This window comes from Rhipicephalus microplus, chromosome 5, assembly GCF_043290135.1.
Source record: "Rhipicephalus microplus isolate Deutch F79 chromosome 5, USDA_Rmic, whole genome shotgun sequence".
NCBI lineage: Eukaryota > Metazoa > Arthropoda > Arachnida > Ixodida > Ixodidae > Rhipicephalus > Rhipicephalus microplus.
Genome location: NC_134704.1, coordinates 185,110,464 through 185,254,642, shown reverse-complemented (window position 1 = coordinate 185,254,642; position 144,179 = coordinate 185,110,464). Strand labels below are relative to the sequence as shown.

General features: G+C 46.0%; 1 protein-coding gene across 1 annotated transcript; it reads right to left on the bottom strand.

The window, feature by feature from the left end:
• Positions 1-64,721: 64,721 nt before the first annotated feature.
• Positions 64,722-139,718, bottom strand: LOC119173300 (uncharacterized). Its single transcript, XM_075894467.1, has 5 exons — positions 139,700-139,718; positions 122,766-122,853; positions 65,508-65,600; positions 64,961-65,149; positions 64,722-64,888 (listed from the first exon to the last, which is right to left on the bottom strand). The coding sequence occupies exons 2-4, from the start codon at positions 122,847-122,849 to the stop codon at positions 64,982-64,984; spliced, it is 345 nt and encodes a 114-aa protein (XP_075750582.1). The 5' UTR covers positions 122,850-122,853; positions 139,700-139,718; the 3' UTR covers positions 64,722-64,888; positions 64,961-64,981.
• Between the last annotated feature and the right edge of the window lie 4,461 nt (positions 139,719-144,179).

The following is a 144,179-nucleotide window of genomic DNA, read 5'->3' as shown; positions in this document are numbered from 1 at the left end:
TCGCACAACGTTGCGTTTCCTCACACCGTCATCACTATTACGGCCAATGCATCCTGCCTACCCTTAGTGAATTTTTCACTATGTACACAAGTCCTCCCTCGTGGTATATCTCTAGCCGAGATCGTGCCGGCGGCAGAGTGCCATATTTGCACTCTAAGTTATGACAGCATCCCGAGTGCCGAAAAAACTTCGTCTACTCCTCCATCAGACCAAAGTGTGTTAACCAAGATGATTGCCCCCGACTTGCCGAAAGAACAAGCTAACGACCTGCGTTCCCTGCTTGCATCTTTTTGGGACATCTTCGACCTTGGCGACCGCCCACTCGGCCAGACGTCCGTTGTTAAGCACCGGATTGATACAGGCGATACGAGTCCAATCCATCGGAGACCCTACCGTGTTTCCCATGCAGAGCGGCGCATCATCCAACAGGAGGTCGACAAAATGCTTTCTCGGAATATCATCGAGCCTTCATGCAGTCCCTGGGCGTCCCCTGTTGTACTTGTAAAGAAGAAGGACAACAGCTGGAGATTTTGCGTCGATTATCGCCATTTAAACAAAATAACGAAGAAGGACGTCTACCCTTTACCACGCATAGACGATGCCCTGGATTGCCTTCACGGCGCAAAATATTTTTCCTCCATTGACCTCCGCTCTGGGTACTGGCAGATTGCCGTTGATGACATGGACCGTGAGAAAACGGCGTTTATCACTCCCGACGGCCTTTACGAGTTTAAAGTGATGCCATTCGGTTTATGTAATGCGCCCGCCACATTCGAACGTATGATGGACGCTCTGTTGCACGGCTTCAAGTGGTCCATCTGCCTATGCTACCTGGACGACGTTATCGTTTTTTCGCCTTCTTTTGCGACGCACCTTGAAAGGCTATCGAAAATCTTATCTGTCTTTCGTAAGGCGGGCCTGCAACTCAATTCGGCAAAGTGCCACTTCGGCCGTCGTGAAATTTCTGTCCTCGGACACCTCGTTGATTCCGTGGGGGTTCGCCCTGATCAAGATAAAATACGCGCAGTAAGAGATTTCCCTGTACCAACCTGTACCAAAGACGTTCGCAGTTTCGTTGGCCTCTGTTCTTACTTCCGCCGCTTTGTTAAAAACTTCGCCGACGTAGCACGCCCTCTCACTCAACTTCTCAAAAAAGACGCTGGCTTCATTTGGGGCCCTGAGCAAGCAGATGCGTTTCAAAATCTAGTGTGTCTGCTTACGTCTCCGCCTATCCTCGCCCACTTTGATATTTCATCTCCAACAGAAGTTCGTACAGACGCAAGTGGCTATGGCATCGGTGCAGTCCTCGCCCAGAAACAACAAGGACGAGACCGTGTTGTTGCTTATGCCAGCCGCCTTCTTTCGCCTGCTGAAAGAAAATATTCAATAACCGAACGGGAATGTTTGGCACTTGTTTGGGCAGTCGGTAAATTTCGTCCCTATTTGTACGGCCGGCCATTCACAGTAATCACAGATCACCACGCCTTGTGCTGGCTTTCGTCCCTTAAAGACCCTTCAGGCCGTCTTGGCCGTTGGGCGCTGCGCCTTCAAGAATTTGATTACTCAGTCCTGTATAAAACCGGCCGCCTGCATCAAGATGCGGACTGCTTGTCCCGGTATCCTGTCGACCCTCCAGACGGCGACTCCTCTAAAACCACCCTTCCTATCGACGTTTTCTCTCTATCCGCGTTTCATGACATTGGAATCGAGCAGCGACGAGATACTTTCTTGGACGGTATTATCCGAAGGCTCACATCGGAGAGGCCCGACCCTTCCCTTCGAATGTTTGAAATACATGATGGTGTATTGTACCGTTGCAATATGCGTCCTGACGGCCCCGAAAGACTACTCGTCGTTCCCATTCAATTGCGTCACACTGTTCTCGCCCAGCTTCATGATGCACCTACAGCGGGTCACCTCGGCGTGTCACGGACCTACGACAGAGTTCGCCGGCGCTTCTTCTGGCCTGGCATGTACCGCGACGTCTGCCGTTATATTGCAGCCTGCGACCCTTGTCAACGACGGAAAAAACCAAATGCCCCTCCGGCCGGACGTCTTCAGCCACTGCACATCCCACAAGACCCATTCTACCGTGTTGGCGTGGACCTGCTTGGCCCTTTTCCTACGTCAGCTGCGGGTAATCGGTGGATTGCAGTAGCAACCGATTATGCTACCCGATACGCGATCACACGGGCCCTTCCAACCAGCTGTGCAACTGACGTGGCCGATTTCCTTTTGGAGGACGTCATCTTACATCATGGCGCCCCTCGACAACTCCTTACCGACCGAGGCAGCTACTTCCTTTCCAAAGTGGTTGATGACCTCCTCCGCTCCTGCGCCACTAAACACAAGCTCTCGACTGCTTACCATCCACAAACAAATGGTCTAACGGAGCGCCTCAATCGCACTCTCACCGACATGCTCTCCATGTATGTCTCCGCCGATCACCGCGACTGGGACACTACGTTACCGTTTGTAACATTCGCGTACAATTCTTCCAGACACGACACCGCTGGGTTCTCTCCTTTTTTTCTGTTGTTCGGCCGTGACCCTGCGCTACCTTTCGACACCCTCCTGCCGGCCGGACTAAATGACAAGTCTCAGTACGCTCGTGATGCAATAATGAAGGCCCAAGCGGCACGCCAAGTTGCTCGACGACGCTTACTGGACTCCCAGGACAATCAGAAGAGCGTATACGACGCCCGCCATCGTGACGTCCACTTCACACCCGGAGATCTCGTTCTGTTATGGTTCCCCTCGCGCCGCGTTGGACTTTCGGAGAAGTTACTCCCACGCTATTCAGGTCCCTACCGTATCTTACGCCAAGTAACTGACGTCACATACGAAATCACCCCTACGGACCCCGCCATCCTTCACCCTCACACTGACGTAGTGCATGTTACGCGACTCAAACCGTATTACTCCAGTGCCTCCTGATTAGCACCGGGTCGGTGCTCCAGCCGCCGGGGAAATCATGTAACGGTAGGATGAAAACGACGAAGAAGACAAAGAGGAGGACGATGTTGTCAGATCTGTGAGCCAACTGGGCGCCATCTTGTCCACCACCGAGTTTATTCCTCGTTTTATAAAGTAAAGTTATTCTCCCGTAACAATATGACAGAAGCTGTACAGGGACTGCTTGACTCCTGAATAACGCCTTTTTGCAGCATGTAGTCGACCTGGTCGGCGATCACTTTCCTTTCTGGCGAGGATATGCGATAAAAGTTTTGGCATACTGGTGCAGCATCTACCATGTTGATATGGTGATGCATACGGGATTCGGGCCACATGAAACAACGCTTGTCTTGAGCGAAATCAAAGGTTACCCCGTAGCGTGTAAGCACATCTTCGAGAAGATCCTGCTCAGACGATAACAGTGACTTGTCGATCATGCGTTTCATCTCGGCTGAGCAGTTGGGTGCAGTGTGACTGATGGCTGGCAACTCTGAGTCCATTCTGCCGTAAACTGTGCCCTGCTCCTGAAAAGCTTCCAGTTTAAATCTGGCTGGTAAAACAACAGGCTCTGAGGCTGCGTTGAGCACCCACAAACAAGCATGTCCGTCGATGGCTTTAGTTACAGACCGCAAGACCAGCACATTCTTCTTGATGGCGCTTGTATGATCAGGCTCGTCAAGTCCAGTGCAGGGTCCTGAGTGAGCGTGAGAAGTTCATACGAGAACGAACACTGCTGTCCGAGCAGGCATTGTCATATCTTCAGACAACAAAAGCACGTCCACGGGGAGAGTCGGAAAATTGTCAACTGAGACATTGGACAAAGTACTTTGTAGAAGAATTTCTCCAGTTCCACAGTCAAGCGTAGCACCGCATTCGCGAAGGAAGTCTATTCCTAAAATGACGTCATGAGTGACGGGATCTAGTACAGTGTATTCATCTCGGAAATTTTGTCCAGCAATCATGAGTACCACTGAGCAAATAACAACTGCTCGTAACGCTTCGCCTCAAACTCAACGAAAAGTTTTTTCACGATCCCACGCGAACAAGAATTTGTGACCCAAGAAACGATGTTTTAAACGCAGACTCAGAAGCAAAATAGCAACATTAGTGTCTACGAGAGCACGAGTTCTTACACCATCTATACACACACCCACTTTATTTATCAACATAGCAGAAAGAAGAATTGGCGAAACTCACTGTCCCGTGACGCACTTCCATCGATAGCACCAGATGATATATGTTGTTTAATGGCGCAAGGGCCATTGATGGCCAAAGAGTGCCAGGAAATGATATCGTATGAGAGCAATGGTTATGTTAAATGGCTGTAAACGGGCCTAAGATTCTGCGCTCTAAAGGTGCGTAAGGCATATCTTTAATAAAATCATGAAAGTGAAGTGAAGCATGCCTGGTGAAAATGAGTCTTAAGTTATGATGACACCATAGAATAGGAGTGTTATATTAGCACCTATACCTCGCTGGCGCCCTTGGTCGCAAGGGCTGAGAGACAGGTGCTCTCTTTCGATGTAGCATCCGCAGCAGCAGCCTCCTTTCAAAAGCCGTGCTACTGATCACTTGAGAATATAACATGGTGGTGGTGGTGGTGGTGGTGGTGTTGCAGCAGGCGGGGTTAGCCTGGCCTGCATGGCCGGCAATTGTTCCGCCTGAGCATCTCCTGAATTTGGAAAATGTCACCACGTGTCAGACAGCCCAGTGTGTCGCAGGAAGACCAACAAAGTTCGTTGCACGTTCCTCCTAGTTGCCGCGGGTCCTTCAGGAAAGATAATGTCATCAACTGTCCGGTGCCTATGACAGCCTTTTCGCAACGCGCGGATCATCACTGCTCTTTGCGCATCAAACTGTGGGCAAAGCCAAATGAAATGTTCAATATCCCCGATGTCACCACAGAAGGCACAAAACGGGGAAGCGTATCTCCCAGTCTTGAATGACCAGGCCGGGGTGTATGCGGAGCCGGTTATTTACTTCCTTTAAGAATGCATTTAATGCATTATATTTAAAAAGAGGTTCGCGACCAATAAACATAGCTGGGTGAAGGGGTATGTGTTCCTTGTATGCTAGTGGAAAGTGTTTTTTCCTGTAAGCCTCTAGCTCAGAGCATTCAAGGAGTATGTGAAGTACGGTAAGTTGACGGCCACATCTGTGACAGCTGGGTGGGTCACCACCGGACAAAAGGTGTGTGTGCGTGGTGTGTGTGTGTCCTATTCTAAGCCGACAGAGACTGACCTCTGTACGGCGTGTTTTCGACGTGGGTGGCCAGTTACCGAGGAATGGTTTAATCAAGTGTAACTTGTTACGAGTTTGTTGATCCCATAACTTCTGCCAGTAAGCCCTCAGCTTTTTTCGTATGTTTAGTTTTAGGTCCATTATAGGGACAGCAACTGAAGAGTTGGCAGAGCTTCCAGTAATTGACGTGGCGAGCTGGTCGGCCAATACATTTTCTTCGATCTCGCGATGTCCTGGCACCCCGCACACGATGATATGTTGCTTGGAAGTATAGGCCGCGCAGAGTATTGAGTAGAGGGATATAATTATAGAGTTTCTGTGTTTTTTAAGATTTTTCAACGCTTTTACGACACTCAGGGAGTCTGTGTATATAACTACCCTTGGCGTATTCAATTCTTTGATGTGTTTAACGGCTACGAATAATGCGTAAGCCTCGGCTGTAAAAATGCTTGTGCTGGTGGACAGAACGCCGGCATGCGAGAAGGATGGGCCGACCGCCGCATAGGACGCGCCAGTATTGGACTTGGATGCATCAGTATAATATTCTGGACAGTCATATTTATGTTGCAGCTATAAGAAAAATATCCGAATGTGTATGGGGGAGGCATGCTTTGTGACAGCTACGAAAGATGTGTCACAGTCTATAACCTGCCACTGCAATGGCGGGAGCCGCAGAGCGGGGGGCTAAGGTGGTATTCAAGCAGTGGGACATCTGTTTCTTCAGCTAGGTCTCTAACACGCAGCGAGAAAAGACGTGCCATTGCGCGTCGATTGTAAAGAAGTTGAGAGCTAGACAGGTCGTTGATGCTGGAATATGCAGGTTGCTCACTGTTCGCATTTCCTTTAAGGAAATATATGAAGGAAGAATATGTTCTCTGCAGATGGAGTGACCACTCGTCCGATTCTACTAAAGGCTTTCCATTGGGTTTGTTCTAAAGGCGCCTGTAGACAGGCGGATGCCTTGATGATGAAGAGGGTCCAGCATTTTCAGAGCGCTTGGCGTGGCAGAGTGATAGACTATTGCTCCATACTTAAGACGTGAGCGTATAAGGCTTCTATACAGATTCATGAGGCACTTTCTGTCGCTGCCCAACGTTGTTCGTGACAGCACCTTCAGGATATTCATTGTTTTTAAGCATTTATTTTTAAGAGGTTTTATGTGCGGTACGGAGGTTAACTTCGCATCTAAAATTATACCTGGGAACTTATGTTCTGTGTTTACGGGTAGACGGTCACCCTTGACGACCTGTTCATGATCAGGGTTCAAGCCTCTTTTTTGTGAAAAAAGGACACAGGTGCTTTTCTGTGGGTTCAGTTTGAACCCGTTTTCATCAGCCCATTTGGATACCTTGTTAAGGGCGAGCTGAACCTGTCACTCACAGATCCCAAGAGAACACGATTGAAAACCTATCTGCACATCGTCGACATATGTTAAATAAAAGATATTACGTGAGATGTACAGACGGAGAAAATTCATTTCTATAATAAAGCGCGTACAGCTGAGCACCCCGCCCTGTGGCACTCCGGTTTCCTGTACAAATGTTCGGGACAGAACATTGCTCACTCTAACGCGGAAGGTACGATCAGACAGATAGCTTTCAATGACACTGAACATATTACCGTGTAAACCTATGTGTAAGAGGTCTCTCAATATTCCAAACCTCCATGTAGTATTGTAGGCCTTCTCCATGTCGAGGAACACAGATAAGAAAAACTGATTATGAACAAAAGCCTCACGTATGTGTGCCTCGATACGTATAAGATGGTCGGTGGTAGATCGGCTCTCTCTAAACCCACACTGCTATGGGTCGAGCAATTTGTTTGTTTCTAAGTAATGGAGTAAGCGGCAATTATTCATTTTTTCAAATAGTTTGCAGAGACAGCTTGTTAACGCTATAGGTCTGTAACTTGATACAGTAGAGGTATCCTTTCCCTGCTTGAAAATTGAAATTATAACAGCCTACTTCTAAGAGGAGGGGATCACACCTGAAAACCATACGCGATTATAAAGAGAGAGGAAGGTTTCTTTAGTTTCGGAGGGTAGTTCCTTCAGCATCGCGTACATTAGGTTGTCAGAACCTGGGGTAGATGTATTACAGCAGCTGAGTGCTGTTCGCAGTTCTGCTAAGCAAAATGGTGCATTATATGCCTCATTTCGAGCGGATTTTCTTTCTAACTTTTGTTTTTCTATTCGTGCCTTGTAATTCTGTAAGGATTAGGAGTAGTGTGAGGAGCTCGATATGTGTTCGAATCGTGTGCCAAGAAAGTTTGCTTGTTCCTCCAAGCTTTCCCCGAGGCTATTTACTAGTGGAAGGGAATACGTTTGTTGGCCTTTAATTTTCTTTACCTTATTCCACACTTTTCCCTCACCTGTGTACAAGTTGATACTCGATATATACTTTGTCCAGCTCTCTCGTCTAGCTTGTCGACGCGCTCTCTTTGCCTGCGATTTGGCACGCCTGAAATTTTTCAGGTTTTCTACTGTTGGGGAATCGCAAAGCAACGCCCATGCTTTGTTCTGGGTGGTCCATGCTTTCCTGCATGCGTCGTTCCACCATGGGACTCGCCGTTTAGAAGACATGCCGCTCGTTTTGGCAATACATTTAGATGTGGCATCAAGTTTAGAAGCTGTAAAATACGTGACAGCGTCATCTATGGTCAGGGCAGACAGCTCAGTCCATGTCATGTGTGTAAGAGTTCTATACCCTTCCCAATCAGCTGAGTCAATCTTCCATCGAGAAACCTGCGGGGGTAGTTGATCTTTGTTCGGCGCACTCAGGATGATTGGGAAGTGGCCACTACATAATGGTTTTTAAGAACATTCCACTTAAAAACATGTAAAAGGGACAGTGATGAAATGGTAAGATTTATGGAGGAGTACGTGTTGTTTGCAAGGCTAAAATACATAGGCTCCTTCATATATAAAAGACACAAACTAGAAGAGAAAAGGAGCTGCTCAGTGAGACGTCCTCGCGCATCACAGTGAGCATCGCCCCACAAAACATTGTGTGCATGAAAATCACCTAGAACCAGAAACGGATCTGGGAGTTGATTTATTAATGATTCTAGATCATTTCTGTGTAGCTGTTGATGCGATGGTATGTACACAGAACATATGGTAATGAGTTTGTTAAAAAGTACAGCTCGAATGGCCACTGACTCAAGGGCCGTTTGGAGCTTGAATTGCTGGCATGCTATACTACGATCAGCTATATTGGCTACACCGCCAGATGGTACGACAGCATCCTCCCGGTCTTTTCGGAAAATAATGTATTGTCGTAGGAAGTCCTTGTGCTTAGGAGTTAAGTGCGTTTCTTGCACACATAGCACTTTCGCGTTAAACTTACTGAGAAGTTCTTGGACGTTATCTAAATTTCTAAGTATTCCCCTTACGTTCTACTGTATGATTTTGTCCATAGTGGAAAAAAAAGAAAAAAGTGCTGTGTGCAGAAAAGACGGAGATTAGCTCATTTTACAGGGTCTTTGTCAGGCCCTGTAATTGGCTTTCTATCCTTTTTGGGGCGGTCGAGAGAAGCTCACCACTCCCTCGGTGCTTCCTGCGCCGTTTGGCTTGAACGGGTGTCCATAGCCTCTTGCGAGGCACTGGACGCCCGCTCTAAATAGCGATCTGTGCGTCGCTTAGACTTCGCCTCGATCGACGAAGTCTTTGTCCCCACCAGGCTGGGGGTTGATGAAGACCCCTTGGCCTCGTGATTGCCCTGGCTGCTGCCAGAGCTTGTAGAGGTCACTGGTGTGGACAGGCTGAATGTGGGCAGGGCAGCGCTGGCTGCTCCCGCCGTAGGGGCTTGTGGCATCAACCTCCGCGCGCTAGGCGCGGTCCGGGCAACCGCCAAGGGCCTTTGTGGTGCCGCCCCTCGTTGCACCACTTCGGCAAAAGGTGTTTTTAGTGCTAATGATAACGAGACCCGTTGTCTTGCTTCCCTGAATGTTATATTTTCCTTAACTTTTATCGTTATTATTTCTTTTTCTCTTTTCCAGGCTGGGCACGCGCTGGAGTATGCGGGGTGACTACCTTCGCAGTTAGCACAGAGGACCTCATCAGGACTACATTCATCAGCACTGTGGCCGGTTGTGCCACACTTAGCACACATCAGCTGTCCTCGGCAGCTCTGGGATGCATGACCAAATCGCTGGCATTTGAAACAACGCCTCGGGTTTGGAATGAAGGGTCAGACATGGAGTTTTACATAGCCAGTTTCGAGAGTCTCAGGTAAAGTGGTTGAGTTGAAGGTGAGTATCAAGTGCTTTGTTGCTATTTCATTGTTGTTATGTCTGATTTTGATGCGCTGGACACGTATTACACCTTGGTCCTTCCATCCATCAAAGAGCTCTTCTTCACTCAGTGTCATCAAATCTTCATCCGATACCACGCGCTTCACTGTATTCATGGTACAGTGTGCACTCACACAGACGGGGATGTTACGAGAGGCTACGAGGTGCGAGAGTTTATTGTACTGTTCCTTGTCTTTTAACTCGAGAAGCAGATCTCCACTTGCCATCTTCGTAGCCTTATAACCTGTTCCAATGGTCTCTCTCAAGCACTTGGCCACAAGGAAGGGCGAGATTGCTCTAGCTTTTGTAGATGAGTGTTCGCAGTGTAGTACATGGTATTTTGGGAAAGTTTCTCTGTTTTTGGGCCAAAAGAGTAAAGTTGCGTCGGTGCGTACCCTTTTCGAAGCACGATCAGTTAAAGAGGGGGTCGAGGATCCCATGATAAAATGTTAATTTTTCGGTAACTGCGCCTACCACCCACCACGGAGTCCAACGAGGGGACGTGGCAGAGCATGTGGGCATGTCTGCGCAACGCCAGCAGTACGCAGTTACTATAACTCAGTATGGATCGATAGCACCAGATAGTTTCAGAGCTGATACGGGGAAGGCGACCGACGACGCGGAGACGGTGACTGGCGGGAGCGCGTCAAAGCGGTGTCAGGCTTTGCTCGGAGGCGGAAGAGTCACTGCACGATTGTTTAGGCCATCGATGTTGGGAACGGTGGTCGGCCAGGTTAGACGTCCAGGTTTCGTGCATATGGGCCGGGTACGTCAAAACACGTGGTGGTGTGGGTGGCCGGCTGGGACAGAAGTACGAAATATGCCCTGGGAGACCACACGTGTAGCAAACGGAGACTTGTCGGCTTGCATTAGCCGGAGCAGAGGTGGCAAAAGTGCGTGAAAATGGCCGGTGGTCGTGCTCTGCTGGAAAACTTCGTGATGGCGGGTAATAGTGTTCTGGTAGAGACCTGGTTGACGACAGTCGAAGGTCCGCAGTGGGACGTCGAGATGATGGCGTCCGGTGATGACTGTGACCCGCCAGGGAATACAGAAGCCAAGGGGTGAAATTTGCAGTTTGTGTGCAAGGTGGGTTTCTGTCGTAACGCTCTCACATCCAGTAGGGAGGTAATTCGGGGCACGCGGCAAACGAAGATATGTAGGGAGCGTCGCCTGCTTGACGCTATGTGAGCTCTGATCGAGCTACCCAACGTACAAGGAAGGGGATGTCTTCGCAGGTGGCGACGTCCATACTTGCAACAGAGCGAATGTTCTCTAAGTGCTCGAACTTGGGTAGACATCTCCGGGTCATTGAGGCCTCGAACGCATGACACTGCTGTCTGGAAGCATAAGGAGTGTTGAAGTTTTCTTTCGTTATGAGAAAATCGTACACGCCCTCGGCGATGTACTTTAACAGATGTCCGACTTTATCTTCAACAGACATATCTGCCTTGAAAATTCCTTTCAATCTTCAAATGCCTTGGAATGCTTCAATACCACTTCAATGTAGGTCATGCACGTTTCACCGAGCAACTTAGCTCTACATGAGAGCGTTTATTCAGCTTTGTTTTTTATGGAACTTGCATTCGCAAAGGATGCCTCCCGTTCCTCAACAGTTATATCGCAAGTGGTGAGCACATGTTCATGGTTGTCAAACCAAAGCATAGCAACCCCAGCAAAAAAGAATACTACGTTCTCAAGCTTTGCTGGTGCGCCAAATTCGTAGTAGCGGCTTCATCAGTTTACACACCTTTATCAGTTTTACCTGAGAGTATGCGAGATTAAGGTGCCCAGTAGTTAGGCTGCCGAGGTTGATGGCCACAATGTGCTATGTCGGTGGCGTGGCTGGATGGATCGGCGTAGCCCGTCAACGGACTTGCTGCGTCTTCAGTCATGCTGTTGTTGTCAGGGGTTAGCCCAACTAAGCGTCTGCTTCTTCGAAGGTCTTCTGCTACAGGGTCTATGATGGTGAATCACTCAGCACCACTCCACCTAAGCTGTTACTGATGTGATGGGCTAACTCACACTGAAAAGCCAACGTTCAACGGACACTGCCATATACCCATCGCTCCAGACCGTCCTTCTTCTTTTGCGACCTTTCAGTCCGCGTTACAATATCAAGCTCTGCATGAAGGAACACCGAAACATGTTTTCGCGAGGTGTCAAGCTCAGAGATTACAACCCTCAAGAGCACATCTATTTTACAAGTTTTTGCCGTAAAAAACACAGCTGGAGAATCACAATCTCTTTTTTGTATGCGTCAGACCAATGTTGACCTAATCTGCTGCTTGAGGCGCCGTTAAAAATCACCACTTTCACTGATGTACACATCGTCACAATCGGTGCATGGAACAGCGTGCACCGCACAGGGAAACTTCACTTTAGACGCGGTGTAAGAATTAGTTAAGTGAAAATATTCGCCACTCCACGCAAGGAGAGGGTGCGGGCAGATTGCGTTCGCCGATGACCTTGAGCTTCGAGTAGTTGTCGTCACGCGAGGTGAAACGACGCGACTGTATGGTGTGCGAGGTATTCGCCCGCCGCAAATTCTGAAACTAACGCGCCAAGGAACATCTTCCTGAAAGCTTTTAGCGGATGGAATTTTGTGATGTAGAAACACAATGTCCTGTGTCTGTGAGCCCTGCTGGTTAATTCGTTGTTGAGCTGATTCGTGCTTTGTGATTCAGTGCTTGTATAATTCGGCGCTGCATATTTCTCCGCGTACATGTCAGAAACCTTGTCACTGGCTAGCAGCTGTGCCTCGAAATGGGCAAGTGGTGTTTTGTCCCAAATGGCAAGTTGGTAATCTGATTTATATGGAGTGTGTGTCGCTTTTTAAGGCTCTGCGCAAACCAGAGCACTTGTATAAAAGTGGCGATTGACAATTCGAAAAGTTGACGGAGTCTTGCAGCCTACTCACCATAAAGGCGCGAAGAATTTCTCCGCAAAAGCGATCTCTGCCACGTATAATGCAGAATACAAGGAAAACGTCCTCTTGATTCATCAAATAAATCTACGCTAATTTCACGTGCTGAGTCTGCAATCTTACTGGGCTGTCTATAATACCTGACCAAGCAACAAAAAAAATAAAGCAGAAAGACTCAGCTAAAAGGCTGCCTCTACAACCGACTTATTAGAAGCGAGGGGGACTAAACGATTCAACTGCATCCGAAGTTCCTCACACGACAGCTGGAAGAACGCTTAATGTAATGCTTACGCGTAGAGGCAGTTTTTATACAGCGTAGTGATGATGAATAAGTAGGCACGGATACATAAAATAGCACTTTGACTTCAGCAGCGACGGGCCTGTTCCACAAAATGAGAAGGATGCTTCTCAACTAGACACTGACAGTGTGGGCTTATGCGTTACTTACTCTCTTCATCAGAACGCCAGAAAATTAATTTCTTGTTTTACCCATTTGCACAAAGAAAGTAAATGTAGAGTACCCAGTGAGCAGAAATCATTTCGCATACTGATTCTGTGATGAAGCCATCGTTATTACAATTAGTTTGCCATTCTGACCTAGTCCAGTCAGGTTTTCTTGTTCTTTGGGAAGTCTAGCACTTCATGTCAGCGTCTTCCAATATTAAAAGCGCGCTTCCGACAACGGTACTTACGACACAGCACCTTCTAAATGTTAAGGAGTAGGCTTTAGATATTCCTAAATGCCTCATCAAACGCGGAATATGATTGTTGGCATCCCGCGTCGGTGGCGTAAAGGTCGAGCTGCACTGAAAATACTGACTTAGGTAGTGCGCTCGCATTCATAGTTTCATAGGCACTTACAAGTTGAAGTCAACATGCTGTAAAAAAATAGCGTAAAGTATAACTGATGGCACTGGCCCGACATTCCCGACATGGGTATGGTACGGGTTAACGCAGGGCTGACTTTCGGGACCTAACAAAGCTTTCCCGCCATGTCATGCTGCTTACACAGCCAAAGGCCAAAGTCTGCGTGATGCTAAAAGAAAGACTGCCAAGGGTAGTGTGTCGATTTAGGTTCCTAATATAATGCGTGCAAGTTTTTCGTTCAATTTGCTGTACAACAGATCATGATAGGTCACATGCGCGCATGCACACACACACACACACGCACACACACACACACACACACACACACACACACACACACACACACACACACACACACACACACACACACACACACACACACACACACACACACACACACACACACACACACACACACACACACACACACACACGCACGCGCGCGCCGGCTATCGCCTTTCTAATAGCTGGCCTGTGGTGGGCTTGGAAACACACCCCGAACCTTCACCAGGTGTTACCAACAAATCGAACACCTCTTGGTAAAGAGTATTATTCAGGACAAACTTGCGCCCGAGAACATAAGAAGACAACCTTACCCACAAAATGTTCCTCGCTAGTGACACGAACCTCTTCGGCCTCTTCTTTTTTCAGGCAGCAGTGCACTTGTCACACGACGAGCCGTTAGTCTTTCTCTTTTTGCGTGAAGTGTGGTGGCACGCGCAGACCGCCGGTGCATTGCGCGCTTTGCTCATTTGTTTGACGGCATTTACAAACGCAGCAAGCAGGGTGTGTCATCGGAGAAAGATCAGCAACTTAGGGCATTTATCCTCCCCCCCCCCCCCCCCTAAACCGCATCGTTCTGACGCGCTGAGATGGCTAAAAGTATTCAAATACAGAGCTTGGAGCACGTGTATCAGTGATGTTCATTGCATTTCATAGTAGGTTTTCATGTGTACCCCATGTGCGACTTCTGGGTGATTTCTTCGTCGAGTCGAGCCCATTTGGCCTTCAGAGATGAACTCGTACTTCAAGGTGTTCAGCCGGGGAAGTACCGTGAAAGGACCGAAGTAGTGCCACATTAGCTCTTCTGAATGATCACGTGCATGTAGGTGCCCATACGCATACTTTGTCTCCGGGGTGGGACTACACATCTCTTCGCTTCAGGCTATAGCAATCTGAATCAACGCCCTGCTGTTAAATTATGCAATGCCTTGCCAACTGTCGGGCCTCTTCTGCTCTGTATATGTTTTCGCTGATATCAGCGTTATCTCCGTTTGTAATATTGACAGGTAACATAGCGTCAAGGGTCGTCGTTACCGTCCTATCCTAAACAAGCTGGAATGGCACGAAGTGTGTCGTCTCTTGTACCATGTCGTCTCCTGTACTGCATTTTTTTTTCTCAATGCAAAAACACCTTCACCCCTTCATGCGCTGTGCTGTAACACTTCACTTGCTGTGAAACAGCACGGGAACAGTTAGAGCCTTTTTCGTTAAAAAATAAGATCACTGTGTAAGCGCCCCATCAGTATCGTTGTTGTTACCAAGCGAATTTCAATTTATCAGTTCCATGCTCTGAGATGATAAACTGTATGTCTTGATAAACTATGTATGCTTTGGGCCTTCTGTGGCGTTGATTTGCGCATGTGACCGTGTATACATTCGTCTTCGAGCTATGAAAAAATCAGTTGGAAGTGAGCGTTGTGTATGTGCGTGTGTGTGTGTGTGCTGTCAATTCATTTTTGAAGTTTTGTACCAACTAGCCCAACAACAAGTTCTTTTACATGGTGTGATGATTGAAGAAAACGACAACGACGGAAGTGCGGGGCAAGGCGCGTGTAATGTGCGCGTGAGTGTCAACGAATCAGCTGAAGACCTGTGGTGGCCCAAAGAGGTGGCGTGCCACGATTGGGCCATGGGCGACCATCACGTGACAGTAGGCTGTGTGGCTGGGGACGAGCCGGAGCAGCGGCAGACGGGAGACAGCGGGACGAAGCGTCGGACGCAGGTGAGCCAGGTTCCAGCCAGGGAACGCGGCCGTCCACGCTGCTGCCGTCCAACCACCAGCTGGGGCGGCATTGCCGGCACGAGTACTGCATCTCGGGACGCGGCCTGGCCTGCTGTTCTCTTCCTTGCCGAGGGCATCGCGGATCTCGGCGAGGCGTCTCCAGGGTCAGCCATTCGACACAGCGATGAACGTGGCCTGGCTAATGGTCACGGTTGCGTCGAGCATCGCGTCTCGGCGCACGCTCTTCGCTGGACGGGTGGGCCATGCCTTGCATGGAGCATCGCGTCTCCGATGCGGGTTGACTGCTCCGTGGCCGCACCCATGCCATTAAGCACCGGTGTCACCAGGGCATCGCACATCGGCAAGAGACGAGCGAGACGTTCTGCCGGGCGAGACGCTGGAGTGCGCACAGAGGAGCACGGAGCTGGGCGGGCGTGTGTACGGAGGACCACAAAGCGACAGGACTAAGCTCTCGCGTTACATCTGAGAGACTCACGTTGTTTGTGTGTGGCCGACAAGAATGGACGACAAGAGAAAGCTAGTTGAGCTAGGGAAGGAGATGGGGCTGAGTGGAGAGGCTTTGCTGGCATGGGTGAGCACTGAGGAAAAACAAATGAGGGACCAGCGAGCTCGGAAACGTGGCCCAAGGCTGCGCTGGTCCAGGCATCTCCGCCACCACTGCTCGAGAGTCGTGAGTCCACGGGACTGTTCTTCCTCATCACTGTGTATTGTGAGAAAAGTTGTTTGACTGAAACAACTTTCTTGTGCGGGGGGTTATTGTGATGAGTGAAGAAAACGACAACGACGGAAGTGCGGGGCAAGGCGTGTGTAATGTGCGAGTGAGTGTCAGCGAATCAGCTGATGACCTGTGGTGGCCCATAGAGGTGGCGTGCCACGATTGGGCCACGGGCGACCATCACGTGGCAGTAGGCTGTGTGGCTGGGGACGAGCCGGAGCAGCGGCAGATGGGAGACAGCAGGCCGAAACGTCGGACGCAGGCTATCCAGGTTCCGGCCAGGGAACGCGGCCGTCCACGCTGCTGCCGTCCAACCACCAGCTGGGGCGGCATTGCCGGCACGAGTACTGCATCTCGGGGCGCGGCCTGGCCTGCTTTTCTCTTTCTTGCCGAGGGGATCGCGGATCTCGGCGAGGCGTCTCCACGGTCAGCCGTTCGACACAGCGATGAACGTGGCCTGGCTCATGGTCACGGTTGCGTCGAGCATCGCGTCTCGGCGCACGCTCTTCGCTGGACGGGCTGGCCATTCCCCGCATGGAGCATTGCGTCTCCTATGCGGGTTGATTGCTCCGAAGTCAAACCCATGCCATCAAGCGCCGGTGTCACCAGAGCGTCGCACATCGGCAAGGGACGAGCGAGATGTTCTGCCGGGCGAGACGCGGGCGTGTGTACGCAGGACCATGGAGCCAGGCGAGGATTCAGGGTGGCCGAGGATTCAGATGCCAGGGGAGTTGCTGGCTGAATCGAGGATCGCCGAGCTGTGCCGAGCCGTACCGAGCGACGCGCCAGACTCGGACGCGGACCACGACCTCATGAGCTGCAGTGTACACCCGAGGGTACCTGGCGGTGCCCTTTCCAAGAAAAAGGAACGTGCGGAAAAGAGAGCTCGAGGGTTGAGGCCACGAAGGCAGAGGAAGTGGTGCGCCGCTCGAGAGGACGAGTTTCTGGCAGCGTTCCTGAGCCGGACGTGAGACCCGTACGTGTCGGCCAGGGCGAGCTCCGGTGTGTCTGTTCAAGGCCCAAGGCCGAGACCTGCCGAACGGCTCCTGCCTGGGTGCAGTGGCCGGGAGCAGGTTCGTGGACGAGGCCTACCGGGTGTGGTCCTCGTGAGCCGTGGCCTGATCCTGGACCTCCGGAGTTGCGATCCTGACTGCTGGGTTGGCCGCGACGTCCGACTCAACGGCGCTGCACACGGTAGCGTATCCGTGCGCTGTCAGCCGTTCCACCCATGCCATGAAATAAAAAGTTCATGTTATTCCTTCTTCGTCCGCTATCAACAAACATAGTGACGAACGTCTTTAACCATCACACATGGCGAGCCTGTCAGCTAGCGTTTTATTGAGCCTTTGAGTTTCAGAATAAACTGCATAAAACAGGTGGTAAATGGTTATGACAAACTTAAAAGCGCTGTGCCGTAGCACTATCTGGTTGTCGAAGAACAGAGCCACTTCATTCGCACTTCTTTTTGCGAGAGACGACTTCTCAGCATAGCGGGTCACGTAGTCTGTTGCTACAATAATCCAACGTTTTCCGGATGATGAGACAGCAAATGGTCGAAGTAAACCCATTCCTACTTGCTGAAATGGTACTTTTGGTGGCTCTATTTGATTCAACAGACCTGCTGGTTTTAAAGGTGATACTACGCGCTTTTGACATTCCCGACACGACTTCACATGGTGCTATACAGAATTCATTACCTTCAGCCAATAATACCTGCGGTGGATTATGGCGAAAGTCCGGCTAAGACCCAAACACCCACCTGAAGGGTTATCTTGACACGCTTCTAATATTTACACTCGCAGTGATGAAGGTACGAGAAGCAGAAACGTCTCAACACTGTGTTTCAAGTTTCGCTTGTAGAGGACGCCATTCCGCAGAACATAAAAACGTAGTTCCCGGATGACAAACCGTCTTACCTTTTCTTCCTGACCATCCGAGCACTTGATAAGCAGGGCAGCTCCGGATCCATTCACTTATGACGGGCCATATTGAGGCGTTGAGAGCTCCAAGAAATGGGAACTCTTCATGTCCATAGGATGGATACTCAACTAGCCCACGTGACAGGCAATCTGCTTGAGGCCGGATCTTTACACAGCGGTAATGTAATATTTCTGCAGACGTACACTCCATTTAGCAAATCTTCCTGAAGTGTCCTTTGCATTTGCCAGCCAACCCATTGAGTGATAGCCACTCATCACCCTAAAAGGTCTGCCGTATATACATGGACGAAACTTACTTATGTCTGATATACCTGCCAGGCATTCTATCCCTGTTGCAGAGTGATTGGACTTAGCATTCCATAGAGTGCGGCTTGCGTATGCATTAACTTTTTCTTGTCCATCCTGTCATTGAATGTGGATGGTGCCAAGTCCAACGTTACTGGCGTCCCTATTAATGTCCGTTTTGGCCTCTTCATGAAAGTGAGCGAGAATAGGAAGAGAGTACAAACGGCGTCGCAACTCATAGAAAACATCTTATTCTTCCTGCCAGGTGAATAGCACATCTTCTTTTGTAAGTGGTGTCAGTAATTGAGCGAGCGTGGCGAAGTTTTCAATGAAGCTTCTATAGTAGGCACAGAGTCCAAGGGATTGTCTCAAGACCTTCTTCTCCGGTGGCTTGAGAACGTTTTCGACAGCTGTATTCTTTTCGGGATCTGGACGAACACCTTCAGCACGAACAATATGCCCGAGGAACCGAAGCTCTCAAAATACGAAGTGGCTGTTTTGTGGTTTGATAGTCAGTGCTGCCGCGCGAATGTCATTCAGTACTGTTTTCAGACAGTGAATGTGCTGCTCGAAGGTAGGAGAAAAACTACTACATCATCGACATAGACAAGGCATGACTGCCATTTAAGTCCGGAGAGGACAGGGTCCATCAATGTTTGGAAGGCTGCGAAAGCAAAGCACAAGCCAAAAGGAGGTACTTTGAACTCGTGTAGACCATCGCGTGTCACAACAACCGTCTTCTTGCGATCTCCTTCATGTACTTCAATTTTTCAGCATCGGCTTTTTAAATCCAACAACGAAATGAGCATTCAGTAGCTTGTACAGGGTATGATCAATTCATGGTAGTGGATAAACGTCCCACTTTGTGACGAGGTTCAGCTCTTGGTAGTCAACACAAAACCTCAGGGTGTTGTCCTTTTTGCCCAATACCACCAGTGATGAATAAGGACTATTTGATGGCTGTATGACATCGTATTTTAGCATTTACTGTCGTCTTAGGGCTTCACGTTGTTTTGGAGCTACTAATTACGGACGTTAATGCACCAGTGTAACATTTTCTTCGAACATGATGGGGTGCTTGGCGATTGAAGTGCGTCCGATTTTCGACCAAGTGGGAAGGCGCTCCGCTAATTCTTTCTTGAAATCAACAATCTGCTCTATTTGGGGTGATGAGAGCTCGCTATCGATGTCTATTGATTCAAAGACGCAGGCCACTGGTGCAGAATCTGGTGGGTCCTTATTGAGGGCGCTAACAATGGCTACTTGAAAATATTCATGCAGAGTTGCTATTGCTGTTCCCTTCGCCACATGCTGCACGTTACTGCCAAAGTTCGTCAATAGGACGTCCGCACATCTATTATGAAGGTTCACCAAACCTCTTGCCACGCATATTCCCTTTACGATTAGCAGTTCGATGTTTCCCTCTGCTAGCCTCTCATAATCACGAAAGATGTCAAGTTACCCGAGAACTGCCGCACTTGACCGTGGTGGCACTGTCGCGCCTTCATCCACAATCCGGAGAGATGAAAAGTCTGGTTGATCCATTCGACACATTGCGGCAGCCATCTCTTTAAAAAAGGGGATATTAGATTCTTGCAAGCCAATTATTGCGTTATTTGCCTGTAAGAAGTCTATGCTTATAATGAGCTCACGAGCACATTCCGGAAGAACAATGAAGATGCCGCCGACGTAGATGAATCCCCTAATTCCTATTCTTGCTGTGCACAGGCCCACGGGGCTGACTAGATGCCCTCCGGTGGCACATATTTGCGGTCTAATACACTGAGTCCATACCTTTTTCAACTTCTTTGCGAGGATGCTACTGAACACGGAGTAGTCCGCCCCAGTGTCTATTAGTGCAATAGCTTCCAGGTCGTCGATGGTGACCAACAGTTCGGAGGTAACGTCACCTATAGTGCACTTATATGTCACCCCGTAACTGCAGCCATCCGGTCGGGCCAGCAAAGGAGGCCCTTGTATTTCCTTAGTATCAGCGGTCTTGCCTCCATAGGTTGCTGGTTCTAGTTCTCCCGTCAAGGGCTAACTAATAGAAGTCTCGGGAAAAAGGCGGATGGCCTAGAGCTCGGCGACCGGTAGCGCATTGGAGCCGTTGATCGCGATTCCCGTTGTTGAGTGTTTAGAAGCGTATGGTGCGACGACAAAAACTTTTGGAACTCGTAAAGGCGATCACTGCTCCGCGGGCAAGGTGCATTGACTGGGAAGCCGCGCAGTCGCACTCGACGATAACGACACGCTCGATAAAGGTAACCTGCCTCTCCGCAGGGGTATAGCAAAGCGGCCACTGGTCTGCAGTTCGCCACACACAACTTTTACGGAGCCTGCCTTCCGGTATGGGTGGTTACATGCCTTGTATAAATTTCGAGGGCATAACGTCAGCTTTAGCAAAGCTTGTGCATCCAAGATCCTGTCGCACTACTTGCGCATACGACAACAGAGGTTTAGGTTGTGGTTGTGCTCGGTGCAGACTTGGGGCTGTGGTTGGGGAGAGCTTGCCGCGCTACTTTACGCACCACATCCGCGAGTGAGGGCATCGCTAAGGGGCTTTGGATGAGTTGCGTTTTCTGTAGCTCCTCCTTCATGACAACCCTCACCACTTCCCGCGGAACGTCAGTGTTGTTGTTGAAGGTGGCTGACACCACGCTTGCTGTACAGATGTTGACGGCCCCGTTGTACTGCCATGCACGCGGCTGCAGTGTCCTCTCTATGGCCGTTGCATATGATCTAAACTCTGCCACGGTCCTCGGAGGATTAATCACCAGGCCTGCAAAAATCACCTCCTCCACTCTGAGCACCAGGTGCCACAGCTTATTCTCCTCGGCCATGCTTGGCTTGGCTCAGTGGAAGAGCCGTGACATCTCTTCAATGTACATAGACACAATCTCATTGTTCCTTTGGTTCCTCCCCTGAAGAGTGGCCTCGACCTTCTCCCTGCAGTCCGTGTTCGCGTGAGAACGAGCGGCTTTCTTAGGAAGTCGTCCCATGTCAACCATGATGATTCGCGGTTTTCAAACCACGTACGCGCAGAATATCGAAGCTCCACGTAGACGTAACGAAGTTTGTTGGCTTCGTCCCAACCGTTCCAACTGGCGACACGTTAGAAATCAGCAAGTCAGTCCTCAGCATCTTCGTAAGTGTCGCCGAGGAAGACCTGTGGCACCCGGCTGGAATCCACGAAAATATGGGACGGAGATAGTGTCGCTTGAGCGGCCATCATGGTGGCGTTTGCAATCTTCACTGCACTTGATGAACCAAAAAGGGGGCCAAACTGCGGCTTTTCAACTTGATGACGGTGACTTGTACGTTGTTGGACAGGTGTAAATTCCACTAGCTTTAACCTTGGGTGGTCTGGACTTAGCTCTCTCGCCTGTGGTTGGCTTGGAAACATACCCCGCATTTCCACCAGATGTCACCAGGAAATTGAACACCCATTGGTAAAAACTATTTATTCAGGGCGAGCTTGTTTTCGCCCGAGCACTTAAGAAAACATACTTACCCACAAAATGTTTCTCGATAGCCACACGAACCTCTTCGACCTCTTCTCTCACGGAGCCGCGCACTGCTCACACCACAAGCCATTAGTCTTCCTGTTTTTTCGCGTGGTGTGGTGGCACGAGCAGACCACCAGTGCATTGTGCGCTTTGCTTGTTACTTGTTTGGCGGCATTTACAAATGCAGGAAGCAGGGTCCGTCGTCAGAGGATTATGAGCAACTTACGGTAACATGATGAAAATATGCGAGATAGAGGTATTTGGAAAGTTCACTAGATGGATGGATGATGGACAGACAGGTACATGGACAGATGGACAAACACACAGCTGGACGCATGAACCGATGAATGAATGCCTGAATGGACGAACGGATAGACGCATAAACAAACGCAGGGACGAACGCACAGATGGACGCACGAATGAACGCATGGTTAGATGAACGGACGCGCAGACGAACAGACGCACGGACGGATGCGTGGACGCACGAATGGTCGCACAGACGGACGGACAGAAGCAAGAAAGATCGAACAGATGGGGGCGTGCAGTGATTGACATGCGCCTCACCACACTCGTCATCATGCACTCCGTGAGTGTGCTATCATTTTTCTGTTCGAAACCAAAGATGCCGACGCCGATACCCGAATTTCAACGAAACGAGCTCTTTAGAGCTGTCACGTCAAAATGCAACCGCTTTTCGCAGGCCAACGTTTGCGGCTGTCGGTGAATTTATATCGGAAAAACACGCTTGGCGAATAGGCTGCATATAAAATTAGGAAATCAATTTCGTCCCACCAGGGCTACAGCGTATTACCTTTTTAACATCTGTGTACTTCTGTATATCGAGCATAATAACCCAGCGAGGTCACTCAGCAACATCCTTCTACACGCGGATCGAGTCGCGCACCAGTGAGCACCTTGGCCCACCCTCCACGAGTTTCACCTTTTGCATTAAACGAAAACAGCCCAGGTGGCGAACACAACCTGGACGCGACGCCGGGCGCAGTGCCATCAGCTAACGTTTTCCTACGCCGTGACTTTGGCTAATCTGCTCTTCACATTTACGAGTGGTTGTCGTAGTTTTTGGTCAGGAACATGTGCCACATAGACGTTGTAGAAACGCGGATTACGACTCAGGGCTTCGCCTATACGGGGAATATACGGTATTCCCGAATTATTTGACCAGATGCAGCACAGCGCAAATGTGAACGTGCAATTTGTCGTTCAACAGCGTTGAATAAGAAACAATACAACTCTTGTGTACGGAGCATGTTGAAGCTAAGTTCGTCAACTTGTGGCCGAAACAGAGCATGATACATCACACACGGGTTGAACCGAACTTTTATCATAAAAAATTGGGGGACCCCTAAGCTTTTTTTTACACGTTGAACGCGATGGAAATTTTTGGCGCCTTGTGCGTACTTCGACGACAGTTAGTACATTCATTCATTCACGAAACTTTATTTGTGTCCTGAAGCCTGGTCTTTTCAGACCGAGCCGGGTCGCATCCACGTCGGTATTGTCAGGCCGAGCCTTGTGGCGTCATCATGGACCTTCTGGGCTGCCCGTAGTTGATCTTGATAAGACAGGCTTCGCACCATCGTCTGCAAGTAAAGCCATTGTTCTTCGGGGTCAGCGACAGTGGCAGGACAGCCAGCCAGCATGTGTCTGATCTCAATGAGGCCATCGAACGCGTAACACTAGTCTTGAATTTGACTTCCAGAGTTAGTTTTATGTAGAAAACACAGAGTGGGGTAAGTTCCGGTTTGCAGTAAACATAGCGTGACTGCCTGAGCCCTGTTCAATTTCGCGTGTGGCAGTGATAATTGCCTACACCCCAAGAAATAATATTTTGTGATGTCGTTGTATGTGAATAAATTATCTTTATAGTCTCCTGAATGGTAGTCGGCGTCGGGTAGGGTCTGAATAGCACGGCAAGGGAGTGCTCGTGCCAGGTTGTTCGTCACCTCATTGAGGTTGACCCCAGTTTCATCCACTTGTCCCATATGCGCAGGAAACCATCGGATTTCAGTATAAATAGGATTGACTTTGTTCATAAGTTTAACCACAGTCCCAGTGACATAGCCCTTGTCGAAGCTCCTCATTGCTGGTTTGGAGTCGCTATAGACGTACGACCATTTTCTGTTCCCGATACCTAAAGCAATAGTGGCTTGTTCCGCCACCGTGGATTATTTAGTGAGTATAGTCAAGGCGTCCCGTACCTCTCCCTGGCTGTCAACGACTACAGCTCTGTTGGCCTCTTGGCCTTTCACCCAGGCTGCGTCCACGACGGCCGCCTGTTGTCCTACCTGTTCGATTTCTTTCAATGAAGCTTTCGCTCTCGCATTTTGCCTGTGGACATTGTGTTCGAGATGCATGTTTATCGGCAGCAGATTGGTTCTGAATACGTCTCTAAACTCCGAGTTCTGTTAAATCTCGACCTCCTTAGGGTTCTTCGATCTATTAGGCACTGACCCGATTGTTTTGAATATCAGCCTACCCGCACGTGTCCTCGTTAGTCTTTCCTGCCACGCCGTCTGTAGCGCTTGAGCCATATCTTGCATAGTATTGTGCACGCCTAGGCTCATGAGTTTCTCGTTCAACGCATTTTTGGGTATACCTAGAACAGCCTTCACTAACTTTCTGATAATAGTGTTGAGCTTGTTCAGCTCGGCTTCCGAGCACTGGAAGAGACCTGACACGTAGGTGAAGTCACAGAGAGTGAAGGCGTGTAGTAGCCTTAGAGCGCTGTCCTCCCCAAGGCCCCTTTGTCGGTTGGTGATTGTCTTTATTGGCCTGAGTACTTGGTCAGTTTTTTTGGAAATATGCTGAATGGCAGTGAGGTTAGTACCTCCAGCTTCTATGTATGAGCCTAGAGCTTTAATCTCTTCGACCTGCTTGATTGTGGATCCGTCCTGACAGCACAAGATAATCTTAGATTTCCCACCTGGAACATAGCCCTTGGGTTTTCGACCTTACCTCAATTTTTCATAACCAAAAGTTCTGACTTCGCCACCGAACAATTTAGCTCCATTTCGCCGGGAATGCTTTCCACGATGTCTACACTCTCCTGAAGTCTAGTGGCCTATGTTCGCGTAGGCGCTCCCTATGGTTATATTGTCCGCGTATGTTGCGAACTGTATACCTTCTATCCGCTCCAATTCCCTTGAAACTCTAGACATTGCTAAATTATATAACATAAGTGAGAGCACAGCTCCTTGTGGGGTGCCTCTCTTTCCCTGTGCTCTCACCTTAGATTTAAGTTCTCCTAGTGTGAGGCTCGCTTGTCTACCACCACGAAATGACTTGACTAAGCGGAAACGCCTCTCACCCAGACCCAACGTGGATAGGACTTCGAGGACGGCCTTTTGTTCTATGCGATCAAAAGCTTTTTTGACGTCGAGACCTAGGAGCGCTCTCGTATGCACTTGGGCCAACCTGTATGAGCTGGTGCTTGATCAGGAGCATGGCATCTTGAGTCGACGGCCCGGGAAAGAAGCCGATCTTGGTAAATGGGAGTATGGCATGTTGTTCGATGTAGTGCGTGAGTCTGTTGAGAGTGACGTGTTCTATAGCTTTACCTAGGCATAACGTGAGACTGGACGGTGGTTATCCAGGCTACAGTGGTTTACCTGGTTTGGGTATGAGAATTGTATTGGCACGCTTCCATTCCTCCAGATATTCTCCCTTTCCATAAGTCGGTGAAGTGATCTGCCAAGAAAGTTATAGAGTCATTGTCTAGATTCATTAACAGTTTGTTAGTAATGCCGCGGGGTCCGGCTGTCAATCTGCTAGAAAAACTATGGAGGGCCGCTCGCACCTCACCCTCAGTTAAATCATGGTCCATTTTCTCGCACGGTGGTCCAAAGTACTCTGTGTGTTCATCGCTATTTCCTGGTTGTTTCAGCGGGAGATATTTTCCCACAAGGTGCTGCATAATTATCTCTCGAGTCCTGCACTGGCTCAACCGATGTACTAGTTTCGCAATGGCCGTTCACTTTTAGGCTGAGTTTCGTTCTCGTTCACTAGGTGTGTGAGGAGGTTCCAACTGCCCCCACGTTTGATTCTATCGCCTGCCTGGTTGCAAGCTTCGTCCCACTGTTGTTTTGTGATGGTTTGTGAGCGCTTCTCTGTCTGTCTACTATGCAACGCTATCTTTTCCCTGAGCCTTCGGTTCAGTCTTTGTGTTTTCCATCTTTGCAGAATGGATTGCTTGGTCTCGATCAGATGTGCGAGCCTACTATCTATGGTCTCTATGCTGTCTTCCGTCGTAATATTTCTAGTGACCTTCTGCAGGTCCTCTGCGAGCTGGTTGATGAAGGTCTGGAAGGACTATCTGCCAGATTCTATGGGTTCCAACTCTAGTCGTTTTGCACTAGCTTTTCTAAAAAGCTTCCAGTCGGTGCACCGAAAGGTTGTAGCCTGTTGTATCAGCATTCGTATACTAATGGGTATGATACAGTGGTCACTGCCTTGATCTGCGCCTGAGTTTTACCAGCTAGCTTTGTTTGAGTTCTTCACAAAAGTGAGGTCTGGTGTGGAGTCTCTGCACGTGGACGTGCCCCAGCTGGTGGGAAAAGCCGGATTGGTGATCAGGCTTAGTTCGACATTTGTGGCGAGGTCCCATAGCTCTTTTCCTTTCTTTGTATTCCAAGTGTATTCCCACGCCTGGTAGGGGCATTCAAGCCACCTCCTAATTATATAGCAGGGAGCTCTTGGCGACAGAGAGTGCCTTGGTGAAAAGTGTCCTCAAGCCCTGTTTTTTGGCGCTAAGACTGCTATAATGTTTAAGCAGAAGATGCTGTGCCCCTTGCCCCCCTGCCTTTTAAGTACGACTTCTACTAGGGTACACTCGAGTTTACTCAATCCGATAGGGTTATCTTGTTCGATAGAAGGTATCTTTCTGTCGACGAAGGTTGGCAATCCTTTCCCGCAATGTTTTTCTCTATATACCGATTTCTAGCTGGTTAGTTTGACCACGTCCAATAAAGTTTCCTGCAGCATAATTACTTTTGGTTTGTCCCCCATTGACCTAAATATTTGGTGCAGCGAGGTCCTTTTTAAGGAATCCGCGACACACGAAAATTCTGGGTGCTGCCACACACGAAAGTTGTAGGTGCTAGTCATAATTTACGATGATCTTAGTTTGCTGTTACCCGCCGTCATTCTTTTTGGAGTGCTCCCTTCAGAGAGTGAACTTAGACTTTCCGAGTGTGACGTCAATAATTTGTCGAAGTCATTTTTCATTTCGAGTTTCTTGAATCTCTTTACTGCCGTAAACTTCAATTTCCTTAGTTTGTCCACTGTTAAGTTAGCCCTTTCCGTCATCTCCGATTTCTTGGATTACTTCTTTAAGTTAAGTAAGGACTGAGAAAACTGAATGACTTTCGGGGCTAACTGCTCTCTTTTTAGGAGCGGGGGAGCAGTTCCCCTCACATGATTATTATTTTGACTTACTAGCCTGACTGTCCCTACGCTTGCAGGGCATGGCTGCGCCTACTTTTTTAGTTTGATTAACTGTTCCTTCATTTCTTCGTTAGCCTTCCGCGAAGAGTATACTTCCCTAATCAATTGATCTATTTTGGCGTCATTGTTGTCAGTCACCGCTGGCACAGCAGTGCTTTCTTCGACTCACTCAGCTTCTTTTACTTTATCGGCCCAAGTGGTCCCAGCAACCGGCATGGCACCAGGTGCTCAGAACTCGGAGTTCTCTGGCACTCCTCTGGAATTTAAGTGGCTCTTCTTCCTGGGTAGTGAGCGGCGCCTGGATCTCGAGCAACTCCGAGAGCGTGAGCGGTTTCTGGGGCTCCTGTGTGGGTTTTGCGTCTCCATGGGCGCCTTCGTGCCCGATCACGACCAGTCGCGTTCCCTTAGGCGGGACCGTATCACATAGGGGACTTGAAACCGCTTCCTGCGCGTTTTGTCTCCGGTGGGAAGGTCTCCTTTGTAGAATTTGCACATGGGCGTACAGATGTGGTTGTCTGGTGGGTTGAGGACTCCACACCCTCGACACTGACCAGAGTCCGGCGTTGGGCGCACGTCCGAGTGGTGTCCTACCCTACCACAAGTGAAACACACATCAAAATGTTTCCTGTAGAAGTAGCATCTCACCAAGGTCGGTCTATAACGCACAAACTTTGGCACGCGCAGTCCGTCGAAGAGGGCGATGAGTGAGGCCAAAGTCTTGACACGCTTTGCAGCCAAAGCAAGCGGATAGCGCTCATGCACGATATTTATCGCTATAGCGGACTGAAAGTCCCTGGTGTTGACTTGTCTAAACAAACGTTTGCAAGTGGCGTGTGGGGGCGTGTTGCGCCCATTGACTTTATATTCCGCTTCCACGATCTTGAAGGACTTCATTCTCACATACTTTGCCGCATTATCTGGTTCATGTGGGCTAACCGTGACGATATTTTGTGTGAAGTTGGGGCACACTTCGTTTTCATTTGCTGGCTCCGCCGCCAGGCCGGAAGCCTCGATCATTGCAGTTACAATCGCCGTAGTGAGCACTTTGCTCAAATTTAGTCCTCCCCGTGGTCGGATAATAATCTAGTGATGCTCCTAGGGCAGCTGGGGCATCCTCAAGGCTTTGAAAACACGATTTATGAACGCGCCAGTGGCATTTGCGGCTCTCCTGCCACCGCCGATGGTGGTGAATCCACTGGATGCTTGTGAGTTGCATGGCACCGCGTCGGCTACTGAGCTGCTCTTCTTCTCAGCACGTGATCGTCGGCCGGCAGCAACTTGCCTGCCGATATCTTCCTCGTAGTTCTCGGATGCGTCAGAAGCCTCATCGTTCATACGGGAGTGCGTCATGTCCGAGGGGCACGTAGGCCGGCTAGGCCTAACGGGCCCTACTCCTCGGTATGTATTCCTCCGCACGTAGTGGCGTGAACAGGAAAGGTCCGGTAATATTGTGAAAAAACGTTCCCCACCTTGACATTTGTTATCAGTCGATTTTTGGCAACTTCTTAAGTCGGATGGTGTGCTGGAATTGGTCGCACCATGAGGAAGTGGCCAGTGCAACAACGAGAAAGACGGAGCCGATGTGAGACGCGCCTACTGCCACTGGCGACTGTAGCGCCTCCCCGAAAGTTAGTACAATGCATACTTTCTTCTGTGATGTTACTTGAGAAGTCGAAGTTGTGGATTACTGTATCATAATTCATAAAGTTGAAATGGGATAGTGTTAGCAAAACTTTCACATATGGTTGCACTTTGTTCAATAAATTGAGTGCATGAATAAGCGAGAAATATTGCCGAACTTGGTATGTAACCTATACGTGGTCTCATGGTCTCACATGAATATGCGCAATGACGTCTGTGCATTCATTATTGGAAGGCCACGAACAGGTAGCGGTTCTCGCTGCGTGCTGCATCTTCACAGGTCCCAATGTTCCTTGTTCCATCTTCAGGGTAGTGGTCAAACAGCCGGCGGTTACTTTTATTTTATTAGATCTACCTCTTGTTCCGCAACTGTTTTGAGTGGATTGATAAATGTAATTTTATCCTATTTGATGTCTGTTTATTCTCTGGGTCAGACGCCTACCCTCTGGTCAACCTGTGTTACCCCTTTAGATCTGCCCCTGGAGTTGTTTCTCCGCAATGGAATCCGTAGTATTCCTGTCGCTTCGGTGCCGACCACCGGTGGGTTCATCCGCATGAACAATCCCAAGACAATCCAAACGGAACTTCGTGCAATCACTCCCCACTTTCTACTGATAACAGAGGTTCGTCAGTTTGGTCGCGGGGGTATAATATGCTGCTCACCAGGCAAGGTTTGCATCCAAGACCTTCTGAAGTGCACTACTTTTGCATCACATCCGGTGAGCTCTTTTATCCCATCTCATCTACCTTGCTGCAAAGGATTGGTTCGTGGGGTAGCCGCAAATCTAAGCCTTGCAGAAGTCTTGGACATCTTTTCGCCAGCAGGTGTTATTTCTGTTTGCCACTGTTCCAAACAGAAAAACAAACAGAAAGTTCTTACTAAAACTGTAATGCCGCAATCGCTGGAACGGATCACCCTTCGGAAATCAAGACATGGCCGCTTATCTATAGGGTCGAAGCTGTAGCTCCCAGTTCGTTGCATTCTGCTAAATGCTGGCGCTTTGGACACGGTACTAAAGGTTGTCGATCGGACACTCGATGCCGCATATGCGGGGCCATATACTGGGCTGGTCATAGTATTGCTTAGTGCCAATCGGACAATAAGGCTTGCTGTTTGTGCAAGAAAAATCACTCTGCAGACGATCCTAACTGCCTTGCAAGATCAAAGGAACTTCAAGCGATTGAAATCATTAAAAGGAGACGATGCTCTCGTAGAAAAGCAATGGCAGAAATTCAAAGCAGGAATCAGGGTTATGCCGGCATAGCGGCTCGTCCACCTCTTGCTGTGGATGCATCACTTTCTCAGTCCATTTCAGCTATGGTAGAAAAGGCCGTAGAAAAAGTATTAGGAAAATTTTTACTCAATCTGTCTGACTCACTCAATAATATTATGGATTCACAGATGTCACGCGTATCTGATCGAATAAATAAGCGTATCCAACCTCCTAGTGCTTCAATCAATAAGCCTGCCGAACATCATTCAGATGCCTCTATCGATAATGAGGCAAGGCCTTTCTCATCTAACACAACTGAGCAGGAAGGTACATCTGATTCAGAATCAATAAGTAGTCGGGATGTAGAGATGGATGCTCGCCTTTTGAAACGCATCAGATGACCTACTAGCAAATTTATTGCTTCTCATCCAAAAACAAAAAAAAAGTGTAAAGGAACTTAGGACTAAAGCGTACTCCTTAAAAGACATTATTTTAGATCAAGCAGTTCCTACTGCTTGCTCATCATCATAGGGTCACTTAGAGTACTTCAGTGGAACTGCCGTTCAATTCTCTCTGCAACTGCAGGCTTATTATATCTAATTTCTCAACGATCTCCAGACGTCATAATGCTACAAGAAACTTGGCTGTATGCTGATTAAACTTCTATCTAAAAACTATCAGTGCTTTCGACTGGACAGAGACTCACGGGGTGGAGGATAAATTTTTTTCATTTCATCCAATATTTGTCATAAAGCACACTTAGTTTACAAACCAATATCAGCGATTATGAATATTGGTTCTGGAAATTCACTTTCCCGGATGCGCGCTACTATCTATCGTCAACAACTACTTTCCAGCTAGAATACGAAATTAAAGAGCCCTTGATGTGACTGTGAGTTTTTGCAGAAACAGTAAAATATTTGCGGAAGACTTCAATTCCCATCACGTGTCGTGCGGATTCCGCACTGGTTCATCTGGAAAACGGTTGTGGGACTGGACTAATCGGAATAACCTTAGTTGCTTGAATACCAGCGTTCCCCCATTCGTTAGATATAATTCAAGGTCCGTCTTAGATTTGACATTTGCTAGCTAAAATTTGGCAATATCGTCTTGCACTGCTCTTAATACCGCTACAAGTAGTGATCACTGCCCCTGGTATTTGAAGTCAGCATTTTTTTAGTGACAGTAGATCACCAGGTGCAAAGTTTTCGTAAACTACTCTAAATATAAAAAGAATTTACAGTCAACGTAGTCTTCCTTGCCCAATATGGAATCGAATATGAAAGCTATGAGCCTTCGTTTCACTCTAAAGCGTACAATTAAAAATCACAGTTCACTATATCTTCAATAAAAGGAAAATTGATATCTGCGTGGTGAAATCTTGATTGTGCTGGAAATCATAGACGTCACAAAGCTGCATAGAAAAAAACTTCTTACCAACCAATGTCCGACTGATTGGACAAATTATTTATTGGCTGAAACTACGTTTAAGAGAACAGTTTTATTAGCGAAAGACGATTATGAAGAAAAACGGTATAGCTATTTATCCAAGAGCGGCAACAAGAAAGCTCTATTCAGATTTCTACGCAATCGTAAAGCTATTACAGCACCCTTAAATATTGACTCAGTTATGTTTTCTCCAACTGAGTTGGAAGATACAATAACTGAACTTGCATTAGAATTAGAGAAGGGATTTACATCACAATGTCAAATAAAGTTTGTAAAACGTTCATTCGGAAATAATTTTATTGTAGTAAGTAGGGATGAACTTGCGCACGTCGTTCGTATTCTGCCAAACGCAGGTCCTGGACCAGATGGCGTCACTTCAGAAATGTTAAAAATATATTGCACATCTCTCCTGAAGACTTCCTTAACGTTGTCAACTATTTACTTAAAAATAGTTGGATACCTCCTGACTGGAGGCTACCAAAACAATACCGCTTCTCAAAAAACAGGGACTAGGAATGCAGGTAGATAACATTAGGCCAATCGCTTTAACATCACATGTAGGTAAGTTAATAGAAAGAATCCTTTACATTAGAGTTATTCAGTTCATAACAGATAATGCAATACTCAGTGCGTGCCAGATTGGATTTAGACCAGGTTACTCTATATCGTGGGCGCACGTTGATTTAGAGGCTCGTATAGAGCTTGCTCACCACAGACGACAATGTGCGGCCCTAGTAACCCTTGATCTAACCAAAAAATATGATAGTGTTGAACATGCTATTTCTATCAATGCCTAAAAGAACTAAAGTTCCACAGTACATAACGAATTGGATATAGGAATTTTTAAAAGACAGAAAATAATATTGCTCCCAACGAGGTGTTTGCCACCAAAGTATAGTCAAACGAGAGGTGTTCCTCAAGGCTCTGTTCTATCGCCTGTGCTATTGAACATTTGGTTAAAATCAATACCACTGAGTGATAAGGTACAAGTAATTGTATATGCAGATGATATTGCGTTTTTTGCATCTGACTGTGATATTCATTTACTACTTTCGACTTTAAAGTTTTATTTGGCAACATTGGAAACCTGGTTTCAGAAAATTCATATAAATCTGAAAGTAACTAAATGTGCTGTAATAGTTTTTTCATTGGACGTACCAGTTACGATTTCTCTTCAGTGCCGTCAAGAAATAATTGCCCAAGTTAACTTTATTAAATATTTGGGTGTATTGTACAATCAAAGACTGAACTGGCGTGATTATAATTAAAAAATAAAATTAAGGCTTCGCGCGCTGTTGGGATGATAGGTAGGCTTGGGCGCCTCCGTTCCGGTCTTCGCAGAGATACGCTGATCCTGATTTACCGCATGTACGTTCGTCTGATTTTTTAGTTCAGATGAGTACTATTCTCTGGTGAACCAGCATACAAAATAAACCCGTTGATTTTCTTAGAGCGGGAAGCTCTTCGAAGTTGTTTAGGTGTGCCAAAATTCACAGCTAACAATGTTTTGTATCAGGAAGCTTGGATACCCCCCCCCCCCCCCCTTGCTTGCAGATTCCGTATTTTAAGTCAAAACCTATTTAAATTGCGTGAATCCACTTTAGGAAGGCGACAGTTTGTATTCTTTGCCGAGCCTGGTGTCGTTTCCTCTGAGCATTGGTACCGTGTATATAGACCCCAAGTGCTACTTGCTCAAACACTTATAGATGCTTTATATGCTAATACATTCGAGATAACACCATCTGACAAACCAATCAACTAAGTGCAAATAGAATTTGACGATATCTTCTCAATGATTGCTAAACACTTGCCCTCTAAATATTTCATTGGCTTATTGGAGCAACACCTGTCTCAATTATGTACTAATATAATAATTGCAACGGATCCATCTATAAGTGGCGAGAAGGCAGGTGCGGGTATTTTTTCTCTCTCACTACTCCGGTCGTTTTCATTACGCCTCCTAGATTATACACCACTATTTGAAGCGGAAATAACGGCCGTTATACTAGGTATTCGTAAACTTGCTGCGACTCATTTGACAGCTGTGATAGTGACTGACTCGTATTCCGTGTGTTCATTTTTAACATCGTCGTCGGCATCAGCAGTACTAGAAACTTTTGAATCATTATTCCGAGCAAATATTCGTCTAGTGCGAATGATATGGGTGCCAGGGCATCGTAGTATATTTATAACTGAGATGGCTGACACACTCGCGCGAACATTCCTTGATCTTTCGATTGTGCCAATCATGCCTCTTACAGCTTATGTAACAGCAGCGAGGTTCAGAAAAATTTTCTTCTTGAAGACTCATCAAACAGTACGATACCGAATCCAGATTTCTCACACCTCTACTTCGCATGGAACAATAAATGGTGTCCCACTTGTAAATTGGAAGTGTCTATAACAAAATTACGTTGCCGTGTACCACCTCTTAATTTCTACTTAAATAGGTCTGGTCTGGTGCCATCTTTTCTGTGCTCAAGCTGTAACGAACCTGAACATATCCACCATTTTCTTATCACATGTCACCGTTTCAAAAATCAAAGCAAAAATTGCTTCGATTTTTTATTTAAAAACTAGGAATATCATTCACTACTCCTAATATTTTGTTTTTTAGGGCCGCTTCATTGATACACAGCGACCGGAACATCTGTGGGGCTCTCTGGAAATTTCTATGTAGCACAATAATATTACTGAGCCATTGATCAGCTCTCGATTTTTACTAGCCTATCTACTAATTATTAATTAGCTGTTACACTGTAATGATTTATTCTTCAGAAGAATTTCATATAACGATTACACCTCAGACATTCAACAAATTCAATTATTTCTCTGCTCCTCCTATTTTTTTACATTGTGCCAAAATAATTTCACAGTCACAACAAGGTAATCCTATTCTTCTAGTTAGGAACACCTAAGGGTATTGACTTGCATTAACCACCGGCTTCTTGGCTAATTCCCCTTAGTGGGTAAGAGCCACAAAAAAAAAAAGATCGAGCAAGCAAGCAACGCCGCCTTTTAAAGCATGAAGTAGGTATGGTGACGACATGTTCTGACGCCCACTGGCAGTGTACGCTTATACCACGCAATATTACTGCGATATGACAAGTTGTATTGTGAAGCCCGTATACAGGACACGTGTGTTTATAAGACGTGAAAGCTATTTTCTTTGTATTTCCATGTAGACGCGTGGATGCGTAGTAGAACGCGTGCTTGCCACGCAGATGACCTGGGTTTGATCGTCACCTTGGCGCGAAGACTAATTATTTTATTCAGTTTCAACTTTTGCCGTTTTTCTGTTCCAAAAACGAGGATGTTTCGGTCCCAACGAAGAATGCCATCGCTGACACCAAACTTATTGCGAAACAATATTAACGTTAATAGTCAGGACATATTAACGCTCTCGCGTTAATATGTCCTGACTGAACCTCAATGATCCACGTATAACTTTAGCAGAATATTTTCATGAAGGCCGCACGATTTTTGGTAGGTCATTTTATCATCATCATCATCATTATTATTATTATCATCATCATCATCATCAGCCTGACTACGTACACTGCAGGACAAAGGCCTCTCCCATATTGCGCCAGTTAAGCCGGTCCTGTGCTTGCTGCTGCCAATTTATACCCGCAAACTTCCTAATCTCATCTGCCCACCTAACCTTCTGTCTCCCCCTAACCCTCTTCTCTTCTCTGAGAATCCAGTTAGTTACCCTTAATGACCAGCGGTTGTCTTGTCTACGCACTACATGCCCCGGCCCATGCCCATTTCCTCTTTTTTATTTCAACTATGATATCCTTAACCCCCGTTTGTACCCTAATCAACTCTGCTCTCTTCTTGTCTTTCTAGGTTACACCTACCATTTTTCTTTCCATTGCTCGCTGCGTCGTCCTCAATTTAAGCTGAACTTTCTTTGTAAGTCTCCAGGTTTCCGCTCCGTAGCTAAGTACTGGTAAGATACAGCTGTTATATACCTTCCTCTTGAAGGATAGTGGCAATCTACCTGTCATAATTTGAGAGTGCTTGCTGAATGTGCTCCACCGCATTCCTATTGTTCTAGTTACTTAAATGTCATGGTTCGGCTCTGCCGTTATTACCTGCCCTAAGTATACATAGTCCTTTACAGCTTGAAGTGTACTATTATCTATCTTGAAGCGCTGCTCTTTTCCGAGGTTGTTGTACACAACTTTTGTTTTCATCAGATTAATTTTAAGACCCACCTTTCTGCTCTCCTTGTTTAACTCCGTAAGCATCAGTTGCAATTCATCTCCTGAGTTACTCAGCAATGCAAGGTGTGTCATTTGAGGGGCCGTATTTTAGAACCATTTTCTTGTAATGATTACATCGAAAAATTGAATGTGCTCACACTTAAAGCCTACGATTTCATTTTTACGTCAGAATAGAGCATGTCGGACTGCAGTTCAACTAAATATTTCATCATCATCTTCATGCTCAGCCTGTGTTAGTCCACTGCTGGACGCAGGCTCCTCCCGATGATCCCTATTCGGTGCGAGCTGATTTCGTTTTATTCCTGCAAAGTTCATTTCATCTAACTCTCTCTTTTTCCCGACTGCGTTTTCCATCCCTTCATAATAAATCTGTTGCTGTTACCATGCACAGGTTGTCTGTTTTAGGCATTATACGACGAGTCCAGGTCCATTCTTTAAAAGCCTCGCTTCAAAAAGTGTACCTGGGCCGGCCACATATTGTATGCAACGGATTGCAGCGACCGATTGGATGCAACGTGTTTTCCGGGCAACATAGTTATTGCTTAATTATATATAGGGATAGCTAAAGAGACCTCGCACCAAAAGTGATGACGACAGTCGCCCGTCTACAACGTTTTCGAGATCTGTAATACAAGCGAAGCTTGTAACTGCATTCTGGATACATTCTTAGGCAAATAATGAGTAAACGTGTGCATCCACTTGTTTCCCGATTATGTCACTACCTTGATTAGCCAGCTGCAAGTAAAGCCAGTACTATTTACCGCAACTAACCGGAGAAGCCTCCTTCTTTCGCAAATGCCGGAGAAGATTAAAACGCTCTTAAAAGGCTACTGACACAATAACTTGGCCTCGCATTTTACTGCAGTAGGGTGTTGCGGGAGGTCTGTTAGTCATAACACAGCTCATCGTTTGCTACAGAACGCGAGGGATTATTATTACGCGCCTCTCAATATTGACCAGTTTCGGTTTCGGTTTGAGAGAGCTCCAAAAACGAGATGCCGCAGGCTGCAACTATTGTCGCCTAACGTGTGTATCTCTCTACACACCTGCTACACACCTAACGTGTGTAGCACACAGAATGGTAACACACTTCCTCATGGGCCGCATCAATAAATATTTTCGAGCAGAAAATGGGTCTGTAGTGTCACCAAACACAAATTTTTCAAAGTGTACACCACGGCCTCACATTCGTGACCAGCCGTCGAGAAGCATTGACTGTGGAAACAAACGAGGCGAAATAAAAATGGTGGCTACGACGTCCTCGTAACTTGTTATCTTGTTTGCAGCGTGGCGACATAATGATATTAGAGGATTCCCCGAGGGGTTCCCTTCGAGGTTGTCGTTGGCGCGATGAAGCTGAGCACTCACGTAAACTTCGATTGTTATTTGAAATATCTTCCAAGCTGATTCGCTGTTGAACATACGAATGTTCACAAAATGGACCCCGCAGGCTGTCTAGGCCACAAAATTTTGTGTCGTCGAATTAGCCAGACTTTTTTTTTATTGTGTTCTATGGAGTAAAAGCTTCCTACTGCGTGATGGCACATATATAAGCAAACAGAAGAGCACACAATAAATTGTAGGAAGCATCGTTGTTCTGAATTCTACAACTGCTAACCAGTACACGGCGTGCGATGCCAAAGTAGGAGCGTAATTAGCATTCATGCTGCTTCAAGAGTACAATTTGGCTATGACGAGGTCTTGAAATGTTTTGCGTGCGTTTCCGTTTGTACTTTCGTTTGTCATCCGCTTAATTGAGTTCACATGCTGTTATGCTCACATATGTGATCATAAGACTATATTATATAGGTATGATATTATGTGAGTATGATGTGATCATGTGAGTATGTAATCCGTCTCGTGATGCGCAGTTACCATGGAAGTTACATGAAGTAGATCGCGGCCATTATTTATCCCACGGGACTATGTCATTTCAATTTTTATCAACGACTTTTCTAATAGACTAATCGTGATATGGCAACGCACAAGCAGATATAACAAAACAGGTGTAAACTTCTATTTGACTAATTGCTGTCCACTAGACATAATACGAATAATAAATTGCTAGCGTGGTAATTACAATTTAATAATCCAACTAACCATTCCAGGAACCACCGTTCGTTTACTAAATGAGCAGTGAATTTCGCGAACCTCGCTTTATTTACTTCTACTTACAAAGATGATGATGATATATGGTGTTTTTTGGCGCAAGGACCATTTGTTGGCCAAAGAGCGCCATTTCATCTTACTAAAAATATAGACAATGATTGTGATAAGCGGCTGTATAAGGGCCATAAAAATCCTCGCGATAAGGCGGGTAAAAACATACAAGTAATAAAATGATGACCATGCCGTGAAAGATCTGTATGGTGTGAATGATGACAAATGTTGGAGATAATAAGACGATGGTGGATATGTATGGCATTAGCACACGTGTCTCACTCGTACATACCCTTGCGTCCAAGGGCCGTGAGGCAAGTGCTTTCTTGTGTAACCTCCGCAGCAAAAACCTCTCTAGAGAGGTCGTGCTACGCAATGCCCGGGTATATGATATGAAAATTATGAATTTCTTTTAAAAACGCTAACAATGGTTTATGACTAAAAAGCGGTTCCCTACCGACGAACATTGCAGGGTGTAAAGGCATATGCTGTCGGTAGGGTAATGGAAAATGTCGTTTTCTTAGAGTTTCTAAGTGTTTGCACTGGCATAACATGTGAAAGACTGTCAATGCTTCACCACATCTGTCACACAATGGTGGATCGCCACCAGACAAAAGATATGTGTGTGTCGTGTTTGTGTGTCCTATCCTGAGTCTCGTTAGTATTACCTCTGTATGACGCGATTTCGATACGGGCAGCCAATGACCAAGTTGTGGCTTAATAACGTGTAGTTTGTTTTGTGTGTGTGTATCCCACTTGCTCTGCCAGTATACCCTGAGGTTTCGTTTGAGAGACGGCTTAAGATCAAGGGCCGGGATGGATATGGGTGTAGGGGCAGTGCTTTTGTGGACGGATGCAGCGAGCTGATCCGCCCTCACGTTGCCTTGAATCTCACGGTGCCCTGGCACCCAGCACACTACAACATGTTGGTTGAGTGTGTAGAGTGTGCATAAAATGGAGTAAAGTGAAACGAGGACAGGGTTTTTTTGTTTTTTAAGACTGTGTAGAGCCGTTACCACACTGAGGGAGTCTGTATAAATTACTGCTTTTTGTATTTGTGATCGTTTGATGTGTTTCGCTGCCACAAGTATCGCGTAAGCTTCCGCTGTGAACATACTTGTGCCTGGATGTAGAGGACCAGCATCCGAAAAGGAAGGGCCAACAGCAGCGTAGGACACAGAGGAGTTAGATTTAGAGGCATCTGTAAAAAACTCAGGACGTGTGTATTTGTGTTGAAGTTCCAAGAAGTATGTTCGAATATGGGCAATAGGCGCATGTTTAGTAACTTCTAGGAAAGACACATCACAATCTATAGTCTGTCACTGTCACGGTGGCGGGTATGCTACAGGAGCCATTAAACTGTGTTCGAGTGACACTCCAGTGTCCTCAGCTAGACCCTTCAGGCGAACTGTGAAGGGCTGCCTCATTGAAGGCCTGTTTTCAAAAAGAATGGAGCTCGACAAGTCATTATTAGTAGAGTATGAGGGGTGCCTCTTGTCTGCTTTCACCTTAAGGAAATATACAAAGGACATGTAGGTTCTTTGCAGATGAAGCAACCACTCATTTGACTCAACTTAAAGGCTTTCTACGGGGCTGGTGAGAAAAGCACCCGTAGAAAGGCGGATGCCCGAATGGTGCACGAGATCCAACATCTTCAAAGCACTTTGAGTCGCAGACTGATAAACAATGGCCCCATAATCTAAGCGGGTGCGAATAAGGCTTCTATACAGGTTCATGAGGCATTTCCTGTCACTACCCCACGTAGTATGTGACAACACTTTTATAACATTCAAGGCTTTTAAACATTTTGTTTTTAAATACTTTATGTGGGGTACAAAGGTCAACTTCCTGTCAAAGATTAAGCCTAAGAATTTATGCTCGGCTTTGACGGACAGACGTTGCCCGTTCAGTCGAATGTCAGGTTCCGAGTGCATGCCTCTCTCGAGAGAGAACAAGACACGCGTGCTTTTTTGTAGGTTAAGTCGAAATCCGTTTTCATCTGCCGATTTGGAGGCCTTATTTAAACCCAGCTGTACCTGCCGCTCACACAGGGCCAAGTTGCATGACTTGAAGCCAAGCTGAACGTCGTCGACATATGTACAATAGAACATATTGCGGGGAATGGACAAGTGCAAAGAATTCATTTTAATAATAAAAAGTGTGCAACTAAGCACACCACCTTGTGGCACGCCTGTTTCCTGGACAAATGTTTGGGAGAGCACACTGCCCAGACGGACACGGAATGTCCGGTTTGACAGGTAACTTTCGATTATATGAAACATTCTTCCGCGCACACCAAGGTGGGACAGGTCTCTTAGAACTCCGAAACGCCATGTTGTATCATAAGCCTTTTCGATATAGAGGAACACAGAGAGAACATATTGTTTATGGACGAAGGCGTCTCTGATCTGTGCCTCGATACGAACAAGGTGGTCTGTGGTGAATCTACTTTCTCGAAACCCGCACTGAAATGGGTCAAGCAAATTATTTGTTTCAAGAAAATGTACAAGTCGGCAGTTTATCATTTTTTCGAAGACTTTGCACAAGCAGCTTATAAGTGCTATAGGCCTATAACTCGAGGGTAAAGAAGGGTCCTTGCCTTCTTTCAAAATGGGAATAACGATAGCCTCTTTCCAGGAGGTAGGAATAGTGCCAGAAGACCAAATAGCATTGTACAAACAAAGTAAGGTTTTTCGGGTTTCGTTTGGTAGGTTTTTTAACATTTCATACATCACACGGTCAGAACCTGGGGCAGAAGTACTGCAGGAGTTTAGAGATGTTAGGAGCTCAGGTAGACTGAAAGCTTGGTTATATGCCTCGTATCTGGTGGATTTGTGTTCGAGTTTCTGCTTTTCCATTCTTGTTCTGTATATTTGGAAAGTGTCACTATAGTGGGACGAGCTGGATACCCGTTCAAAGTGTGCACCGAGGAAGTTCGCCTGATCTTCCAAGGTATCACCCTGAGTGTTTACGAGTGGGAGCGAGTGTGCCTTTCTTCCTGCTACCCTACGAACCGCGTTCCAGACTTTGGCCTCTTGCGTATACGAATTTATTCCTGATAAAAACTTGTGCCAACTTTCTCTTCTGGCCTGCCGACGCGGTCTCCTGCCTCGAGATTTTATTTTCTTAAAGCTCTGAAGGTTTTCCGCTGTTGGCGAGTTCCGCAGCAATCTTCATTCCCTGTTCTGTTCCTTTCGCGCATTACGACACTCCGTGTTCTACCATGGGACGTGTCGTTTGCCGGGCATTCCAGATGTTTGCGGTATGCACCTGGCTGCTGCGTCAGTTAGAAAAGCTGTGAAATACTGCACACATTCATCTATGTTTAACCTACATATGTCTGTCCAACTCAAACATGTAGTGTTATGGAACTGTTCCCAGTCTGCTTTGTTTATCACCCATTTGGGAACGTGTAGAGGACCTTCATATGTTGTTTGTGAACTCAGCACTACAGGAAAATGGTCACTACCATATAGATTATTTATGGTTTTCCATTTGAGTAGGGGTAGGAGTGAAGGTGATACGCTGCTGAGGTCGATACACGAGTAAGTTTTGTTGGCAACGTTATAGTATGTTGGCTCTTTCCTATTCAACCAACAGACACCGGAAGAGAAGAGAAATTGTTCAATGAGACGACCTCGTGCATCAGAGTGAGAATCGCCCCACAGTCCACTATGTGCATTTAGGTCCCCAAGAAGCAAATAGGGTTCAGGCAGTTCATCTATTAAAGACTGAAATTCACGTCTTTCAAGACGGTGGTGGGGAGGTACATACAAAGAGCAGATGGTGACGAGTTTGTTTAAAAGTACCGCTCGAACAGCCACCGCCTCAAGGGATGTCTGGAGTGGTAAATGTGTACACGCTACTCCTTGGTTAATAATAATGGCTACGCCACCGGATGACGCCACAGCATCATCTCGGTCCTTTCGGTATATGACGTAAGCACGTAAAAAATTTGTATTGGAGGATTTCAGATGTGTTTTCTGTACACACAGCACTTGAGGTGAGTGTTTCTATAAAAGCTCTTGGACGTCGTCGAGGTTTTTAAGCAGGCCTCTGACGTTCCAAAGTATAATTTGTGTTTCCATATTGGAAGTAAAGTAGTGCTGTGTGTACGTTAAGGGAGTGACTTGTTTAAGCTGAAAGGTCGAGCTCGAGTAGCAGGGCTACTATCAGGCCCTGTTATGAGCTTTTTAGTTTTCTTGGCGCACTCCAGAGAGCCGCGCCGCTCTTTTGGCACCAGGAGTGCCGCCGTATCCATTGCCTCGGAGGCACTGGATGCCCGCTCATGCGAGCTGGTTTTTCGAAGCTTGGGCCTCGCCTGGCGAGGTGAGGCCTTGAGACCCGAGGACCCTTGAGTCCCTGGTCTCTGTTAGATAGTAGGCGGAGTAGACTCAACTACTGCCGCCTTGGGGGCAGGCGCCACAGCCAATGGCTCGCTCTTTGCAGGCCGAAGGAGTGGCGAGGGCTGGTGCGACACTGTCCCCTGGCGCGCCGCATCAGCATATGTGGGGCCATAAAATGGCGAGACTCTTTTTCTTGCTTCTTTAAATGTAATGTTTTCTTTTATTTTTAAAGTGATGATCTCTTTTTCTTTTTTCCAGAAAGAACAGGAACGTGAGTATGCGGCATGACTACCGCCACAATTCACACAGTGTGCAGGTGCTTCGCAGTTGTCGGACCCATGGCCCACGACTCCACACAGAGCACAAGTTTTCCAGCCACGACAGCTTTGCGAGCCGTGGCCATATCTCTGACATTGGAAGCAACGGCGGGGGTTGGGAGTATATGGCCTCACAGATGTCTTTGTATACCCAGTCTAAATGGTTTCCGGCAAATCGCTCGAAGCAAAGGTCAGTACTAAGTGTTTGGTTGGTATTTCTTGTTGATCTCTTCTTATCTTAATACGCTCTACATTTGTCACGTTCTGGCTTTTCCATCCTTCCAGAAGTTCAGCTTCGGTCAGGTCAAGCAAATCTGCGTCCGATACGACCCCGCGAGATGAGTTCATGGACCTGTGTGGCGTAATACTGATGGGTGTGTCTCCAAACGTTGTGATGGTGTTCAGTTTATCGAATTGGTCTTTGTCACGTATTTCAAGGAGTAGATCTCCACTGGCCATTTTGGTAACCTTGTACCCGGCACCGAGAGTTTCGGTTAAGCATCTAGAAACTACGAAGGGGGATACAGTTCTGGCTTGCTTGTTAGTTTTTTCGCAGTGTATATCGTGGAAATGAGGAAACATTTGTCTTGGCCGGAGGAAAAAGTTGATGTCTTCGGTGCGTACCCGCTTTGAGGAGGCACGATCACTGAGTTAAGGAAATGCTTTCTGCATGCTAATTGTATGTTGTTCAGCAGCGTTGGCGGCCACCCACCACGGAGCCCAACGAGGGGACGCTACAAGTTTGCGGATGCTGAAACCTGCTGACGCCAGCCGTACAACGCCACTATAACCCAATGCGCCTAGACCAAGGTAGGCTATTTGCACAGGGTTAACCCTAGCCGCCAGGAAGTTTGGAAGTAAACGGAAGAGAGTAGAAGACAGGACAGATAAACAGTAAGAGATAAAGACGAAGATGTAGGGAGAAAGAGATAGGAAAAGGCGACTGCCGATTTCCCCTGGGTGGGTCAGCCCAGAGGTGCCGTCTGCGTGAAGCCGGGGCCAAAGGGGTGTGTTGCCTCTGCCGGGGGGCCTTAATGGTCCAATCACCCAGTGTCGGCTCAACCCCCAGGATCCCCTTTTCCCCGGACACGGCAAAGCCACGCACGGCTAGGCGTGGGAGGGAGTCAAAACTCCCCCGTTAGCTCGGGTCCGTGGTGTCGCTACACACCAAACGCCTACTTGCGCAGGCGCCCCTGCGGGGTTTTACTTACACAGAGGTTCGTGCTTTTTGCAATATGTGAGGGGTTAGTAGTTAATTAGTGAATGTTCTGACGTTTTCCCAAGAGTATACTGCCATTGCCGCTTAATGTCGTCCCTTTGGTGCGGCCTGCCCGAACACAAGAGCGTGCGTGAAAGCGAAAATTGGCTTACCAGCCGTGGTGGGAGGTGAGGGCATTGCACATTGGTGAGGTAATCGCACTTGCACTTACTTGCACCGCGTCCCGCAAAGGTGTCATCTCACTCATTCTTCGTATATTGTGAAAGTCAGATCCTGCCCTTGCTCGGTCAGCATGCGATGCCATTAGTTCGTCTAGACTGCTGTTATCAAGGAGCTACTGAGTCCGTTTCTGGCCAGTTGGGTGGAGCTCTTAGCAGCTTGCTAGAAAACAAACTAAGACATTTTCGGAAACAACGTTTCCGCAACACCCTCAGTTTGTGACATCTTGCAATATTTTAGTGATACATTATGCGTATGTGACATTATTTACGAAGAATGAATACTGAAAACGATTTCATTCACACCCAACCTAGATATATGTCACGGAAATAAATAAGTAACTACGCGTCAATAAATTCGCTCTCTATAATGTTGTAGAAAGAATCATCACTTAACATTTTCCGATTCACAATTTGCCCGGATATATGTCACTGAAACAGATACGTCAAGACGCACAAATAAGTAACCACAGTACACCTTATTATAATATACATATAAAATTCGGCTATTTAGTCGACACTGGATATGGAGCTAGTACGTTTTAATTATTCCCATTAGCACAATTATTGGACTGCTGAGGTATTGTACGAGCGAGATCAAAACGAGGAAACTGTGCTTCTTTCAGTGCAATCGGACAGCCAAGCTCGGCGCAATCATCTAAAAAAGCGCTTGTTTGGAGAACCTCCAAAAATTTGATTGAAGGACTTGTTATTATACTGCATACCTTGACTTGACATATTAACGCAAATTTTTTTTCAGAAAGAAACTGAGAAAAACGTTGTTTATTTCTATTGACAATAGTGTTCGACCTGCTCCAACAATGTTTTCACCATTATGGTAATTTCCTCAAAATATCTCGAAATCTTTATGCATAGCCCGCTATCATTTCGTTCTTAAAACAAAGTATAAATCGAGAGAATTAGAATTGTGTATCCCGTACAGATCTTTCATCTTGATATTATAATAAATATGTGTGCAGTATTACGTCCGAAACCACAATATGATTATAAAAAACGCCGTAGTACAGGGCTCCAGAAATTTCGGCTATCTGGTGTTCTTTAACCTGGACCAGCTTCGCACAGTACACGGACCTCGTCCATTTCACCTTCAAAATTCAGCCGCAGCTGCCGGGATCAAAAGCGTGGCCACCAGCATAGCCCCCTAGCAATGGTTTCATAGAGCCGGATCGTTCCTAATAATTATATTAACTGGAGTTTTTCGTGCCATAACCACTACATGATTGTGGTTTTGGCTCTTCAGAGCTACATAATGCGACTGCAGTGTGAATTGAAGAAGAAGTCACAAGAGCAGGAATATTTTTTGCGCTTTCTGTGATGACCAATAACCTCTCCCACACATTTGTAGATGTAGCAACGGCGACACATCCCCACATGTTTCCATATTTTGAGACAGCAAAACGCTAGCAGTGCAGGCGGAAGAATCTAGCTACATTATTTCTGATTGCCTTGGGCCGTATGTCGAGGCAAAAGTAGCTCAGGAGTTTGAATTACTGGACACATTTTCAAGCACCATGATTGATGAGAGCCCTATACCTGAGGCCAAGGTGGAACTGCTAGACGTGCTGGTCAAGTACTACAGTACTAACACCGAAAATGTTTCCGTGGAGCAACTCCAGTTTTTCTGTTTCGGTTATGCGAGGGCTGATGAGCCCTTCAACACACTGAGGATGACTTCATTAGTGTTCGTAAGAAAAACATGATATAATTTAGGGGTAAAGCTTCACTTAGCGTAACCTCTTCCTGTATCAGGCGTTACTGGTAGTATCTTCTGAACAGTATAATAATGACGCTGGCTCATCACCATTTCTCGTCTCATTTTCCAGATGGCTTTGGTCCTATAGAAGTGTGTGCAAGAGAACGGATGAATGCATAGACGAATGAACGGAAGCATGAACAGGAGAAGTGTGTGCAAGAGAACGGACGAATGCATGGACGAATGATCGGAAGCATGAACTGACGGATGGACTCATGAACGGAAGCATGAACGAACGGACAGACGCACGGATGGATGCATGAACTGACGAATGGAAAGGCGAAATGATGCACGATCAAACGCACAGACTGATGAACGAACGCTTCACACCGTGGATAGGCTGTGTTATTTTTACAGTGATGGCCCTAATTGTTTGAAAAGCCTCAAGCGAACACTAAAGACTAAATTGAGTACCAACATGGTCGACATTGATGAAAGTACCCTGCACAAAGCCCACAACGCTTTTGCATCTGGATGTGATAGGTTCTGCGCAGAAGTGGAGTCTCTGCAATTGACGTCTATTTCTATTTCGAGTTTTCAAAGGCATGCCGACCTCAGGAAGCTGCGGATGACTTAGGACTGCCCCAACTATTTCGCTGATTGTGAACAGCATATCGCTAACATTTCTTCCTGATGTTGAGCCAGTGCTCAAGTTTTATGAATTTCTCACGGCATTTTTCTTCAAGGATGGATTTCCATGATTACCACGTGTAAAGCACAGTCGTCTCTCTAGTGGATTTTCTGAAAAGGCACTCCGTGCAAAGTTGTTCTTTCTTCAAAACAGCGTTCAAATATTTGACAGGTTTCAAACACTGATCCAAAGGAAGGACAATCTCTTACACGTTTTTTTATGATAAAAGGCTTGCTTTCGTGAAGCAGGTCATTGGAAGGTTCTTACGCCAAGAGTACATCGCAAGTGCTACTGGGTCACCACTTAAATAACTTGATGTACAGTCTTCTGTAAATTGGAAAGCAAAACCCGAAATTGACCTTGACACGAAGGAGTCAATAAAACTCTGGAGTCCGACTGAAAAAGAGTGCTTTATGTGCACGAGCAGTATACTTATCTTCTGCAAAGTGCGTATTTCAAGTGTGACATTGAAAAACAAGCTGCTGCTTCGCTTCAAGTTTTTAAAGCCTGCCATTGAAGGTAACTTTTTCAGCATCACTGCGCAAGTGGCTAATGCTCTGCCCCATGTCATTCAAGCCCGTGATGTGTCGTCTCTCACCTGCGAGTGTAGCTCCCTGATGTGTGAAAGCAGTGACTAGGAATTGTCGTTTAATGTAGTCACCCGTTGGGCGTGTGTCGTTGCACTTATGACGCCTGGTAGACACGCTATATACCCAAAACTTACTATACTTCTAAACGCTGTGTTGTCCATACTTCATTGAAACAGAGACAGCGAAGGGGGGTTTATGGAAACCAAATAGGTAGTCCACCAGTGATGCACATTGTCTATATAGTAAGCATTTCCAGTCTTCGTAAAATCAAAGCTCTTATGAAGGGATACAGTTCTGATGCTACAAAGGTGACTCTAACTAAGGATAGTCAGAGAAGTGTAGGAAAGCTCTACAGGGCATAGCAGGCGTGAAATAAGTAAGGTCAGCCAGCAGCGCAGAAGGGAAATCGTGAGGAAGTGGAGCCTACAGAAAGCTCTGAGCAAAAGCTAATTATTTAGAAGCCTAGCCTAGCCGCGAAACCAGACAGTCATCCCATAGAGCTCTACTTACAAATGCTTAAGCGCTTATTAACAAAGGTTCAGCCGCAAAAGACATAGGCGCTGTAGAGAGTGGCAATGTTTTTTGGGGGGATGTACCCCCTAAATGTGTCATCTGCGCTTGGCCATAATATAGGCCAATTGACTCAGCTGTTCAGTCTACAAACGTCACTTCTGTATACTTATGGTAAGTACACGTTACCCATTACAGCCCCTAAATCGGAACTTGCACGGTAGCAACTGAACAAAATGGCACCATATCTTCATGTAATCTGCAAATGTCGTCAAAAGACGATATACTTGCATGTGGAGAGAGTGAACGAGACATTTATTTGATGTTCTGCGCAAGAAAATCGGTGAATGGTACTCTGGAGGCACTGCGTTAGAGTGCCTCGAGTGTGCAGCGGAGGCGAACTAGCGCATCAAGTCACGTCACGCGTGAGACATAACTGCCTTCTGGCAGTTGTCTTAGAAAACAACGCTCATGGCTATGAGACGGGTGTGCGTGCCCATCTCAGAGGTGATGAGGTGTAGAACGCAAGGCGACGGGTAGGTGCCACCACCGTTTCGTTTTACCCAAGCGTTGGAAACACTCGCCTTTCTATGCTAGCGTTTCATGGTCAGCGCAGCGTGATAAGCGCTACGGTCCTTAAAATTACTCATATATGCCTTTTCTAGTAAGAGACGCACATGCAGAATAAATACGTGTTGTTCTGATGCCCCAGACATGCGGATAAATTGCTTTTTATTTGACAGTTGCACAAGTATGAACACTCAACTTTGAGCAACATAGGTGGCGCTGCTGATGGGGTTGGTCATTTGAAGTACCTGATGCCGTTCAAAATAGACAAACAGACAAGTGTACAGACAGACAGACCAAAATTTTTGCGTCGAAGGTCCCCAAGAAAGACTATCGTCTTTAAAAAGGAGCGCGTCACTGGTAACGGCGTTACTTGAAACGCTTTGCCGTTAGCACTGCAGTGCAAGCGGTAAAGGTGAAGTGTCGTTAATACGGATGATGCTGTGTAATAACGACAAACAGCCTACACCGTCAGAAAAATTACTCCGAGGTCGGAGTAAAACGCTTGTCTTCTAGCGACGTCCCATAGAGAGTAGTTTTTGCTCTTGACCTCTGGAGCAAAATATTTACTGCGGCTGACCGGAACAGTTGCGTGGCACATCCGGAGCATTTTTCTCTGATGCTTAACTCCAGACAGCCGGAGTGATGGCCTGGTGCCGCCGGCAATCACCGTGTCAATCGGTGAAGGCCACCACTTGGGTTTGATAAATGTGCAAATTGTAGTCGAAGGGGCTGATCCCGTCTATCTCGAGTACGCGTCAAACAAAGTTGAAGTTAACGGTCATTTATTAGGCTGACTAGTCTATTTATAGAGAGCAATGTATAGGTCATATTGTCTTCTACTTTCAAGCCTATGCGTCGTGACATTTTTAGGCAAGTTAGTGCTGGTGGGTTAGATTCAAAACATCTATATCTATGGCAAACCGTTTTCCGCTTTTGATTTTTCTGTGAAAATTTACATCCCGTTGTTCGCTCAATCTTGCAGGTTAATTTTGGGGATTGCTTCCCTGACCTAGTCATTTCTTCGAACTTTTTCGAACACCCGTGTTTGTGGGAATTCATGCAGGAAGTTTATTTTTCAGTTAGGTTGCCTAAAGCATGTTTTCTATAGAATACTCGTACACCGTGTCTCGCAAAGTATTATACAATGACTTACTACACATGCTTTTGCCGCCTCCAGTATACCGTTTATTGTACTCCGATCTGCCATGTGATGATGTGTTGAAACAAGTCCGCAGACATTATGTCCCCCAAATAAAAAAAACTAATTTCATAAACTACATACTACAACGCTGACTGTTAAAACATCGCTAAAAAGGTATTTCTGTTTCCTGTGTTGACTACCACCTATGTGATATGCCGGAAGCAATATAACACATGCTTTGTTAGTTATAAAGATGCTGTCTTGTTCTGGAATGTCCTTCAGCGGATTACGAGAATAAAATTTGGTAATATTACTTACAGTATCCATCATCTTTTGCCAATATAACTTGATCAAGTGCCTTTTAATGTGTTTTTCTCATAGGTTTTCACAGCCTATGGAAGACGCGTTTGCAAGGCCACAACGCAGAACTCAGCATTTGTTCGAGCTCATAGTTTATTAGAATGGATGTTCCATAAAATACATTTATGATGAAATGGACTTCAAGATGGACTGCTACCCCATATTTGTGAGATGATTAGCCTCGTCACCTTTTGTGTATAACGCAATTTGAAGAACTCTCACTGCTATGCTGAACTTCGTTACTTGTCGAGTGTTTCCTTAGTAACGAAAAGCGCTAATTGTCGCTCTGTGAATGTTCCTATGTTTTATACTATAAGTGTCATTTCATCTTCATTCTAACACACATTGTAAGAAATACCTTGAAAGAAAAAAAAAGTCATCATGGGACCGCGGTTAGAGTGTTCAGTCAGGAATCCTAAGGTCAGACTTTAAAATATTCATGATCGCGTGTTTTCATTTTTCATGGGTGATTTCTGCATCACTTTCCATACCACATTTTATTTTTTTTAATTGTGTGGCAGCTCGTCTCAATTATTCTGACGCTGTTTCGCGCTCCCGCAATGCCGGCCCTCCAGCATCCACTATAAGTCACCATACACCATTTATCAACAATAATTCCAGCACCTTTATCCACCACAATGGTGGACGATGAAATCCACCATTCCTATGCGGACGTTGTTTAATAGGGAAGTAGATAAATAAACAGAGAAGTAAAGAAAACGAAGAACTTAAGAGCAAATATCAGCTGGGCTAGTTGGTAGGCATTAATGTGCAAACGACACAACGTGTAAACACACCAGACGCAAGAGTGAAATCAAGAAAGTAACCAATTTTTTCTCACGTAAGCTATCACGCGTATTTAATTGATAGGTATCACCTCTTGCATGGGAAAGCAAAGATAAGCATTAAAAGGGTGGAGCGTTTCAGAAGCCGGGCTGTCGTCGTATGATAGCATTGCTTGGCATAACAGAGGCAAAACCACGTATGAAAATAGACCAAAAGAAACAAGAAGAAGTAGATATATGTAGAGAGGGAAAGAAAGAAAATAGGTAAAGAAAACCTAAAGCGATAAATAAAGAAATACATAAAAAAGGAGGAAGGAATCAATCCATCTTTTTCATCAACTTGAGTATCTTTTATCATGCATGGACCAAAGATTAATTGTAGGTGTCGCTCTATGCCATAAAAACCTCACCAGTAATTATACGGCTGGAAGTGTGGGGGACATGGCAACCAAAATAAAATAAAGCGAAAAGTCACAGAGGCGAGGAGGATTTATTAGATGACAGCGATGAAAATGATGCCAGCTCTCAGTAACTACCGGAAGGCGAGAACGAATTAAGGCGGGAAATGTTTTATTATAATTCAAAAGGAAGCGCTTTACTCTTTAAATTGAGCTCTGGTTGCCTTATATCTCGTAGTCAGAAAGCGATGTTCAGCAAAGAAGAAGAAGAACAACGTACATGCTGGGCGGGAGTTCAGGAAACGATGGAACATGTTCTTATCGATACGGTGATTTCCACCAAGGTATACGTGTGGGTACGAGCCTACATGAGGCTATGGATTTTAGGGAAAAACATGGAAAGCTGATTACGTCCGCTATAAAAGCAAGTAAGAGACGGTTAAGGTACTAGTGGCAGAAAAGTAGAGATCAAGGACAGAAACCGTAGAACGTAGGGTCCGTCTGCCAGAAGGGGCAGAGAGATAAATTACAAAAATATATTTTTGTGAGAATAAAATTGATTTATTGTAAATTGTAGGAAGTAGATAAGGCATTAGGCCAACGTAAAAAGGAATATTTGTTTTCGTTTGTCTTGTTCTAGCGAGCCAAGTGGCATAGATGTCACCACCTTGTTTTAAGAAGGACTCTCATAAAATCCATTCGTTTATCCACCTGTACAGCCACTCTTTAATATCCTAAACCAGAAGAGAATGAAACCAACTTCCCGCCTCCATAGCAACATTTGCTGATGCCAACTTCACAAGTGCCATTCAAGACATGGTGCTTTGTTAATTTGTATTCTTAGTTCATGTATTGTTGCAGCTTTGTGCATATTGTTTATCACGCCTTTCTTCGATGCCCTTGGGCTCCCAAAGTGCTTGTAATCAATAAATGAAAAAAAAATAAAATAAATAAATAAAAAGTTTAGAGGAAAAAGGTAAAAACGGACACATATCAAAAAATAAGAGGGATAATAAAAAGAAAACTTAGCTTTAGATAGCCTTATTATTCAGTAGTGAATTTCACCTGCCACTGAAACATTACGCTACCACAGAAATCGAGGCTTGGAAATTTCTTCCGAGAAATGCGCCCTCGTAGCTTTTACACGAAAGCCTATGGATAAGTACACTATAAGCATCAATGGTCAAACTGTTCCATACGTTCGATCGCACAAGTTTTTGGGCGTCATAATTGACAGGAATCTATCATGGAGCGATCACGTTTCGTACATGAAGAAACGGTTAATGGACATCTGTAATATACTGAAGTTCTTTGCAGAGAACACTTGGGGAATGTCTCCCAGTGCAATGCTACAGCTGTACAGAGTACTTTTTCTCGGTTTCCTGCGGTACAGTTTACCGGCATTGACCAATGCAAGCAAAACAAGCCTTCAAACGCTACAGAGTGTTCAGTCCCAGGCACTCCGGATTTGCCTCGGCTTGCCTCGTAGTGCACCTCACCACGACACATATCGACGTTGAGGCACTTAGGACACATATAAGGCATATTGCTCAGACACCCTGCCACCACCTAGCCTCTCTACCAGCACACAGACCACGTTCGTCAATTTGCCAAACGGTCACCACATACCGCGATTCTTTGCCAACATGCTTCACACCCGCCGCTAGGCCTTCGACTCCTCCCTGGTGCCTGACTCAGGCTAACATCAGGCTAACTATACCTGGCATTAAGAAAAAGGCAGATAGGTCGTCACCTGCTCTTAGACAACGTGCTCTGCTCTTGTTTTACGAGACGTATCAAGGCTGTATACACGTATACACCGACGACTCTGTTTTACAGAAGAAATCAATGGCATCATTTGTAATACCGATAAAAGACACGACAAGAAAATTCAAGACCTCCCACCTCACGACATCAACGGGAGCAGAGCTCACAGCTCTTCGTGCCGCATTGGAATTCATCAGCGATCAACAGCCACAAAAATGGACAATTTTCAGTGACTCAAAGGCGGCACTGCAATCCCTTTTATCACCTTTACGTCACGGCCCGTACGAACAGCTGGTATTTGTGATTGCACAAAAGACTCACAAATTTATTGAGGAAGGACATAAAATAAGCGTTCGAATGGCTTCCAAGTCACTGTGGAATAATTGGCAATGAACGGGCCGATTGAGCTGCCCGTTCTGCCCATTCTGAAAGCAATGAAATATCAATTCCGCTTTCCAGAACAGACGCTGCACGGAAACTCCGCATGCCTGCTCGTAAGCGCACCACGTCGCAATGGAACGAGTCACATTTCATCCATGCACGGTTAGGTACTTTAGACCCAACCCTCAGTCTTTGAATTCCTCCAGAATTACGCCGACGAGACGCTACTATGGTGTGCAGATTATGGTTGGGCGTCCCTTTTACCAATGCGTACGCGTTCCGCATAGGAATGGCTGACACTGCTGCATGTTACCATTGTGGCAGTGATGAAACAACTTGGCACATTCTGTGTGAATGCCCACAATACTGCTCGCAGAGACAGTCACTCTGCAGTGCACTAGATGAACTGTACCATCAGCCTCTTTCGGAAGAAAGACTCCTGCGCTGCCGACAGGACTTTAGGTCGCAGAAGAAGGCTGTGAAGGCGCTCCTGCGCTTCTTGCGTTCAACCGGCCTGTCCAAACGACTGTGATCGGAACTCCCTGAACGTGTGTGCATGTGTTTTTTTTCCTAATTTATTTTATATCTATCCTCTTTCCGACCCTTTTCCCCACCCCCGTACAGGGTAGCAAACCAGTTCGTCTAGGTTAACCTCCCTGTCTCTTCCTTTTAATTATTTCTCTCTCTCTTCACCCCGAGATCATGGCTACAGAAACGAATGAAACACATAGTCAGAATGATCGCTCACCCTGTCTATGTGTTTGTTTCGTTTACGTGATTGCTATTTTGACACAAAATTGACTATTGTATTCAGACATGCATTAACTAACCCAACAGTGTGTTGGGACTTATTATTATTTTTTTGTGTACCATCTTTGCTGCTGCCCTATGATATCTTTTGTAAGTGTTCTTTGCGATGGTTGGACCGTTCTTTTGCGGTCATGTTGTCTCATCATATCTTCATAAAGACCCTAAAGGTGCTTCTGAAAACACAAGATTGAGTGCGCTATTCTCGCCTGGCGTTTTTCGTTTTTCATGCGCTTTTTGTGACACCAGAGTGGTAAATGACGTGTATAATTAGAACGAATACTATAAACTGCTTCATATACGAGAAATATCAGTTGATGATTGTCGGTTACCTTGTTTCGCCATGTTCGCCATGCACTTGCCTAGGAGTTCTACTTCGCGTCACAAGATTATCGTGCTTGATAAACAGATTTCGGTTCACTTTCTGAGTTTCTGATTGCGCGACCGGAAACTACAAGGTGCATATAAAAATTTAAAATCTTGAATAGCTCAATGCTCAGCTCATACTTTTACAAGTGACTTACGAAGGAATAAGCGTTGAGAGGATATTACTTGTAAGAATTGAAGTGGAGGCAAGAACAAAACCAATGCGGCTCTGCAAAAAAGAGGCCAAGCTCATTCTAGATGTTTCGAATGCGATAAAAATAACACTTGTGAATACTCTTGTCGTCGCCATCATGATCCGAATAAAATTCAGATCGATATCATCTGTTTGCCCATCGTATTTTGTACCCGTCAGTGAATGCTCGCAAGTGCTAGCGAAGATCCCCAATGAAGCATAAATGAAACAAGCTGCCCATCTTCGTCGCACGGAGAGCACACGCGATTACATAACCCTGCGGGCGGCTGCGTGTGTTGATTGCTCCTTAAACTTAAAAGAGATGCCGTGCTCGTTTAACGCTGGACGAAAGAGTGTGAAGGAAACACCGGTGTAGAATAGCTGCATGGCTGACCTCTCGTTTGTGAAGACTGAATATAAAGAATCGAACAAAAATGTGGGCGCGCACTGTCTCGGCAGGCTTCATCAGACGACTCGTGTACTACTACACACGCTTTGATCTCACGCCTTCGTGCAATAGCCACTGATACCATGTCCAGGAAAGCGGCTTCTTTATAAGAAGGGACTGAATTTCCACACAGAGTGATGCCGTTTTGTGAGATTGATTGAAAAAGAATCACGTGCTGGTTCAAGTCTGATCAACCTAATCAAATGAGAGTTTATTCATATTGTGAAGATGTAGCCAATCCCGGGCGAAAAGTGAAATATAGTTCCTTTGAAGAAAGCCCAAGCACCCTATCTCATACAAGGCCAGGAGTTGATGCACACGTACGTGGAACTACTATTACAAAATCAAGCCAGTGCATTTCATCCATTAAAAAAGAAAGAAGAAATGACGGCATATCAACGAGGTGAATGATGAAGTGTCCGGTGAAACTCTTGCTATTCAAGATACAGATACCTCGCCCCTCACCTTAATATAAACTCGTTTTAAAATGTCATTAAAATTGTTTGTTAAACAATGTGTTTGTTACTTCCAATTTTTGTTCTGCCTTCATTATGGCCGCCTTATTGTCGGTGAAATGCACCGAAAGTGGTTCTTGCACTGGTTGTACGCGAAAGTTTGCAACGACGTCGATGCCCTTTCTTCTTATGGTCGTCTTGTGATCGGGGTAATCGAAGGAGACGCACCTGACATCGTACCTGCTCGTCATGCATGTATTGAAGCAACCATTGTTTGTTGAGGTTCAATACATCGACGTTGAAGTCGCCCACGAGCAGGAACGATCTCGACCTGTCGTATATGTGCATGTCCAAGTCTATGAACCTTTGGACGTCTTCGATCGGAAAATTAAGCGCCAGGTACAGCTTCTGGTGTGGCCTACTACAGAGGATGACCGGGTGACGCCTTAAGGAGCTTTGCCCCTTAAAAAAACTCTAATATGGCAGCCAAAAGATTCTTTATACGATATTTGTTATCAGAAAGATACTTAGTAAGCTTGAATGCAAGCAAATTCTCTTACTCGACGGTTAAAGAAGATGACCATTTTTTTCACTCGGCGGTTAAAAGCAATAAAAAAACCAACAAAAATAAAAGTGGAAATTGAACGTTTTTCACCTGGTAGCTGCAGCAGTTGTTTTTACGTCGAAAAAAAGAGGAAGTGTTTTGTACGAAAATTGGTAAATGTTTCGTACAAAAATTAGAAACCTCAGTGGGGTGAATGTAGAAAGTTACTAGTCATTTTGCCCTAAATAGGATGCAAGTCCCCCCCCTTAATTTTTTTTTTTAAACAGAACTAGGCTAACGATAACCTCAAGTTTTGCGAAGAAACAGAAACGATTGAGCGTTATTTTATATCATATAGAAACCATTCATTATTTAGAAAATATTTCTAGTTATGCTGTTTTGCACAGCAGGCTTGAACTTACCTGCAGATGTTCTCAGTTTCCGAACCTCTAGCTTGGGACATTGTAAAAAAACGAATTTGATACGGTACATAATTTTATTCAAAAATTATAACACAACTCATTATGACGTATGCTTTATTATATTCTTCTCAAATACTTGTGGTTTACTTGGTAATCTGAATTATTGCTTTAATATAATCTTCAGAAATACTTGTGATATAATTGATAATGCGAATGAATGTCGGACATACATTCGATTTTTATCGGGTGAGGTAAACTGAGCTGTCCGCTCTACTCAAAGTTTCAGTCTTCTGATATAGTATTTGCTCTTTTTTGTTTTACTAGTTCCTCTTTATTTTGAGACAATTTTATTTTTGAAAGCTATCTTGCTATTCTTCTTTTATTTTAAGAATAGGCTGACAATGATTGTATAGTGTTCACATATAGGCTACTGCAAGCTTTTTTGGCCAATAACCCAGAGATCGCATGTGCCAGTGCTCACGACATCAAGAAAAGAAACAAACAAATATTGACTACAATTAAAAGATTGTGAAAGCCAGCAGCAGGCCTCGATGCGTGATGAACGCGCGTGAACCGGATGACTCTACCATCCTCGAAGCCAACCACTCGAGGCATGAGGGTGCGAGTGACAGACTCAACCACTCAATGAAAGGTGCCTGCTTGGGCAGCCCCTACCAAAAGCTCGTCCATCATGGTAGGTCACGAGCACCGAGCTTGCGAGCCGCTTTGCCGAAACTTCAAGTGCCCGTTTTCGGCAGCGAGAAGCATGAGTTGACGGGGTTTTGGCAGCAGTATGGTACGACTCTATGCACGCAACGCAAGCTCACTGACTCTGGAACTCTAAAGCCTTACTTGACATGTCCTATGATACTAGAGACCAATGTATTGCTCCTGATCGATAGGAATTTCGACGTCACTGTGTAAGTGCTTACCTTTAGATATGGCCGATGCGTCTATTAACATACCATCAACCTACTTCCCACTGAACCTTCCGAGTCATCGTCGCAAATATCAAGGCTACAGGATGAGTACGAGAACAACCACTTAGATACCGGTTGTATAGACAGTCTTGGCATGCCACCTGAAGAGAATGGAATAGTTTCACACCAAGAGCTCCTGCTTTCATCAAGAGACCACGTGGCTATTCAGTAGAAAAAGCGCACGAGGAGCGACACAGACGCTATGGGCTGTGCAGCTGAATCGGGAAAAGAAAAAAATAAAATAATCCCGAAGTCGCTTCAGGGAGATCGTCTGAAGCCCACCGAGCAACGAAAATCTTCACACGGTGTCGTTTATTGTTCATTCTAGCGCTGGCACCAAAGTCGTAATTTACAGGCGCAAATTCAAGACTTTAAAGAGCCAGGTGTTCGCTCTATGGTGCCTCCGAAGACGTCTCGGGCGATGGCCAAGTCACAACATCAGAGGAGGAGGGACGCAAACGTCTATCGAGGCAGGACATCTACTGGGACAAGCCTCTTCCACTTGCTGCCCACAACTTGCGGGAAACAGTATTAGAACTTGATACTTGTTTTGAATTCCGCAGTTCACGTTGCTTCTTTTTAACATGTGATGATCATCAAGACGTGACAGCATCACCGCCTTCTAACCCAACCCTGCGAGGACATTGAAGATGCAAGGGCACTGACGGGATCACATCTGCTATCCGAGAAACGCGTCCAGGTGTAATGGGAAGATCTCGCAGCTGTTGACCTGTTTTCACCGAGCATGAATCGCGAAGTCACGTGATGTGCGAGAAATGGCTGCTTCTCCGGTTGTGAAAACGAAGAAAGAAGGACTATTTGCTTCCACTGCATGCGGGTAATCTTCGTTGCACCTGCGCTTTTGTGGCAAGGACGATAACGTGGCAGCGTTACAAGTGAAGCTCGACAGCGTGGTTGGTGCGTTTCCAGGCAGAGACGGCATTGACTTGCATTTTGAACTCACCTAACTAAACGGAATCAAGTCGGGCACTCTGTGTTTCGGTTGCACCTACTGAACGCAAGCAAGGACGGCACGGCCCCGAGAGGAATTTGAATCTACCATGTGGAAACGGTGGTGCGAAACGCCTCACAAGACGAGTGAATAAGTGACTGTTGAGAGGGGCTGCGCGTCAGCACGGAATAAAAAGGAGAACAAAATGCTCAACCAGGGCAACACTGGGTGTGTGTCTTTTCTACGTATTAACACCATGGTTACCTAAAGCGGTCTCTTGCATTGTAACCTACTGACGAATCAGGCATACTTACGCTGAAGAGTAGCTCATCATGTGCTGCATAGCACGCGTGGCCAATACCACCCCACGCCAGCGCCATTCTCATCATTATACAAAAATGCGAACACGTTCAAGTTAGTAACATTATTATCCGGGGTCTTTCGTTCCAAAACTGCCACATGATTAAGAGAGACGCCGTAGTGGAGGGGTCTGGAATAAAGGACCATCTGGTGTTTTTTATCGTGCACCTAAATCTAAGTACACTGGCCTCAAGCATTTTCGCTAAAAATGTAGCTGCGGTGGCCAGCATTCAGGCGCTCGACCTGCGAGTCACCAGTGGAGCCCCGTAATCACAAGAGCACCATGGCCGATCACATCCAAGTTAAACGTTTATTCGTTGGAAATTTACGTACAAATACGGGCTTACGCAATATCTACACCATCAACAGGTCCCAATGTGTGGGATTGGTGGCTGTGCTAGAACACAGAACAGCAACGCACTAAGGCCCATTTTGCAGGTGTTCCTTGCCGTCACACGCGTGCCACTGCCTGCGTTAGTGACATCAGTGATCGTCGTAAACGAACCGCAGGGCTTGCGCACCGGAAGCGATGCGACAAGTTGGCGCATACGTGCCGACAGTCATTTCTCCTCTCAAACTACGCCAACAACTCAAAACTGGATGCTTGACCAAATACCGGTAGCCCTGCTGTCATCAAGAACCATCGCAGGAACAGCTAAAGAAGAACCACGACCATCGCCCACGTCTTGTAAACTCAGTGGCTGCGCCACAACACACATCCCTAACCCACTTCTTCTCATCATGCAGGCCTGTAAACCAGACTGTCTTTATTCTAAGAGAACTAGCAATTCTGTGTTGGTGCAGCTTGCGAGTCTTTAGTGCTGCTTTGATATTGCCTGCGAGTGTCTTAGTGCGATTAGATCCATTTTGTTGCAATCAAGGGATATTGAAACGAATCCTGCACCTGATACCTCATCAGTGCTTGCAAACTGAACAAAAAAATGGTCCGCTGACGAAACCACACTAATCACCGACACTCAGGACCTTAGAGGCCAATGCACGGCCATAAGTACCACACTCTCCACTTTATGCAAGAGGATAGCTGATCTGGAGAACGAATATCAAAAACTACTACCAATGCTAACCGACATACAAAATATACGGGCCGATACTGATCAAACAGCATGGCTTGTTCACGCTTTTAATTCCCGAGTCAACGATGCAGAAAATTTACCAAAGTGAAAGAATCTTGTGTTTTACGGCCGTCCTGACAAAACCGCATCAAAAACGTTGGCCGCGTCTAAAGAAAAAAATATACGCCTATGCTCAGACCACCTGAATGTATCACTTCAGCTTCAAAATGTAAAAGAGCGCATCGTGTTGGCCGCTATTCTGCTAATCGTCAGCGCCCATTATCTGTTAAGTTTAATCATTTTCAGAAGAAAAATTGTTGCTCTCAAATGGGCACATTCTTAATGGCACGCTCCTCCGCGTCGGTGAACACTTTTCCGGCAGCAGTTAGTTACACTGACAGGCAACGTCTTTTCTTTGCGAAACTTATATCTCTGCTATTTTATTTTTGCTCTAAAACTCTTTCCATCGGTTCTAAGTGATATGTGTTCGATGATGCATCGAAAACAGTTAAAAAAGATAGCTGTCACCCCATCATCAAACAACAAGCGACCCCTCTCGAACAAAACCTAAATATCATGTTTCCCTTTAATAATCTATACTAACATACGAAGCTTCCTTCCCAAACGAGAACACGTGTCTAACCGTCTATTGTACTTCAACAGCAACGTGCTTGTACCCACCCAAAACGTGGCTCTGTATCGACGTATGTTACTCGAAAGTGTTGATTGATGTGCCAAACTTCAGCGTCTTTCGTAAAGATCGTGCCGGGACTATTGGCGTAGGTGCGCTCATTGCAGTTAGTCAGCCTTTGTCATGCTCTGTTATGAAAATCCCATCAGAACTAGAAATACTGTTTATTCTCTTGCATGCCGTCCCGCAATATGTAATTTTTGATGTTTGTCACAGGCCCCCACGTATTAGCACTGACTTCGCTTGTAATCAGAAAAATGCAAAAAAAACATTGTTGGTTCTCGCTATTCACATGCCGACCTCCTTCTTTTTAGAAACTTTAATTTACCATGCATTAGTCAGCGCCGCTTAGTAACTTGTCTAGTAAATGAAACTAAGGCGAGAGATTTTTTTAACGTTTGCCTAAACATTTTTTAACACAACTCATACGAGAGCCAACGCGCGTTACCCAAGACAACTTAGATCTAGTACTCTTCCGCTGTGTAAACAGTTTGTCGTTCATCACCTTTCTTCAAAAAAAAAAAGCAATCACTAGGTTATCCATGCTTGTTTTCCCTTTGATCCCTCTCGGCGGCAGAAGCACGAGAAAACAATACACGTATATGAATTTTGTGAACATTTCCCGAATTTTCCACATTCTCTCCGAGATACCTTTCATGACTACACCATTCATAATCAGATTTGGGTGCACGTTAAAGAACCCCAGGTGGTCGAAATTTCCGGAGCCCTCCACTACGGCGTCTCTCATAATCATGAAGTGGTTTTGGGACGTTAAACCCCACATATCAATCAACACCATTCATAAAAGTTAGCTAATATTCAAAGAGAAAATAAATGAGTTGGCGAACTGGTGCCTACCAAACATTTTGTTTTTTTTGTATTAACAAAAACATCGTTTATTTTTTCTTAAAAGAAAAGAAAACAAAAGAAAACGCTTGTAGAGCGGCGCAAAATGCAGAAATAACACATGAGGAAAATACTACGCTGCTGAACGTGCATACCTAACTGCAATTCGCAGGGCTAAAAATACGCTCTTTGGTGAGGAATTTGGGAAACTCTTAGTCAATAACACAAAGAAATTCTGACAGGTCATAAAACCACAGAATAGGAACAGTGTAACAGTCGCCAATAAAGAAGGTGAATTGGTCGGCGATGTAGAATGCGCGAACCTTTTTAATGCAGACTTTATAACTGAATATTGAAAAAAAAAAGCGTACCACGTCACATTTTGCATCGCCTACTAATACAACAAGTGTTAATGTCAATCACTACATTTTTCCCAGATGGTATGTCAACGTTAATTGACAAACTTAAACTCTCATCATTAGCCGTCGTGGATGACAATAATTCAAAATTGTTTAAAAATACCACACATGTCACAACGGTTTTACAGTGTTTGCTGTTCTCACAGTCACTTCCAACTGGTGAAATTCCTGATTAATGGAAGGTGGGGAAGGTTATTCCCATCTACAAAGCAGGTAACCGGGATCCCTCCAATTTATTAACGAGTGTGTGATTTAGGCTCATGAAGCTTGTCATACACACAGAAATAATTATGTTTGTCGACTCAAAGAAAAACTATAATTTTGGCAGCATGATTTTTGCAAATGTTTGTCCTGTGAAACGCAACTGGCTCATTTTCTTCTTGATATTCACACAAACTTCAATAGTAATGTTTTAACCGACGTAATAGTCTTGGATTTGGAAAAAACGCTTGACGAGCTGCCACGCCGACGCCTGATACTAAAGCTTTCTCCAAAGAATGTTAACCCCGACATTTTGCCATGAATAGAAGCGTTCCTGACAATCCGTTCACAATCCCTTACAGTTCTCTATCTAGCTCAACCTAGCCCCCTCCGAGTTACTTCCAGGGTACCACAAAGATCTGTCCTAGGCCCTCTATTATTCTCAAAATTTATAAATGACCTACATCTGCACCTGTATCACAACGTTCGGTTGTTCGCAGACAACTGCGTTATTCATCGAACAATTACTAACCAATCGAATCAAGAACCACTTCAGAAGGACGTGAACTGTCTACAGGAATAGTGCTATCGTTGGTCAGTGAATCTTAATCCTAAGATGTGCAAACTGGTTCTATTTTCTCGTCGTCACGATCCATTTTTATACCAATACAGAATCAGACACATTCCCGTGTGCGCTGTGCAGATACACAAGTACCTAGGTGTTACCATATTGAACGATCTATCCTGGCGCACGCACATTCCTTACAACATTTCATCTGCTAACAAATCACTGGGTCTTCTCAATGGGCATCACAAACGTGCCTCCACAGCTGTAAAACAATTGATGTACCAGACAACAGTCAGACCGAAATTTGGATATGCATCTGCACTATGGAATCCTCACTAAACAAATCTCATCATCGCACTCAAAGCTGTTCAAACCTGCGCCACAAAGTTCATTCATTCAAATTATTCATACGACGCAATCATATCTTACTTTAAAAGTGGAATTCGCTTTCTCTTTGTACGCGGCAGCGCACTGCAACCCTTTCATTTTTCCACAAGTTCTGTCATACTGCTTAATCAACCATCCTATATATCATCCCAGCTGCCAGAACATCTAATCGAACACGACACAGTTTTTGCGCGGTTATTCCCATAAAAACAGCGCCAATAACGAGGGACGAGAAAAGAAGGAGACAGGCACGTGGGCCGCCGTCGTAGACACGTGGGCTGCCCTCGTATGCACACTACCATATTTTCTATCTCGTTCTTTTGTTATGCTGCTACAGAGTTGAACAACCTGCTTCACCAGATCGTTGCCATCACTTGTCCGTGTGCGTTTACGGAGAGTGCCAGGGTGCACTATTCGCAATAAAATCGTTATTTTATTTTTAATTCATATTGCATAGGTATATAGGTATTTTTGCTGACTCAATTAACACATCACCCTATGTACTCATCTCTATTTTTTTGCTCTTCGATGTTCACTTACGTGATATGCAAATGTATAGCGCATGTACTCTATTCCTTTTTTGTTTTCGCATTTGTATTTATGTTCATGCTAAGTGCGTACTAATGTATTCTCGGCCCCTATGTAATACCACTTCCCAAGGGGTCTAGCCTCTCCCTATCTCTCTGTGAGTGTGCGTATGTGATTGCTTATTCTGCTTCCTTTTTTCTATAGTTTTCTTTTTTGCTTCCGTTTTTCTTTTCACGCAACTCCGGTTCTCCAGTACAGTCTCATGTTGTTGAGAATTCTCGCCCCTTATGTAATGCGCCTTCCCAAGGGGTCTTGAAGTTAATAAAGTGAAGTGAAGTGTTAAACTCTAAGGGGGACCTCCCAATGTTAGTGCGATACGAACAGGTAGCAACAGAAAAACCTAAACGTGCGAATAAATAAAGAATATATTCGTTACATCCACAAAGTTATGGAAAAGAAAATTTTAAATGAGAGTAGGTACACCTGCTGATGGCCTGCGCTTCTCCTTCCTCACGCGCCTATACTTGCTGAATTTCAAAATAAAAGTGCGACTCATAGGGCATTAAGATACGATGGTTGATTGTCTAATTTCTTGGCAGTTTCTTTCAAAGTGACCCTCAAACACTGTTCCAACAGCTTAGGTTGCATGATTTCTGTGGTCACTACCCCCGTCGAGTGACTCGGGTGACTAGCGGAGTGAAGACCCAATAAGATTGACTAAACTGTACACAGGAATCGGTGCGTTCGTACAAGAAGGAGAAGTGTAGAAAAGAGGCCCAGCTAGGTTAAGCACGAGAACTTCTGGTTATACATACTACACTCAGCAATTGCTGAAAAGAAATTGAAGTGTGAAAAAGAGAGAATAGCATCACATAATATAGAAAAAAAGAAGTTCACTGCCTCATATGACGCTACGTCAGACGTCACAGGCGTTAGTTGAAAAACTTCATCAACACAGAGACACTTTAAGCAACACATACACACTACCCACCCCTTCAGTGCGTCTGCGTGAGTGAAGAGAGAACTTTTTTCGCGTGTTCTAAAGCTCCTGCTTGAACAGTCACGCAAAAAAATGCCACCTCGTCAACCATAACGTTGGTCCTTGCTAACCATGACGCTTATCGAATTCTGAAGGCTCTTTAATTACACAAAAAGTGGGAAAGTGCAACTGAAGTATGAAAAACGGTACATGGAAGAAAATGAGCAATAGATGCGCTGTCGCAACAAATAACGGCAGGAATTACGAAGAGATGTGGCCGTAGAACCTGAATGGCGATCGGGCCATTCAGGTTCATAAACGATGGCAACCATAATTATGACCGTTCATCACGATGGCAACCATAATCGCAGTCAAACAGAATAACAGTCTTCCTGTTTTATGCAAAGAATTATGGTGCGTGGAGCACTTGCGGTATCTACGGCTCATTATGACATATACAACAAGAGTTGGTCATATTATTGATACGTATCATCGGTTAACCAAGCGTCAATGTTACTTTATCCATGCGATAACTGGCATGGTTATGTATGCAGTCTTCCATCTACTACAAATGTACAAAGGGTGTGGGAGAACACTTTATTTCCTTTCACCGAAATCAATGCAAGTACGTATAAACCAGTTTTTGTTTCCTCCCTTTGGACGTCTTAAGGCTTTGGGCACTGCGACTTCAATGAAGGCTGTTGTGTGGCAGGCAGACCATACACAAATGAATTTCAAAAACGGATCTTCTGGAAAAAAGGTTATGCAGAATAAATAATTGCTTTGTAGCTTGTGTCAGCTGCTGCTGTTCTGCACTGTACCTGAATGAACCATTGTGGTCTTCAGCGCCCTGCCAACGTGGTCTTCATGGAAAGCGCCCTGCCCCAAGGATGGGTCACGGGCTTTGTCCTGACCACTCTAGCGTGACGTGCGTGTGCGCCGCGTGGTTCGCAGGTCTTGGTGACTTGGAGGCACACGAGGCGGTGGCAACAATCAGTGTTGTACTTGCACTGCAAGATCATGATTACGAGTACCAGCTATATTAGAAGAAAATAGTCGAACAAATTTGAATAATTCACAGTGCTGTAGAATGGGTGTCATAACTTTCTTTTGCATGACTGTGAAAATGTTTGTGAGTTTTGTGAGAAAAGACACAACAAACCAGTAACTAAAAGGTAATTTTTGTTGAGCTACCACGTATTTCGAGAAAAATAAAAAATAAGTAACTTTGCCTTCAGTTCAACAAAGTTTCCTTTATGTGTGATTCACTGTAGTTGTGTGCTGTAATCAGTGTAATATACGCAATATTATCTTGACGGCTTTTTCTTATTTCACACCCAGCGTGAATAAAAAAAACACTGAACTTACCGCTCCACCTATTTTTTCACAAAGGAAGGTACTACCTCCTACAAAGCATGAAGTCAAGAAGGCTAGTGCCATGGTTCCACGAACGGCAGGGACCTGCAAAAATAATCGTGATGAAGCATCCGACCAACTACCCCGTATGTGTGTTACTAAGTGCGAAGAATTTCTTAGCGAACTTCGGCGACTACGAGCGTATCTATCTATCTATCTATCTATCTATCTATCTATCTATCTATCTATCTATCTATCTATCTATCTATCTATCTATCTATCTATCTATCTATCTATCTATCTATCTATCTATCTATCTATCTATCTATCTATCTATCTATCTATCTATCTATCTATCTATCTATCTATCTATCTATCTATCTATCTATCTATCTATCTATCTATCTATCTATCTATCTATTTAGCCGCCTACGACTTATAGCTTTCGAGGCCGTTCCCATAATGGCATCGATACCAAACTTGGTATGGCTTAATAAAACTGTATGGAGCACACGTTTGAGTAGTCTCAAACGTGTGCTCCGACATGACTAAATGTCACGCTCATAGTGTGCTCGCGGCCGTTTTGCTTGCGTCACATATACCAAATTGGGTATTATGATACGTGAATGGTTGACAAAGGTATGCGAATGGTGCAAACATGATATTCATTACATGCGTGTCATTTAACAACATAAGAACATGCCAGGTTCATGATGCGTTCGCGGCCGTTTCGCTAGCTTCACATATACCAAATTTGGTATAACAGTACCTGGATGAATGACAAAGGTATATAACTGGTGCAAACATGATAATCATGAGATGCGTGTCATGTAATTACATGACTACATGCTATAATATACGCTCGTGATGCGCTCGCGGCCATTTCGCTTGCTTCACATGTACCTAACTCGGTATAACGCGACGCGAATGGACGAAATAGGTAGATGACATATCCAAACATGATAATCACGACATGCGTGTCATGTAACAACATGACTACATGCCAAACTCATGATGCGATTGCGGCCATTTTGCTAGCTTCACATATGCTAAATTGGGTATTACGAGATTTCAATGAATGACGAAGGTATGTGACTGGTGCAAACAAGACAATCATGAGATGCGTGTCGTGTGAAGACATGACTACATGCCACAGTCAAGGCGCCAATACATTTCGACATGTTGCGGTGCGCGTGCTTGCCGGCGTTCACTTCGTCGCGTCTTGCCGTCGTTGCCACGCCAGGCACCTGTCCTGCCATATACTCGCAGGCGCGTGCTGCCTTGCGTTGCTTGGACGCATGCGCGTTTCCGCGCGTCCGGCGTCCCTCCGTCATGAAAACATGGAGACGCAGCGTTGCCTGGGTAACACATCGGAACGAATTTCGCGCCGGTTGCCGTCGGGCCGCGCTGACGGATGCTGGTCACGTAGGTCGTGCCTGGCGTCCGACTATAGAGTGCTCACGTTTTGCTAACGTAGTGTCGCTGTGCCCAGCATGCGCGTGCGTGAACGCTACAATGGCTTCATGATGCGCACGCGGCCGTTTTGCCAGCTCCACATACACCAAATTTGGTGTTACGTGACGTCAGTGCATGACGAAATACATAACTGGTGCAAACATGATAATCCTGACAAGCGTTTTATGTAAGAACATGACCACATACCACGCTGATGGCGTGCTCCCGGCCGTTTCGCTAGCTTTACATTTACTAAACTTATATCACGTGACGTGACGAAAGTGAACGACACATTGAAACATGATTATCACGACACGGAAGACAGGTATGGCATCATTTACCTCTACCTTGTAACGTTGCGCTGAATTTAAAGTGGCATATCAAGCTTTCTTACTCGTGCTTCAGATATCATCGATTCCCACTGTACGTGGGATTTGCCACTTTTTTATGTATTAGTTTCTTGAGTCATTTAGAATACTGCAGTGTCAAAGCAGATATAGTAGGTATGGTACATAAATTAAGTTGCGAAAAAGCACAACTACATAAGAACAAGACAGGCATAATGTCCTCGAGAAAAAAAATTGTGAATGTGCACAAATAAAGATTCGTTGATAAGTGCTTTCGGTGCGCTTGATAAAAAACAGCGCTGTCACGCTGCTTATCGTTCATGCCTTAGAGCTGCTGTCGGTGGTTTCTTTTATAATAGTCACCATAACTCGCACCATTTAATTCAAGAAAATCTTGATGACGTGAATTCAAGCGGCGCTTACGACCAACCACCAGATTGGCAGTAGAGAGGGCTAATGCAGCCTGTGACGGTCGCTAATAATTATGTGTTTGTCCGGCGGAGCTGGCGAAGGTGGGTGTTCCGGCTTTACATCCTGCTCGGCATCACTTTATTTGCGAAAGATTTATTTGCGACGCAAAGGCACCCTCTTCTCTCTTAGATAGCTAGATAAATAGATCTATCTATCTATCTATCTATCTATCTATCTATCTATCTATCTATCTATCTATCTATCTATCTATCTATCTATCTATCTATCTATCTATCTATCTATCTATCTATACACCTATAACTTATAGCTCTCCTGGCTGTTTTGATAATGGTATCAATAGCAAACTTGGTATGGCATAACATGACTGTATGAAGAACAAATTAGACTAGTCATTGCATGCAAATCATGACGTGTATGCAGTAAATGTCATGATTCACCATTCATGGTCCTGCCGCTTTTGCGGTAGTTTTGTTCACAAAGAATGTTGTAAAACTAATATCTATCTATCTATCTATCTATCTATCTATCTATCTATCTATCTATCTATCTATCTATCTATCTATCTATCTATCTATCTATCTATCTATCTATCTATTTATCTAGCCGCCTACCACTTTTAGCTCTCTTGGCCGTTTCGATAATGGTATAGATCACAAAATCGGTATAGGATAACATGACTGTACGGCGAGCATAATTGACTAATCATGAAATAAAATTCGTGACATGAATGTCATGAATGTCATGATTAACATTTTGTGATCTTGCTGCTCTTTCGAAGGTTTCGTTTCCATTAGATGTTTCAAAACTGGTATAGTATGACATGACTGCATGGCAAACACAAGTAACTGACCCTAAAATGGAAATCATGACATGCATGTCATGTAAGTCATGAGCCATGACTACGTGCCACACTCATGATACGCTCGCGGCCGTTATATATACAGCAAATTTGGTATCACAGGACACGAATGATTTACGAAGGTATGGGACTGGTGCAGACATGATAATTATGAGATGCTTGTCATGTGACTTCATGACCTTATTCCGCGCTCATGACGTGCTCGCATCCCTTTCGCTAGCCGCACATATACCAAACTTGGTATTACTTGACGCGAATGGACGACGAAGGTAAATTACACGTGCAAACATTATAATGATGACATGTGTGTCATGTAACAACATGACAACCTGCCACACTAGTGATGCTCTCGCGGCCGTTTCGCTAGATTCAAATATACAAAATATGATACTACAGGACGTGAATGAATTACAAAGGTATGTGAATGGTGCAAACATGATTTTGAGATGAGTGTCACGTAACTCCATGACTACATGCCACGCTCATGATGCGCTCGTGGCCATTTTGCTAGCTTCACATTACGTGATGCGAACGAACGACAAAGGTAAAAACATGACCAAACATCATAATCATGACATGCGTGTTATGCAACAACATGACTACATGCCACACTCATGATGCGCTCGCGGCCATTTCGCTAGCTTCACATGCACCAAATTTGGCATTGACGAACGAGAATGAATGGCGAAGGTTTGTGACTGGTGCAAACATGATGATCTTGAGATGCGTGTCAGTGTCACGTAACAACATGATAACATGCCACCTCATGATGCGCTTGCAGCCGTTTCGCTAGCTTTACATATACCGAATTTGATATGACGTGACGCAAACGGGCGACGAAGGTAAATGAGATGCCCTAACATGATAATCATGATATGCGCATCATGTAAAACATGACTACATGTTACGCTCATAGCGCGCTCGCCACCGTTTCGCTAGATCCTCACACACCACATTTCGTATAACGTGACATGAGTAGATGACGAAGCTAATGAAATTCCTTAACCTAATAATTATAATATGCGTGCCTTGTAAAACATGACTACATGCTACGCTCATAGCGTGCTCGCCACAGTTTGGCTAGTTCCTCATACACTAAATTTGATATCACGTGATGTGAATAGATGACGAAAATAAATGACACATACAAGCAGGATAGTCATGATATGCGTGTCGTCTATCTATCTATCTATCTATCTATCTATCTATCTATCTATCTATCTATCTATCTATCTATCTATCTATCTATCTATCTATCCACCTACGACTTCTGGCTCTCCTGGCCGTTTTGATAATGGTATCAATACCAAACTTGGTAAGGCATAACATGACTGTATCAAGAACAAATTTGACTAGTCATAACATGCAAATCATGAGATGTATACAATGATTGTCATGATTTACTATCAATGGTCCTGCAGCTCTTGCGACAGTATCGTTCACATGGAATGTTGTAAAAATAATATGATGTGCCAGGATTGCATGGCGAATACAAGCGACAGACCCTTGCTTGAAAATCATGACATGCGTGTCATGTAACAATATGACTACCTGCTACGCCCATGATGCCCTCGCGGCCGTTTCGCTAGCGTCACATATACCAATTTTGATAATACAATACGTGAATTGATGACAAAGGTATGAGACTGCTGCAAACATGATAATTATGAGGTGCGTGTCATATAACAACATGACTACATGCGATGCTCACGATGCGCTGGTGGCTGTTTCGCTAGCTTCACTTATACAAAGTTTAGTATTACATGACGTGAATGGCTGACAAAGGTATGATACTGGTGCGAACTTGATAAACATGAGATGCGTGTCATGTAACAACATGACTAAATGCTACGCTCATGATGCACTCGCAGTCGTTTCGTTAACTTCACACGTACCAAACTCGGTATTATGTGACCCGAACGAACGACATAGGTAAATGACACATCCAAGCTTAATAATGACGACATGCGTGTCATGTAACAACATGACTACGTATCAGACTGATGATGGGCTCGCGGCAGTTTACTAGCTTCACATATGCCAAATTTGGTACTACGTGACGCCAATGGAATACGAAGGTATGCAACTGGTGCAAACATGATAATCATGAGAGGCGTGTCATGTGAGAACATGACTACATGCCACAGTCATGGTGCCAATGCATTTTGACGTGACGCGGTACGTGTGCTCGCCGGCGTTTATTTCTTCGCGTCACGCCGACGTTGCCACGCCAGGTGCCGGTCCTGCCATATACCCACTTGCAGGCACGCGCCGCGCTGCGTTGCTTTGAACCATGCGCGTTTTAGCGTGTTCGGGGTCCCTCCGTCGCGAAAAGAGGGAGATGCAGTGTTGTCTGGGTTACGCATCGGTGCGAAATGCAGCATGTCACATTTCACACTGGTTGCCATCGGGCAACGCCAACGTACGCTGGTGGCCCCTGGCGTCAGACTATGGAGTGTGCGCGTTTTGCTAACGTAGCGACTGTGCCCAGCGTGGGCACGCATCAACGCTACATTGGAGTATATTGTGCCCTTCATGATGCACTCATGACCATTTTGCTAGCTGCACATATAACAAATATGGTGTTACGTGACGACAATGGATGACGAGATATGTGACTGGTGCAAACATAAATCCTGACACGCGTGCCATGTAAGAACACGACAACATACCACTCTCATAGCATGCTCGTGGCCATTTCGCTTGCTCCACATATACTAAATTTGGCACCACGTGAAGTGAATAGATGGCGAAGATAAACGACACATCGAAATATAAAAATCATGACACGGAAGTCATGCACGGCATCATTTACCTCGACCTCGTAGCGTTTTGCTGATTTTAACGTGACATATCAACATTTTTCTTTCGTGCATCGCATATGATCAATTCCCACTGTACGTGAGATCTGCCAATTTTTTCTCATTTCCTTGCAGCTCACAATTACTTCTCTTTCCTGACACCTTGCTGTGCACCTCATGAACGAAAGTTCTTTGGGCGCCGCCATAGATCCTCTCAGTGTGGTTGCTCCCATGTGTGACCCTCCGAAATTTCCCCGCCGAGGTTGTGATTCAGGCTTTTGTACTGCCGTTCAACAGACCTCAAAAGAGGGGATCTTCCTCGTCAATAATACGAGGCTGCGTTAGAAATGGTTCCGCCTGCATAATGTGATACATCGCTATGCTGTGCTTTACATTTTCCATACTCTTTCCTCTTCTCTTCACCTACAATTTCTTTTCTCGCCCTCACGTTTTACACTGCTAGGCTACGCTACACATAGTTTACAGCGTGAGTCCATGTTTGGCTTCACTAAGCCTCCCCCTTCTCTTTTCCATCTTTCTCAAACTCACTTCACGAGGATGGCTTGGCGGACTATATACACGGGGATGACGGAAGCATACAAAAGGGAGCGCTAGCATTGAATATACCTCCACCGTCCCGTCTATGTGTGCGCTGTAGTTTTCACGTAATGCTAACATCCTTCTGCTGGCCTAATAACACCAATGAGGCAAGCGTTATTTTTTATAGTGGCCAAGCTTCTTGTAGTCCAACCTTGTCCTGCGTCTGGCGTAACCGACAGTATCGTCAGGCGTAATCGGTAGATGAACAGACGGACGCGTGGACAGACAAATGGACGGGCGGGCGGATAGATGGATGGATGGATTGATGCATGTACGAACGCACCGACACACGAATGGACGGACACATAGACAGACAGAAACACACAGACAGATGGAGAGAGACGGACAACGGATGGACAGACAGACATATGGACAGACAGACGGACAGACAGACGCACAGACAAACGGACAGGCGAATGGACGAACGAACGGATGGAAAGGTGGACGGGCGTGTGGGCGGGCGGATGGACGGACAGACAGACTGACGACCGTACAGATGTACAGACAGACAGACAGACAGACAGACAGACAGACAGACAGACAGACAGACAGACAGACAGACAGACAGACAGACAGACAGACAGACAGACAGACAGATGGACGGGCGAATGAACGAATGCCGCTTCAACCCATCTTCATTATTCACTCCGTAGACATGCTGTAGTTTTTTTTCTCTCCCTCAGCCATGCTTCCTTTTTTTGCCACCGGCCTTGCGTGGCACTGCAAAGTGGCTATACAACACGTGGTGTCACGGCACCGGTGTGCCAGTGTGCGAGAAGGTCAGCTCTGCTCGCGCCTACGCAGACTTTGTTGTTTTCGCTGCTTCAGTACGCCATCACGCGAAACTGGTTTTTCCAAGCTACTGGAGATGATGGCATACGGCAGCCCAGGCAACTGAAGTGCTTGCTCCTCGTGGACTCAGCACGCGAAATTTCTCTCGGTGACATATATCATAATCAAGATATTAGGCAAATATTTTTAGAGACATTTATGTATATGTGCTAGCAAGGCATGCTTTGCTTGTATTTTTTTCAAGTAATCATATACCTTATTTACCAACATTTACTGATAAGATTTTTATTTATTTATTTATTTATTTATTTATTTATTTAACGGTACTGCAAGACGGGTTAGCCCAGGATAGAGTAAGTTTACAAAGTCAAGGAGAACACAAGAGAAATAATTGATAGCGATACTAGCGCCGCATTCAATGCATCAGTTTTGCTATAAGTTGTTTGTAAACAAATAAATAAAAGACAACGTCAATACTGTTCAATACTCTCACAATAAATTAAATAACAGTATCAGCGTTTCATTACTCAACATTACATATGTTGCTCAAGGGCTTAATCAAGAATGTCTACATCGCAAACAAACTCGAGCAGATCATTCCAATTCGAAACACCGCTGGAAAAAAGTCTGTTTAAATGCATCTGTTTTGGCAAAAATATGTTTAAAGGGTGTTTGTCAGTATTGTGCTTTGTTCTAGCTCTAGTGACCGTCAAATATGAAGGTGCAGACATACCAAGCTTACCGTTTAATATATTACGCAGGAACTCAATTCGGCTGAGTTTTCGTTGGACAGCTAGAGGGGAATATTATAAGCTTTTTTGAGTTTAGTTGGTAAATATATAATTTGTATTTAAAAATATAGATGTGATCGCTTTATTTTATAGCATATCTAAGCTCTGTATACCATTTTCTGAATACGGATCCAATACAATTGGTGCATATTCAAATTTAGGTCTGATAATAGCAGTATACGCTTGAAATTTAACATTACCAGTAGCCTTTGCGAGCTTTCTTGTTAAATATCACAGTGTCGGAAATGCAGAAGTTCAGATAGATGAAATGTGTGCTCGCCATGTCATTGATTGTTGATATGTGGGGTTTCACATCCCAAATCCACCTTATGATCATGAGAGATGCCGTAGTGGAGGGCTCCGGAAATTTCGACCACCTGGGGCTCTTTAACCTTCCCCCCAAATCTGAGCACACGGGCCTACAACATTTCTGCCTCCACCGGAAATGCAGCTTCTGATGCCGGGATTCCTTCTCACGACCTCTCGACATGTCATGTCACTTGAGTTAGTGACCACCAAATACCTATATTGCGTTATTGAGTCCACGGGAGTGTCATCAATATTGTAGGTAAATGCACTTGGATATGTTTTTCGCGTTATATTCGTGAGCACTGTTTTCTCAACGTTTAACTACACGTCCCTCGTTGCGCATTAACATTCGATGTCGCGAAGAGTTCGCTGTGAAAGGTTACGGTATTCAGAACATTTTATTTCCATAAATACAGCACAGTCATACACGAATACTTTATTGAAGACTGATTCAGGAATTTTTCGCAATAGCTCATTTGCATATAGAAGAAATATTAGTTGTGCCAAATAGCCTTTTAAGAGTGTCACATATCTCGGCCATCGAATAGACAGAGAGGGTTTTCATCCCATAGAGAAAACTTTGGAAGCGATCGCTCAGGCACCTCACCCACAGAACGTGGCGAAGCTCCGTTCATTTTAGGAATGCTGACGTTTTATGCCAAATTTCTTCCACATATGTCAACTCTACTTTCTCCGCTCAACAAACATTTGGAGAAGGGCACAGTATGGCAGTGGGAGCGGCAACGAGAAGCATCCTTTGAGAAAGCAAAAGACAGCCTAATGCAAGCTCAGGTTCTTGTTTATATTGACCCATTGAAAGAGTTGAAGCTCGAATGTGATGCTTCCCCTTACAGTGTGGGCGCGGCGCTTTTTCACACGAGTAACGGCATGACGAAACCCATTGGTTTTCGGCCCGTACACTGACGGCCGCAGAGAAAAATTACTCTCAGCTGGAAAGAGAGGCGCTGGCTTAAGTGTTTGGCATCACTAAGTTTCGTGATTACCTTCTAGGTCGCCAATTCACTCTCGTGACAGACCACTCTTGAGCTTGTTGCAATCTGACCACCCGACGCCTCTCCTGGCTGCAGCACGTATCCAACGCTGGGCACTTTTCTTGGGTGGCTACCACTACAAGCTGCAATACACGGCGAAAAAACAGTTGCTCAACGCGGACGCCCTGAGCAGGCTGCCACTGCGGTCTACGGAAGCTGATGACGTGGGTGAGCCACCGGAATATGCCCTCACTCTGGATAATTTTGACGATGGCGTTATCACAACACGGGAGCTGCAGCAGCTATCGGCCACAGACCCCACAGTAACGGCGGTAAAGACTTGTATATGACATGGCTGGCCCAAAAGTGCAAAACAGCTAGAGGAAACGATGCGGTTGTTTTTCAACCGTAAACTAGAACTGTCCGTAGCCCATGGTCTAGTGTATTGGGGGCATCGCGTAGTGATACGGAAAACACCGTGGGACCGACTTTGGAAACTGTTGCATGAGACCCACCAAGGCTCGTCAGGAATGAAAGCAGTGGCAAGATCAAAATTTTGGTGGCCCCGACTAGACCGCGATATTTAAGCGCTTTTAGACGGCTTCACGAACTGTGCCCAAAACATGCCAATGCCGCCAGCGGCAATACCAGTAAACTGGCCGAAAACGAATGCAAAATGGTCGTGGCTACATGCCGACTTTGGCGGACCCATAGCAGGCAAGATGGTTCTACTTGAAAAAGATGCCCATACCAAGTGGATAGAAGCCATGTCAGTAAAGCATGCCACAACAAGCACAATCACCTGTCTGCGCGCCATGTTCAGTCAATTCGGCGTCCCGCGAACCATTGTTTCGAATAACGAGACACAGTTTTGTAGCCAGGATTTGACTACGGTCGTGGCAAAGAACAACATAATGCATCTGAAAACAGCACCCTTTTATCCCCAGTCTAATAGAGCGGCAGAACGAGCAGTGCGTACAACAAAGGATGGACTTGGGAATATGATGGAGGGTAACTTGGAGGACAACTTTGCGCGGCTCCTGTTCAACTACAGGAGAACACCACAGAAGACGGGAAAATCTCCGTCAGAATTGCTGCTAGGGTTCGAGTTACTTTCACGATTGGATACGTGTTTTCCCTCAACTGTGGCAGACTCGCCACCAGCATCACATGACTGGGTGGTTCCCAAGGAAAGGAATGTGTACGTGCGGAGCTATGGTGTTGGAGAAAAGTGGACACCAGAGCGTGTGCAGTCCACTTCAGGATCCCGAATGGTGACCGCCCAAACTCCTCATTCTATAGTCAGACGCAACGCTGACCAAGTGCGCCCTCGACAAGCATCGCAGTCCCCAACATCACCGGGCTCTGCATCGTTATCAGAGCCTTTTATGTCTATGCTGCCGAAACGATCGCCGGGACCCTCAACTACAAGCTCCACCGTGCTGCCTCCAGAAGCGCTCAATACCACAAGCCCCCACGACCATCCGGTGACAACCATGCCACAAGCCGGTTCTACACAAGCGGTGAGCCCAAACGCGGAAGCAGTGCTTCGGCGTTCTACCTGGCAACGCGAGCCAGTACAATGGTTCAATCTTTAAGAAGAGAGAAGTGTTCCGAACTGAACTCTCCCACTTCTACGTCCCCCCTTTCCCTCCTTCGTGTTTCTGTCGATGGCTGAAGCGATAGCCGTTCCCCCTCCGCCCTTCTCTCTCTCTCTCTCTGCTTCGTAGGTGAAGCTACAGAAGAAGCTAGCGCGACGCAATAAAGATTCATTCTCGTTGCCCCAGTCTGTGGTTGTTTGCGTATGCTTGCCATGGCTGAGCGGCTAGCTATGTAACAAAGAGGGTATAGAGAATTCGATCTGCTCCTATACTTCTTCAGTGCTGAGTATTCTTAGTAAAATCAAAAGATATTAGCTTGTGACAATAGCATTGTCCAAGTCTTTAGAGATAAATGTTGGTAGGAATGCTTGAAGGTGTGAAGATGCTGTGAAAGTATTGATTAGAAACCTGCGATATTCAAAAGTAGCCAGTTTGGTATTTCACGTTAAACTTAATTTTATTCACTGTTTTGTTGGTTTGGGCAAGAAATTTTCAGAATTTAACCGGATATACTGTAATGAATGAAGCCAAAGTAACTTCATAGTAATGTGTCCTAGCGTTGTTGAGTTTAGTTGGCAAATTTATTTTTAAGAGCATCGATGATTTAGAGAGCTACGTTGCTTTTAATTTCTTATGTCGTTTGGTTTCGCGTTTATTGTGGATAATTTCCCGGGTTCTTCTTGGATGTTTACCACTTTTTTGTACCTTACGAATTGGGACCTATTGGATGGAGAACGTGACCGAACTTTTTGTTCACGTTCACGATACAGCGTCATGCGTGCTGTAGCCTAGTGCACTCTCCAAGTTTTTGGCCCCAGCGCAGTGGTCTAGTGGTTAAGGTACTCGGCTACTGACCTTTAGGTCGTGGGACCAAATACCGGCTGCGGCTGAAGCATTTTTGATAAAGACGAAAATACTGTAGGCCCATGTGCTCAGATTTGTGTGCACGTTAAAAAACCCCAAGTGGTCAAAATTTCCGGAGCCCTCCACTATGGCGTCTTTCATAATCATATGGGGGTATTGGGGCGTTAAACCCCACATATCAATCATCGATGTTACATTGATGTTACAGTAGTATTTTTTAATGTCCCCTTTTGAAAAAGACGAGCACTACTGCCATTCTGGATGGTTGTGAGGAGTACAGCGCTGGCATGAAGGAACCATGCGCTCGAAGATTTTGCCACTCGAGGCGAACCTTCAGTTCCTCTGTAGTCACCACTTAAACAAAGTGCCACAAAATGGCCTCTTTCATGTATATTGCCATATAACTTCACAAATGTTTAAGCTTGCCAGAAGGGGACTGCGACTCAGCGATTTTTTGTGCGCTCGTTCATAATACGTTCTGCAGTGTGCCCCAGCACCAGGTCATGCTGGAACACAAAATGTGGGTTGGGAAAAATGCCCGGTGAAAAATAAAAGATAATTTTTACAAACATAATTTGTTAAAGTTTATTTGTAAGTCAGGCAGAGCGTTAATAAATGTTCAACATTCTTGCCACGTTGAAGCACCCGGCTGCCCCGCCATGCTGGTCTAGTGGCGAAGGTACTTGGCTGCTGACCCAAAAGTCACGGGATCGAATCCCGGCTGCAGCGGCTGCACTTCCGATGGAGGCGGTAATGTTGTAGGCACGTGTGCTCAGATTCGGGTGCACGTTAAAACACCCCAGGTGGTCAAAAATTTCTGAGCCCTCCACTACGGTGTCTCATAACCATATGGTGATTTTAGGACGTTAAACCCATATATCAATCAATGAAGCACCGGGCTTCTTTATTGCCGTGCGCGCGCAGCACACGACACGCACTAGCTCGCCTGACACACTGCGCACGCCGGTATCATTTCCGCAGCCCGGCTGCACTGCGCATGAGCGATGCTTCTGGGTGCCGCCGCTTAACAGCGCTCGGAGCTCCTAAAGCCACGTGCTCCCGTATTCGCTCTCGAAAAGATTGCCACTGCATGCTACAGCATTCTGTGGGAGCACAGCCAAAGCTACGTTGGCAGTACTTCTGCGCATGTGCTACTACGCCAAGAAGTCTATTGGTTCGTTCCAATTTTGCAAGCGAATTCAACGTGTAGACACTCTCAAGAGCATCCAAGCTTTATGATGGTATTTAGGGACAGTGCTTTAAAATATAACATAAGCAGATTTATTCGAAATTCATGATAAGCCTTGACATACTCATGATTGCACCAGTCAAAGAAAAATATATAGAAGTATTGATGTTCAAGCGGTGTTCATTGGTGTAAACAGCACTTGCACAGCAGGTCTATCTATACCGAAACAGGGCGGCAATGACCAACACAGAAATCACAGTGTTAGGACCAAGTGTTCGCGCTCGAGGCTTCCGGTTAAAGAGATAGCCCACTACGGCGTATTGTTCTTCTTCCTCCATACAACACTCCCGCGACAAAGGGTAGCCATCCTGGCGAGTCAAGATGATGACTGAAGGAAAGGCTCATGATATGGCTTAAGGCGACCGACGTGAGCTGTCTCGCGACCAATGCAGCGCCTGTATGAGAATGGGTTTACTGGCTCGATCACATACGTTATATGAGAACGACAATACACGACGTGGTAGGGACCATGGAATGTTGGGGCAAACTTGGAGGACAGGCCTGGAGAGTTGAACGCCAGTCAGAACCAGACGACCTAGCCTACGGCGAAACTCTGACTTTGCTTGTCGTGGCCATGGCGCTTTTTTTCGAAGGCTTGTCTGTCTGATGTCAATACGCGCCCCTACTGACGACACTCTTCAGCATGCCGCGCAATTTCATACACAGGACGGAATTCGGAAGCGTCCGGGTGACGCGAGAAAATGTTGTCAAGAGTGTCGTATGGCTCACGGCATTATTGAAGAAAGACGAAAAACTGTTGTTGACTGCGTCGCGGTAATATACGCATAAGTTACAAACGGTATCACCATATCTCTGCTTGACTATTCAGAATTGACATACATCGCGAGCATGTCTCCGAGGGTTCGATTCAAGTGCTCCGTTTGAGCATTGGTGTGCGAGTGGTAGGCAGTAGAGATTAGGTGAACCACACGGCATGCGCTAAGTATTCTTGAAGAACCTTGGAAGAGAACACGCTCCCTCTATCGCTGAGTAATTCACATGGTGCACCATGACGCTGAAATAATCGTCGTAAGAAAAGTTGGCTACGTGCCAAGCAGCAGCTGAATGTAGCGTAGTTAATTCTGCGTATCTCGTCAGATGGTCTACGGTGACGATTACCCATCGATTACCCATCGATTACCAGCCGCAGTGTAACAAAGCTGTCTATATAAATAAATGCCCACACGTTCAAAAAGGTGTGCTGGACATGGTAGAGGCTGTAGTGATCCTGGTAAATGAGGAAATGACTTCCGTTGTTGGCACAGTGGAGGGGATCGGGTGTATTTTTGAATAAAGATGTACATGCAAGGCCGGTAGTAGCACTCGCGGAGGCATTCATACTTCTTCAGTGCTCCAGCATGAGCCTGCTGTGGATCAGCATGAAATCGCGCTAACATGTCAGATCGCGTATGGCTTGATATAACCAAAAGCCATTTACAACCATTCACTTGATGGGTTTTTTTTGGTATAAGGACGCGTCTCATTTCGCGAAGGGTGTGGCTTGACGACGAAGAGCACGTAGTTATGCTGACGTGAAAGTGTCGGAAAGGACGTTAAGGATAGATACAGTTGACGGATCTTTACGCTGCCCAGATAGCATGGTCGTTACGGAAATTGTACTGATGGGAATGTCACTTTCTGAGTTCAGGTCTTTGCTGGATCGCACTGGCGATCGAGATAGAGCGTCTGCGTCAGAATGTTTTCGTCCAGATCGGTAGATGACACGACCGTCAAACTCTTGGAGGCACGGCACCCAACGTCCAAAACGGCCAGAAGGGTCCTTCAAAGAAGCTAACCCACAGAGTGCGTGATGCTTAAGTAAGGGCGAGGCTTGCTTACCGCCCATACAATTTCGAGGCACTTTTTCTCGGTGAAAGAGTAGTTGGTATCCGTTTTCGTGAGTGCGCGGCTAGCGTATGCGACGACGTATTCTGGAATACCAGGCGTACGTTGCACGAGCATTGCGCCAAGGCCGATGCCGCCAGCATCAGTGTGCACTTCAGTCGGGGCTGTTGGTCATAATGGCGCAAAATAGGTGGTAATGTGAGCAGGTGGTGCAATGTGTCGAAGGCGTCATCGCGTGCTTGGGTCCATGTAAAAAGGTTGACAGGTGGAACAAATAGGTTCATGAGCGGTGCTATGACCGATGCAAAGTTACGTACGAAACGACGAATATAGGACCACAAGCCGACGAAGCTCCGCAGTTCTTTGAATGTTGTCGGTTTCGGAAACTCGGTGACTGTACAAAATTTATTCGGGTCAAAATTACTGTATCCTTTGTCACCACATGACCAGGTATAACGATTTGACGCACACCGAAGCAGCGCTTCTTCAGAATAAGCTGAAGGTTTGCCTTGGTAAGGCACTGAAGAATTGTGCGCAAATGGGTGACGTGGGTAGTAAGATCAGGGGAGAACACGACCCTGTCAAACAGGTAACATAAACATATTTGCCACTACAGGCCGCGCAGAATGCTGTTCATCATTCGCTCAAATATAGCAGGTGCCTTGCACAGACCAATTGGCAATACTGCGCATTATTATAGGCCATCTGGCATGATGAACGCTGTTTTAGAATGGCCACATTCTGCCATCGCCCCCTGCTAATGTCCTGAATGCAAATGCAATGACGAGAAATATTCGGCCCCTTGCAAGCAATCAATAGCGTCATCGATGAGGGGAAGAGGATAGACGTCTTTTCGTGTAATTTTGTTGAGACGTCTGTAATCCCCACAAAAACTGATTGAAATATCTTTTTTTTTCTAGCGGGCACTTCAGGCGAAAACCATGGATTATAGGAGGGCGTGATAGCAACGTGACGAAGCATGTCATTCACTTGCTCCGCAATGATGTTGCGTTCTGACGCTGACACATGGTAGGGCGTTGTCGCAAAGGAGTATGCATTCCCGTGTCGGTACCGTGAGGGACGGCGTGAGTTCGACGTAGTGGCTTCTGCGGAAAGTCGAATGAATGTTTAAACTCTTGTAGAAGCGCTATAAGTTGTACCCATTAATCCTGAGGGAGCTCGCTGTCGATAGAGATGGCCCACTACGGCGTATTCTTCCTGTTCCTCCTTACAACGTGCTCTTTTACATGTTCCATGTAAAAGAGCACGTTGTAAGGAGGAACAACGTGCTCTGTAAGGAGGAACAACATGTAACGGTGGCAGACCACCGTTACATGTTCCATGTAACGGTGGTCTGCCAGTGGTTCAAGCCTGCAAGCACAATGCAGTAATGCTTGCCAGTGCTTTTTTAGAAAGCGATGACATAATTTTAGTTGAAAGAAAGCAGCAAGCAGCTTTGAGAAAGCAGTAAAATTTATTTTGAAAAAAAACGGACATGTTCTAGCAGGAACTGACGCAACACCGTAGTAAAAAACCATGTCCTAAATTTTACTGATACATGGTCGGTGTTATTGCTTTCCTTCTTTTGTAGGAACAAATACTTCCTGAAGACGCTCCTTTTGTTTTGTTTCTGGACGTGAAGGCATCGACGGGTGAACGATACCTTAGCCACGACTGGTCACGCGTGGCTAAGGAGCGGGCGTCTCACGTTCGAAAATACAAACGGGTGAAATGCAGTCTTTACTCGGTCGAGAACACTGTATTTGCAGTAAGCCGCATAACAGGCATGAACGCGCCTGTTGCTGAAGCGCCGCGTTTGAAAGCACCAAGTCAAGCTCCCTCCTTAAACGACCACACGTACGGTGTTACTGTAAGTGATCTTCAGCGTGATTGTATCCGCAATCAAAGGCAACCGAACTACCAACCACACATAGAGCACCATTTACGAAAATAATCATTGATTTTCTAAGTGCAACCTCCGTTCGTGATAACACTTTGAAACAGCTGGTCTCTCTGACAAGTGGCAGGTCGCGGGTGTCACTTTAAAGATAGCTTTCATATTTAGAGACCCACCTGAGGTCATAGTGTCACTTACGCACGTCTTTTTCTTGGTGATTGCACATGCGGTTAATGAAACATTTGACGATGCATTACTGTCTTCGTTTCTGTCAGCTCGATGAAAACATAAAGATCTCCTAACAAACATGCACTAGTCGTAATGATTGATATGTGGGGTTTAACGTCGCAAAACCACCATATGATTATGAGAGACGCCGTAGTGGAGGGCTCTGGAAATTTCGACCTCCTGGGGTTCTTTAACGTGCACCCAAATCTGAGCACATGGGCCTACAACGTTTCCGCCTCCAGCGGAAATGCAGCCTTCACAGCCGGGATACGAACCCACGACCTGCGAGTCAGCAGACGAGTACCTTAGCCACCAGACCACCGCGGCGGGGCCATGCACTAATTGTAGAAAATAAACGTAGCACAAACTAAAAGAGACGAACGATTAAATTAGAGACAAAATAAGCGCTAACAACTGACTGTTTTATTGCTTCAATGCAATATAAAGAAAAGGTGCGGTACAGCAACATGGCACTCCATTGCAGCAAGTGCGGATGCACGCCTCTGTTCAGAGACTACAGAAAAACGCATGATATCAAAGCGTGCATGGTCCTCTGATGGTCGAGGCTGTTGCGATTAATCTCAGGGGTGAAACGTGTGTTAATGAACCATCTATAACAATAAGTCAAGACGAGACTAACTATACCTCATCAGCCTAAGTGCAATCTTAATGTTGTAATCTTGTCGACTAACAGGTTCCACACATTGCATCATGCACGTCATGCACATTGCAACTTCCGATGACCTGTTACCCCGCACCTTTTCCTTTACATTGCATTGAAGGAATAAAGGCGTCAGGCTAAAACATTTTCCTGCCTCTACATCCTTCAGGTCTTCCCACACGATATACCTCATACTGCCCCTGCTCTGGAGCAAAGCCAACAGTCTATCACTGCACTTGGGAATGTCCACAACCACCGGGCTACCACCCTATTACTTCACTATCACATTCCTTCTCGGAGACTGCGTTAGCAAGTCAGGGCCGCAAGAACAACTTCAGCTGAACCAGTGGGCACGTGGTGTTCGCGAGATGACCGTGCCCTGACCTAAGGGATCCACCCAAGGATCACTAAAAAGGACCACCCAACCATGAATAAAAGTTTCTCTCTCTCTCTTGAGCATCGCACGACCTGTAGCCATTGAGGTATTCAAAATATTCCGCTATCAGAAGCCCAACGCGAACATTATGACGCCATTGGTAAAGCTCTCAAGAAATAATGCACCAGGAAAGCGAACTAGCATTACGAACGCTACCTGTTTCTTTCCCCCCATAAACAAGAAGGGGAGCCATTCCAGAAGTTCATGCAGTATGTTCAACTCAAGCTGAAGAATGCAGCTTTGGCGACCTAACATATTCTTTATTAAGCGACCACACGACAAAAAGTTGCATGTGCATTCCCTGCATGAAAAGATTCTACTTGTGGTATTCTTGGCACTGAGATACAGGAAAACCAAGTCACAAACAAGAAAACACATTTATCGACTTGACACAGGGCGATTACATACGCAGTGAATCCCCTAACAATACAAATATCCGTTGAGCCCCAACTCACACGTGAGAGGATGGGTGCGTCCTGACTTACAGGTCCACCGAGCGTCAATCACAGCACCACAGAGGAAGTGCCGATTCTAGCACGAAGCGGACAGTTGCGTTGATGAAGTCACGCGCAGATGCCCGAGTAGACCAAGACCTGCTCGTTGTAAAACGTAGGGGCCCACGCTGGTGATGACCCACTTGAATGTGGCACCACGGCCATGGTCTTAGCTCGCGTTGTGCCTGGACCCTTGGGACGCGGCACCGAGGCCATGATTTCGACACCCGACCACACGCTCAAGCCCTACAGGAGCAGCTGATAGGCCGACCCGTAACACTCGCTCGTTCCCGGAACACAACAAGCTCTTCCCGACTGCTCTGGTTGCACCAGATCAATCCCTGTAGGCTCTTTGACCAAACTTTCGGCACTCTGGCTGGCTGGCCACGTTCTTTCAGCCCGGCTACGTTCGCCAGCTCGCGAGTTTCTAAAGCGTCTCTCTCACGCACACCATCGTCGTCCTTTCTGGCGTGCTCTCTGGTGGGTTATAGTTTTACAGTATTACTACACTTCCCCAACTTCCAGTTCGTTGTACACACTATAGTCAGTACTGTACTCAGATGTAGGGTTACAAAGCACACACACGATATAACACTACAATCAAGTTATACTGAGAAAAGCGGTGTACAACGACAACTCATGGGCATCGATATACGCGCGGCTCATGTAGTCAGCGCCGACATTGTCCACACTGCAAATGTATTCCACATGGAAGTGATACTCCATAAGGAGCAAACTCCGCTATAGAACCCTGCTGTTTAGTTGCTTCGCCGACTGAATATAGAAGAGTGGTTGACGATTGCACTGCAATATGAAAGGCCGGCCGTATAGAAACACGTGATATCTTTAGATTGTAGAGTAGGCCGATTCGCGGGGCAGTAACTTCCGGCTCGCATACGATGCTGCATGCAAACAACTATTGTGCTGGAGCAATACTGACCTAAGCGTCGTGACGATGCATCCGTCCGCAGGAAAAATTTCTTGTGCTAGTCAGGATATTACAACACAGGTTGCGCAGAAAAACGTTACTTCACGTCTTGGAATGCTTGTGCAGTTTTTTTATTACACAACAGCTCATTGGGTAAGCCTTCTTTGTTAGCTTCGTGAGTCCAAATATCAGTTCGGCATAGTTGGGCACGATGTCGCGGAGGTAGCCCGCAAAACAGAGAAAGGCTTTTAGTTTTTTTTTGACATGTGGCTGGGCTGCCGCCTGAATCTTGTCAGTGATTCCCGTCAACATTTCTAGGAAGCCCTGGCCAACTAGTTGACTCAAAAAGGTGGTCGTAGAACAGCCGACTTCGCGGTTTGCTGGCCTAATAGTCAGTTGAGCCGCTCTGAACCACTCGAAAAATGTTGTCAATGTTTCCAAATGATTTCCCCAAGTCTTGGTGGGGATGAGCACGGTTTCAAAGTAGTATAAGACATTTGGGGTCCCTTGTGTTACGATGCGCATTAACCCATTAAATAACGCTGGTGCAAACTTGATGCCAAGCAGCATATACTTGAAGTGGTATCAGCCAGATTCACATGAAAAAGCTGTGAGCTCTCTGGAGTGGTTGGCCATAGGTACTTGCCAGTAGCCCTTGGTGAAATCAAAACGTGAGAAATAGTGACATCCCAGAAGCTTCGCAAACATTATGTCCGTGCGCGAAATCGGCTCACAATCCTGGCGTGTAACTTTGTTCAGATATTGGAAGTCGATGCACACTCTCATAGCGCCATCTTTCTTTTTAATGACAACTATACGTGAACTGAAGGCCGATGTGGATATTTAAATCATATCCAGCCGCCAATGGTCTTTTATTTCGTCGTCCATGGCTTCTTTCACGGCTAATGGCAGTGGACATTTTCGTAATTGTATCGGAACCTTTAAAGTGAGCTTCAATTCACAATAAACCACATCCATGTTCCCCGGTACATCGGAGAAAATATCTCTGAAACTTTTGAAGACGTCCTTGACTTGACGTGGCTTGTTAGCATTGAGCTCTGTGGTTATACTAGCGTCCGTTCAGTTTTGTGCCTGACCAACTGGAGTATGTGGGATGTCATCACAAACGTCCTCGCTTATCCTCTTGTTTGGTGGCTGTGCGATAGTAGCTGGTGCAATAGTTTGTTGGACTGGTGGTTTGCGTTCTTCATATTTCTTGAACATATTTATATTGCTACATGCATGTATATTGATATTCTAGGGCGCGACGCGCATGTGTGCCTGACGAGGAAGACGAAGAGTTGTCAGCGCTCGAACGCTAGTGAACCGGGCACGCCATTACCGCTGGTTTTGAATATATCTAATCCCCAGCCTCGTCGTTACGGCATCTCTTCTTTTCCGTAACATATTTGGTGGAGGTGGAACGTTCCCCGTCTTCACCACGAAGCTTCGCAGTGGCCGCACCATTCAGTCTCCGGCCATGGCTACCAATGACAACAGCCTGTCAGCATCTCCATCTGTAGCTCCAGCCACTACATACCTGACGATGCCCACCCCCGTGATCCAGGTACATTCTCCGCACAACCTAGGCTCGACGTCGACTACTGACTCCGTATGTACGAGCGTGTTAGCCACACACACCGATGGGACCCTACCATGATGCTCGCCAACGTAATATTTTACTTGGACGGCACCCCACGGGCCGGTTCGACGCCCTTGAGACCGAGCTCACCGGCTGCAATACCTTCAAGGGGCGACTATGCGACATCTTTGGGCACCCGTCCGGTCGCCAAATGGAAGCGCGAAAAGAACTCGCCACTCGTGTGCAGTCGTCAACAGAGTCGTATGTCTCGTACTTACAGGATGTGCTCGCGTTGAGCCGAAAAGTCGACGAGCAAATGACAGAGAGTGACAAGGTGGGCCACATACTTAAGGGCATCGCAGACGACGCCTTCAACTTGCTGGTCTACAATAACGTCACGACCGTAGATATGACTATCAAGGAATCCATCGCTTCGAATTGGCCAAAAGCCGCCGTGTTCTGCCTCAATTTACGCGGCTACCAAACACGGCTGTTACATCCACTTGCACCGACCTCGGAGCCACACCACCCACGCAGGACCGCGTGACACGAATAGTTAGACGGGAGCTTGAGGCGCCATTTCCTCGACATTCGCTCGACCATGGCGCCGCACAAACGCCTTCGCCGGTCTCCGTTATTCAAGCCGTCGTGAGGCAGGAAATTGCAAAGCTTGGTTTTCCTGTGGCCTGCTCTGTCTCCCGACCCGTCTCCAGACCAATGACAACAAATGCACCACGCCATGACTTACAATTTTTTCCGCGATCCCGCAATCCAGCGGAATGGAGAACTGCAGACGACAAGCCGATCTGCTTCTGCTGCCACCGAGTTGGCCATATGTCCTGCTACTGCAGCAGCACATGTACGCCCTCAAACTGGAGCCAATTTTCCTCTAATCGACCATACGAGGACTTTCGTCGGTATTCGCCCAGTCGTGTGTACCCTTCTTCCGACATCCCCAACAGCCGCTCCACTGCTCGTTCGCCGCCACCTCAACGCTGCCGTTCCCCATCGCCACAGCCACGTCACTATCCGTCGCCGGTCAACTGTGGATCTTTTCGGACGGAAAACTAGATCATGCAGCTCCGGGAGGTAGTGCTGCATCGCTTGCGAATTATCCAAATCCTCCATTGACGCTCCCCACTGATACGAACTTGATTGAGGTGTATCTGGATGGTATTTCTTTGACAGCATTAGTCGATACCGGAGCTCAAGTGTCCATAGTGAGTGCTCATCTGTGTCGCCTTCTCAAAAAAGTCCTCACACCTGCAGCAACTAAAGCCCTCCTTGTCACTGATCGTGGAACTGTGGCCATCCCTGGAATGTGTACCGCTCGTGTTAGTATTGCCGGCCGCCATGTTCCCGTTTTATTTACGATGCTTGAAAATTGCCCCCGCGACCTAATCTTCGGCATTGACTTCCTATCGACGCATTCTGCCCTCGTCGATTGTGCCACCGATACTCTCTGCCTAGAACTTCCTCTTCTCCCGGATTTTCACCCTGAAATCCCGAACAGCTTGTGCACCACTGACTTCTTCCGGATACCGCCTAAAGCTCTCACATTTATCGAATTGTGAATACCCTCTCCCGTGCTCGACGGTGATTATATTGTGACGCCGATTATTGATGTTCTCCTGGCACGTGAGATTACTGTTCCACACTCTGTCGTAAGCATGGCCTCTAACCGAACATATTTACCTGTTATCGATTTCGGTTTCATAAAAAAAGTGCTATCCCAAAGAATTTTGGTCGCCAAACTAAGGCCCTTCATTGACGACCACGTCATTTGTTTTATGGCAGACGTATGTCCCGAGCACCCACATCAATTGCAGGATGCCACGTGCCTCGATGCGACCTTACGCTTCATGATCACCCCGGACCTCAAACCTGAGAAGTCAACCACGCTATGACGCCTTCTGGCTTCATACCGCGACATATTCGACATCGACCACCGTCCACTCGGCCAGACTCCACTCGTAAAGCACCACATTAACACAGGTGATTCTCATCCAATTCATCGGCGACCATACCGGGTGTCTGCCACCGAGCGTAAAATAATTTAACAAGAAGTCACCAAGATGTTAGCCAAAGAAATTATTGAACCCTCTTGGAGCCCTTGGGCGTCCCCCGTTGTGCTCGTTAAAAAGAAAATGGCACGTGGAGCTTCTGCGTGGATTACCGTCATCTCAATCGAATCACGAAAAAGGGCGTTTACCCTTTACCCTGCATCGATGACGCTCTTGATTGTCTCTACGGCGCCCGATACTTTTCCACAATAGACCTACGTTCCGGCTACTGGCAGATTGCTGTCGACGAAAACGACCAAGAGAAGACAGCATTCGTTACTCCAGACGGCCTATATCAGTTCAACGTTATGCCATTTGGGCTATGCAACGCCCCAGCCACGTTCGAGTGCATGATGGACTCTCTGCTACAAGGGTTCAAATGGTCAACATGTCTTTGTTATCTGGACGATGTCGTTGTATATTCCACAACATTTGAGACCCACCTCCAGCGTTTGTCAGCTATTCTCGACATATTCCGCATTGCGGGCCTCCAATTGAACTCGTCGAAGTGCCGCTTTAGACGCCGGCAAATTACAGTGTTGGGCCACCTTGTCGACGCCTCTGATGTGCAGCCGGAATTCGTGCAGTCACCAGTTTTCCTGTACACCAGTCAGCCAAAGACGTCCGGAGTTTTGTAGGACTTTGCTTCTATTTTAGAAGGTTTGTGAAAGATTTCGCAACCATCGCTCGACCCCTCAAGGAGCTTCTAAAGAAAGACGTCACATTTACGTGGGGTACCGACCAAGCTGCTGCTTTTTCTCACCTAATCATGCTACTGACGTCTCAACCCATATTGGCTCACTTTGACTATTCGCTCCGACCGAAGTTCGAATCGATGCTAGTGGTCACGGAATGGGAGCCGTGTTTGCCCAGCGCCAACGGGGACACGACCGAGTTGTCGCCTACGCTAGCCGCCTCCTCACAGCTGCTGAGCGCAACTATTCTATTACGGAGCGTGATTGTGTTGCTCTTGTTTGGGCAGTCTCAAAGTTCCGCCCATACTTATATGGCACTATTTTCTCTGTGATAACTGACCATCATGCGCTATGTTGGCTTACGTCACTGAAGGATCCTACCGGCCGGCTCGGGAGCTGGGCTCTGCGACTGCAAGAGTATGCCTACACGGTGACGTACAAGTCCGGATGCCTACATCAGGACGCAGACTGCCTGTCGCGCTACCCGGTCGCTGAGTCGAGCACTATGCATCACACAGACACCGAGCCTTGCGTCTTTTCCATTTCGCAAATGACATGCATCGGTGACGAGCAGCGCTACGATGCGTCCTTGCGTGCTATCATTGAGCGCCTCGAATCACCATCTTCCACTCAGTCCGATCACTCATTCGTGCTCCACGATGGTGTATTATACCGCCAAAGTTTTGAGCCGGATGAACCGGCTCTGCTGCTTGTCATTCAGAAACACCTTTGCTCGGAAGTTCTACATGAAATTCATGACCTCCCGACTGCTGGTCACCTTGGTGTGTCACGCACTCACGACCGAATACGCCGACACTTCTACTGGCCAGGGCTTTCACGCTCAGTCAGAAGATACGTTGCGGCTTGCGAGAAATGTCAGCGCCGCAAAACGCCATCGACACTTCCCGCCGGACGCCTTCAACCACTTGATATTCCGTCAGAACCGTTCTTCCACGTTGGCTTGGACCTACTTGGCCCTTTTTCCTTGTCTTCCTTGGGTAACAAGTGGATAGCCGTGGCCACCGACTACACCACGCGTTATGCCATCACACGAGCTCTCCTAACAAGCTGCGCCACAGATGTCGCCGACTTCCTCCTCAAGGACGTGATTTTGCAACACGGAGCCCCACGGCAGCTGCTTACGGACCATGGCCGCACCTTTTTGTCGAAGGTCATAGCCGATATCTTGCAGTCCTGTAAAACGAGACACAAGCTGACTGCCTCATTCCACCCGCAAACCAATGGACACATGGAGTGCCTGAATCATACTCTTACAGACATGCTCGCTAAGTATGTTTATACCAACCACACCGACCGGAATCTCGCGTTGCCGTACGTCACATTTGCCTACAATATTTCGCGCCATGACACTGCTGGTTACTCTCCATTTTTTCTGCTGTTTGGCCGAGAGCCAACATTGCCTTTCGACACCGTCATACCGTCCCCTGGAGTACCAACCAGTGAATATGCCATGGACGCTATCACTCGGGCCGCTCACGCACTCGAAATCACCCGTACTCGCCTTCTGACCTCTCAAGAGAAGCAACGGCGCTTGTATGACCAACGACACGGCGACGTACACTTTCCACCCGGTTCTTTGGTACTGCTCTGGTCTCCGACCCGTCAAATCGGCTTGTCAGAAAAGCTGCTTACTCGCTACACAGGCCCATACCGAGTCCTTCGTGTGGTTACGCCTGTAACATATGAAATTGGTCCTGCCACCCCGTTGCCTTCATGTGCCGAACAGGCTACCGATATTGTACATGTTGTGCGCTTGAAGCCCTACAACTCTCCTAGTGACGTTGACATCTAATGCGCCGAGACGGCGCTTGCGCCGCCGGGGGTTATGCTACATGCATGTATATTGATATTCTAGGGGGCGACGCGCGTGTGTGCCTGACGAGGAAGACGAAGAGTTGTCTCCGCTCGATTGCTGGTGAACCGGGCACGCCATTACCGCTGGTTTTGAATATATCTAATCCCCAGCCTCGTCGTTACGGTGTCTTTTCTTTTCCGTAACAATATGAAAGAGCGTGGACTTGTTGCCGAGGTTGAAGAGGGGATCTAGTTCACCTCGTTTCTCTGCCATCGAGAAATACCCCCTCCAGGAGAGCAGCAATTTATTGCTGTCATATGGTAACAATATAAGCACTAGATCCCCCGGGGAAATGTTGTGCTTCCTGGCATTCTGGTCGTAATATCTTTTCTGTAACTTTTTAGCTTTCTCTAGTTCATCGTGTACCAGCGCAAATGTTTGCTCGAGACGGTGCCGAAGCTCCATCATATACGTATACGAGGTCTTGACTTTACTGTCTAGGCGAGCGTTTGTTCAGAGTTCCTTCAAAACCGCCATAGCTCCTCGAACATATCTGCCATACAGCAATTCAAACAGAGAGAACCCAGTGCTACGTTGTGGGAGTTGCCTGTATGCGAACAACAGAGGTGTGAGATAGCGGTCTCAGCACTTTGGGCGCTTTTAGAACATGCGCCGTATAATGCGCTTCACGGTGCCGTTAAAACGTTCAACCAGGCCTTTAGCCATCAGATAATACGGCGTTGTAGGCAGTTGGTTCACAGACAACAGACTGTAAACTCCTTCATTACTACCGACATGAACAAAGCACCACGATCACTGATGATCTCTTTTAGACAGCCAACGCGGGAGGATATTTATAGAAGACCCTCTGCGATTCGTCTCGATTCAATTCATTGGAGCGCCACCATATCCGGCTATCGCTTCGCAAAGTCTACCTTGGTCAGTATATTATGGTTGCAGTTTTCAGAGGTTAGCGACAATGGTCCAACGGTATCAACACCAGCTCTGGAGAATAGGTGTGTCGACGGTAGGCATGGTGTCCAAGGGCGCGCGCCCCACCAGGTGACGAGGCAATGTGCGTTGACATACGCCACATGACTTCACAAACCACTTCATCACAGATTAGATGCCCTGCCAGTAGAAGTCTCCGGTAATGCTGCTTCTTGTCCTTGTGATGTCCTCATGGTCGGCTAATGTGGCTTAATGCACTAATTTTAGCACAGTGTCCCGCAGTTGACGAGGCACCACTACTTGCCTCAATTCCTTTTAGCAAGACAACTTGTGCTTGCGGAAGAGAATTCCGTCACGTAGTAATGCCCCTGACACACGGGCACCCTGAAGTCCTTTAGACAAGTGGACATCTTTCGGAAAGGCGTTCGGGTGCAGTGACACACGACAAAGGAGTAACTCCTTTCCGGCAAAGATCCTTTTCGCAAAAGTAGATCCCGCATCTACTTTTCTGGCAGGAAGGGAGTACTCTCACATACAGTGTGCATAAATTATCGATGAAAGAAAAGGTGTCGCAACACTGCGGTGGCCTGTCAGTATTTTTTTGTGCTGAGAAAATGTTTTCATTTTCGGCAGCAGTGCGATTTGTTGAAAAGTGAAGGCCTATAGTCTGTCCATACTCTCAAACGCCTGCATTACGTCACTAGCGCGATCATGTTAGGCTTGGCAGCGGCAGTTGCTGTGTCGGGCTCACTCGAAAACACGGCTTAAAGTGGCCGTCGCCTAATAACGGTAATGTGTCTTCAAACCAGCGTTCGTTGCGCACAAAGGCCCACCTTTCGCGGTTGATGGCTCGGGGGAACAGTGCGGAAGCAGTCAAAATGACGCTGTTCATGACGAGTCTTTGTTTTAGGCTCATCACCCTTGCCTTCGCAGCGTTTAGCTTATCTTCTATGGAGCCGAGGGCGACAAGAGTCAGGCCCACCTGAACTGTTGCTTTATTTCTGTTTCTTCACTGAGACATCGCAAGACCACATTGAAACGCGGCACGCCGTCACTGACGCAGCTAGACGCAGCCATGTAAAAAGCACAAAAAAAATTAAAAACAGAAAAACACCGACTGTTCATAGTTGCCAGACGAACTTAAGTTGCTGCTAAAAACGCGAAAAAACGAAAGAAAAACAGGTATGCGCATTATAAGCCACCAGACAATAAAAAAAACTGTTTTATGCTCCGGCGTCGCTGAATGTGATGTACATGCGCAGATTCTTTTTAATATTTCCAATCTTGCTGCTTCCACAAACAGCGCCTTTTTTTTCTGCAGCGTTCTTCTGAGGCACCACTTAAAGCAGTAGACCGGTGCCGTGTGTCATCAGCGCCACTCTTTTCTGCAAAAAGTCCCCTTAGCCGACAAAAGGGGTTCACTTCAAAGTGCTTTACTTTTGCCCTTGTGTCACGGGTATAAGAGAAAGGTTTCACGGTCATTCAACCCAATAATTTTCCCGATTGCTTCAAAAGAGGCTAATAGTGTTTCATAATCTGCCTGATAGGGCAGTAGTATTTCGCTTTCTACGCACAAAGACAGTGGAGACATCACGGGAAAGATATGGCTTTCCCCACTTTCGTTCGGTAGGATCCTAAACAACTGATTTTTTCTGGTTCGGGACACCCATTCAATTCAACCTCCAGGGCTAAGTTCTCAGATTCGCCGACCTCTGCATTTTCCTGTGTGGTTGCCCCGCCACGATGGTGTAGTGGCTGAGGTACTCGGCTGCTGACCCGCAGGCCGCGGGATCGAATCGCGTCTGCGGCGGCTGCATTTCCGGCTGCATTCCGGAGGCGGGAATGTTGTAGGCCCATGTGCTCAGATTTGGGTGCACGGTAAAGAACCCCAGGTGGTCGAAATTTCCCGAACCGTTCCTTACGGCGTTTTTCGTAATCATATGGTGGCTTTGAGACGTCAAACCCCACATATAAACTAATCAGTCTCCTGTGAGGTATCAACGCTACCGGATTCCATCGGTGTACTGTTCACTGCCGTCTCCTTGTCGCAGTCAAAAGTCGGTTTCTTTTTAGTTTTCTTGCAAGTATAAGGGTCAAGCCAGCTTGCGTCTGGCAATACGGCACCCCTAATTTTCCCTAGAATGACATCGTACAGTGGGTCAACCTAGCAGTTTACGAGTACTTTACACACAAATATGGACTGCGCAAAAACATATCGGCTTCTCGAACGTACCTCCCCGTACGATCAAGTATTCACGCTGGAATCGATGTTCCAGGAAATTTCTTTTTTGATACCAAGGCCAGTCGCACGACAACACTGTGGCAGCCGGTATCCTGGAGCACGTCAACTTGTCCCTTTTCCAGGAACCCTTTAGAACAGGCAAATTCACGGCGTTACCGGGCGGCAATGTGCTTCTGCCGGGATGGCACATCAACGTTATGGTCACTACTCTAATGCGGTGCTGAGCAATGGACAGGAAAAAAATTTTTGCACTTGATCTTGAACTAGGACTTAAGAAGAATGAGCTTGAAAAATGGGTGGACAGAGAATTAGCATTAGCCCACGATGAACGTGCAAAAGAAAGTACTGAGCGGCAACGCCTACTTCAGCAACAACAACTGAAGATATTGGAGCTGAAACTGGGACTTTACGAGTGCACGAGAGGAGAGTATACTGGGGCTAGTGCAACAGGGGGACTTACCTCAAACGCTACACGTGCACCAGAAGTGTGTAGCCCTTATAAACTGATATCGCCCTTTGACAAAACGCGTGATGACCTTGACGCCTACCTACAGCGGTTTGAGTTGGTCGTGACGTGTCAAGGGTGGCCCCGTGAGAAATGGGCGTTATCATTGTTTTTGCATGACTGGCAAGACGCTTACTCTGATAGGCCGGTAGAACCTGAGCGCTGCGATGGATTATGACCAGTTAAAAGCGGTGCTACTGCAGTGGTGTCTATACACTGCAGAAGGATATCGGGAGAAGTTTCGCGAGGAGAAACTCGAAGATAATGAGTTCAGCCTGCAGTATGGGGCGAGACTGTCCGGTTATTTTGATAATTCGCTCAAAAAGAGCAACGCAGAAAAAAGTTAGCCTGGCAGGCTCACCAAATGTGGCATTCTTGGCCCTCAGATGCAGAAAAACCAAGTCACGAGCAAGAAAACGCATTTATCGACTTGACGCAGGACGATTACACACACAGTGAATCCCCTAACAATACAAATTCTGTTTAGTCCTAATTGACACGCGAGAGGATGGGTGCACCCTGACTTGTAGGTCCGTCTAGCGTCACTCACAGTACCACAGAGGTAGTGACGATTCCAGCACGAAGCAGACAGTTGCGTTGATGAAGTCTTGCGCAGACGCCCGAGTAGACCAAGACCTGCTTGTTGTGGAACGTACAGGCCCACGCTGGCGACGACCCACTCAGACGTGGCACCACTGCCCTGGTTCAAGTTCGCGTTGTGCCGGAACCTTCGCAACGCGGCACTGAGGCCACGTTGTCGACTCCGAAGAAGGGTCAGCTCAGCTTGTGCTGGAGCCCCTGGGACGCGGCACCGAGGCCACAATCTCGACTCTGGACCGCACGCTTGATGCCGACAGGAGCAGCCGCTAGGCCGGCCCGTAACGATCGCTCGTTCCCAGAACACACCAAGCTAGTCCCGACTGGCTTTGTCGCTAGAGCTCCATCCCTTAGACTCTCGAATCAAACGTCCAGCGCTCTAGCTGGCTCGCCACGCTTTTTCAGCCCGGCCACGTTCGCTAGCTTGCGAGTTTCGCAAGCGTCACTCTCACGCACATCATCGTCGTCCTTTCCCGCGTACTCTCTAGTGAGGTGGAGTCTTACAGAAGCGCCATACTAATGCTGTAAGACACAATGGAGTTTTGCAAAGCAACGGAAGGTGGTGATCCGAGGTGAACTATCAGCGGTGAACTGACTGTGCAACATGTCATAAAATCACCCAGAACACCGGAGAGAAACGCAACTCAAGGTCGGTCAGGCTACTGGGAAAGGGTGCATAAAACAAGAAGATCCTTAGCATGGAACAAGACTTGTGCTTTATGAAAGAAGAATATCACTTCGCATCATGTTGTAGAAGTGCCTGGGTTCACGAATTTAGTACTTCAAGTTAAGACAATCAACATTAAATACCCCACCTGTCGGAAGCAGACTTCAATATTTTTACTGTGTTCATTGATAACATCTCGGGGCAAAGAGATTAGAACGTGAACGCGTTTGTGGCATCACACCCGACTCTGCTCAAGGTAAATACAGAGGCGCAGACCAACAAACAACTCTGTGCCGATTTTGGAAACTGCGTTCTGGAAGTTCCATCGAGCACGGTGTTGACGAACTACGACGGGAACATTTCTTTTAAATGCGAAGCATTTCTTAGTCAACTTTGGCGACTTTAAACGCATCTATCTATCTATCTATCTATCTATCTATCTATCTATCTATCTATCTATCTATCTATCTATCTATCTATCTATCTATCTATCTATCTATCTATCTATCTATCTTTGTGTCTGTCTGTCTGTCTGTCTGTCTGTCTGTCTATCTATCTATCTATCTATCTATCTATCTATCTATCTATCTATCTATCTATCTATCTATCTATCTATCTATCTAGCCGCCTACGACTTTTAGCTCACCTGGCCGTTTTGATAATGATATCAATATAAACTTGCTATGGCATAACATGACTGTATAAAGTACATATTTGACAAATCATAACATAGAAATCTTGACAAGAGGGTCATGACTGTCATGATTTACATTTCACGGTCCTGCAACTCTTCGGGTGGTTTCTTTGACATGGCATGTTGTAAGACTGGCATGGTATAACATGATTGCGTGGCAAACATAAACAGACCCTAACATGAAAATCAGGATATCCGTGTCATGTAACAACATGACTACATGCCAAGCTCTTGATGCGCTCGCGGCTGTTTCGCTAGCGTAATAAATACCAAATTTGGGATTACGGAACGTGAATGAATGACAAAGGTACGTGACTGGTGCAAACATGATAATCATGAGATACGTGTCATGTAAAAACATGACTACATGTCGTGCTATATATGCGCAGGCAGCCATCCCGCTACAGCTTAACTTATACCCAAACTCAGCATTACGGGATGTGAATGAGGAACGAAGGTATTCTTGTGCAAATATGATAAACATGAGATGCGCGTCATGTAACAACATGACACATGCTACGCTCATAATGTGCTCGCGACCGTTTCGCGAGCTTCACACATGCCAAATATGGTACTACTTGACGTCAATAGATGACGAACATATGTGACTTGTGCAAACATGATAATAATGAGATGCGTGTCATGTGAGAACATGGCTACATGCCACAGTGAAGGCGCCAATTCATTTCCACGTGATGCGGTGCGCGTGCTCGCCGGTGTTCGTTTTGTCGCGTCACGCCGGCGTTCCCGCGCTAGGTGCTGGTCCTGTCAAATACTCACAGGTGCTCGCCGCGCTACGTTGCTTTGATACATGCGTGTTTCAGCGCGTCCGGCGTCGCTCCGTCACGAAAAGAGGGAGACGCAGTGTTGTCTAGGTAACGCATCGGTGCGAAATGGAGCATGTCATATTTCTTACCGGTTGCCATCGGGCCGGGCTGACGGACGTTGCTTTCGCGCCGGTGGCGCCTGGCGTCAGGCTATAGAGTGCTCGAGTTTCGCTAACGTAGCGTTGCTGCGCCCAGTGTGCGCGCGCGTCAACGCCACATTCGTCAAACCGATGAAGGTGTAGGCTGATTCGTCAGGTGTGCTATAGCGGGGTGCGATTCCGACAGCAAGAAAAAGACTGGTAACCGGTGGCTTATGCATCGTGTTGTCTAGTGCTGAGGTCAAGTACGCCCAGTTTAAAAAGGAGACGCTTACTGTGACTTTTGCTTGTGAGTTCTTCAAACAGCTCATAGTGAATGCGAAGTCTTAGTCAAGACAGAGCATAGGCTGATCCTTATAATAGCAATCAAAACTTTTGCGAGATGCTGTCAGGTCTGCAGTGATATCTTTTAAAACTGATGCAATTGATATCGTCTTTCAGTACGTGCTTGGGAAGCAGCTAGTTTTTTTATATAAAAATACTCTCCAGAATACATCATCATTATCATCGTCATCATCAGCCTGACTACGTCCACTGCAGGACAAAAGCATCTCCCATGTTCTGCCAGTTATCCCGGTGCTGTGCTTGCTGCTGCCAATTTATACTCGCGAAAATCTCTTCTGCCTACCGAACCTGCTATCTCCCCTTAACCGGCTTGCCTTCTCTGGGAATCCAGTTAGTTACCCTTAATGACCAGCGGTTATCCTGTCTACGTGCTACATGCCCGACCCATGTCCATTTCCTCTTCTTAAGTTCAACTATGATATCCTTAACTCCCGTTTGTTCCCTAATCCAATGTGCTCTCTTCTTGTCTCTCAAGGTTACACCTACCGATTTTCTTTCCATTGCTCCCTGCGTCATCCTAAATTCAAGCTGAACTCTCTTTGTAAGTCTCCAGGTTTCGGCTCCGTAGCTAAGTACCGGCAAGGTACAGCTATTATATACCTCCCTCTTGAGGGTAGTGGCAATATACCTTTCATATTTTGAGAGTGCTTGGCAAATATGCTCCATCCCATTCTTATTCTTCTAGTTACTTCAATATCGTGGTTTGGCTCCGCGTTTATTTCCTGCCCTAATCGACATAGCTTTTTACAACTTGAAGTGCACTATTACCTACCTCGAAGCGCTGCTCTCTTCCGAGCTTGTTGTGCATTACTTTCGTTTTCTGAAGATTTATTTTAAGACCCACAATTCTGCTCTCCTTGTCTAACTCCGTCATCATGAGTTGCAATTCGTCCCCTGAGTTACTAAGCGATGCAATGTCATCGGCAAAGCGCTGGTTACTAAGGTACTCTTCATTAACTATTATCCCTGAATGTTCCCATTCTAGGCTTCTGAAAAACTTCTGTAAGCACGCAGTAAATGGCATCGGGGGGATTCTGTCCCCCTGCTTTACACCCTTCTTTATTGTTATTCTGTTGATTTCTTTGTGAAGCACTATGGTAGCAGTTGATCAGGTGTAGATTTATTCCAGAATGTCCATGTATATTTCAACAATACCCTGAAACACCCTGATTACGCAGTGTCTCCATGACGGCTGATATTTCTACTGAATAAACAGCTTCTCGTAATTTATGACGGCTATGTATAGTGGTTGGTTATATTCTGAAAATTTCTCTATTGCGTGATTGATAGTATGAATGTGGTCGATTGTTGAGTAGCCTGTATGAAATCATGCTACTTCCTTTGGTTGATTGAATTCTAATGTTTTCTTCAATCTGTTAGCAATTACCTTTGTAGGCAATTTGTATACTGCACAGAGCAAGCTGATCGGCCTGTAATTCTTCAAGTCCTTGTCATCTCCTTCATGATGTATTAGGATGATGTTAGCATTCTTCCAAGACTCTGGTACTCATCCCGTCAGCAGACACCTCGTAAACAGGTTGGCTAGTTTTTTTAACGCAATCTGTCCTCCATATTTTACCAGATCTGCTGTTACCTGATCCTCACCAGCAGCTTTGCCTCTTTCCATGCTCTCAAAAGCTTTTGTGACTTCTAATATTACTGGCGGCGTGTCATCTGTGTTACTGCTAGTTCTTATAGTATTAAGGTCGTGGTTGTCCCGGCTACTGTACAGATCTCTGTAAAACTCCTCCGCTATTTTAACTATCCTATTTGTATTGGTAGTTATTTTGCCTTCTTTGTCCCTTAGTGCATACATCCATTTTTTGCCTATCCAGAGTTTTCTCTTTAATGCTTTGACGCTTCTTCTGTTTTACTTAGCGTGATCAATTTTCTCCATGTTATATCTTCTTACATCACACACCTTACGCCTTTTAATAAACTTCGAAAGCTCTGCCAGTTCTACTTTTTCTGTTGTACTTGGGACTTTCATAATTTGACGCTTCTTAATATATGAATGAGAATCTCTTAATGAGATTCTTCGTTTTCTTGGAAAGCTTGCCACTGTCCTGTTTAACTACTCTGCCTCCAACTTTCACTGCACACTCCGTAATGATACTCGTGAGATTATCATTCATTGTATCTACGCTCAGAATGGTTTCCTCACTAAGAGCCGAGTACTTGTTCTGAAGCGAGACTGTGAACTCCTGTACTTTCCCTTTCAGTGCTAGCTCATTGATTGGCTTCTCGCGTATCAGTTTCTGTGGTTCCTTTTTCAAGTCTAGGCGAATTCGAGATTGCACCATTCTATAGTCACTGCATAGTACCTTGCCAAGCACTTCCACATCCTGCACAATGCCTTAGTGTGCACTCATTTTAAAGTCTATTTCATTCTTATTTTCGCCATTCGGGCTTCTCCATGTTCACTTGTGGTTTCCTCGTTTTCGGCAGAAGGTATTTGAAATTCGTAAATTATTGCGTTCTGCAAATTCTACAAGTAGCTCTCCTCTGGCGTTTCTACTACTGATTTCATAATCTCCTACTGCCTGGTCTCCAGCCTGCTCCTTCCCTACCTTTGCAATAAATTCTCCCATCAGGATAGTATATTGTGTTTTTACCTTACTCATTGCTGATTCCACGTCTTCATAGAAGCTTTCAACTGAAGCGTCATCATGGCTGGATGTAGGCGCGTAAACCTGTACCACCTTCATCTTGTATCTCTTATTGAGTTTAATTACGGTACCTACCAACCTTTCATTATAGCTATAGTATTCCTATATGTTGCCAGCTATGTTTCTGTGAATTCGGCACCCCACTCCCAGTTTTCTTTTGTCAGCCAAGCCCCGATAGAAAAAGACTTGCCCATTCTGTTGCACCGTATTGGCCTTATCTGTCCTCCTAACCTCACTGAGCCCTATTATATCCCATTTAACCCCCTCTAGCTCCTCGAATAGTACAGCTAGACTTCCCCTCTAGAGAAGGCTCTAGCATTAAACGTTGCCAAGTTCAGGTTTCAATGGCGGCGATGACGTAGTGGTTAGAGAATCCGCCTCGCATGCAAAAGATCCGTGGTTCAAATCCCGGTGCCACACAGTTCCCAACCACGTGGTGATGGAACTGCATTAAGAGGCCGGGGGTGTGGCCTCACCGGTAACCACCACCGGTAACGCACTCCCTCACCAGAGAAGGATGGGCCACCCAGGTGCAGTATCTGGCCACTAACTCCGACATGCATACGTCAATCAAATCACGGCCCTCAGTCCCCAGCAGCTGCGAAGCAACTGACTACGGGGGCGGTCAGATTTGCAACACAGCAGGGGTTGCTAAGAATCTATGGATGCGGACAGGCCGCCATTGGAACCTACAGAATACAAGGTGCTCCAACTTACAGTGCCTCGCTGCGGTAGTCTAGTGGCTAAGGTACTGGGCTGCTGACCCGCAGGTCACGGGATTGAATCCCGGCTGCGGCGGCTGTATTTCTGATGGAGACGAAAATATTGTAGGCCCGTGTGGTCATGTTTGGGTGCACGGTAATGAACCCTACCTTGTAGACGTTTCTGGAGCCTTTCACTATGGCGTTTCTCATAATTGTATTGTGGTTTTGGGACGTTAAATCCCACAAATCACTCAACCAATCTAACTCACTGTTCTGACACCGATGTAGATGATGTTAACATCTACGCTGCCTATGTTTTCTTTGTCCTTGTGAGTGACAGCATGAAAGCCTGCCTTTCTGAGACAACTTACAAAGATAAGAAGTCTTTACAATAGCTGAGACCTGCCAATGCCGAGCCTGCGGGATTTTTTGAGCTGTGATGCATAGATGAAACTGTTCGGCTTGGCATTATAGCAGTGATACCCAAAAGTCTCCATCAATACACTTTTCTTGCATACTCGTTATGCGAAAGACGTGAAATTGTATTCACACTAAATCTAAATAAACCTGACCAACAATTTGGATGTTGTTTACCATACTGAAAAAAAATTACTATTTTTTATGTAGGAGCGTTGGAGATACTCATGTTTCTTTATGTGGAGTAGTTTTTAACGTACATGTTCTTTTTCTGCGAACTGTTTTCAGCCAGTTCTTGCTTTTTGCTGTTTTTTAGGACAACATTCACGACAATATCATTGTAATAGAGATATGCTTCGCCCGTTCACTGTTGCTGCACTGGGCACCACACCCTATTCCAGCAGTGGAACCGCCGTTTTTAATGTGATAGAACTCCCATGAACACTCCCGGCTGGGTTCCGCCACCGGCGTCGGCGTTGATCACCACCGTCATTCACCGTAAATGTATACGTATTGTGAGACGACGTCAGGTACGAAGGAGCGACCGTTTTATTGTCAACCCAGACGCGCGAGCCAGCAACCGAACAAGCAGCGAGCCGCTACGATGATGATGATCACGGTGCTTTGTATGCGCAGGTGAAAGTGAAAATGATGAGCAACACAATCAGCGCTCACACTATTTCCCCCCTACACGAAAGCGGTCTGCAAGACGTTCATTTAGTAAGTGTATGAGCGCTGGATATAAGGTTTCAGGCGAGACACATAGTTACGGGTAACTTATTTAATAAATTAAATACGATGCACCTTGCTCGGCGAACAAGATGGTGACAGTTCATCAATAACCAGCCACCAACGTCGTCTTTCTTTTTCGTGCAGACAGGCTGTGCCGGCTGTTGCGTATCAGAACCCCCCGGCGGTAGAAGCACCGTCTCGGTGTTTGAGCAACTCAGATGCGGTAGAAGGAGGGTGATAAGGCTTGATCGAGCTATGTGCACGATGTCACTCGAAGGTGACGATGATGACGTTGAATCGGCTGGAACGATCTCGTATGTAACGTCAGTCACCTGACGAACGACGCAGTATGGTCCAGTGTAGCGTGACAGCAGTTTTTCAGAAAGCCCTACACGCCGTGTGGGGTACCAGAGGAGGACAAGGGAACCCGGTGAAAAGTTCACGTGTCGATGATGGGAATCGTAGAGCTGTCTTCGGTGCTCCTGTGAAGCCTGCAGGCGGCTGCGGGCGAGTGGCGTGCGTATTCGGCTCGCGCGATGGCTTCGCCGGCATACTCAGTGACCGAGGGCAGCAAGGTGTCAAATAGTAGGGCGGGTTCTCGGCCGTATAGAAGATAGAATGGTGAATAGCCGGCAGTGTCGTGACGTGACGAATTATATGCGAATGTCACAAATGGCAAATGAACGTCCCAGTCCTGGTGGTCGGCCGCTACGTATTTAGAAAGCATGTCGGTTATGGTGCGGTTGAGGCGCTCCGTAAGACCGTTCGTTTGCGGATGGTACGAAGTGGCAAACTTGTGCTTGGCAGAGCAAGAGCACAGGATTTCATCAACGACTGCTGATAGGAAGGTCCGGTCCCTGTCAGTGAGAAGTTGTGGAGCTCCGTGTACTAAAATAATATCATATACCAGAAAGTCCGGCACATCAGTTGCGCAACTCGTCGGAAGTGCTCGTGTGATAGCGTACCGTGTATCATAGTCAGTGGCGACAGTGATCCGTTTGTTGCCTGAGCTGGAGATCGGGAATGGGCCAAGCAGGTCGAGGCCAACTCGAAAAAAAGGTTCAATGGGAATGTCGATCGGCTGAAGGAATACAACTGGTAGGGAAGATGGCTCTTTGCGGTGCTGGCAGGGCTCGCAAGCGGCGACGTTGCGTCGAACAGAGCGGGCAAGACCAGGCCAAAAGAAACGACGACGTACACGGTCGTATGTACGAGAGACGCTCAAGTGGCCCGCCAAAGGAGCGTCATGAAGTTGGTTGAGAGCAGTCGCACGAAGGTGTGCTGGTATGACGGTGAGCATGTCATTGCCATATGGATCGAGGTTACGGCGATACAGGATGCCGTCTTTTACCAGGAACATTTGTGGAGATGCGTCGCGAGGCATTGACTCAAGCTTGTCAATGATGGTTCGCAGGGAAGCATCCCGGCTTTTTTTGTGGCCAAGGTTGAGTAGCTGCGTCACAGACAGAAGGTCTGGAAAGGTGTCAGTATGGGCAGCCTCTTCCACAGGTTAGCGTGATAAACAATCAGCCTCTTGATGTGACCACCCTGTTTTGTAAGTTACGGTGAACGTGTATTCTTTATCGTAGGGACCAACGAACGAGGCGTCCTGTGGGATCCTTGAGTGAGGCCAGTCAGCAGAGCGCGTGGTGGTCGGTGACTACCCGGAATGGACGCCCGTACAAGTATGGGCGAAACTTGGCGACTGCCCACACAAGAGCGAGACACTCACGTTCCGTGATTGAATAGTTGCGCTCAGCTGTATATGGTAGGCGGCTTGGATATGCTATAACACGGTCATGTCCGCGTTGATGTTGCAATAGCATTGCCCCGTTTCCATGCCCACTAGCGTCACTGCGAACCTCGGTTGGAGCTGATGGATCGAAATGGGCTAAAATCGGCGGTGTTATAAGGAGCGTCGTGAGCTGGGAAAAAGATGAGGCTTGATCAGCGCCCCAGAAAAACGGGGTGTCCTTCTTCAGGAGGTTTGTGAGTGGGCGTGCAATGATGGCGAAGTCCTTAACAAACCGTCGAAAGTAGGAGCACAAGCCCACAAAACTGCGAACGTCCTTTGTTGACTTCGGAACAGGAAAGTCCGTGACGGCGCGAATTTTCTCGGGATCCGGGTAGACTTCTGCGGCATCGACGATGTGGCTAAGTACGGTTATTCGACGACGAGCAAAGTAGCATTTCGACGAGTTGAGTTGAAGTCCGGCTCGACGAAAAACTTCAAGAATCGCCGATAAACGCTTGAGATGGGAGACGAATGTGGGCGAGAAAACGATAACTTCGTGTAAATAACATGATCAGGTTGACCATTCAAACCCTTGGAGCAATGAGTCCATCATTCTTTCGAATGTGGCGGGCGCATTGCAGAGAACAAAGGGCATAACTTTGAAGTGATAAAGCCCGTCAGGAGTGACGAATGCTGTCTTCTCACAGTCCATCTCATCCATAGCGATCTGCCAATAGCCAGATCGAAGGTCGATAGTGGAAAAATACGTAGCACCGTAAAGGCAGTCTAAGGCATCGTCGATTCTAGGCAATGGATAAACATATTTCTTCGTAATTTTGTTGAGATGCCTATATTCTACACAAAAGCGCCATGTTCCATCCTTATTTCTGATCAGTACGACAGGAGAAGCCCAGGGGCTACAAGAGGGTTCGATTATGTCTTTTGCAAGCATCTTTTCAAATTCCTGTAGTATGACTGTGCGCTCGGATGCGGAAACCGGTATGGACGTTGGTGAATGGGACTCGCGTCACCAGTATTGATGCGATAAGTAACAACACTCGTTCGGCTTAAAGCCGTGCTGGCGAAGTCGAAAATATCACTATAGGACTCCAGGAAGTGACGAAGCGCTTCCGCTTGATCAGGAGCGAGGTCTGATGGTACCATGTTGTCAACATCGACGCCCGATGAACGTGATAGAGTTGGTTCATGGTCTGAGGTGCAGCAATCATCCACTCTGAAGGGTTCAACCGTATGGTCTTGTAGAGCAGTAGGTTCGGCCAGGGAGATACCTTGTGGAAGAATTTGGGCAGTGAGGGCAAAATTGACAATAGGAAGGCATGTGCGGTTTTCAACGATTGCCAAAATGGTGTGCGCAACAGCGATTCCATGCGTAAGCATCACGGCATGAATCGGTGCCACCATGTAATTGCCGTCAGGTACAGGTGGTGTAGAGAAGAGGTCGATATGTGTGACACAGTTAGGCGGAAGGCATGCGAAGTCAATGCAGCAAAGGCGACTTTGGGGTGGGTTGGTCAGATCAGAAAGTAGAGGCATTTCAAGGTCAAGACAGCCGGCTGAACAATCCATAAGGGCTGAGTGAGCGGTTAGAGAATCCATGCCTAGAATTACTTCATGAGGGCAATTTTCTATAACAGTGAAAAGAACAGCAGTGCTTCTATCAGCGATATTCACACGGGCAGAGCACATACCAATAATCGCGGCAGTTCTCCCGTCGGCGACTCCAGCGGCTCGGTTCAAGGCGGGTGTGACAACTTTCTTTAGGTGGCGACGAAGAGCAGCACTCATTATGGACACATGCGCACCGGTATCAATCAACGCGCGCACAGGTACATTGTCTAAAGTAGCGTTCAACAGATTCCGGGTAGTCGATAATGTTAGGCGAGAATTTTTCGCAGAGGTCATCGTCAATGCAGCTTCACCTCCAGAAGCTGCACTGCCTAGTTTTCCGGTCGGGGGCGCTGCGAATAGGTCGGAGAGGCAGGATGGCGTTGTGGGGGCGAAGGAGATTGACGGCGAGCAGGGGATGGTGAGCGGGCGTAGCGAGGTCTCATCAGAGGTGCGGCAGAATCGGAGGATGTGGTCGGCATCGGAGAATCAAAATCAAATGCTGAGGACGACTGGTGGTCAGAAGTGGCCTGGGTAGGAGGCCCATAGCGTGCCGGCGGAGCCCAGTGATTGCGGCAGTGGCGAGCAATATGACCGACACGTCGGCAGCTGAAGCATATGGGCTTGTCGTCCAGTGTACGCCATTCGGACAAATTGCGCTGTCGAAAGTAGTTAGAACGTAATCGAGGAGCGGAGGGACGACGATAAAAAGGCTCGGCAGAGTAGACTGGTTGAATGGGGTGTAGGCTGACGTTCGATAATTCTTGACGAACGACGGCTTGTATCAGTGAGATAGTGGTCGGTGAAGGATGAGGCGTCAAAAATGGAGTGGCTACTGGTTGGGCTGCCTCGACCTCGCGACGAATAATGTGGGTGATGTCACATCGGAGAACTGGGTGTACGGCGTCATCGCAAGAGGAAGTAGCAGCTGTGTTCGGCAGGCGCGTGATGCCGTGGGTGACGCGGCGGGCTTTAGCTTGTTCTAGACGGCGGCATTCTGTCAGGATCGTGTCGATGCTAGTGACATTATTAAAAACCAGCAGGTTGAAGGCATCGTTAGCAATCTCTTTGAGGACGTGAATAACTTTTTCTTCTTCTGACATGCGCTGGTCGACCTTGCTACAAAGCGCCAAGACGTCAAGAATGTATGAGACATACGATTCAGTAGACGTCTGGGTGCGAGTGGCGAGAGTCTTTTTGGCAGCGAGCTGACGACCAGATGAATCGCCGAAAAGATCACGGATCTTCGATTTGAAAAGATCTGAGCCTGTGATTTCGGCTTCGTTGGTTTTGAATCATGTTCGCGGCGTGCCGTCGAGGTAGAACACAACATTGGCGCGCATGAGCGTGGGATCCCAGCGGTGGGTAGCACTGATTCGCTCGTACCGGTGCAGCCAGGAGTCAACGTCGATGGTACCATCAGTGGAGAAAGTTCAAGGATTCCGCAGGGGTGGCAGGGTGGCGTAGGTTGTCGACTCGGATCGAAAGACCAGTGGGGATGAGGCACTGGCAGTTGTAGTAGCCGAAGAGTCCCCGGTGTTGCGACCGCTGCGCGTCTCCATCGAGGTACGGGAGTCGTCCACCTCCACCAATAATGTTACGGGTAATTTATTTATTTAATTAAATACAATGCACCGTGCTCGGCGAACAAGATTGCGACAGTTCATCAGCAACCAGCCACCAACGTCGTGTTTCTTTTTCTTGCAGACAGGCTGTGCCGGTTGTTGCGTACCAATAGATATGGTAACGCGAGGAAGAAAAATTCAAAAAAGCACTCTGGTGTGCGAAATCAAATGTCCAACCTTCTTCTCGTGAGTGCGTGGCTTTAGCCACTGAGCCAAAAAAGAGCACCTACTCCTTCAAAGCAAGGGGTGGGAACAGGCTAGTTGGTATTCCATGTCTTAAAGCTGATGCGCACAAATGTAACAATAGACTAAGAGAACAACGAGGACAGGCGTTTTGATGTTGAAACGGCAAGCTATATATATCTACCACTTATTGCTGGCGATGCCGATCTCAGGTGAACTATCGTGTTTTCAGCATTACCAGTGAGATGGCGTACTGCGTGCGCGTCACCAGATTGTCACGATGCGGTGACGCGCTGAAGCCTTTATTTCCCATGCGTTCTATGCGGCACGGAAAGCCTCACGTGTGGACACTCACGCGTGCGCACGCTTGTGTCGTGGTGGAAACCATTTTGTTGTAGTTACTGGGCACACAAAAGTGACTGCACTCGTTGCGCCGTCTCTCTTTGCGAAAAGGACACGCTTTCAGACACAGAGAAGTAACAGCTGAGACACTTACTTGCGTTCATCGGAATCTCTGAGTACGTTTCGTGCGTCATGTGTGCGTGAGCAACGCGGGGCACAATTCAATCTGCTTGCCATTCTTCATGTGATATTCATACTGGTTGCTATCGCAGTCATTTCTTCGCCTTTGCGGACAGAGGGCACGTTCATGGCATGTGTAGGAGGGTGGCCGATTGAGAGCAGTATTTAAAATTTGATGTCACGAGGTGTGGGTACGCTTCTCACACAGAAGATCATGGGAGTCCATTCTGCATATCACTGACTCGGCACAGCAAGCTCTGGCTCTCTGGTTTCCTATTTTTGTCTTCGGAATACACTGTATTGGATAATGGATAAATAAAATACGGATTTTGACTTGAAAGAGATGCGGCTCCATCTGCATGAGGGCCACTAGAGTGTTAACAATTCTAATACCCACAATAGATTGTAGATATACTGGTGAGGAATGAATGGACAAATAGGGATATTCATTAGACGTCAGTTTGTATAACGCCAACTAGCTGAGCCACTGGCGCTAATAAGTGCCTGACCAAACATGACAGCACATTGGTGTTGACTTTTGTGCTGGAGCTATCTGGTAACTTACTTTGCTTACTCAATATTTCCCGAAGTGTTTATCTTAGAAAACCAGCAAAGCAATAATAGCGAAATTTTCAAGAAAGTTTGGGTGCCAGAAATACCCCTTTATATTTATTTTATTTTTATTTTATAACATACTGCAGACCAGAATTCGGTTCTTGCAGGAAGGGCACTCTTAGTACACTAAAAATACAATACCAAAATATTGATACAGTGAGTACAAGGAATGTGCAGATTTTCACACTCAACTTAGTAAAGGCACTCAGACTTTGTACGATAAATGCAGTACTGTCATTACAACAAAAGTAAGTAAAATGAAGTAAAACAAACAAAATGGAAACACAACACACAACGCGTGTATTATGGTAAGTTAAAAAGGGTCATTCATTATAAGCCCAGAATTCCACTCCAACATTCAAACTTATACAAAATCAAAACACAACATACAAAAACATACAAAATCAAAACACAACACCTAACGCGGGTATTGTGGTAACTTTTAAAAGGTCATTCATTTCACGACTAGAGTTCCACTTCGACGATCTCCTGGGAAAAACTGAGTATTTGTGAATATCTGTCCTAGCAAAATGAGGGGTTAGAGCATGTGTGTGATCGTTACGTGTACGTTTTGTCGACAGAGATGTTATATATAATGCGGCGTCGATGGCTAATTCACGTTTATTGAGTGATTGTAGGAAATCGAGGCGGAGAATCTGCCTACGTGTTTCGAGGAGGGGGATATCATTTTCTGTCATTAGCTATGTGGGGGAGTTGGTGTGCTTGAACTTCGAGTAAATGAAGCGAACAGCTTTTCTCTTGACTTTATTATATTAATGTTGTGGTTAGTAAAGGGATCCTATGTAAAGCAAGCATACTCTATTTTCGGTCTAATGAAAGGAATGTAATTCAGTAGTTTAATGTCGGCGGGTTAATTTTCGGGCTTGTGTTTTAAGAAACAAAGTTTATGGAAAGCTGAGGAACATATATTACCAATATGTAAAGTCTACGAAAAGTTGTTTGAGAATATTATCCCCAGATATTTATAGCTTTGTACTTTTTTTAGCAGTGAGGCGGCCAGTGAGTAGGTGTATTTTAACGGGCTTTTTTTCCTTGTGATACAAAGACTGACAGTTTTTCTTTGTTTAAACAGATGCCTAATCTGTCACACAACGCCTGTATGTTGTGCAAACTAATCTCAAGATTTGTTTGGATATGCACTGTAATTATTTCCTGATGTTAAGCGCAATCGTCTGCAAACAATCTGATTCGTGTGCCAGGTGTAACAACGTTGACAATGTCATTTATGAAGACCAAAAACAACAATGGCCCCAGGACGTTACCCTGGGGTACTCCGGATGTCAATGGAAAACAGTTCGAGTCGTTGCCCTCAATAGTGCCAAACTACACGTAATCTGAAAGATAAGCTGCTATGCAGGGTACTAGAATGCTAGAAAGATTGTTATCTGTGAGTTTTTGTATAGGTTTACACTGAACTACTCGGTCGAACGCCTTGGCAAAGTTTAAAAAGTGGGCGTCGATTTGATCATTATTAGCCAATGTTCTTGCAAAACTATGAATTACAGTTAACAGTTGTGTCGTAGTGGAGTAGCCTTTCCAGAAGCCATGCTGGTAGTTTGTTAACACTGACTTTCTGTCTAAAAACTTTTTCATGTGCTTGGCGATGATATGCTCCATTAGTTTACAGCAGGATGAATGTAAAGATATCGGTCGACAATTTTCCACAGATGAACGATTGTCCTTTTTAAAAATTGGCACTACCCTAGCTGTCCTCCAGTCTTTGGGCACGTGACAAAAAAAGCTCTGAACCGTATAAAAAGATATCTACCGACACATTCCGCATAGCGCTTAAGAAACATATTTGGGATACCATCTGGCCCACACAATTCTGATGTCTTCAAGTTTAAAAGCTTTGACACAATACCATTGTATGAATAAAGTCCACTTCGTGCGCCCCAAAACAGTAAAATTAATCAAGTTACCTGCACCTGTCTGGGAGAAAACGCTGTGGAAGTAATTGTTACAATGTTCGGTGATTTCATTCACGTCATTTGTAGTGGCTTCATCGACCAGTATCTCACAGAAAGGTCTCTTAGCTTCACCTAATTATCCACAAAAACTTTAAGGTGCACTTTTCTTGAAACTAGGTAGCTGCATGTTGAAAGAGTAATCCTTTGAACTTCAAACCGCTGATGACAATTTGCTTTTTATAACACTGATAAGTTGAGGCGGGTCGTCTTCCTTTTGCTTCTTTTTAGTTTTCACTTCAGTTGCAATATGTTACGCGTCATCCACAGCGTTCGTTTATTGATCGCTTTATTTTGGTTAGGCACAAATTAATTTACGCAGTGACGACACATTTTGACGAACATTGTCCAGAGCGTGAATACGTCGTTCTCAGTATCAGTGAAGTCACCAAGGCACGTTTCAATGTAATCTATTATGCTTGCATGATTGGCTTTAGAAAATGTGTACAAATGGAGGTCCCTATTTAGCTTACGAGGATTCAAGGAGTTCAGATGTACATGTGAATTCTCCAGACTACATCCAGCCCGAGATTTCCCTAGTGCAACGGCTCGGCTGAAAAGGGAGGCCAAGTTGTTAAACGACTCTTCAAGTAAAGTGAGGGGGAGGATGCAGATGCAAACATATGGGTGACACTGCTCAATTACCGGACATCCCCGCGAGAGGATGGGCGGACACCTGGCGAGTTATTTATTTGAAGACGGCTTCGTGGAAGGCTGCCGAACTTTCCACTACCTAGTGCAAGTCTGGTACGCCATGTTTTTCAGAATTTTACAGCAAGTCGAACATTTACAATTCTACATCAAGTATTTATTGTGAGGATACGCCAGCTTGGGTGTTTGGGTGTTCGCCAGGGGGCGAGTAGTTTGGAAGAAATCTGCATCATCTTCCAAAGACGGACAGAGGCTTTTCTGGAAGATTACTTCCCTAACAGCGTCTGGCTGTTCGCGGCAATTGCTAAAGGTGCACGCTTATTACTCGTTCTTTCTTTCGTTGCTCTCAAAATCATGAAGATTCCACAAGTGGTAGAATCGTGTGCAGCACCGTGTCGTGGGAGCTTATCATGGAGGCAACTTGTTGCCACTCTATTCTAAAAGTTATCTAAAACTAAGGATGACTAGCCAACGCTAACCGAGAGTCAGCCAATATTACCCGCTTATATCAAATAACCCACCACTATAAATAGTATGCATGCACTAGACAACAGTAGCGGCCTGTGAGTCAACACTATGCAAAACAAAGCCACCTCTTCATAACTTGAAAAGCACTAGCTAAAACTGGCCAAAACAAGTCGCCAGTTCACCAATAGCCCGTGAGAGTCTAAAATATAGTCTACGCTAACCTACAATGAAAAAAACAGCCTACAATGTTTTAGAGCTGCATATTAGCAAAAACAACTCGCACTAACACTTTCTCATTAAACAATCGCCTAACGTAGGGTAAAATGAAAATATTCGACCCATTTAAGGAACATTTCCAATTTATTTCGACGAGTGGTAACTAATGCAAACCTCAATTTTTCGCATTCAAAGGCCTGCCCGCTATTGGTGATTTCGAAATCAATGAAACCTTTTGTACAAATTATACGAGAGAAAATCCTCAGGACCTGTTGAAATACCTGTGCTTCTTAAAGAGTATGCAGAGGGGTCATCAAAGTTTTTAACAGTTATATTCAATGCATCTCTATCTTCAATAACGTCTCAAGGTGACCGGAAGCTGTCCAACATTAGCACTCCATTGAAGTGAGCAATAAACAAGCTTCAAAAAATTCTCGTACCTTTGCTCCAGCTTCTTTTGCTGTATGTCACGGGAACACGCCATGCAAAATCACATCACTTCTTTTCTCGATTATCATTTTATTCTACCACCCACTCAGCAAGGCACTAGGCGAGGTTTTTTTTAAATCAACCCAGCTTGTTGGATTAACTTTTGACTTCGCCTCTGATATAATTTACCGAAGCCAAATTGGTAAAGTGGTCTGGGACTTCTCCAAGGCATTAGATGGTAGGTCCCCCACAAATCTACAAATTAGGCTTCACGTAATGCTAAAAAAACATTCTGCTTTTAAATTCACCCAAACGACCGTCACATAATACTTCTCCGTGGTTGAGTAATTAGACTCAGTGCGGAAAAAGATTCGGCTAGCGTAGACAAACACTCACTTGGCACCATCCTAACTCGGGACCAGAACAGAATCCACGCTCTGATTACTGGCGTCTTTCTGCACGGATGTCGGTGCATTCTTGTCAAAGTGGGCGAGCACCGGTGGAGTTTGTAGACACTACTGTAACTCGTTGAGTGCCGCCTTTTACTGGTCACCCAATATCAACGCAACATCTTCCTTCGTTAGGAGTGTAAGTGGACACGTGACGTGCGCAATCTGTGCTATAAATTGCCGGTAATAGGCACAGAAACCCAGTGTCAAGAATGACAAGATGAAGAAAAGAAGAAGAGAAAGAAGTTGTCTTGAATAGGTAATCTAAAATGCTGGAATGAGGGAGAAAAAGAGGAAAAAAAAGAGGGCCCGGGGCGAGTGAGGAACGTGAGAGCCGGGACACGGCGTTCGAGGGACCAAGGGCTGCGGAAGTTTGAACTGGGTCTCGCCCCAGGCTCCCGCCAGAGCACCTGACTCGGCGAGCAGCGCACAGAGCAACCGGTGATCCTGGGCTACAGTTTCCCGCTCGAGCACCAACCTCGGCGAGCAGCTCCGGAACCACCGCCGACCCTGGTCTGCAGTGTATCCAGCCCGAGCACCTGCCTCGGCGACAAACCACTGGAACTACCGCTGTAGTGGTTCTTCAACATCGTCGCCACCGTTGAGCATCGATATGGCATGTCATCACGGCTGAGAGGGACTCCCAGCGGACCGGAGGCCACGCCACAACTGTAAGCGGCGCGAGAACTACAGAACGCAAATGGAATCGGACGGTGTAACGCACGTCATTAAGACATCTCCTTTTCTTTGTTTTTGAACATGTGCGTGTTTTTGTTGTTGTTTCGTTTTGTAATTTTTATGGTAATGAAGTGGGAGTTTTCGATGGGTACTATCAGCTTCTATGGTTCGTTTCGCAACGCCTGACGAGCGAACCAGGCCTCAGCATATACGCGTGACAATGGTGAGCCGGCCAGGATCCATGTAACTTTGCCACACGCCTAGGTCTGTCGGGAGCCGTGAAATGGATCTAAAGTGCTTGGTGGCAGCCGGTAGTGGTGCGGGATTATCGGCTGATGCTATATTGACGCTTTATAATAAGGAACATAGATATTACGTGAAAGCGTGCAGAGGCACGAGAGGCCGCGAAATCCACTGAAGAGCGAGCGAAAGCCGCTGAAGAAAGAGAGAAAGCCGCAGACGAGCGAACTTATAAAAACTTAATGCTGGAAAAGGATCTCACTGAAAAAAATTGATTTGCGCGCAAGCACTAGTGTGGAAGTACCAGATAGGTCAGAGATGGTACCCTAGCCACCAAAAGTGAGCCAGCGTAAGTTAATCGCACCTTTTGACGAAAGGCGAGATGACCTCGACGCTTATGTACAGCGGTTCGAGAGAATCGCGATAGGACAAGGCTGGCAGAGGAGTGATTGGGCGACTGGATTGAGCATGTGCCTTGCGAGAGAGGCATTGGCTGTTTTTAGCCGGACGCCAGCAGCGGATGCGCTAGATTACGACAAGGTAAAAAGGGCTCTGCTCCAACGCTTCAGATTAACTGCCCAGGGTTTCCGAGAGAAATTACGGAGCTCGAAACCACAGGAAAATGAGACAGGCCAGCAGTTCGCTGCTCGAATCTCCAATTACTTCGACCGGTGGTTGGAGATGGCTAACATAGAGAGATCATTCGAGGATCTATGAGATAGTATGATTGCGGAACCATTACTGGCATCGTGCCACAAGGGAGTCGCAATATTCCTGAAGGAGCGGAACTTGAAGACGTTGGCTGAGCTGTCCCAACACGCCGACCATCATTTGGAAGCCTAAGGTCAAAGGAATCTAGGGAAAGCCCAAGATAAGAAATGTTTGAAGAAGAAAGAGCAAACCCGGAGTGCAATCAAATGCTACCTCTGTGACAAGATTGGGCATAGAGCAGCAAATTGTGCCGCGCGTCGCACTCACAGTTCATCGTCGACATGAGATCGGTGCGGAAAGCGTGGGCACACAACAGAAACCTGTCGTGATCGGTCAAAAATAAAACGGCTTGCATGATTGCAGATGAAAGCTCTGCTGGTGCTAACTGGGAAAAGCAACGTGACCAGGAGGACAAAGATAAAACCAGTGCTGTTAAGACTTCTGCCAAGGCGTGAGAAGCCAAAAATGCTATGCCAGTGATCGTGGGGATGTTGCACGGACGTAAAGTGTCGGTACTTCTAGACAAGGGCTCCAACATTAAACTTTTAAGAGAATCCATGATGCCAGAAACGGATATCACGGGTACAGATAAGCCGGTTCGGTTGGCTGATGTAACAGTACGGCGGATGCCATTTGCTAGGGTACTGATTTTGTCGCCGTATTACTGTGGTTGGATTGAAGCCCGATGTGTCAAAGACCCTCTTTGTGACGTAATTCTCGGTAATATGACAGGGATAAGAGGAGTTGACGATCCAGATCCCCTCTGGAGATTGCCTACTGCAACGCGCACTGAGGGATGCAGGAAGTGGACAGTATGCTGCGACGGTGTATTGAGATTCAGGGCAAATGGATCCATTGTAAGAGGAGTCTGGTCGAGCATAGGTTTGAGAAGCTTTCAGGCTGCTGTACAGAATAGTCAAGACCCATGAGGGAGGGGAAAAGAGACAGTTAGCAGTGCCAGTGAGTTTACGAAGGGCTGTTCTATACTTGGCACATGACACTATTATGGTTGGCCATCAGGGAGTAAGAAAGACAACTAGCAGAGTCGCTGAAGAGTTTTTTTGGCCGTGCATGCAAAGCGACATTAAGAGGTTTTTGCGATCCTATGAAACATGCCAGAGAACCACACAAAAAGGTTTGGTCTCGAAGGTACCTTTGAGAACAATGCCTATTATTGAGCAACCTTTTCAAAGAGTCGCAGTGGACATCGTAGGACCTACAAAACCAGTCTCCCACAGATGAAATAGGTACATACTCACAATGGTGGATGTGGCTACTTGGTACCAGGATTCGGTTCCAATGAAAACCACAGATATGGTAACAATAGTGGAGGCCTTGGTGGAAATGTTTACGAGGTATGGGGTTCCGAGAGAGATACTAACGGATAGAGGAACCTATTTCACCGCGGAATGTATGAGAGAGATTTGTAGACTGTTGTCTATGCGACACCTCTTGATGACACCATATCACCCCAAGTGCAACGGCTTGGTTGAAAGGTTCAATGGCACGCTCAAGGATCTGTTGCGCAAGGTGTGCCAAAATAAACCCAAGGCATGGAATCGATACCTACCGGCACTCTTGTTTGCATATGGGGAAGTGCCGCAGGCAAGCACCGTCTTTTCGCCGTTCGAGTTGATATATGGAAGAGGGATTAGAGGGCCACTAATGGTTCTCAGGGAAGTGTGGTCGAACACTGAATTGAAAGAGGAGCAAAAGTCCTAGTATGTGTATTTATTAGAACTTCGGGACAAGCTTGAAGAAACTTGTCGCACCGCACGGGAGAGCCTCGCCGAGGCCCAGGCATCATACAAGAAGTATTATGATAGAAGAAGCCGAAAAAGGGTCTTGCAGGTTGGGGACGAGGCATTGGTACTCCTACCAACTGACAACAACAAGCTCACAATGAGTTGGAAGGAACCTTTTGAGGTGAAGAAGAAAGTGACTGATGTCGACTATGAGCTTGAAATTGCAGAAAGGCGAAAGGTACTGCATGTCAACATGCTGAAAAGATACGAGAACAGGCAACCCAACAAAGCAGAGGACGTCGCTGGCATGGTTGTTACGGAGACGGAGTCGGAAGATCCATACGAAGAAGAAATACCCGCATACAGCATAACCAAAACAATGGATCGAGAGAAGGTGGTTATAAACCCCAATCTCAATGAGGGGCAGAGGAAAGAAGTGGAAAGTGTGTTACAATAGTTCGACGAAATCATCTCAGACCTCCCAGGCAAGACGACGTTGCTCAAGTGCAGTATGCGATTAACCACGGAGAGGCCAGTTCATGTGAAACAGCAGTCTTTGCCACTAGCTGTACAGAAAGACATAGATATGGAAATCAAACAGATGTTGGACCTGGGGATTATAGAGCGTTCCACATCTGCATAAAACTCACCTCTTGTGGTGGTAAAGACGTCTGACTGTCAAACAGAGTCTGTGTGGATTTTCGGCATCTAAATAAGGTACTGGTTGATGACGGAGAGCACATACCACGAGTTGACGCAGTATTTGTGAAGGTCGCGGGAAGAAAGTATTTTTAAAAGCTTGATCTAACTAAAGGGTACTGGCAGATACCCTTTAACGCCTCACTCCCTTCCTATTTTGTGGTCTTTGCAAACTTTTCGACCGCAAAAGTTTTGCCCCGATTGGGTATAACAGTTGCACGACTGACTGCATGTCCCAGGAACGCAAACCTGAGGCATTCGAAATTTCTGAAGCCCTTCACTACGGCGTCTATCATTATCATATGGTGGTTTTGGAACCTTAAGCCCTACAATAAATCAAATACGTATCGCCCCTTTCCACACGATGCACTCGAAACCGTCATGTTGAGTGCCTCAGTCCGTTCAGCACATAAACAAATGCAATCTAATTTCCATTTTTTCCCGCAGGATAAATGAGTGAAACGCGCTCCCATCGACCCGACTGCATAGCGCGGAGCTAAGAAAACAAATGGTTGAATGGAACGCAGCGGTATCCTCTCTTTTAATTCTTGTAGGCCTACATTCGTACTCCAGATTTTTTGGTACTTCGTTATGCTTAGGCCCTTCATATGTTTTTATCAATTGTCATTGATATACTGTTCTCATGATACTTGGTATATTTTTGTTAGTACTTCTATGCTGTTCATAGGTGTAGAATAGAACACATTTCTGTTTGTTTTACTAATCAGTGTTGCTATTACAGTAGTTAGAGTTAAAGTGTAAGTATTGTCATGACCAAGAAAGACGCTGATGCTTCGGCGCGCGCATAGCTAGAGCAAGGAGGAGGAAGACGAAGTACAGAATAAGAACAGCTGTCCCGGGATCGGGTGTTGTTTCTTGTTCTCTGTTTCGCTCATCACAATGGCGCAGTCAACGAAGAAGAAGAAGGGACGCCGTCCACGCGTCCTTGGCTATGGATTCTGCCGTCAGCGCAAGCCGACAACTGAACCTCCTGCGGGAAGCCACCGGTACGTGTCTTCATGGTTCGTCGGCAGTGCGGGCTTTTCCATCGAGGAACGCCTTTCCCGCTTCCTTGGCAATGGGGTCCCACCCGCCGCTTCAGCTACCCTTCAAACCACCAGTGGACGGCGTCCAGGCCTACCCTGGGATTGTAGGACATGACCTTATTGACACCCTGCCACCATTTCGTGGAAGGGATCCGCACCAGCTCCTGTCCTTTGGGAATGCCGCTCACGCTTCCCATGACCTACATTCCCGTGCCGCACTCTTTCGACATACGAGTTGCCAGGGAACGCCGTCCAGGCTTCTCTGCTCTTCAACCTCACCGGCGTGAGTGCTGCAACCGCTACTCATTCGAAGACCGCGATCACCAACGCTTCGGACTTCGCACACGACAGCGCCGCGAACCTGCGACGTACCATCGTGCTACTCCGCGTCAAGACTGACGAACTGACAACGTCAATCTCCGAGCGAGCTCCTACAATGTTGCCAGAATTGCGTGCCACTAACACCGTAGTGGACGTAGCTGCCTCGCACGACTTTGAGGCAAGCCCATAAGCCCATTGGAGCAATGCAGGCAGCTTTGGGCACCCTCCTGCAGCTCTCAGACCAGCTCGACGGCGTTGCCTCAGTGATATCCGCATCCTCACGAGCCACCCCAACATCGTCGTACACCTACGAACTGCCGGAATTCGACGGGGTCCGGAACGACGCCGACAGCTGGGTGGCAACCGTCAACGCCCCAGCAATGCGCGAGGCCTGGACGGAATCTCAGAAATGGACCATGGCTGTAGACCGTCTTCGGGAAGGTGCAGCGGCGTGGCACCGGTATGAAGGCTGGAAGCAGCAGTCATGGGCGGGGTGGAGCTGCAAGCTCATAGCTGCCATCGGTCGTAGTCCTTACCACCTGTCTACCACCACATTGTCCAACCTGTCCGGTATCGAGGAGCAAGCTCCAGAGGCTTTCCACCTCGAGGCTGCAGCTGTGTGCTGAAGCTTACCACACGAGAAGTTCCCAAAGCAAGTTCACGGCGGCCAGAGGCCGCTACCCGAAGCAAGTTCACTGCAGCCAGAGGCCGCTACCGAAGTCGGACCTCTTGAAGGGCGTTGCTCCAACGAAACAGCCGCAGAGAATCATCCCGACTGTGCTGCATTGCCCTTCACCGACGCAACCCCATTCGCACACCGAGCTGCAGTGGAGCAACACCTCGAAAGTTCCTCGAAGCCCTCCAGCCGCGCGGCAGAAAGCTTCTCCGCCTGTCCTACGAATGACTGCAGATGCAGGTGCGACATGCCATTGCTGCTCTCAGTACTCACGCCGGTACACGATGCCATCATGTCAGTGGAAGAGGCTGATACCAGTCCTCATACAGCTCAGTTAGAGAAGCCAGCCCCAATATCATCTTTACTGAGGCAAGTGGAGACACCAGCATCGCCCATGCTTGAACCGCCTACGGTGATGGCGCCGGTAGAGCCCAAGGTACCCACTGCTGCTGTCAATGACCAAGATCATGAGGAGAAAGTTGGCGCTCAAGATGCGGACAGCAACCAGTCTTTACCTCCTGATAGACTTGTGGAAGACTCTGGCAACCAGTTTCAGTGTGGCCAAGGCCGACCTCCGAGATGCAGCCACTATATCGACCGCCAGATCTACCTTTGGCAGATACCGGAATCAAATCGCGGCCGAGAGCGTCGGCCGCAACGGAGCAGCCAGTGCCGGCCGCCTAAGTCCATAGCACTTTTTCAAAAAACATCGTGGCGTGTAAAAGAGCAACCAGCTCGAGGCAGTCAGTGCCGTCCACCAGAAACTTTGCCGCCAGCTCCACGCGCGCGCAGTCATGGCCTTGTGTCATGACCAAGAAAGACGCTGGCGCTTCGGCGCGCGGATAGCTAGAGCAAGGAGGAGGAAGACGAAGTACAGAATAAGAAGAGCTGGCCCGGGATCAGGTGTTGTCTCGTGTTCTCTGTCTCACTCATCACTATATATATGTGGGTGCAGGTACATTTTATATTAATTTGTTGTTTATGCATGCTGTTTGCTATAATTACATGTGTTTTTTGAGTATGTATCCACTGCTTCTTGGGCTTGGGTGGGCCTGCAGTATTCTATAAATAAAAAATGGCATATCCCACGTACAGTGGCAATTGATGATACGCTAAGCACGATTGAGAAAGATTGATATGTCACTTTCAAATCAGCACAACGTTACAAGGTGGAGGTAAATGATGTGATACAGGACTTGCATGTCATGATTACCATGTCTGGATTTGTCGTTTACAGTCATCATCTATTCACGTCACGTGATACCAAATTTGATATATGTGGATCAAAGCGAAACGAACACGAGCCCGCTATGAGCATGGCTTGTTGTCATGTTCTTACATGACACACGTGTCAGTATTATCATGTTTGCACCGCTCATATACTTTACGTCATGTAGCACCAAATTTGGTATATGTGGAGCTAGCAAAACAGCCGCGAGCACATCATGAAGGGCCCAAGTTACTCCAATGTAGCGTTGACGCGCGCGCATGCTTGGCGCAACGACGGTACGTTAGCAAAACGCGAGCACTCTATAGTCTGGTGCCAGGGGTGAGCGGTGCGACCAGCGTCCGTTGGCGCGGCCCGACGGCAACCGGCGCGAAATGCGACACGCTGCATTTCGCGCCGATGCGTTACCCAAACAACACAGCGTCTCCCTTTTTTCGTGACGGAGGGACGCTGGACGCTCTGAAATCCGCATGCGTCAAAGCAACGCAGCGCGGCGCACGCCGGCGGGTATATGGCAGGACCGGTGCCTGGCGTGGCAACACCGGCGTGACCCACCGAAATTAACTCCGGTGAGCACGCGCACCGCGCCACATCAAACTGTATTGGTGTCTTGACTGTGGAATGTGGTCATGTTCACACATGACACGCATATCAAGATTATCATGCTTGCACAGTCACACACCCTTGTCATTCACTGGCGTCACGTCATACAAAATTTGGCATATGTAAAGCTAGCAAAACGGCCACAAGCGCATCATGAGCGCGACATGTATTAATGTTGTTGCAAGACACGCGTGTCGTGATTATCATGTTTGTATGTGTCATTTACCTATGTCGTCCATTTGTGCTGCGTAATACCAAGTTTTGTACATGTGAAGCCATCGAAACGGCCGCGAGAGCATCATGAGCGTAGCATGTTGTCATGTTGTTACACGACATGCATCTCATATTTATCATGTTTGCACCAGTATCATGCATTCGTCACCCATTCACATCCTGTTTTACTAGATTTGGTATAATAGAAGCTAGCAAAATGGCCACCAGTGCATCGTGAGCATGCATTGTAGTCATATCGTTACATGACATGCGTCTCATGACTGTCATGTTTGCACCAGCCACATACCTTCGTCATCCATTCACGTACCGTAATACCAAATTTGGTATATGTGACGCAAGTGAAACGCCGGTGAGCACATCATGAGCTTGGTATGTAGTCATGTTGTTACATGACACGCATGTCATGATTTTTATGTTATGGTCTGTCACTTGTGTTCGCCACGTAGTCATGCCATATTATGCCAATTACGCAAAATGACATGTGAATATAACCACCGCAGGAGCAGCAAGACTATGAAATGTAAATCATGACATTCATGAAATAAATATCTTGATGATCATGGTATGACTAGTCTCTAATGTTCTTCATGTAGTCATGTTAAGCCATACAAAGTTTGCTATCGATAGCTTAATTGAAACGGTCAGGAGATGTAGAGGTTGTAGGCGGCTAGATAGGTAGATAGATAGATAGATAGATAGATAGATAGATAGATAGATAGATAGATAGATACGCGCCAAGTCGCCGAAGTTCGCTAAGAAATGCTACGCATTTAATAGAAAAAATGGACAGGTACGTTGCAGAGCTGAGTCACACCCTTCATTGCACTGAGGGTCGATTGTGTAGACTCAAGAACAGCCCACATATTCCTTGTGGGATTAAAATGGACCTCTATTGTTTGTCCAGAAGCTATCCTTTCATGACAGGCCGTGAGCGCCTGTACAGAGAATTCATGTTCTCTGTAACAGCGATTGTAGTTTAAGGGATTGCGGATGCCTGCGGACAGGACGATGCGTTGTAGTGGAGGTCACCCACGCTTGATGGCCTGCAAGCTTCCTCTTCAATTGGCGGCTTGTGGCCTCAGCATATGCACTGTGGTATTCGATGTCATCATCGTCAAATCAGTTCGATGACCTTGATAAAGCCATGTTCCCAATTGACGCTAACTTGACACCGCCTGGTCTTAGCAGAAGAGGGGCCGGAGCATCCGTCCTTTCCTTGGACATCGTAGCCGCCATAGATGCGTTAGTAAGAGTGCATTTCAGTCATAAACGCATACTTACAGTACCAGCAACAGATCACAAGCTCGTCCAAAGTTGGCTGAGCATACCTGGGTCTTTAGGCTTCACTTAAAATATGTAAGATTGGGACCACGGTTGTAGCACAAATATTGTCTTACCGAAGCGTGAACCATAGAATACGTCGGAACGGCCAGCTTGCCAACCAATCCAATAATGACAAGAGTCCTTACGATGCCCTGCATGGTCCTGCCAAAAAAACATAGAACACCTTGCACAATCACGCAAGACAGACAACGCCAAGGCTTTATCAGATTCGCCGTATTGGATGGTGTTCGCCGAACGCGCGAACGCTTGGCCTTTCGACAACTAGCGAATTTAATGCAGGGTATGAAGAAATATTGCGATTTACAGCGCAACCCACTGACAAGGTCGAGTAATCACAATGTGAATGGTGGCACCAAGAACACGGCATTCGGAAAAAGTCCAGGTTACCGGAGGAATACCTTTAGCGTCGTTCATGTTCTGTATGCAGAAACGCAACCATAAAGACACATAAATTGCACCATTTCATGCCACGCTTTCAGAGGTGATGGCGCAAAGCGAGGCGATTTTGCTAAAGCGATAAAGCGGGTGCATTAAGGCCTTGCCTTTACAAAGCACTCAGACATATTTAGTCATCGTCAGCAGGAAAGCCATTATCAAAGTTTCCAGCTGCGTGGGTTCGCTTGTTGTCATACGAACACGTAGTGGGCCCTTTGCTGATTCCCAAAATAAGTAATTATGGTGTAGTGGGCAAATAACAGTTCTGCAATAGGCATTAAATTACTCTTTGAAACGGCCAATGTTACTTGCACAATGGTTTGTTTCCTTACGGCACGGTTGAGGCATGCACACAGAACCGAAGCCAGTTAGTTATTCGGAAGGTGCGGTCCATTCACCACCGCGACTTTCTCTTGAAGGCGAAGCTCAGGCGTCCTCCCATTTTTCGTACTACATCATTTTGCGCTAAAAAAGTTTACTGAAAAAAAAAACTCCACCGTAACAGAAGGCACTACCGAAAAAAAACGCATTTCTAGAAGTGGCTAAATCATGTGCTTGTCCAAGCAGAAACAATATGCGCAAACCTGAGAAGACCATGCGTGTACCAATTTCATACCGTTTTGTGGCTATTGCCACATTCGCACCTTGTTATATGGATTTCTGCAACAGAGGAATCAGTCGTCTTTCTTTCGCTTTCATCGTGGTCAGCGTGTTGCTTTAATTTCTTTATGTCAGTTCCTGACCAGACCAATTTTATTTGAGCTCTCGAGTACATACTTGAGGCATGCGCCGGCCGATCTCTCTACCACGCAGCGTGTGCGAGGCAGAAGCGACTGAGATTAAATGCAGCGTCGTCCTAAAGGCTGAGCAGATATACCCGTAAAAGTATTTCAAAACACATGTGTTCAAATACAGGATTTCGAAGCCTAAACACAAATACGAACCTTTGAGGTAATGGAATATCTCGCACATATTTCTTCAAATTGGTGGTAAAAACACCGCAAAATAAAGACAAGTTATAGAGATACTGAAATAGTTTCTGCTTAGTTCGGCCTTGCTTATACTAAGAAGTTTTGCCGCTCAAAAATGATTTATTTCCATTTTCATTTCTTAACAATTCAATTTTCTAATAAATGTCTGATACAAATTTCGGCAGATTACTCGTACTCTGAGAATCAACATTATGCGAAGCATACGCTGAAGAATTTATTGTGTGGTAATTTTTGTATTGATTGAGACGTTATAAAGAAGTTATATCCTTTCTTTCATAACGCTACAGCAATCTTGAGATCAGCAACCAGCAAGATCAGTAACAACGATCTTGAGATTTCTGTTTCTGATCACAACGTTTTCAATCCCTGGTGGAGAAAAATTATCAGAACAAGGATCGTGAGCATTATTTCTGGCCGAAAAAACTTTGCACGCCACACACCACATTATTAGGGAAAGATCAGACTCAATAAATACATATGAACCAATGTTGGAGAGATGGCGGTAAGTTGAAGAGCAGGAAATATTTATTTAAAGTTGTGAGCATTTGCGCAAAGATTCTAACAGTAATATGAGTATTAGCAACGCCAGAAGCGATCAGCTCATATGAAGCGTTAGTGCTCGCGAGGATGGTAGCCCTGGACACTGCTTCATAAGTACACATCAGCGCATGGTACCTAGCTGAAATTTATGCGAACCCAGCGTGACGGCTGTTTCCGAGGTGCACAAATGTAACGTTTATAAAATCGAATATCCAGCACTGCAACCACTAATGACGTTTTGTGAACATTAGGGCGTGTTTTAAAAGTTTTTCATCCGAAAAGTCAACAAATGACTTTGCAGAGTAATATTGTATTTAGAGGCTCAGATATAGGAATAGTGAATTCAGTGAAAGTTCTTGAAGTACATTTCTCGAGTTCTTTGCAATATGATGGTCACGTCAACAATATTCAAATAAAACTGAGCCGGATAACTGGAATTTTCAGGCGTATCTGGTACCTCATCCCGAACTCAGTGAAGTTATTGATGTACAAATCGCTATTTAGTTCTTATCTTAACTGCTGCTAAATATTTTGGGAAAAAACTACAGAAATAAACTCAACAAAATTACTCAAAATAAAGAAAAAGTACTAAGGCTGATAGATAATGCTGCATTTCGAGCACCTAGAGACGCGCTGTTTAAAAAAATACAAGATAATAAAAGGGAATGATATATATAAATACAGACTGCTACAAGAGTTCCGTCTTAGCTGCACATGCTATTCGTTTACGGAGATGGCAAATCTTTGCTTGAAGGAAAAGGCGTACGAAACAAGAAACACAGAGACATGGAACGTTCTTCACTTGCGAATTAATTATGGCTTTCAGATGCTTCAATGTACTCATCCAAGAATATAAATAATTATACTAGCAAAGGTATAGATGTTCCTCCTTTAGGTGCCACAGAATTAACGTCTCTTTTTTGTGTAAACCACGTAGTTATTTATAGGTGCACAAGGTCACATCAGGTCTTTTTCTGGACTAAGCTACGTATACAACACGTTTTTCAGTTTTCTTTATTCATGAAATGATCATTACGCAAAACACTGTGACAGTTTTAGGGGGGAAAACTACATCATATTGTGATGCCCTGTACGAGGTATATATTATTGTGATATTGTTGTGATGCCCTTCAGCTGCTACATTGTTCTCGAAGGGGGTGAAGCATCCCTCAAGCCGTCATTACGGCTTTCCCCTCCGCCTCCTGTTACAATCTACTGCGACAAATCAAATAATTAAAATCAAATCACACCAAGCGGCTCCAAAACTGGACGTGGCTCTGTGGTAGAATGATTGAATGCCCCGCAGAACGCTCGGGTTCGATTCTTACTGGGACCCTGACGTTTATTCTTTGCATTCATAGGGGTAACGCTGCCAATGTGAGGTTTGTTTTATCACTCATGCATTAAATTTGGCCAAGTGTTTTCACTCCGTTCCTTTTCAGATACTAAGTAGCAGTCACGTGTGGCACATACCCGCATATACGTGGCACACTCGCCGTCGGGCATGTCCCGCTGTCCACCGGTAAGTTTTTGATGACGTACGCGACGGAATTGTGACATTTCTTATGTCTTAACCAGCGCGTCATCTTCGTTCAACCTTCTTGCCCTTCCATACAAATTTCGTTTAACGCCCATTTAAGATGTGGTCATGAGAGCACCAAGTCCTAAGTGGATAGATAGATAGATAGATAAATAGATAGATAGAATGATAGATAGATAGATGAATATATTTGATGCAACTTACGTTCTATATTCTATCAAATTTTTCCCACAAAAAATTTTAAAAAGTACATGCATTCACGTGAAAATCACACAAATACTTCTGTTCATAGAAACTGTAAGTGCATTTTAAAAGGAATCAGTAACTTGGTGGAAAACGAAAGTTTTAACAATTACTAAATTTAGAGTTCACTGGCGGAACATGAGAGAGGTCTTTGTCGTACAGCGAACGTAGTCAGGCTGATGATAATGAAAAAATTAGGACATCTAAACAGCACTGTTATAGCGGTGAAAGCAAGAATGTTCAGGCCAGCATAAAAGACAGAATACAACGGTTTTTCTATTACACATAGTTTAACAAAACTGCGAGCATTTGATGAGGTCGTCCTTGCACTTTTTTATTGATTTTGGAACAAAAGGCCCAACAGTGAATGCTTGCTCACGTAGCAGTGACCCAACAAAAAATTGAGGGATCCGTAAGCTTTGCTAATAAGAGTTGAACGCGATAGCAAAATCCGGCCCTTTGTGAACTCTTCAACTGCTAAGTGCATACTTAATAATGTAATTTTTACATACAAACGCACGCACACATACACATACAAACGCACACACAGTAAATTGGACCAGCGCGCACTATTATCGCCGAATGCGCTCGTTTTCGTCGTGACAACTGTCGAACAAAATGCGTTAAGGGGGCCCAGAAATACTTTTTTCAAGTAACCATGGAATTAATTCACTAGAATTCACTACAAATTTAACGCCGCAAAAATTTTCAGAATCCGCCCAGTGCGAGTGGAGTTACAAAGGTTTGTCGCATGCTGCAATTGCAATATCTCTTCTCTCGTCCCGACGAGAGCGCTGGAAGGACAGAGACACTACCGCGCCTCATGACCTTGACACTTTTAAATGCGAAGCATTTGTTAGCGAACATAGGCTACTACGAGCCTATCTATCTATCTATCTATCTATCTATCTATCTATCTATCTATCTATCTATCTATCTATCTATCTATCTATCTATCTATCTATCTATCTATCTATCAATCTATCTATCTATCTATCTATCTATCTATCTATCTATCTATCTATCTATCTATCTATCTCGTAGTCTTGCGTGGTGCAATATGTTGATTCCCAATCATCAACTAGCCCAAGCATCTGTCTTATCCTGTAAGCACGCAGTAAATAGCATGGGAGAGATTGTGTCCCCCCTGCCTTACACCATTCTTGATTGGTATTCTGTTGATTTCTTTATGAAGCACTATGGTAGCAGTTGATTCACTGTAGATTATATCCAGGATGTTTATATATACTTAATCGACGCACCGATTACGCAGTCTCTGCATGAAGGCTGATATTACTACTGAATCAAATGCCTTCTCGTAATCTATGAAGGCTATGTATAGTGGTTGGTTATATTCTGAGCATTTCTCTATTACCTGATTGAGAGTACGAATGTGGTCGATTGTTGAGTAGCGTGTCCGAAACACTGCTTGTTCCTTTGGTTGATTGAATTCTAATGTTTTCTTTACTCTGTTAGCTAATACCTTTGTAAATAATTTGTATACTACAGAGAGCAAGCTGATCGGCCTGTAATTTTTCAAGTCCTTGTCATCTCCTTGCTTATGTATTAAGATGATGTTAGCATCCTTCCAAGACTCTGGTAGTCTTTTTGCCAGGAGACACCTCGTAAATAGGGCGGCTAGTTTTTTTATCTCAATCTGTCCTCCATCTTTCAGCAGATCTGATGTTACCTGATCCTCACCAGCAGCTTTGCCTCTTTGCATGCTCTCCAAAGCTCTTTTGACTTCTATCATTACTGTGGGGTGTCATCTGGTTTACTGCTTTTTCTTAGAGCATTAAGGTCGTGGTTGTCCCGGCTACTTTACAGATCTCTGTAAAACTGCTCCGCTATTTTAACTATCCTATTCATATTGGTAGTTATTTTGCCTTCCTTGTCCCTTAGTGCATGCACAATGGGCTCTCGTTCCCGCGGAGCTACCTGGTGCGGGGTTTATTTTATGCGCCTTGATTTGATTGATACGTGGGTCTTAAAGTCCCGAAGTCATATATGAATATGAGAGGCACCGTATGGAGGAATCTGGTAATTTCAACCACCTGGGGTTCTTTAACGTGCACCCGCATTCAAGTACAGGAGCCTACAGCAGTTTTACCTCCATCAAAAATGCAGCCGCCACAGCCGGAATGCGATGCCGGCGTTATGGATTTTGTCATGTCATCCGTTAGAATATGATGTTTTGTCAGCGACGTTTGAAGAACCCCGGAAGTCAACGAGAAACAGTTTCGTAACTGGTAATAAGCTCAATGACGTTTTTGTTCTATGCAGGTAGCAAACTTGGACGAACATTTACGGATAGAGGTACGGGCAGAACTCCAGTTAAATTTTCCTGCTCAACTGTCAGGCCATCTGTCACCTCGGCGAACTTTTTTACGAACACCACCGTCGTACCTCGCCTAAGATGCCGGCGCTCAGCGCTGAAACTCGTAACAAGGTCATGTGTGTGTCCGCATTTTATTTTCCCAATATCTCTTGCGAAGGACAACTCAAGGACGAATAGCAACGTCGGAGTTCGCTCAGCGGGGTTCTCAGAGTTGCTTGACAACTCAAGTTTTATGGCTACAAGCGCACTTGAGCGTGGTGGGATTGTCACGTCATCTTCGAATACACGCAGAGGTTTACGTTGCTGATCTGTGTAGGGTACTTCCAGAGTCTAACCTGGCACTATTCGAAACGTAACTAATCTGTCAGTAATGTTTATAATTGCTTCGTATTCACGCAGGAAATAAATCCCTAAGATCAAACTCTTGCAGCACTGCGAAAATTTATAAATGTAACAAGAATATCCGAACTGCTGTTATTAATTTGAGCGGTACATTTTCCTGTCGGCGTTACCAATTGATCCCCCGTGGCTCTTAGGTTTGGCCCCATCCATAAGCTTTTCGCTTTATTAAGGCAGGCGGCGAGTTTCAGGCTAATAATAGAATAATGCCCACTGGTGTCTACGAGTGCTCTTAATGGATACCCACCAATACAAACGTCTAGGGTTGCACATACGATTTCCTTTGAAGAAAGTGACGTCGTATCGTTCATCTCATAGACCGTCGTATATCGGTGCACTGAATACGTTGGAGTGTTGTAACATTTCTACGGTCGGCACCCTTCCCGCCACAGTTCGCTGCTGTTAGTTTCCCTGATGTGGCCAAGGCGATCTGCGCTAGGCCACATCGGCGTAACTGCAGCGGAGTGGTGACTTTGGTGCAGGTGACGGAAAGCGGGTCGACCATACGGCATATCGAGGGGTTGTTCTTGCGATCATTCATTGCTGTTACGTGGGTAATCAATTCGAACAAGATGTAGGATTGGTGGAACGTTCTGATCGTTACAGCCGTGGTACGGGCGAAAGCGGTAAAAATGGCCTGGTTCTCTGCAATTGAAGCGAAGTGGACAGCGATCAACAGTGTGCTAGCAGTCGGTTCTACGAACGACTGGTCAACTGGTAAGCATCATTTGCGACCAAGTTGCGGATGTTGGTGGACGTTGAAGCGGCGATGTTTTCATAGGCAGAACAGACTGTGGAGTAAGCGGCTTTGCATTACACTTTGTTGTAAGGCCCAGTGGTGGAATTGTAATACGCAAGCTGGCATGAGTTCTGTGTCACTGGAATATAACAACGAACGGCCGACGCGTAGCTTAAAGACCGCTGGAGTGATCCGGGCAGCGACAATGCCTGGAGGACTTCCTGCTGCACAACTGTTGCTACGGAAGCCACAGCAGGCTCTTGCGAAGAAACAAGCAGATTGCGGATCGCCTCACGAATGACCCCACGAATCAGCTCACAGAGAAAGCCCTCACAGCCGGCATTCCAAGCAGAAACGCTGATCGATGCGTTGTTCAATTTATTGTAGTAGCCACGTTGATTGTTGTAGTAGCCACGTTGAGGCCCCGCTTGATTGTTGAAGCCCCTTCTGCGAATTCCGCTACAATCGGCGGGTTCCGAAGAAAATCAGCAAACAGCCTCTCATCAGGTGCCGCAGATTTTTTTTAGCTTCAGGCATCTCCGGGTTAGCTCGACGGAACAGGTGCTTTATAACCTCCGCAAACATGGCGACGTACCCGTTAGGCTTCTGCATGCGCAACTCGATCGGCTGCTGAGCCAAATCACGACGATCGCTGTTTACGGAGGTTTCGATGAGCTGCTTCCGAAACTCATTTTATGAAAGTCAGTGTGGCTTCTCTGTTCTCGTACCGTGTACGAGCGCTGTCTGTCAGGGCAAAATAAGCACAAGAGAGCTTCTGTTATATTGTCCAATGACTTGATTTGGTGGCGCACTCACACTGTTCGAGCCAATTCTGGACGCCATCACAAGCTTCCCTGTGGAACGTCTCTAGCACCCGAGGTGGCTCAATGGTCAGCTGCGAAGTGCTGGCGCTTGCTCTTTCTCTAGATAAAGCCCTTGTTTGAAGAGATTCCAAGAGGACTACCTCAGTGCTAAGGCCTCATAGTGCGTGACTGTAGCGGTGGACAGGCGTGTGCACTGGAGAGATTGGCTGCAAGATCAGACTGGTTGTGCCGCTCCGTGGAGGAGTGTTGAGCATCAGGCTTCGTTGAAGTACAACACGTCGGCCATCTTCACAACGCAGAAATAACGGGAGACAGGAACCGCGGTGCGACAAGGAAAATCCAAGTACTGTATTAGCAGATCGCAAACAAAAAATAAGACTCAACGTCGTTTTCCTCGGATCTCAGTGGTGGTTGCTACTCGTCCTCGTCACTTCTTTGTGCACAGCCATCATGACGGCTTTTAGTGGTGACAATATTTCAGTATGCTAGAAAAATGAGGCATGTGGCATGGCTCTACTGGTCTTTTAGTTTCTAAGCCTCACTGCACTATACATTTGTGCTGCATTGAAGCAGGACAAAACCAGTTCATTTTAAAGTGCATATAAACACGCTTTCAATATAGTTTATTAAAGATGCCTGCGTCGGTAGTGCTCCATGCCTTGTAATTCATGTCTAATTTTATGTCTTATTTGGCAGCAAAATTGATGCCACTCTGCACCCTCGAAAAATGTTTTTGAATAGCCGAGCATTAGTAAGAAGCCTGTTCGAGCTGTTTGTATTATTACCTTATTGAAAAGGCCTGCAGCAAAAGAATGTGGACTCCCGAACGCCGGCAATGCTGCAGCGTGAAATGGCGTCAGAACCACCGCTACGAGCTGCCACACACACAAAAAATAATTGTATAGAACGCGATGCAAAAAGCACCCGTCAAGAAAGCTCGACCACAAGGATTCTAGCGTGCAAATTTCGGGTGTTAACTTGAATACACTTTCAGTAGCCGAGAACCACTGCGTCATGCTGACATGTGCACTGTTTACTGTAAAATGACTAGTTACCATGCTAACTGCTCATTCAACAATAGTTTTGTATCTTGCGTACTCGACCTAGACGGCATTTGCACCTGCTACGAAAGTTTGAACATTTATTAAACACCAACACCTGCTGTTTCTAGTGATTGCCACTATAATAATGACAACAGCACTGTTTTTTTTTACAGTTTACAACCGCAAAAAATCACGTGGACTCAGGAGCAGGTACGCTCATCAATTCGGCGGTTACTGGCAGTTACTTTCATGTTTATTACTCGTTTCTCGTTAGTTTGAAAGGGTCACATGTGCAAAGGCTTTATGACGCCTTTAGCTTATTTCTTACGCTCACACAATTGTTTTGAGTATTTTGATGTTTTGCGTGCAATGTACAGTGCAGTCATGCCAGCGCACTGCTGTAGCTCTTCCTTTAGCAATAACTATACATAATGGCTTGGCGAAAACGATTACACTGTGCCGCAAACACTATGCTATCAAATTGGTATAGTAAGCATGCGAATTGACAAGTCTGTGTTCTCGCATAAAAGCCACAGAGGTGCCGGCGAGTACGACCGGTGGCTGTCGGTGAGCAAAGGCCTAGGTTTGCTGAAAGTGCTGAAACTACGTCGCATCAGTGTTCGTCGCTCCTTGCGTGGACAACCTACGCAACAAATAATGCTTTTTAGAGTGAATGATGCAACGGCTGTGCAGTATTGTCATTCTCACTTGTCAAAATTGTGTATTCTGAAACCCAGAAGCACCGATGGCACTTGTACAGGCTCGGCCAGAAGGCCTAATCTTGGGTGGAAATGATGGTGGGAGAACAGAAAGGTGGAAACCACAAGTGTTGAAGATTGGGTGTGTTGGTTCGTCGTACTTGAACTGGTATAGCGCATTACGGGGAAAAAGAGACGGCCAAGCAGACCGACACAAGAGGACAGAGCGCTAACTTCCAACTGAGTTGGAAGTTAGTGCTGTGTCCTCTTGTGTCGGTCTGCTCGGCTGTTTCTTCTTCCCCGTAATGCGCTATACCAGTTCAAGTAAAAACCACACTCGTTGGGACTCGTCTCGACGCATGTCGAAGATAAAAGTTTGTGCATTTCTGCGTCGCACGCAATTTGTTCACCCAATAGTGTAGCTCAAGTAATTGAGTGTACAAGAATGGCCGCAATTCTTTTATAGCGTGGTGACATCAAGTGACCGCTGTATTCTGGTCTACCGTTGAAAGGGGCAATCGTGAACTAGAGTTTCCTTATTCCTTGATGACTGCGCTGCGATGCAACACTTTCACTGTTCACAGCGACACCTCTGGTTTTCTAAACATCACAACAAAACAGCACATCGCACATGTCAAGCTGATACAAGTACTTGCATAAAATGTAATCATTAACGACCATATTATACACTCTACAAAGTGGAAGCACTGTTGACCCCACTGGAATAAGAAAAACGTTCTAGAAAGCGTAATGACCAGAGTTGGTTTCTTTTCACCGTAAACATATTTATCTGCGCATTACAGAATGAAACACTACACATAAATGATTCCCCTTACTGCTATGTGCTTTTGTATTCATTCCATAATCATCCACCAAGCTTCCATCACGCCATTGTCACCAAGCTTGTTCACCAAGCCATCTAGCAAACACGCTTTGAATAGCCACCTTCAGCCGGCATTTTTCGCTGCCGCCACCATTGGCTCGCCACCACCACCATCATCTGCCACCTCGTTTTCCACTCTCGCCATCATCAGCCAACATGAGCCCTACAGCTTCCACCATATCCACTATTCTTTCCACCATATTCCACCAACGATTCCAGCATTCACCAACCCAAGGTGTTCGATAGGGTGAATAAAAATAGATTTCTCTTTGCAGCCTGCGATTAGTGTGAACGACGTGTTATATATATATACAACAACAAATTTGAAATGACATTTCTGTATTCAGCTTTCATTACACTTTATAAATGAAGGCAATATATTCTGTGCCTCTATGCACAAAAAAGCAGCGGTAGGGCTAGGATATTGCCACTGGGGCAGGAAACACTATAATTAATCTAGTGACCCTGAAAGTAATGAATGAAGGAGTAGCTTTTTAGTGGCTCTAAGGAAACGAACTAGGAGGAGAGTACCACTCGAATTATGCATTTTTCCCGTGTGCGTTTGGCCGTAATTGTCAATAAACATCCAACGTCTTTTTCGCCTTTGGATTCAACGTTGTGATTACAACCAACAAAAATGTTCACATTCATGCGGGAAATTTTAGAAATACGCCCATCATCTAAGTGATGTTCTGCTTGTTACACCCATTTCGTGGGCTGTAGGAAGGCGAGTTATATTCAATCCGTCCGGGCGTAATCTCGTTTAGTGACAGTTGTTGCACTGCACAGGCAGAAATATCGGAAATTTCATGTGGCGTCCAGACAGTAGAAGGGGACGTAACGAGTGGCTGCTGCTTGATTCCTGTTTGCACTATCCGGCGCAACAAAAAGATTTAGGAGGTCTGCTAAAGAAATGTACGAACTGTAGGTAACCTCATGCGATTGATCATGTTATGCTTGAAAATGAAAATATTCACTCGAGAGTATTTTTTTGTCTCAATAGTAACCCCACATATCAAGTGGGTATGACAATCTCGACTGGGTTAGAAATAAGTAAGAAATGGCTGGACAATTGGTGGCTTGATGTAGAACAAAAGGACTAAAGTTTGAAAATTGTGGTGAAAATAGGATTACTTGGTTCAAAGGGAGAAGTGATTGGCTGTGAATTTACTTTGTTTTGCTATTGCAAAATTGACTAATAGGAAGTTGACAAAGATTTACGCCTACAAAATTGTTTTCTTTTTTGAGCTTCGTATACTGGGCATGTCCCCGTGGCACTTTGAAGAGGACATCCCTAGCATTCACTTTTGATTGCGTGAAACGAGTGCGAAACGGGCATTATCACTAAGGCCTTTAGGTATGGGCTGACCCTATTTTAGCTGCAAAACGATATCTTGGTATCTCCGCTATCACCTCTTTATAGCACGGCCACTTACTCGACTCCGAGACAAGGCAGCAGGGTCTCGGTGGAAGTGTCACATCGTCGGCTATTCGCAAACGGCCGCATGGTTCGTCGCAGCTGTTGTCGGCATATGGATGTGCGCAAAATGTCACAATACGTTGAGGGATGTTGATAACAGCGCCATGATCTTGAAGAATATCTATGCCCAGAATTAGCTCTTTACAGCAGTCTGGCAAAATGACGTAAGTGGCCACGAAGCTAAAATCCCCCATGCAAAATCGAGTGGTACACTTACCCGTGGGAGTCATCAGCTGATCACCAGCACTACTTATCTTATGTGCGGCCCTGTCCACGGTGTCTTGACCTTTCTAAGGCGGTCGCCGAGCTCTTGTCGCATGATTGAGATGTCGGTGCCAGTGTAGACCAGTGCTGTAACGTGATGTCCGTCAATGAGAACGCTAAGATCAGCACGTAGAACTTCATCAGCATTATTATTCGTCGTCGTATTCATCGTCGTTGTCACCATACCTTCTTGCGATGATTGGGGGAACTTTTCAGTGTGTCGACGATTGGCAACCTTGCCCCCCGAGGTCGCGTCAGTTAGTTTCACCGGCGCGGGCTAGGCGAACGGCCTCTAGTGACGTCCGCGTAGCTCTGAGGGAAGTCACGGTGACGCGCAGGTGATGGAGATAGCCAGTGACGCGGTGGAGTTGCTTGGCCAGGCGACAGTTGATCGGGATTGTGGGCACGACGGTCTTCATAGAGGAAAGAAGTGGGACGAGAAAAGCTCCCAAACCCGGAATTGCCATGATGGCAATAGCGGGCAATGTGACCGGGTTCTCAGCAGCGGAAGCAAATAGGTCGATGGTCAGCCATGTGCCATAAATCAGTTCGGCGAATTGGTGGTCGTCTCATAGAATACCGTTGTCATCAATGTACGACAGTGGGTCGTGGCTGGAAGGGCGTCACCACAAATGACGGTGGAGGACGACGGACCGCATCAGCGTAGATCGCTGGATGTGGCTCAGGACTTGGCGCGGGTGGTGTAATGGCTTGCCTCAACACCTGACGGGCGATTTCGGCAACAGATGCGACAGGCGGTTAGGTAGGGGGAACGTAGAAAGCCCGAAGTTCTTCACGCAGTATTTCCCTAATCATTAGTCGCAAGAAACTTTCACATACGGCAGTGTTTTGAGCTGCAGCACTTACTGCCGTGTGGTTCGGCAGGCGGTCAAAGTGTCGGAGTCATTGTTGCAGTGCACGCTCGATGACAGCCGCCTCTCTTATGAATTCATGTACTGTTGTAGGTGGATTTCGTACGAGGCCTACACATACTGGTTCTTTGACACCCTGGATTAGGTGACGCACCTTCTTCACCTCGGGCATGTCAGGGTCAGCTCGTCAAACAGACGGATCATACGCTCTGCGTACATGGAGGCTGTTTCATTGGGTTTTTTACACGCGTACCTCAATCAGTTGCTGTGCGCGATCCTGTCGGTTCGAGGTCAAAAATGTAGCGAGGAGCTTTCGACAGAAATCTTCCCAAGATTGAAATGTAGCCTCGCGATTGTCGTACCACGTGTGAGTGCTATCTTCCAGTGCGATATATGGACGGATAAGTTTGTGCTTTTCGCTCCAGTGGTTGGATACAGCGACCCGTTCGAACTGTTCGAGCCAGTCCTCGACATCCTCGAACTCTTCCCCACGAAAAACTTCAGGAGTGCGAGGATGTTTAGGAGTCACCTGCGAAAGAAGAGTGGTCTGCAATGGAAGGATAACTGTGGATGTAATAGGAGCTGCCATGCTGGACAGAGGAGGAACAGCTGCGGACTTCACACTTAGGTCTAGTAGGCACCTACTGAATCGGTGCTCGGGAGTCGTATCGAGGGGCTGAGTCTTTGGACTAGGTTAACGGGTCCGAGCAAGACTGTCCTGCATCAGGTTGTAGGCTCCAGCATCTCCACCAGTGTCACGACGTGAAAACAGAGGTCTTGCCGCAGAGATTGAGACAGCAGAAGTGGGTCGGTCTTTTTAAAAGAACGCGCAAGCGATTTCTTCTTTTTCATCAATTTCATAGTCCTTCCTCGCACATGCACGACTGCCATCTTCTTTCTTGATCAAGCACGTGAGAATATTTTTGCAAGTCTTTCAGATATTGTCACTGCTGTTTATGAAATCTCTGTCGAGATTTGAAGCAGTAGTATAGCTTCGTTACGTCTGGACTACATCAATAATGCAGGCAAGTTTACAAAAGAGTCTTCACTTAAAGGCTAAATTCCGTTATCTTCAAGGTCAGTGGATCTCTATAATTTGCTGGGTACGTTCCTTTGCATACTTTAAGCATTTTACCCAATAACAAGCACGTGAGAGAAGCAGATTCTTTACAAAATAACTTTATAGGTTGCCTTGATTCTCCAGACTGACTGCTCACAGTTATTATCAACATTGTGTGTGTATTTACGTCTGAACACTTACGTAAAATTGATAGAAGTGACGAAACCAAGGTGCCACTGATTATCCTTCAGTCACAAGGCAAAAATCAAGTGGGTTGCTTAGACAACGTGTCCTTGGTTAGCCGCGCGAATTTAAGTTCGCTGTGGGCATGCGTGCGATAGGTGGCAGGTGGTGCTACATTGTGGTTGCAGATGATTCCCCGTATTACCTGAACCTGAGCACCTGCACATTCACGAAACACTTTGATGTAACGATTACTTTTCGTCGCAATTATGGTGTTTGTGCTAGCAAAAGCAGCTTCCTCCAAGGACACTGTGCTAATAATCTTTTAGGCTGAAGAGGGTGCATGCGTGTGTATTACGGTAGCGTACTAAAAGTTGACATTTCGGTTGCCAAATATTTTCTATTACGTCTCTAAGGCGCACCGTGACCACGCCTAGCACATCCCGCGAATGGTGGCACCTACTTAGCTTAAATAAAATCGTTCAGCCCTTTTCTCTTCACTTTCCTTTTTCCCCATTACCTTGACCCTTATGCATGGTAGCGAACCGGATGCTATAATTTTTCTTAACTTCCCTGCGCTTTTTTCGTTTTACTTTCTCTCTCTGTATCTTCAATCCGGCTAGCGTTTTTCTTAAACTCTGCTATGCCGAAACATATGCACTCTTTCTTTAGAAGTATATACAAGCTTCAGTTAGTGGCCAAAGTTTTCAGCGGTGGCATTTTACCGACCACGGCTCCACAATTTTGAGCGGCCAAGACAGGTGGCGTCATCTGACAAAGGAATGCAGAACCAGCAATCGTCATTTTTCTTCTGCAATTTTACCAGGCCTCCACACTCGTTCGATTCTGAGCTGTCAATTCCCAACAGCTTCGAGGAGCTTGTACGAGTAGCACGATCAAAAAGAGGTATGGTGCAGCTGTTGCGATGGCGTCCCCTTTCCATTGAGCGTCTGCTCTTCACCGCTTTCCTAGCTTTCAGATTACGCGCTGGCGAGACCGCCATGACTTGACGGTTTCTGGTCTGCATAGTTTTTGCCAATTTCTACGTGACACGAAGACCATACTGTGGTTTGGATTCGATTTCTTTGTCGCACTTTTTGCTTATTGAAAATTATCCTGAACTTTGCCGAGAAGTTGTGCTATCAGGCCCAAGACACGATTGTCTCAGGTATATAAAAGCACCCTTACATTTAAATGGTCGAAAAATCGCGAGAGTCGGCCTTTAAGATGCTCCGATATGGTTTATCACTGCGTCCTAATAACCCGTCATTGTTAGCCATTGAGGTGGTAGTATCGGCACCACCTTCGATATCCATGAATCATCACCTGCAATTTGTGTGACTGGTAACACGCATGCCATTTTTCGGACAAACTGTGGTCCTCTTCCTCTTAGAAGGGGCGTCTCGTGTGCTGCCATACCAGCTCATGATTCCCGCAAGCGCCACCGTCGATCCCAGATTCGACCAAGAAAAGCTTCGCTAATAAAATATTCAACGATCACTGCTTGAACAGTCGACAATGTTTTGTGAGTGCTCATTGTACTTAGCAGGTTTTGTTAGAGAGTAATATATAAATGCTACTGTAGGCTGAAAATTTCTACGAGAACATAGGAGCGGAAACGGTGCTCTTGAGTGCAACGCCCTTCTATCTTCCTAAAGTGGCACCCAAATACTAAACCAGCTTTCGTTAAGTACTATGCTATCTGCCTTACAGACAACTGCCTAAGTGTAGTCGGGCCGGGAGATGATGCGCTGACACCCCTGCCACAAACTGTACTAAACAGCTCACTGTCAGCGTGAATGGTATTTACCTTTACTAAAGAAAAAATTCTGCAGCTTGACCGGTAAACGTTTTTACACCTCATAGTTTCTGTGTTGCAGTTAGACAGCAAAAACTTGTGCGACTGAGACACAGACGGCAGAGAGGCATGACAAGATGCGCTATGCGCAAGCAATTGTCACTTTGTGGGTCTGATCGCGTCTCTCTCCCACCGGTGTCTTCGTCATGCGACTCTTTGTTTATTAATGGCTCACCTAAATTCACAATTGGCAATCTGGTATCGTTCATTAAAATTCAGGTGAGAAGATTTTTTTATTGCAAAAGTTACCTTGCGCACCAATCAACACGAAGCTAACTTTACATAAACATTCAATATCTCACACAAAATTATATTATTATTAGCTAAACCCGTTTCCTACTGAAATAAGTGACAAGGAACACTCAGGACACTTCCAGAATTCAAAACCCAACTGGTAATATATTTACAATAATAATAGGCAACTTGCAAGTGAGGCTGTTTATCAAACACAGCGTATTACCTAAAAGCATCGCTTGATTCCAATGAAACTATTATTGGTCTATAGAAGAACTACTGTTATTCTGCGCTAAATCGTAAATAAATATTCACTTACAGCTCCTTAAAAAATCTTCGCGAAGACAATTTGTGGCGCTCACCTTAACTCAGCCACGAGGAGCGTCCTTTAGAAGCCTTTATATAATGGAAAAAGAGCTGTGCGATTTCTATACATACGCTCGGCACGAACCTAATCACTTAATAACGGTAGTGCCCCCTGTGTTTGAAGCTTGTGCGTGAAAGGGTGGAAAGAGAGGGGGAGGGCTCCATGGGACATACAGCGTCGCAGCTCCATGGGTGTCTGCGTCTACGGCGCTTATTATTGATGTCATACTATGAAGGCTGCAGTTTCCTAACACGACAGTTCGCCCAAAGTAGCGCATGTGTTGTCACTTAAGCAAGCTTGCTCAACCAAGCGAGCCTAGAGTTTCAACAACTTCCGTGACAGAGAAAGGCAGAACAGATGGAGACGACGCACAGCTAAAACTCTCCGAGTTAAATTAATACCACCACCTGATATACGACTACGCTACGGCAATAAACAGCTCAGAAAAGCCCTGTCGTTATTTGATTGCGCGTCGTGGTTCAGTCTTTGGTAGCGCAACATTTTCTCGCGCAGCAGCTTTTTTCTCTATGAGGTCTTGTTGGAAGCGCTTTCCGCTCTTGAGAGCTTGAAAACTGTTGAATTATATTAAGACAGTCAAAGCACCTATATCGCTGCCTAACATGCGCATACTAAACAGGCTCTAGCCACATACATCCTGGCCCTTAGGACGACAGGTCCAAAGCTCAGGGATTTATGCAGTGAATAACCTCAATAAAAAAGAGACCTTGGATGGTTGATGCCGCGTGGTTCGACGTTTCCACAGCGCACGAAACCAAGACGACAAAGAACAGCACACAGAAACACACAGCGCTGGATTTACAACTGTCTTTATTTTCTTTTCATTGTTTAGGGAAATGTAGTTATATGCAGGTTTCCCAGAAAAAGAAGGCGAACAGAAAGGAAGAAGAAAAACAGTTGTAAGCAAAGAAAACAGTTGTTATACACGCGTATTTACTGCAATGAAACATAGAAGAGTTCGCGATGCCACACTAGCTCAAAATTTTTTGAACGAGGAAAAAATGTATTATTGTAGCTTAGATTGCTCCTTGGAACTGGGGAAGTAACTATTTATCGATGAAATTTGATAGGGAGCTATTCCTTTCTTTGACTAAATTTGCATGCTCCTTCTTCTGTGCTTTTTCAATTTCTCCTGCAAAAAACACATAAAGGCGTAAAGGGGAAAGCATACAAAATAAAGCCAGTAGTAGCTCAGCGTTGTGTACATCAACATTCCTTGTTTTCGTTCAGTGCATTGCGAAAACATTAAACCTTGATAACCATTTCGGATTCCGTCAAGATCACTCGTGTAAAAATGACCTGTATGAACTCGTCATGCATATTCCTTGGCTCAGTCGACCTTACCGAGACACCATCTTCATTGACAATTCCAAAGCATTTCATCAGGGCCCATCATCATAACTATCAGCCTTACTACACTCACGAGCGGGAAAAGGCCTCTGCAATGTTCCCCCATGCAACCCGATGCTGCCTGCAGCCTCGTTACACCTGCAAACTCAACTTTCTGTCTCGCCCTCACGCCTCTTATACAATTCTCGTATGAGGCCTTTCTCAAAATTTTCCTCAATTACATGGCATGCACATCATGCTTACGTATCTAACCTACTAAAAGAAGCTCAAAGTAAAGCAGCTGGGTTCATCTCGTTTCCATACACTGGTTACAAAATTGTGTCATCTCTGAAAAAAAATTGGTGAATTTTGAAAGTTTTGTGCACTACAGCAAACACAACTGCGGAGGTTTCTTGGCCTCTTTGGGTTTTGTCCCTCAGGACTAGAATATATTTTTTCCATTTAGGTATGTAGCTGCTTTCTTTCATTCTCTTCTGCTTGGTAACTCTTAAGTTGCTGTAACAAACCTTCTTCCTCCCTTACAAGCAACGACCCAGTCTGACGACGTTCATAAATAATGAAAGGGTTGAGCAAGAGTGTTTATGTAGAAGAGCAGTATGTATATTGGATGAATTTTCCGTGGCTGCCGTTGTAAAAGTGTCCATTTTCTTCAAAACTTATCAGAAAGCACCTGAGCAGGCAAGGACTAGGCTTGTGCACTGATGGTTAGTACTTTAGCCAATATTGATCACTTAAAAAATTAGCATACTAAGGTAGTGCAAGTGTTGACCCTTCTACAAGGGCTCACAATGAGCAGGGCGTATGAATCCAAGTATGGCATTGAATTTTACAGATAAATCGCCGATTTATGTAATAATCGGCAACGTATATAATTTATGGAATACCTGGAAGGAGGTGTGCCTCCCTAATCTACCTAGTATAATCGCTTGCTTCTGTTAGCACAAAATGAGTGTAGATGTTTTTTTTATTATTTTATGAAACAACCTCTGAAGCTCAGCTATGAGTTAGAGAAGGATGGGTAATTATACTCCACGTTATGTGAATACACCCAGAAAGCACACTACTGGAATGCACGACACTTCTTGGAGCGGCTTCGGAAACTGCGTCTCTGTTACTTTCTCGGTGTCACGTACGGGCCGTCTGACAGGGTTTCTGTGTTTTCGACGCAAAAACTGAGCTCTGATAGGTGCGTTAGCTTTGCACACAACTGATCAGATGCCCTGAAACAAATCATGCACAACCTATGTATCTACCATGAGAAGTTTAGTGCATAGAGCAAATATTATTCGTGACAGCAGCTACACGCTTTATGCCGCGTGGGATAAAAAAGCAGTTCGAGCGCTCCGCCGCGATGTGCGACGCAAGAGCAGCAATACATAAACTAAGACCTGACAGCACTACAAATAATTCGTGTCACTAAAAAGTATATGCCCAGCTAAGACAAACGATGCTACTTGTCAGCGCTGCAAGCACCAATAAAAGTGACAGCTCCAGGCTGTACCGGCGTTTAGCCGCTGCCTTCGTCGCGAAACGATTATGCTTTACAGTATCGTCCGTGTTATTGTAACAAGAAAAAAAACCGAAATGAGAACAACTACAAACGCAACTCAAATTCACCACCTCTTGTAATTACTGACGTACAGCAAACATATCGTAAAAAAATATTATTCACAGCGCCGATGCATTTTGAACTGTTACTCCGTTTATTATCCAATGCCTGAGAGAGAGTAAGTGACTGAACGATTCGCTGGTTTCTCTGTCTCTGATGCTTGGCGTCAACATAATAAGTATGGTGAGATAAAATGAGACAAAATCTTGAGAATAGAGGGCTTTGATTTTTATTTCATTCCTTACCATTAAAGATGAACGCAGAAACTTTCAAATTGGTACAACGTATGTGCTAAATAAATATTACCATGTCGCCACTATGGAAAAGACTATATAAAAAATCAAGAAAAAGTGCACCACGTGTCTCAATTTGCTCCAGCCCGCAAGGCGAACCAACACGTCGCGCGGGAGAAAACCAGACAGTGTAAATATTCTTTTTGTTTTTGCAGTAGAAATAAATGAAGTTCACTCTTTAGGCCCTCACGCAGTCTTGTACTCAACACAACAATTGCAGACAGAACCCGGTGATGTGTTGCACCGGAACTCCTTCAGATCCAACACCGCCAGTCGTTTTAAAGACGACAGTCGTACTTAGGGTACTTCGACGTAAAAATTTTTGCCTGTCTCTCTGTCTGTCTGCCTGTCTATCCGCACATTTGCCTATTTTTCTGCCGAAACATTACCCCAAATGACAAAAATGTCGTTACCCCAAATGATCCACAGAGCTTACCTATATTGCTCAAGCTTCACCATTCATACTTATGCGATTGTCAATTAAGAAGCAATTATTGCGCATATATGAGACACTATAACAACACGTCATTATTCTGTATGTGTGTCAATATACTAGAGAAGGCGTATATATATATATATATATATATATATATATATATATATATATATATATATATATATATAAGTAATTTTAAGGACCGGAGCGTTCATCAGGCTGCGCTGAAATTGCAACGCTATGCAGAAAAAGTGTTTCGAACGCTTTGCTAAGACGACATGGTGGTGGCCCCTGCCCGTCACTTTGAGTTCTACCCCTTATCACCTCCAAGACAGGCGTGCACGCCTTCCTTCAGTACAATGTTCAGTACAATACAGTGCAAGTGAAAAGTTGATATAATACAGAAGGAGGTCCCAAAGTAAAAACTGTCAGGGCGACTTCCTGTGAATTCATGTATAAAAATATAAAACAAAGATTGGCAACTAAGAAAAAAACAGCAAGCGAATAAAACAAAATGAACGTAATGAAAATGAGATAGCTAATTGAATTAAGTGACTATAACATAACATATACATATCACAAACTAATAAAGTGTTACTATTGAACCTATACACGTACACACATATGCATATAACCGTATTTAAACACACACACACACACACGCACACACACACACACACACACATAGATATATATATATATATATATATATATACATATATATTCAGGTGTCGCATGTTGTCGTTTTGGAAGATAAGTGCCGGAGAGT

Coding starts and splice junctions, on each gene's coding strand:
- LOC119173300 (XM_075894467.1), bottom strand. CDS start 122,849: ATGCAGGGCATCGTAAGGACTCTTGTCATTATTGGATTGGTTGGCAAG. Junction 65,601..122,765: donor ATTCTATGGTTCACGCTTCG/GTAAGACAATAT, acceptor TTATTTTTGCAG/GTCCCTGCCGTTCGTGGAAC. Junction 65,150..65,507: donor GTGAAAAAATAGGTGGAGCG/GTAAGTTCAGTG, acceptor ATGATCTTGCAG/TGCAAGTACAACACTGATTG.